Raw genomic sequence first — 144179 nt, 5'->3', positions numbered from 1 at the left:
GTTTTGGGCAGGAGGTAGTGGGGGAGACGGAGAGTGTGTTGACCCCTCTGGTGTCGCTGGATTAGACTGGAGGATGGATAAGGGACAGTGGGTAGATACGGTGTGAGCCCTGAACTTAACACCCTAAAGCCTGGCTCTTCTAGGCCACTCAGTCAACCCTCAACTCAGTCATCCCTCCATCTACTCTCTGTCAAACAACAGCATCGTGCCAGGCGAGAAAGGGGGATAGGTGGAGTGATATAGGGGGAGAGAGGGGGAATTATGAGGAAGAGAGGGAGGGAGAGAGAGAGACAGAGGGAGACTGAGAGAGTGGGGGAGCCAGGCAGAGACAGAGAGCACCGAGGATTGACAGCCCCAGCAGTCATTACACGCTGGATTGAATACTAGATTACTCCAAAGTGGTTTAGGGTCAAGCGGCTATGTGTTCCCTTTTGGCACTCTATGACTTTAATACCCAGCACTGTATTAGTCAATTACTTTCAAAGCCAGGACTGCTACTCCCCAAATTCTGCCTCCCGACCGTACTTTTATGATGGCAGCCATTTGAAAGGCCACCAGGCTTAACCCCTAACACAAGCCTAAACATCATCTCCATTTTGGCTCCATCACTCATCTGTTAGTTACCTGAGAATGATGGCGCTGGTGATGGAGGGCGTAGTGACCAGGGCGAGAGCCAATACCGTATGAGCCCGCCGTTACCAAATGGTTGCTATCCGAACGCCCTCCCTCTCTCCTCCCTCACTGCTCCGTCCATTTGAGTAACACTGCTCCCATTAGCCCTGTGTTAAATTGCCTCTTCTGAGCATGTCTCCAGCCTCTCCCTCCCTTTCTTCTGGGTGAATGATATGACCTTTAGGTACATCGGTGACAATTACAGGCACTGAGAAATTGAATTATTAGCTTTTTTTTGTGCCAGCGGAGCCTCCGAGTGTAGACGGAAGATGAGTTAAAATGCTGTAATTATTTAGCTAAATTGCCATATTACATTTTTCCTCTCTCCTTTTCTTTTGAAAAGGGAGCGTTAAAAATTGTTCACGGATGTTGTTCAGGAAGAAGGTGAAATACTAAAAAGGTGAGTGATTTGAACCCCTGCGCGTGACCTCTGGCTGGTTGTTGATTGCCAAGAGGAACAATAGGCCTATCTGACAGAGGGAGAGGGAGGCAGGTCACTCTCCCTCCTCTCCATTAGACTTACCTTGGGAAGGGGCATTTCTGACAGCAGCCTGATGTTTGCCTTGATAGTCCTTTTAAACATTTGACTCGGTCTCCTCTATTCAGTCCCTATCTATCTTAATTGAGTAGGCTTTTTTTTTGGAGCATGTTTTTTTTCTCTGTCCAATGTGCCTTTGACGTGGCACAGCGCAGATTATAAGGACACGCACACACTTACTAGACACACACACACTTACTAGACACACACACACACTTACTACACACACACACTCACTTACTACACACACGCACACATACACGTTTACTACACACACAGCCCCCCACCCCCACCCCCCCACACACCACTACACAGTGCTGTAATTATTTTCTTTCAGAGTTAGTGCCGTGGTCCTTTCCATTTTGCATAGGCGTTTGTATCGCGGCCTGTCAGCTTGTGGTTTGATTACTCTGTCCAGTGATTTAGCAAACCCCAAACCGTGGTGTTGCTAATTAACTAGGGTTTGAGTGGAGTAGATGACTACAGGGTCCTCTCAAGGTCACTCTGCCCTCTGAAGCCTGGCAATAAATGTGAAGTTTGAGACTAGAGAGGAACAAAGGGGCCAGTGCATATGAAGATAAAAGTCCCTGGACTCCTCGTTTTGGTGCTCACCGGGCTCCAGTCGCTGTCATCTCTGCTCACAGGTCTGCATTAACCTTCTACTTCTATATACACACACACACACACACAAACACACACACACACACACACACACACACACAAGCATACACGTGCACACACATACGAACACCCCCTTGATTTTTTCTTTATTTATTATTTTACCAGGTAAGTTGACTGAGGACACGTTCTCATTCACAGCAACGACCTGGGGAAGAGTTACAGGGGAGGAAGAGTTACAGGGGAGGAAGAGTTACAGGGGAGGAAGAGTTACAGGGGAGGAAGAGTTACAGGGCAGGAAGAGTTACAGGGGAGGAAGAGTTACAGGGCAGGAAGAGTTACAGGGGAGGAAGAGTTACAGGGGAGGAAGAGTTACAGGGGAGGAAGAGTTACAGGGGAGGAAGAGTTACAGGGGAGGAAGAGTTACAGGGCAGGAAGAGTTACAGGGCAGGAAGAGTTACAGGGGAGAGGAGGGTGGGATGAATGAGACCATTGACTCCCGTAGCATTTGTTTTTAGCACAGATAGATCTACAATCATGGCAAATTGTTGTCTGTGTGCATGAGTATGCATGCTCGCAATTATCCAAAATTCCCCATAATATATGCAAATGATGTGCTTGTTTCTATATGTATGTCTCTATCTCCATACAGATTCCCCACATGTTTGTTTGTACAAATTGCAATGAGAGAGGCTTTCTATAATAAGTAAATACAAAATAATGTGTTAGTTATGGTGACAGGGCCTGAGTCGGGAGGTAGAAGGGAAGGGAGGGAGAGAGAGACAGTAGAGCACCATGCTCTGTAGCTCTGCTCAGAGACTACAGCAAGGGACTAATCAGATTGTCCCCCAGTCCTGTCACCTGCAAACCCTGCCGTGTGTGAAATCACATTCACCAACCTCAGCCCTCTGGTTCGTTCCAAAAGTGTCAGCCGGCGCCATGGTAAAGAGATGATTACTCCACTCCCAGGCATTGGGGAGGAACAGTCAGAAGGAAAGAGGGAAGGACACACTGTCACCTTCCCCAAACAACCAAGAGAGAGGGAGAAAGATAAAGAGAGGGAGGGCGACAGGGAAAGAGAGAGGGAGACAGCGAAAGAGAGAGGGCGACAGGGAAAGAGAGAGGGCGACAGGGAAAGAGAGAGGGCGACAGGGAAAGAGAGAGGGCGACAGGGAAAGAGAGAGGGCGACAGGGAAAGAGAGAGGGCGACAGGGAAAGAGAGAGGGAGAAAGATAAAGAGAGGGAGGGTGACAGGGAAAGAGAGAGGGCGACAGCGAAAGAGAGAGGGCGACAGGGAAAGAGAGAGGGCGACAGCGAAAGAGAGAGGGCGACAGGGAAAGAGAGAGGGCGACAGCGAAAGAGAGAGGGCGACAGGGAAAGAGAGCGGAAGACAGGGAAAGAGAGAGGACGACAGGGAAAGAGAGAGGGAGACAGGGAAAGAGAGAGGGCGACAGGGAAAGAGAGAGGGAGACAGGGAAAGAGAGAGGGCGACAGGGAAAGAGAGAGGGAGAAAGATAAAGAGAGGGAGAAAGATAAAGAGAGGGAGGGCGACAGGGAAAGAGAGAGGGCGACAGGGAAAGAGAGAGGGCGACAGGGAAAGAGAGAGGACGACAGGGAAAGAGAGAGGGAGACAGGGAAAGAGAGAGGGCGACAGGGAAAGAGAGAGGGCGACAGGGAAAGAGAGAGGGCGACAGGGAAAGAGAGAGGGAGACAGGGAAAGAGAGAGGGCGACAGGGAAAGAGAGAGGGAGAAAGATAAAGAGAGGGAGAAAGATAAAGAGAGGGAGGGCGACAGGGAAAGAGAGAGGGCGACAGGGAAAGAGAGAGGGCGACAGGGAAAGAGAGAGGGCGACAGGGAAAGAGAGCGGGCGACAGGGAAAGAGTAAAACAGAGAAAGAGAGAAACAAGAACGAGAAGAATCCCATGTTTCTTCTTTAAGGTTGAATGCGGTGTCTCTAATAGAAGGAACCATTTGCACGGGCCATAAAGGACATTTATGCTCATCACTGTTCCCCAGCAGAACTCCATTGACTCTTTGTTTTAATTGTCCATGAACAGACCCATTGTTCTGCTAGATCCCGGTTTGGGAGGACATTTCCTCCAACTCGTTCATTGTTACAGAGAAGACATTATAGCCCCTTCATTATTTTCTTCTGATATAAAGAATATGTTATTTGAATTTACATAATTCTGCGTCTCTCTCTCTGCTTGCAGCTCAAAAGCTTGTCGTCCTATAAATGTCTTAATTCAACTTTCAACATGAATTCAAATGAGGGGAAATTCATAATCTCTTTACTGTGTTGTATCTGTAGATATTACTGGTCTCGGGTGTTCGTCCAACCATTGAGTGAACTCCAGCTGGAGTCTTTGTTGAGGACAAGGTCTTCAACTGTATTGATACACAGTATTTCCATTTTTGTGTGAAGGGATACATGCAGTACATATCTAGTTTTGTTATGACATAGTTATACATTGATAAATACATCTGACATACAGAAGAAACACAAAGCACTTCCTTCTATTTGCTGTGCTTCCAGCAGCCTCCAGTCCATCAGACTTCCTACGGTTGTTTTTCCCTGAAGATGAGTAGTGTAAAACACGTAGCTCTTCTTCTTCTGCTTGGTCAGACTAAGGCCTGTAGGACAGCCAGTTGTTCCCTGTACTGTAGCAGGGGGCTTGTCAGACAGAGTCGGGTGACTGCTGAACATGAAGAGAAGGAACAACACTGTTTTGAGGGGATATGATGCCAGATTGCAGATTTGATGTTTGAACAGCACCAATGTCTTTGTGTGGTCGGGTCTTTGTTTTACTGCTTGTTTTAATTTTGACTAGAGCTCTGATTTTGGCATCGAGACGTGACAAATGACAAATGAGGTTTATGAAATGAACCTACTAATACTCTTCGAGGGTTGTTCAAGTTTGTGTAGCCTCGATTTACCACAGGACAAGTCCTGTTATTCCATTTCGACAACCTCTGGGTTTATTTTAGGTCTGAATTATAATTCCCCGTATCCCTGTCTGTCAGCGGAGGCTGCTGAGGGGAGGACGGCTCATAATGGCCGGAACGGAGCAAATGGAATGGCATCAAACACCTGGAAACTTTGATCTTTCTGATACCATTCCACTGATTCTGCTCCGGTCATTACCACGAGCCCGTTCTCCCCAATTAAGGTGCCACCAACCTCCTGTGGTCTATGTGGACTAACTCTGCTGGGTTCTAGTATTGTAAAGCCCCATAGTCTCCCTACTTTTCTCTCACTGCTTATTTCTTACTATATTAATAATGAAAGGCGTCTGTTAAGAGGAAGCCAGGGTTTGTATTTGTGAGTAGCTGAGAAGATTTCCAAGGTCGCCAGAAGGATGAACCAACTGTTATTCTCCCACTGCGCGAGAATCCCTGAACCTGTGGTCCTTCCTGCCGTCGAGGCCGAGCCGAAAGCTTCATGTATTTTCTAAATATGCAATGAGAGCCCGAGACCTCTTGGCACGGCGTGTGTAACCTTTTTATGCAACGGGGAGGTAATCTGCATTCTTTGTTGTGTTAAGAAGAGTTAAATGACCACTCGGGACAGACATGGCCTGAGCTTTGACCCTACGGGGGGGGGGGGGGGTCTAAGTGAGGACAGCGAGAGTGAGGCGTATTATTCCCCCCGTTATAGACTGGCGGTCCATCAGTATTGCGAGGGCAGGCCAGACTGCACGCTACGTGGTGAAGCCACGCGCCCTGGCTCACTCTTTCTCTCTCGCTCTCTGTTCATGATAAGGTCACTATGTGAGATGATGATGGTGGAGATGAGATGGGCCTGGGTACAGTCGCTGACACAATTAGTCTCCTACAGTCTCAGACTAGGTCTTCCCTAATAGGCCCAGGCCTCCTCTCTTAAGCATGCAGACAGAGAGAGATAGGGAGAGAGATGGCACACAGTCGCAAGCCAAGGGGATAACTAACACCTAACACGCTCCTGGTGTGGAAAATCTAACAGGGTTATATGCAGGTTTTCTTCCGTTTCTCTCTCTGAAAATGAATTTCAACATTTTTCTATTATTCATTATTTCTTTCTCGGAAAGCAGTCTGATGATTTTGACTGGGTAGTGAATTTATAAAGAGGTGGAAGTGTTGGTTTGTCACGGGCCCTTTCCATTGGCCCTGTCATCCCTGTCCTTCCATTGCATCTGCAAAGGTGTTCCTGAAAGGGCACATTTGTTCTATCTGGCGGTGTGGTGTCAAGACTTCTGAGAGAGAATAGATCTTTCTCTTTAGAAACAAGCACATCCTCTGGAATGAATCTGTCTTGGTATGGCTTTGTCTCCGAGGTGACACACAAGCAAAGGCTCCTTTTGTGCAGCAGAATTAATGTGGCTAACGGGTGTAATAAAAACGTCGAGAACTTGCACATCGCGTTTGAAGATAAGCTTCTCCTTTTGTTGGAGGAGCACATACCGTAGTCGAAGATAACTGTTCAAACACGGACAGTGTTGGGTGAAAGATTACCATGTTTTCGGCATCTTTTTCAGTCCCGCATCTTTACTTTAGACAGACTACCTCTAGTGTCAACATTGCCGTTAATGGTTTGTATTTTCTTTGTTTTAAGGTGGCTCGATCCTTCTGGTTTTTCTATCGAGACACAAGTGCACAAGCTCAGTGAGTGACGGAGCGTAAATAAGTCCACAAGCTCAGTGAGTGACAAACCCAGATAGCCTAACGCAGATGTCTCGTTGTCTGAGACTCTGAGGTGAGAAGTCACGTACAGCCAGCAGGATTAAAACACTGGCTCTCTCTGGTGGAGAACGCCTCATATTCATTAAAGACGGACTCATCACAACAGTCAGGCCGATAAGCAACGCGCCGAGTTGGCCATCATTCGTTATGCGCCTCAACATAAACCCACCGTTCAGTGTGTGCGTGTGTGTGATTGTACGCGCGTACACGTGTGTGCAGCAGTCCCTTTGTTTGAACGCAAGCCAGGCTTATATTTTTTTACTCCGAAGTGACGTATCCAAATAAAGGAAGAAAAGCACGGAGTGACATTTTTTGTTGTTGTTGGTCTCATGACAAATGGTAACCCAACACCCCTAAATTACTGAACTGTGTCTGAGGACTATTGAGAAAAATGTCCCCGGGGGAATCTTTATCTATTGCTCTTGGAGAGCACCTTGGGGACGGCTTCTTCTGTCTGTCACCTTCCCTTCTTCCCTCCAAACCCCCCCTCCTCCACCCATCCAGTCTCACTGACACTCGTCCTTCTTTTGACGCGATCACGGAGTGCAGCCATTTCACTTTGCACCTCGCAATTAAAATCAGAGGAGGAAGACACTTAACTTTCATACCCTCGCTCTCTCAATCTCAGCACAACCTGCAGCTTTTCCTCTTTTCTCCTTCTCGTTCACGTGGGGGGAAGAGACGGTTCGCGTTAAGATCTGAGAGTTGAATAGTACGAGAGGTATGGAATGGATTAACACAGGAGATCTCGCGATGCCTTTCAGCTGGAGTAGATATTATCAGTGTTTCACTTCATTTTCCTATGATGCCACGAAGGGGACTTTGTGAACATGTGATTCTAGGCTGATATGTTTTACAGAACAACCTGTGAGGAAGGAAGGCTTGTGGTGTGACTCAGTTTCATGGAGTCGAACGTTCTCTTAATTCAGTCAGTCCATATAGACTTTCTATCTGTATGTCCAGCCACCTAGTTTCAGTTCTAGACATCTCAGAAGTCTTGTCCACCAGCTCAGGAATCATGCAGGGTTTGGTCTGTGTGTGTGAAGTCAGGAAAAAGTCTTTGATCTTTGTGGCGTTACTATACCGACCTCTGCAGGAGCCCTAGCGACTTTGCGTGTGTCTGCGTCTGACACCGAACTTTTGGCTTTTCAAAGTGTAGTTAGCTCGGTGCCGTTAATGTTACGACGGCTGGTCCAGCTTGTGTAACGCCACAAGGCTGATATATGGAATGACCGTTTCATCTGGAGAGTATAGGAGAACGGCCAGCTAACACATCAACACAGCTCAGAGATCAGGACACACACACACACACACCCTGAGAGAAAACATAATCAGACACGGAGATCAGAGATCACAGCTAAGTAAACAACCCACTTGATTAGTATTTCATTACTGTTAAATTTTTTATTTGGGCTCAAATTGGATATCCGAGGTTGCCATTTTGGCCCGACCGGGGCTTCTTCCTCTCCTGATATTAAACATGGATTATGGATGGCTAAGCTCTTGTCTGCTAGACACCTCAGGAAATAAATAAAAACCCTGTCTGCTCCCTGCTCGCTGGCCATTGATTTCTAAGCTACTTACGGGTTGTTTGTATGTACGGACACACTGGAGTGTAAGCTTGTTAAATGTGAAGTGTATCACCTGTCACATTAGGGCCTGTCTCATCTTTCTCCGGGGCTTATCTGCACATTGAACAGGTTTATTCCACCCAGCCGCGTAGCTGCTTCGATTGGCCTGTTCATAGATCAGATTAAGCTGTTGCCTCGGCGTCCTGACAAGGTGCGGCTAACAAGATCATACGTCGCGCTATTATGATTTGAACCCAGCGGCTGACACTTATGACGGGCAAAATCGGGTGATCATCCACCACTGTTTTAAAGACTCATCCTTTATTCGTGTGTTTCCCTGTGTATTTCTATTCACGAGGTCTATGTAGATCTCTGTAAGAAATGCAGTCGATTTGGGATTTGAGTGTTGTTATCGAGAGTGTGCGTGTGTGTGTGTGTATGGAATTTGTCGATAATTACACACGTCACGTTTGTTATAGGATTCTTCCCTTCTCTCCAAAAGTTCTGTATCTCATTAAGAGACTACTCCACTCTAGTTGGCCTAGCCTTGTGAGTCTCTGGGATCACCCAGTAGATTACTGCACGGTAAAATAGAGAGCAGTCCGGTTTATTATGCCAAGAAAACTTCTCCGGCCTCTTCTCTTCCACCCAAATATGTCATAAATAATGATCAATGTGCGTTCTGGGGCATGGATATGCTTGTTTAGTTTCAAACGGACCCAATCAATAGGCGCTTCTCATACATTTTTGATGACAACACTAGCTTGTATTTTTTATTTATTTATTTGTCTATTTATTTATTTAATTTGGACTCGTCTCTTTTCTATTTCTTAAGTAATCTTTATCATATGTGTGGATGGATCATGGACGTGGGCCGGTGTGGGTTGTCCGTCAAGGGACTGTGAGATTATGGATCGAGGACAGCGGTCATGACTGAAATGTATTGACAGTTTTTAGAGGGGATTTGGTGCTCCTGTCCAAAGAAAACAGACAGACATGATGATGGACATTTTCAACATTTATCATGTGTAGTAGAAATTAGCTGGAGCAGGAATGTTGAAAATGTCCATCATCATGATCAACGATGATTAGCAACACAGTCCACCGTAGTTACCTTCACAGTTGATTTATTCAACAGACAAATAGTTATTTCTTCCAATTAACCTCTGTGGTTAAGAAATCTAAATGTTTTGTAGATTCATCTGATTTTCCTATACATTTTCCTCTGGTGAATTGTATCTAATTATGTGAGAATCTACAGTTTTCCATACCCACCTGGCACGAGTGTTAATGTCTCTCTGAGTGTGTTTCTCATATTGTGACAATAATGCGTTATGGCTGTGTGTGACGAGGACGGTTCAAATCCAATCCAATTATGCCTTCAGAGGAAAGTGTGTGAACCCTCATATCTAATTATATCTGTTTCCTATGTGATAAAATGACAAGACTTCCTCGAACATGATAGTGTAGTAAACAAACTCACATAAAGCTTCACACAACGCTTAGATGTATAGGCTAAAGTCACTGTCATGAGAATCATTCAATCGAATAAACAAAACCAACTTTTAGAAGATAAAACCATTTGATATAACAATGTATCTCTTTTTCTCTCCTCTCCTCTCCCTCTCTCTCTCTCTTTCCGTCCCTCTCTGAAGAAGACGTGAGAGTTTGAAAGGTAAGCTAGCTTCACATGTCACCTATAAGCAGACCCATCCTTTTCTACTGCCCATCACAACAGTCGTGGCTCTTCCATTTCTCCTCACCACACTATGTACATCTACAGTACACTACTACTGCCTCTCTCCCTTCCCTATCTGACAAAAGATGCACGTCCTCTCCCTCCTCTCCATGTCAGGTGCGTTTACCATGGCTTTGAACGCCATGCCTCCATGTTTTATTGATCGCTCTGTTGGTTGATGCTGGATTCTTCCACAATGCCTTACCATGGGCCTCATGCATTAGAAATGTACATTGTATGGAGCAAAGGAGCAGGATGAAAGGAGGACGAGGGAGGCCTGTTTCTTTCTATTTTGGTGGGAGAACGGAGGAGAAGGCTCATTGCTTAGCATTTCCGTATTAATTCATGTTTCCTCTGTTTTTCTTTGGGGAAAATAAAAGAAAATGTGGCATTCATAGTGAGTGTAACTTTAGGTTGAAATTGTTTGAAGATAGATGGTTTGGCCAGGAATAGGTTGTCTTGATTCCCCCTATGTGGACACAGTTCAGTAGCAAGAAAACTGGTCATATTTAAAGGAGGATTGTACTACGGATGATGGACAATCGTCGGTAACGGAATTACACTTAGACTCTGATTTTTCACTTTGAAAATGTATGCCAATCAAAAACCATTTATTTCGAAGTTTAACAAACCATACTGCTCTATGCACAGACGACTGAACATTTTACAAAAACAAATTTAGAGGAAAAACTGTGCAGATGCAAAGTTTGGTAACAGAATGAAGGTAAAATCTCCATCAGTTTTAGTCTGTTACCAAAATCTGTATCTGCAGTTATTCCTGTAAATGTTTTTGTAAAATGTTCAATGGAAATTGTTAAATTAGTCATTGTGCATAGTTCTATGGTTGGTTAAACTTTGAAATCAATGATTTTTGTCTGGTATACATTTTAAAGTGAAAACTCTGAGTCTCAGCGTAATTCCATTACCATGGAATTGCCCCTATCTGTCATAAACTTCGTCGTCTGAGGAGGAGAAATCATCGGACCAAAATGCAGCGGATAAAGTGCTCATCTTCGTATTTATTAAAGAACCACACTTAAACACAAAAACAACAACGAAAAACAGTCCCGTAAGGTGCACTGATTATACAAGGAAACAACCACCCACAAAACACAAGAGAAAACTAACCCAACTAAATATGGCCTCCAATTAGAGTCAACGACAACCAGCTGCCTCTAATTGGAGGTCCTACCAAAACCAACATAGACATAGAAAAGCTAGATAGAAACATAGAAATATAAAAACTAGAACATTACCCAAAAACCCCGAAACACACAAACCAAACACCCCTTGCCACGCCCTGACCAAACTACAATAACAAATAACCCCTTTTACTGGTCAGGATGTGACACTATCTGTGCAGGAAACTAAGGGGATTGGTTGAATCTGTCTCCTCCCTACAGCCCTTTAGTGTAAACTGAATGCCCTAGATTTGAAAGTCTGAATGGAATGCTTCTGATTGGTTAGAGTAGATAGATACGGCTCTGAATCAATTCTTACTTTTCTGGTTATAAAATATAGTAGTAGGTCTACTGCTGTTTTTGCGAGCTAAAGTAAAGCCCAGTTGCCTGTGCCCGTCATAGGTGAAATAACATTGATTAAAACATATTTCTGTTACCTTCAAATGGTGATATGTTGCAAAGAAACGTAAAGTAGCAGAAAAAAAACACGAAGACGTGTCAGGACCTGAATTAACGCTCCATATTTTAGACCCATTGCCAACTGCGTAGCGTCCACAGACAGAAGGATCTCACATGTCAGACACTTCCAACCATTTTAACACTTTTTTTCTCACAGGTGTTGTTCTCCGTCGCTTCGTTTCAAGGAGCAATCAAGTCTATTGTTACAACAAGAGATTTTAATCCTACTCCCTCTGGGCCTATATCATTTTGTGAAGACAATAATCAAATGGATGTAAGATTTTATTCCCAAAAATGTATGAAGAAAAGATACTCAAGTCGCTCTTGGAGAGAAATAAAAGTAAAACATTTGTTTGATTTTTATCTAAAACATGTTTTGGCATTATGGTCCTCATCAGGGTGCTTCCAAAGAATTCCTCCCAAATCTCCATCGGACTTTTAGTTTGACATTTTTTTTGTTGCCTTGTCCGCTCCTGCCTATTTGTCTAAGGGGTGTTGTTGGGGCCATTTGTAAAAGGGACGTCAGAGCCAAACAGATGTTAACGGTTATAACTGACAATTACAAACAGAGGAATCTCAGGAAAAACTGCACATTTTGTTTATTTAAACAAAATCATTACATGACTTGCCCTCTCATTGGCTCAGAACAGATTTATTTTAAACGGAACAGTTATGCTGATACTCAAATTTCTTTCTCAACCCAGTCCACTGAGCGCAATAATCTGGGTTCCTGTAGACTAAACATAAAATTAAAAAGCAATCTGTGCGATACAGTATGTTTTATAGAAATCTCAAAACTGCACATCAGCAACTTTACAGAGATAAAAGTGGGCACCGACCGATCCTTCCTCCGCCAGTCGGAAAAAAAGGGGGATAAGATGAATACTTATTTTTTTGCATAAAACATTAAAGTACTTGATGAACGAGCATGCAGACCAGAAGGTAATTATTTTATTGATTCAGAATCCCACCCAGGGGATTTAACTTTAGCTTTAAGAATAAGAAAAGGGACCTGTGATTTCTCCCCTTCTCCCCCTCCTATCCTCCGTCTTGTACAATGACAGGGGGATGAGCCCCAGGTATGGGTGGTCTCATCACATGTGTATCAATAAGGAGCTTACCGACACTACTGGAAATGGGAGGGAATACAATACCGTCGCAATTTGATTTGAAGCCCCGCGGGTCAATCCTCTGAACCATTTTTCAGGCATTTCCTTTTATCGTTCTTTCATTTTCCCCAATTCTCCATACTGTAACTTTGACTTGACTTCAATATTGACGTTTTTTTTATGGTGAAGGACTGTCTTTCAGGACAGTTTCTGGTTTAATCGCTATATATATATGCAGAGGCCACTGGTTAAAGCTTGGGATGCTGAAAGTGTCTTTCTGGACTCTAGCTGCATCTCGAATGACACTTTATTCCCCTAAATAGTGCACTACCTTGGACCAGAGCCCTATGTAGAACGCCTATGTGGCTCTAGTAGTGAAAAGAAGTGTGCCGTGGAGGAAATGACTGTGTGTCATTTTAGATGCAGCTTGTTAATAGACTATTTCCAGGGTGACTCTATACCAAGCCACAGCGTGTGTCTCTGTGTTCGTGTTGTTTGATTTATCCCATGTCCCTGTCAACAAGATGGCCCCTCAGAGAGGCTTCCTTTGACAAGACACCCCGCTGCGTTTAGCTGGCTCTTCTGTATTGAAGGTGAGGTGCAGTGGACAACAAATTGGCTCCTGCAGGTCACCCTCTCCAAATGCTAAGGTTAGCATTTAATTGTGGCGCGAGGTGAGGAAAGGCAGCAGAGTTATAGACAAAATAGCGATGCACATGTCACCGTACGTGTTGTGTATAGTTCACTTAATACCACTGTATACACAGCGGGACAGAGACCGGGCCACCTTTGCTCCGCGTCCCGGAAATCTCTGAATAAGATTCCGCCATAAATTCTGCACATATAAAATTAGTAAATGCCACTGTAGCCGTAGTTAAATATCACATAAACCCCAGGGGGAAACCCTTGGAAGTTACTTTGGCCTATTTTGCAAAAAATCAAAAAATAAAAAGTGTGAGGGAGTGAGGAAATAGCTGTGTATAGTCAAACAGCTGTGTATAGTCAAAAGGAGGTGGGTATGAGTCGTGCCGGTTGGAGACAGAAGGTTGTTTTATATATGAAGCCATCAAGAGCTCAAGACCTCCCCTCCCTACCCCGTGGCTCATATTGAAACCATCAAATAAAAGTGCAGTTAAGAAACCTTTTATTCTGTCCCTCATATGGCTCGTTAGGGGTTAAGTGTAGTCTAATCTCTCCCCTAACAAAGTTGCTTTGAAGTGAGGAAAGGGGGTGGGGTGAGGCCAGGGGTTGTTCACACAAGCCATTTTGTAAATTAGCTGCAGCTAAAAGCCTTCTCTGGCACAGGCAACCCTGCTCAATGTGAACTGTCACTTTGAACTCACAGAGAGCGCAGCCAGCTCCAGACTAGGATGTGGATACTGGATAGAATACGGTGGTGGGAGACTGGGAGTTATTTTTAGGAGGAAACCTTGAATCCATCGTGATCCTCTCACATTAAACCCCCATCTTCTCTCCTCCGCTGGATCCCAAGGGCTCCTCTTCCACCCCCTCCCGTTCCCTCCACTCCCCTCCTCTCCTCCACCTTCCTCTCCCCCGTCCTTCTCTCCTCCTCTCCCTGCCAGCCTGTTGATACTCCAGGCCTGGCATCATGCCAACAGGGGGCAGGAGGAGTGGAAAAGCCCCTCCTCATTAATTTACCAACAGATTGCCGTTAGCTCCTCTCTCACAGTTCCGCCCACGCCGACGAGGAGTGTTTACAACAGTTTAGCGGCGAACTGTCACCGATTAAAGCCTTAACGTAACACAATGTCACGGAGCGGAGACGAGCCTTGTTTGTCTCTCGGCGTCGGCTGGCGTTCCCCTTAATAGGCTATCCTGGGCCCCTGCCAACACTGTATGTCTGTGAGCCAAGCAGCAACAGGTCTGACACCCACCAGCAGACAGCAGAGAGCCCAGCAGCACAGCACAGTGTGTGGATTGGTTTGGATGGAGCTGCTTACCTGACACAACACAAGCCCACAATGTGGTTGTGATTTCCAGTGTAAATGTTATTGTACTTGCATGCCTTCCACGCCATATGTTTCTGTGTCTTTGTGGAGGAACATTTGGAAGATTCTTTCTCCGAACGGATCATGTTAAATTACTCAAAACCGTTTAACGTCCTACACAGAAATGGCATTTTGAAACCATATGGAACTCTTTATTTAATGTTTTCCTTGTTGATATACAGAATATATAACAAACGGTAATGGCTAGCAGCTGTTGAATGGATGAAGCTCAGCAGTGTTCTATGTTTTGGTCGCTTGGCCTGAGTGATTATGGAGATGTTTAAGAAGTACCTCATGTACCAGTTCCAACGGTTTCCATGTTGAGACCTTTGATTGGATTTTGTGACCGGCTTGTTCCATTCCGTTTTGGAGTAATAAACGCTCCAGTGAAGAAGAAGAAGAAGCATATCAAGTGTGTAGTCTGTAGTGAGTACGAGGCAGGCAGTATACCATTGGAAAGCACCAGACTTGGCTGAAGATTCAGCATTAACTTTCGAGTTGGCGTCTGGTCGAGCTATTCAAAAGGTTCAACTGTTTTATTGTTTAAACAGTTTTTTTTCTCCCAGATGGAAAGTGATGGTGATAAGAGTTTTGGGAGGAAATCAAACCTTTGATTGAATAAATAAAAGGAAGAAATTAAAATAATATAATAAAGCAGCCAGTCTGACCCTAGAGAGACCTAGACTTATTTTTTATCTGTGTATGCTACAGTATTTGGCCCCTATTCACTTTTACCATGATCACACTAGCTACATGAACCGTCGAGGTCCCTATAGCTAACTCACCATAGCATGTTTATGCCTGTCATCAAATTGACTTGATATAGTATAGCAAAAATAACGGTGATTTTAAAAAGCCCCAGGCCTTAATTATACATACCGAGTGTGACGGAAACAAATCAAAACAATAATCGCATACGTATGAATCCACTACTGGGATATAACATAAATGTACAGACAGAGTCAGTAACCTGATAACTGATTTGTACAGTACAAGTCTGTTTCCAACAACAAATCCATGTTGATTGATACAGATGTTCAGGATCCTCTGACAGCTCCCGTCCATCTCGCTCACATCACCTCTAAAAGGGTGGGAAGTCGGAGAGACTGACGTGAGAGTGAGAACGATCCGTCCCTCAATCACATTTTTGACAAATCACTTTTGAAAGGAACACAAGCTGTGCTGAGAGGCACTTTGATACAGGAGACAGAACTGAAAACAGGAGAAAAGAAGAACTGAGAGGGGTGTAAATCTTATACACTTCGGCGGTGAGTACACCATACACCACATTCAACCTCAAAGTGATATACTGCTGGTATTACCGCCAAAATCTAGGCAAACAATGACAAAGTGCATTATCAGGCCAAATGACTGGCTTTCTAAGAGTCGCTCAATTTGTCAGGACCAATAAAGCCATTGGCGCTCACAGTCTGGGCTCGCCGCCCAATCCGTGCCTAGAGGAAAGATGATTGGAAGTAATTTCTGACAGCTGTTGGAGTTCCACACGAATCAGAGTTCACTTCAGCCAGTCACGCTAAGTTTTAGCAACATCTATATGTATAGGACCTGGCTTTTGAAGGCATATGTCATTTATATGTATACAACGTGGTTCTATGCTTAAAAAGGCGTATGAGTGGTGTCGGCATGGGGTAATGAGAACCCATCTGGGGGTGTTTTGGGGTCCCCGGGCCCCACATGTACCATGGGGGAGGGGGGCAGGTGGGGGGTCGTGTGGTGAGGGAAGGAACACCCAACACTTCTGGGAGTGGGGGGGGGGGGAGAGTGTCTGGGGGTGGGCGTGCTTTGGGCGGTGAGAGAGTGTCTGAGTGTAGGAGGGGTATGGTAATAGGGTTTTATAATCTGTGAAGGGGGGGTTAGGGGATGGGGGTGTTGGAAACCTCCTCTAGCCACCACTAAGCCTACCATCCAGCCCATAGTGGTTAAGAGGAGCCCTGTCCTTGTCAGTGATTATCAAACCATTAGTGCTCTCTGTTTGTTTGATTTCCTCCATCGATAAAGATCATCTCTGACCAAACAAGGTTATTGACGAAACACTGCAACCGACTGAAGCTTGGATAAACAGACTAGCACACAGGGCAGGCTTGTTGTGTTGAGATAGGCCCACGTCCTAGCAATCCATTACAGCAATGTCTTCGAGTCTCTCAGCTGGTTCCTCACACAGCCTGCCATGCAGTATGTTATCATATGACAGACTTCTAGAAGAATTAACGTTGACAGACGCATTGCAAAGTCTGTGATGGCGTTCGGTATTGTGAGTTGCCATTGTCTTTCGAAATAAAATATTTATCCTATTGATTTCTTTTGATTAAAATCTCTACGCACACAATTCTCCCGTCGCTGAGGAGATATACTTCTCTCAAAGAGAAAGCGAGTGACTATGTCAGATTCATATTATTAATATTTCAAAGCTGGATAATACATTTATAACAGGGGTTTGTTATGCAAAAGGAACTATTTTCACAGGATTGTGTTCCGTGACAGAACAACAACAGCGTGCGAGGCCTGTCTTGATGTTTCCGTTGTTTGTGTTTGTTTGTCGTTGAGCAGCGGGGGAAGCGACGACGAGGGGAAAGTGTTTAGTAATACAAGAAATAACACGACAACTTCCTTCTTTTCTCCATCTGGCGAGAGAGACGGAGAGCAGATTTGAAGATCTATTATTTACAGGAACATCTTGCTAGCTAACGAGTAAGCAGTTTGTTTACTAAACACTTGTTGGATGAAAGCGTCCCGATTGCATAATGCATGAACCCAGTGTTTGTTCACGTAAGTCAAGCATTGTAAAATGTTGTGGTGCCAGGTTTATCCCTACACATTAAAAATACACCAGTGTAACACAGCAAAGCTCCCCGCATTGTTATCATTTATTCAGCCCAACTCACATTAATATTGCAGATTGCACATCGGCGTGCCAACCAAACTCTGTGTGTCTGTTCCTCATGCCAGACAGTTTGCAAACACCAATCCCTCCTTTCTCTCTCTCTATCCCCCCTAAAAAAAAGAATCCTTGTTTTAATCACTCGGTTTGCAGTCTCTCTGTACCTCGATCAGCTCAGGTGAGAGATTCTCTCTCTGACACCCTTCAGGGCATCTTAGGCACCATTTAATCCAAATGCCATATTGGAAAGGCACGCAAATACTGACGGGCGGGTTAAGGCTGTGCTTGTTTGGTTTGCAACTGGCGGCTGTGCGTAGATGTAGTGTAGATGTACTGTAGATGTGTGTGTGGAGCTTGTGTAGTAGTGGTACGGCCATAGATGTGTGTATGGAGTGTGTGGTAGCACAGCGTGGTGCGTCTCTAATTGGAGAGCGGGGAGCGGCCGGAGTGTGCCGTGTGTCAGTCAGTGTTTAGGATGCCCCGGGGCTCGCCAGGCACTCCTGTGGGTATCAAAGTGTTCTAATTAAATGTGGGGTTCACCACGTGGCCCTCCACATCACAGGCCCAGAGAGGGGAGAGGAGGGAGAGGGTCCGGTGTCCTCTGGTGTCTTTGAGAATCCATGCTAGTCCACACTAATTAGCTGTTGTCCAATTGACTTCCCTTATTCACATACTGCAACGAATGCCTTCCCACCGCCTCCCGCCTATGCAACCTCCTCCCATCATATTTATATTTTTTTTAAATGTGCCCCTTCCGCCCATCCCTGTCTTTGGCTGGCGAGCCTAATTAATCTTATGGAAATCTCCTCCAGCCAGATCCCCAGCAAGGTTGGGCTGCGATGTTTATAATTTGATTTGTGATGATAAAAGTGAAAGCTCAATGGTGAAGAAACAGTGTCATTTTCCCAACACTCGGGAGACACAGTGGCAAGGGCTATCAATCTTTCCCACGTGCCCGGAAAACTGATATCCCCGAAAATTAACTTCAATTAATAACAGAAATTCCCCCGACGCGGCCATGGTGTCGAGCCGGGCTTTGAAGGAGGACCTTCAAACACATCTGTCTGCTTTCTTTTATACGCCGTCTGGGGAGTTATTTTATTCTTTTCATTATCATCAGCAGCATTTAAAGATTTTTTTGCTCTGGCCATTTAAATAAACCGGCGTCAACACAAAAATCTATTATATTCCCTCTGGCAAAAATGCAAAAACAAAATGGCAGTTCATAACGATGCTTAATATTCTGTATGCATTCTTAAACTACCCTCTCCACCAAGACCATGTTGATTTCCAGAACTTGCATCATAGATTCTTCTTCATATTGTACACAGTATGTGTCTGTATATACCAGGCCTTTGTTGTAACCATTCAGCCCTCAGAACTGACCATAACCCTCTCAATGTGTCCTTAGAAACCCTTTAGACACTGTTCATATCACCCATTTGCCCTTGTCGGAGTGGCACAGACACACAGCACTTAGCCTGTCACACAGACAGCACCATCCCACAATAAAAACAATCATTTTCTCTCCAGCCCCTCCAGGCCTGAGATGGCAGCAGCAGTCACGTCTGGCCAAGCTGCTTATTTATTTGTGGATGTTCCGCCGCTCGCTGTCTGAATAAAGAAGACAACATGGAATCTGTTTGAGAACATCATTTCAGTGTGTGTATCTTTGCCTCAAGCACTACTGGCTGGCTGCTGTGTCTGAGGATACGTCCTAAATGGCACCCTATTCCCTGTATAGTGCACTACTTTTGACCAGGACCCATAGGGTACCCTATAGGGCTCTGGCCAACAGTAGTGCACCATGTAGGGAATAGGGATCCATTTGGGATTCAGCCTGAGTCCTGACCCGCACAATAATAACTCTGTCTGTTGCCCTGGCAGAGCAGTGCACTATGGGTAGTGTGGTAGCAGGCGGCAGGCGTCTGGTTAGCAGAAGATCCCCTCCCCCCTGCTACCTCCTGTTGAAGGCTAAAGAGATCCATGTCAACAACAAGCAATAAAGAAGCCAAGGCTGGCGAAGGAAGGAGGCGAAGGAGGGAAGAAAACACACACACACTACACACACACTACACACACACTACACACACTACACACACACTACACACAGACGCAAATAAAATATAGATAGAGGTGAGCTTTGAAGGGTCTATTATACAGGGTGTGTGTGTGCTGTGAGGGAGCCATATTGCTGGGATCAGTGTCACAACTCCACGTCACTGGAGAGGGTCTGGAGGGTTGCCAGCTGCTGTTTACAAGGCTACAAGCCCCACAGCACAGTGTTCACATGCGTTTGATGATGGTCTGCTGACGCTTCATAGGGGCGAAATCCCCTCCAAATGAAAACTAAACCACCAGGCTTTCTCTGAGAGAGAATGGATGAACACGGTTCAACACAGTTCAGTAGAGAGAGAGACAGAGATGCTGAGTCAGGTTGTTTGGCTGGCAGATTCATACAAGTGGTACAGTAGAGAGGTTGATGTCAGTACATGAGTACTGTACTAGGCTGTCTGTGTAGCACACCAAGGCCTTTATCCACAAAGCCTCTCTGAGTAGGTGCTGGGCTTGTATCCACAAAGTGTCTCAGAGTAGGAATGCTTATTTAGGATCTGTCCATATAATATTATTCATTATGATCTAAAAGACAAAACTGATCCTAGAACAGCACTCCTGCTCTGAGACGCTTTGTGGATACAGGTCTTGCTGGGTATTGTCAACAGCCGTTCTGCGCTCTTAGATTGACTTATCATGGCTCTTCAATGTGTCGTTTCTCACTGTAAATAGGACTTCAATGAGTAGTTGAATTGATCAGCTTTCTACTTCCTGGTTTAAAAAAGCATATTGTTTGGATTTATACCTTCAAAGAATCTGTTATGGAGAATGTGGATGTACAGTAGGTAGAGCATCCACCACGGCCTGTCTACTGTAGCAACCACTTCACTTCAATAAAACAACACAATCCCGTCTTAATTAAAGTTAGCGGTGTGTGTGGGTGTAAATGTCAAAACACATTGCTCACCTGCTGCTCAGAGAGGATGTGAGGGGCTCTTTCTCCTCTCTTTCTCCCTCTCCCTCTCTCTCCCCCCTCTCTCCTTCTCTCTCCCTCTTCCCCTCTTCTCTCTCCTTTTCAACCCCTTCTCCCTTTCTCTCCCCATCCCTCCCCTCTCTGTCCTTGCCTCTCTCTGAGGCTTCCTTACTCTCCTCCTCTCTCTACCCTGCCTGAGGCTGTTGGCCTCTGTTGGGATGGTTTATATGCAATAGTGGGGCCTCCATTTATTGACCAGTGTTAATGTCTCAATGATCTCCCACTCATGTTATTGGTAGACGGGGGGGGGGGGTTGCCGGGCGGGCTGCATACTGAGTAGTGGGCTGGCACTGGCCTCAACGAAGCGTGTGATTACTACGGCGGTGGTGGTGGCGGCCCGCCGTGTCCCCCCCGTTTTTCAAATGCTTGTTAATTAGCAGCGCTGTTAATTAAGGCCCCACATCCTGGCCTTTACATTCATCTAGACAACGAACGAACAGGGTTCATTCACTCAAAGTCGATGTGTGTTGCAAGTCGATGTGACTCTCTTTCAATCTCTCTCTCTCTCCATCATAGACAGAAGTCTCTCTCGTTCTCTCATTAGTACATGTTCTAACTTGTTAAGGCTTTTGATATGAAAATTGAACTGCGCAGTTGAAATCACATTCTTAATCACTGTAATTCTAATCTGTTCTGATGAATAAAGAAAATCATTGTTTAACATGCCATTACAATTAAGAAAGGGGCATATGTATATGGTACATAAGAAATGGGCATATATATATATATATATATATATATATATATATATATATATATATATATATATATATATATATATATATATATACAGGTAACTGCCAAAATAAAAGAAACACTTGAGTAAATGAGGGATACAAAGTCAATTGAAAACAGGTGCTTCCACACAACTGTGGTTCCTGAGTTAGTTAAGCAGATAACATCCCATCATGCTTAGGGTCATGTATAAAAACGCCCAGTTGCCTATTATTTTGTCTACTGTACCATGATGGCTAGAAGAAGAGGTCTCAGTGACCTTGGAAGAGGGGTCTTGGTCACCAGATCTCAACTCAATAGAACATTTATGGGAGATTCTGGAGCAAGTTCTGAGACAGTGTTTTCCACCAACATCAACAAAACACCAAATTGTGGAAGAATTGTCTCATCCCTCCAATACAGTTCCAGACACTTGTAGAATTTATGCCAAGGCGCATTGAAACTATTCTGGTTGCTCGTGGTGGCACAACACCCTATTAAGACACTTTCTGTTGGTGTTTCCTTTATTTGGCAGTTACCTGTTTATGGGGCATAGAAAGGGGCATATGTACATGTATATGTGAGAATTAAATGTCCAATGCAGCTGTTTTTTTTATATTAATTCATTTCTGGGTACCTTACTGTGAATTGTTTTCAATTAAAATGGTTAAAAAATAAACAAAAATGGCTTCTTAGAAAATAGCAATTTCTCAAGCAACAATTTTGCTAGTACTGTCTGGGAGTGGTCTGAATAAGAAGGAGATGTTTGAAACTCTCTTCCTTATTGGTCCCGAGTGGCGCAGAGGTCTAAGGCACTGCATCTCAGTGCTAGAGGGGTCACTACAGACGCCCTGGTTCAAATCCAGGCTGTATCACAACCAGCCGTGATTGGGAGTCCCATAGGGCGGGGCACAATTGGCCCATCGTCATCCGGGTTTGGCTAGTGTAGGCCGTCATTGAAAATAAGAATTTGTTCTTAACTGACTTGCCAAGTTAAATAAAGGTTAGAATTGGTCTATTAACTAATTTACCACCTGGTGATGTCACCAGGAAAGCCAAAACTTCATCCATCCACAACAGGCTTCATTCCACACTAAAAGGGCATTGTCATCAATTTCACAGTATTATTCCAACCTCAGTGTGGAAATACTGTATACATAAAACACAGGAAAATAACATTTTTGACTACACAAAGAAACAGAAACAACACATTTTAGTTTGAAACGATTTGATGCGATTTGGTTTGATTAGAGGAACGAATCGATGCAATTCGGTTAGACAGGATTTGATGTACAAACATTTGTTGCATAAACATACATTTTTCCATTCTAAATTCAAATCTGCTAATGATGGAGCTCATGAGCTGGACCTCTCTGTCTGAGCTGACTTGTGTGTGTGAGAGAGAATTATGTATTTTCTCCCACCACTTTTTCTGAAATCACTATCACCCACTTAAGTGTTTGAGCTAGTAAAGGCCTCTAAACAGCTTGTACCCCAACCATAGGACTCCTGAACATCTAATCAAATGGCTACTCCAGACTATTTGCATTGCCCCCCCCCTTTTACGCTGCTGGTACTCTCTGTTATTATCTATGCATAGGCACTTTAGTAACTCTACCTATATTACTTTTATTTCTTTTTTTTTTAGGTATTTTCTTGAAACTGCATTGTTAGTTAAAGGCTTGTAAGTAAGCATTTCACTGTAAGGTGAATTCGGTTGTATTCGGCGCATGTGACAAATACAATTTGATTTGATTTAGTAATGTATTAATGTCTATCTTAAAACATGTGCCATGCCATGATACCCAATTCATATATAGCACAACTTCGGATTTCACCCCATCTCAAAATGGAATGGTTTTGACCATTTAGAAGTTTTTAGGGAGTAAGCTTCTCCTCCCGTTTGCTCACAAAAGGGATTGCTCTCCTTGTTATAAAATGATCAACTTTACCGTGTATATCAAAAAATGACCATAAACACTGAACAACTGCCGAAACTATTGCTGATGGTGGACCTGAACAATCCAAATCAAATCTAATGTAAGCACCGTTCAGCAGGTAGGCTATAGCCAGAAGTAGCCTTGTCAAACGTACTTTTATTCCACTGAAACACAATAGCGCATTTGATAAGAATAACCTATCAAATTACATCGGTTGTCACTCAACTAATGAAGCCTAATACTGAGCAAGCCCATTTACAAGCGTTTGAATGCTAAGTGTGGTGCGCAGATGTGCAAAATCAGGAATAGACCGCCTACCTCTCATTGGTCAACGCGTGAAACATCGCACCGTGCGCAGTTTGACAAGGCTACTGATATTGCCTGGGGTTGCTCGGCATGCGAAGTTACTTGTAGATTGATGACTGTCAACGCAGTTACGTGCTTTGTTCGACATTGGAGAGGACCTATTAGTTGTCACAAAAGCTGAGAGGTATTTTCGGGAAGCTTGAAAGTAACATGAGCACAACATTTTGTGAACCAATGATTGTAACGTTTTAAGCGATTTTCTGACCTATGCATGCTACAGTACGTACCGGACGCACTCTATCTTAAAGCGATATTCTCATTTTTATAACATGATATTCATCATCTTCAGCACCATCCCAAAAATGTCACATTTCTATGTTTTATAGTAAAAAAGATAAAGGTACGTGTTTCCAATGACATCAACCAGTTGGAAACACTTAAAGTGGAACTGAGAGCGTTCTAACTACTTTACAGATATGAAACAAACAGACAGTCATAATATCAGTCAATATCAAATTCCCCGTTTGTTACAAAGCCAACTTTATAAGAGGTTTTAAAAACAGGTTCTATGTGACTCAACGTTCCACGACGTACACTAAGACATTGTTTGCAGAATAGATGGATGCAGTTCAATGCATGATTCATATAATTCACTAGTACATATCTTGGTAGTCCAAATATTGCTGTCAGGTTGTAAATCACAGCTCGCCTGCTACATTGTTTGCTGCCTCCATTCGGAATGCACTGCTTCAGTTTCAATGACTCAATATTTTGGAACAAAAACTCATGTAACTAAGGCTGGGAATGGCAATACAATCAAACTAGCAAGGGCAATGATCACAAGTCAGTCATAACGTGGCTAATAGACTAGCGTATCTGTTTATGTAGCAAGCTAAAAAGTGAGGTAGCTGCTATGTCATTGGAGGAGTGGGTGAGTGAGTGAGTGACTTTTTCCCCTCATTTCGTTTTTTGGTGTCCACACAGCTAGACATGCAGGTGTCATTTGGTTAACTACTGTAGCAAGAATTGAACGACTGTTATCCAGTTAGCATATCTCTTGCGTTCGCAAATTCACTCTGGCTATCTACTCCGATTTCAGAGTCATCGCACTCTCAAATGTTGTTTTTTGACATCATTGTAAGCCTGCCACACACACTATACGATACATTTATTAAACCTAAGAACGAGTGTGAGTTTTTGTCACAACCCGGCTCGTGGGAAGTGACAAAGAGCTATTATAGGACCAGGGCACAAATAATAATATAATAACAATCAATAATTTTGCTCTTTATTTAACTATCTTACATATAAAACCTTATTTGTTCACGAAAAATTGTGAATAACTCACCACAGGTTAATGAGAAGGGTGTGCTTGAAAGGATGCACATAACTCTGCAATGTTGGGTTGTATTGGAGAGAGTCTCAGTCTTAAATCATTATCCACACACAGTCTGTGCCTGTATTTAGTTTTCATGCTAGTGAGGGCCGAGAATCCACTCTCACATAGGTACGTGGTTGCAAAGGGCATCAGTGTCTTAACAGCGTGATTTGCCAAGGCAAGAAACTCTGAACCACTTGTTGCAATTTCTATGAGGCTCTCTTGTTCAGATATCGGTAAGTGGACTGGAGGCAGGGCATGAAAGGGATAACGAATCCAGTTGTTTGTGTCATCCGTTCCAGGAAAGTACCTGTGTAATTGTGCACACAACTCACTCAGGTGCTTCGCTATATCACATTTGGCATTGTCCGTAAGCTTGAGTTCATTTGCACACAAAAAAAATCATACAATGATGGAAAGACCTGTGTTTTCCTTGTTAATGCAGACAGAAAAGAGCTACAACTTCTTAATCATAGCCTCAATTTTGTCCCGCACATTGAATATAGTTGTGGAGAGTCCCTGTAATCCTAGATTCAGATCATTCAGGCGAGAAAAAACCTCACCCACATAGGCCAGTCGTGTGAGAAACTCGTCATCATGCAAGCGGTCAGACAAGTGAAAATTATGGTCAGTAAAGAAAACTTTAAGCTCGTCTCTCAATTCAAAAAGACTTGTCAATACTTTGCCCCTTGATGACCAGCGCACTTCTGTATGTTGTAAAAGCGTTACATGGTCGCTGCCCATATTATTGCGTAGTGCAGAAAATACATGCGAGTTCAGGGGCCTTGCTTTAACAAAGTTAACCATTTTCACTGTAGTGTCCAAAACGTCTTTCAAGCTGTCAGGCATTATCTTGGCAGCAAGAGCCTCTCGGTGGAAGCTGCAGTGTACCCAAGTGGCGTCGGGAGCAACTGCTTGCACGCGCGTTACCACTCCACTATGTCTCCCTGTCATGGCTTTTTTTTGTTTCATGGCGCCATCAATACAGATACCAACATGAGCAGCAGCTACGTTTGGCTACATACGGACCGTTAGTGGAATTCCCGCGAGAGAGTAACGGTTAATGTGATTGGAATTATTTGACTAGGCTACCTGTATTTGACATTGTATGTTATTTCGCTGAACACTAGATGGTTTCATTTTATTTTTTGGCAGTGAAAGGAGGCTACTTTTGGCAGTGAAAGGAGGCTACTAAAACCTCACCCAAATGTATAGCCTCGTTGGAAAATATAAATGGATTGTTTGAAAATGTGAAGAAGAAAAACATGTTTAAAAAATATATATATATTACATTTTTTTAAATGTCAATCCCATTTTTATTTGGCGTACCCTCGACGGTATTGCGCGTACCCCCGGTACGCAAGCTAGGAAACTTTAGGCAGGCAGGCAAGCTGCAGAAGGACGTGTGGGCTACAATTCCCCATTGTTTATCAGTACAATTATGACAGCCAACTTGCTGAAAAAGTTTGAGAAGGTTTATCTAATGTTCCTTTGTTATATTTTAGTTAATCTTGCTCTGGCTAGCATTAGTTATTGATCTTGTTGATGTGCATAACTGAGAGAGAGCCTACCTTTTCATGCTTGTTTGATCAATAGGACTGTAAATTTCATAAATGTAATAGGACTCCTGTGGTATTTACATTTTTGCAGAAATCCATTCAGGTGTGTTTTGTGGCATTTGGCAAATGCGTTCTAATGATCTAAAGTCGAGCTGTTGTAACCACCTGTAAACACACAGTCCAATTCAAAGTGAATGATGGCAGGCCTGTGTGGCAATGGCTTGTTTGAATAAAGGCCTATTGTAGCTCTGATTGGCAATTGTGCACCAGTCTGCATAGACTCCGGTCCTGGACGAGACAGATGTTTTTATTAGGCTTTATTTACTGCAGTGTCTATTAATTGTCCAAACCACAGCCGCTTTCCCACCCTATATTGCTATAGAAGTTTCACAAATGCCTTCATATTCCCAAACGTTCTAAGAATTTATGAAAACGTGAAAATGACCATATCTCAGCGTTTTTTTTTGAAGTGTCATATTCTTCCTGGGGGTGTATATGAACAGATGTTAGTGTTGTTAGTGTTGTTAGTGTTGTTAGTGTTGCGGAAAAAATGCTGTCAGTTCCAATTTAACTTATTTATTTTTTACTACAAAATATAGAAACGCACAATTTTCACATATATTGATGTTGGGGTGGTGCTGGGGAAACATTTTGAAATGTTCCTTTAAACATTTCAATCGTTAAATCTCTATTTTATATGTTTCCACACAATGAGGTTGTAATAATACTGTGAAATTTTGAAAATGATGACAATGATCTCTTTAGTGATAGAGCTGTTTGAAAAGACGGCCTGAACTGTCTGCCTGTTGTGGTGGGAGGAAGTTTTGGCCTGCCTGGTGACATCACCAAATAGTAGATTAGATAATAAACCAATAGCTAAATTCTTGCTTGATAAATTGCTTTTTGCTAATAAGCAATTTTTTTGTTCTGTTTAATCTTTTTTTAATTTATAACAATCACAGTAACATACTTAATTGTTCCCACAGAAATGATTTGATATTGAGATAAAAACGGCTGCATTGGACCTTTAAGAGACAGTGTAAGACTGTTCCGTGTAAAGGTATTGTACAGTCAGTGAGCATGTACAGTATCAGTCAAAAGTTTGGACACACCTACTCATTCAAGGGATTTTCTTAATTTCTACTATTTTCTACATTGTAGAATAATAGTGAAGACATCAAAACTATGAAATAACATATATGGAATCATGTGGTAAGCAAAAAAAACGTGTTAAATCAAAATAGATTTTAGATTCTTCAAAGTAGCCACCCTTTGCCTTGATGACAGCTTTGCACACTCTTGGCATTCTCTTAACTAGCTTCACCTGAAATGCTTTTCCAACAGTCTTGAAGGAGTTCCCACATATGCTGAGCACTTGTTGGCTGCTTTTCCTTCACTCTGCGGTCCAACTCATCCCTAACCATCTCAATTGGGTTGAGGTCGGGTGATTGTGGAGGCCAGGTCATCTGATGCAGCACTCTATCACTCTCCTTCTTGGTTAAATAGCCCTTACACAGCCTGGAGATGTGTTGGGTCATTGTCCTGTTGAAAAACAAATGATAGTCCGGCTAAGCACAAGCCAGATAGGATGGCGTATCGCTGTAGAATGCTGTGGTAGCCATGCTGGTTAAGTGTGCCTTGAATTCTAAATAAATCACTGACAGTGTTCACCTACTCTGCGTCTCACGATGACACGGCGGTTAGAACCAAAAATATCAAATTTGGACTCATCAGACCAAAGGACAGCTTTCCACCGGTCTAATGTCCATTCCTCGTGTTTCTTGGCCAAAGTAAGTCTCTTATTTTTATTGCTGTCCTTTAGTAGTGGTTTCTTTGCAGAAATTCGAACATGAAGGCCTGATTCACGCAGTCTTCTCTGAACAGTTGATGTTGACATGTGTCTGATACTTGAACTCGATGAAGCATTTATTTGGGCTGCAATCTGAATTTTTCCTCTGCAGCTGAGGTAACTCTGTGTCTTCCTTTCCTGTGGTGGTCCTCATGAGAGCCAGTTTCATCATAGCTCTTGATTAATTTTTGTGACTGCACTTGAGGATACTTTAAAAGTTCTTGACATTTTCCTGATTGACTGACCTTCATGTCTTAAAGTAATGATGGACTGTCGTTTCTCTTTGCTTATTACAGCTGTTTCTTGCCATAATTTGTACTTGGTCTTTGTCAAGCAGTAAACGAAGCAGCGGATTGGACAGTGAGGAGACACAGGATGTTCTGGTGCTCACCAATCTTAGAGGCTTTTATTTACAATATTAACAGGTGCAGGACTAATTGGCCAATAAACTTTGTACAGAAAACAACAAACAGGACGTTGACAAAGACTTGACTAAATCAAACATTCTCAGTATAAACTCTTCCGGCAACAACTCTTTGCCTTTAACAAACCTCAGGTATAACTCTACTCTAGCCAACCTGTTACCTGCCCAGCCTGCTCTCCCCCAGGTAAAACCCAACTGAGCACCTTAAGTACTCTCCCTTCAGCTAGGAATGTTCCATCACGATAGCCCCAAAACTCATTTCTACTGTAAGGGTCCTGTGTGTAGCTGATGTAGAGAGTCAGGCGCAGGATAGCAAATATGAGTAATCAACGTACTTTTACTCAGAATGACAAATGTACAAAGTACCATCACGAGCACACCATAACGGACCGAAAATACAATAAACAATCACTCACAAACAAACATGGGGAACAGAGGGTTAAATAATAAACAAGTAATTGGGTGAGAGAAACCAGGTGTGTAAGACTAAGACAAAACAAATGGAAAATGAAAAGTGGATCGGCGGTGGCTAGAAGGCCGGTGACGTCGACTGCCGAACGCCGCCCGAACAAGCAGAGGGACCGACTTCGGCGGAAGTCGTGACATCTACCATAAATGCATAATTTCCCATGGACATAACATCATAAACAACGGTTTTACATCAACACACACACTTCAATAACCTGTGACATAACTACTTTATGTCACACAATACACATTCATGAAGTAATTCACCCCCGCAATAATTCATCACTTTGGTTATTCCCGTCAACCAATATATATTTTGATTTGTTGAACACTTTTTTGGTTACCACATGATTCCATATGTGTTATTTCATAGTTTTGTTGTCTTCACTATTATTCTACAATGTAGAAAATAGTCAAAATAAAGAAAAACCCTGCAATGATTAGGTGTGTCCAAACTTTTAACTGGTGCTATATATATTTCCACGCTATATGATGATATTGTACATAGTGCACTGTACCATTAATCATTTTATTTAGGCTGAATGTCACAGTTGTGTGCAGTGCCTCCTGCTTCTAGCTCGCCTCGTATAAACATCCCTTCAGGATCAACCTTCTCATATTTCTTTGTATTTTCATGTGATAGTGTCTTCAGTGGCTGGTGAGGCCTCAAAAGGCTAGACGAGCATGTACAGTAAATAAAATAACAATGCGGCATGTGTGAGACTGAGTGTGTGCATCGGACCGCGCGTCTGTGATTACACTGAGGCATAGCAGGTCCCCTCTCTTTCCCTCGTTTGTTATCGTTAGGGTGATTGCCTCAATGTTTCACTGACCTTCAGACACCATCACTCTGCTCTAGTCTACACACACACACACACACACACACACACACACACACACACACACCAACAGATGATTACTTCTGTTTTTATATATTCTCTCTATCTCTCCCTTTCTGTCTTGGTCTGTGTGTGTGTGTGTGTATTGCTGTGTAGTAGCAGATATGTGGATATTTTTCATAGCGATGTATGTTTTCACTGTTAATTTTCAGCTTCCTAATGAATTCCTATGAGACTACTACTTTCACTCCCTTTCTGTATTTCCAAAATAACCTATTCATAATGGACAGTAGTACAGTACAGTGCTGTATAGCTAGCCTAGGTGGTTGCTGGGGCAACGCATGGCTGTCCAATCACTGATTCCCAGTTGGCAGTGACAGTTGGAAGTTTCCTGTGTGTGTGAGTGTACATGTGTGTGCTGAGACTGAGGCACTGTTTCACTGAGTGGCTTTGACCTTCAACCGGGATTAGGGACAATTAAATTGTAAACAGGTGGTTTAAACAGGCCCTCAGTAGAGAGGAACAGTCCACACGGGGGGAGAGTAGAGTTGGGAGTCAACGTGTCACTTCCTCCTGAACCAGGAGCCAGCCGTGACTGGTCAGGGCTACTGTGGGTGCGGTCATCACAGGGTTGTGACCTCACTGTCAGCGTACAGGCCAACCGTATCATCTGAAGTCGACAGAGAAATGGTAGTGTGTGTGTGGTGGTGGTGGGGGGGGGGCATCGTGTGTGTGTAGATGCATATGCTTGTTTTATTTAAATTCTCACATTTTTACGACCTCGCCCAATGTTAGTAGTACATTATTTTTGTTATTGCTCATTGTCATCACAGCACCATATCAATATTTATCAGCAGCAGCAGGACTGAAATGGAGGAATGATGATTAATATTAATTACAGGCGACATCGTGATTGAAGGCAGCAAGGTTTCTCATGGTGGAGTGGCTGATGATGTCTCCAGAGTCCCTCCCACGCAGAGTGAGCAGCCCCAGCCAGCCAGGGGAGGGTTGCCTGAGTAGCAGCCCAGCCGGGACTGATATAGTGGGGAGGGAGGATTCTCTCAGTGCTCCATGCTGTCTGTTTCTCCTCCACAGTGTTTTCTTAGACTGCAACGTGGTTGAGCACATTTTCCCTTCCTTCAGATACGGCTTATTGGAACAAATTACGCCGTCACCATTCCTCCGCGAAATACCCCTCAGCACCAAGTGATTAATTATGTCTACTCAACCATTTAACATACATACAGCTATGTCAGTCTCTCCTCCCAAACAGTGAGACAATCATGGGTGGTGAAGGGTGGTGTGCTATGGAATTGATTTCTATGGTAACAAGTCAGCCAGCCTGCACGCGCCACTCATCTGAGATGAATAGTGTCAATGTTAGCATTCTGAACTCTCTCTCTCTCCTACCAATAAAGTTGGTTTGAGTCTTCCAGACCTTTAGACCCCACAGTCTAGCCCTAGTCTGTTATTGTAGATTGACTGAAACTACTTCAGTATCTCTATAGCTGACCAGGCCTGACCCGGGTGGTGCTATAGTAGGTTATGCATGATGTGGTCCACTCTGTGTTGAGTGTTAATGTGTGTGGAGGCTGGAGGACCAGGCTTTGGTGAGGGGGTTGTGTTGGGGCCCCGGGAGGGGGTAGTTGGGGTAGTGGGGGCACTGAGGGGCCTCTGAAATTAAGAATGATTAGCACCAGGAGCGGTGCTGTGGAGCGGTGCAGGGGAACAAGTCTCAGCTAATGAACAGAGCCAGGGGACGAAAGGAAAGCCCAGTGGAGATAGATACAGAGAAATGCACACACACACACAAACACGCACAGTCGGCTTTGATCAAATACAGTAGTTCAGGAGGGGTAATTATCTTAGCGCAAAGCCTGGAAGTCTTTGGGTACAGCTAGCATGCTAATGCTAGTTAGCACTGGCTCGCGAAACTACCTCCTTCATACTGGACGCGGAGACATAAAAATGGTATCCACAAGTTCATCTGACTCTAGGAAAATCCTGAACTATTAACTTCACCATAACTAGGAAGTCAAGTGTTCATTTATTTCATTTTGTGTATTTAGAAGAGAAATGGGTGTGACAGAGTAAATGTTGAAAAAGCACAGGCAGCCGGTGTGGCATTATTGCAGCAATCAGTGCTCAATACTTTTACGAGTTTATAAGTGTCAGCATAATTAAAATCACTGTTACTTCAGTGAGAAACATTTTTGTTGGCTTCACCGGTGATGTAATTTACTTTTAGACCTTCCTGTTAGCGGGAGTTTTTCAACGCAGATGTGCCAATGAAAACAGCTCCACCGCTACCCCCCCCTCTCCATTTTCCTCCTCTGACTCTCACTCTCTCCCTCTCCCTCTCCACTCTTCCCTTTTCTCTCATTCTCTCTCTCTATCTGCCATTTTCTCAAATGTCTCTCTCTCTCCTTTCTCTTAGTCACACTACCCCTGGCACTGGAGATGTTTTCAAGCAGAAAAGCTATCCATACACACCATAAGGGTTTGTAACCAATGTGAGTGGCTTTCACTTCTCTGCCATCAACACAAAAGCTTTTCCTTGCTTTGTAACAATTTACTATTCCCGGGAGAAGTGCGTGTTTACGAGTAAGCTTCAATCGTTCTGACACTCTGGAATTGCTTAGCAGAGCAAATGTTTCATCAGTTTCATGCATTGTGTTGGACTGACTGAAAATAGAATCCCATACATGTTTGCAGGGAACGTGTTCTTGGCGCATCCCAGGAATTCTCCATAAAAACAATTCTGGATTTCACTTCACCTACTTACTCATATTGCACTGTTGAATTGTACTTTTAGAATGATGAAGAATGAATAAATGGCATAAATTCACTTTGAATAACCTCCATTGTAGCACTTCACATTGCATGGAGGTAACTCACCACACCTGTAAGAATTAGGTGGTATCTCCCATGGGGGGGGGGGGGGGGGGGGGGGGTTTGAGGTATGTAGACGTCAGGCCAGCCCACTCCTCTCAGAGGACCAGTGCATGCGGGAGTCAGTCAGTGAGTGGGCATGCAGCCCTCCCACACAGAGCAGGTGTGCTTTTAAAACCTCCCTGGCCATATCATCTCTAATGAATAATGATGCTGTGGGCTGTTGTTTATTTGCTGGCTCTGAAACAGGATCAGGCTTATTTAGCGGGACCTCTCACTCGTCCTCCATCTCTCTCAGCCCTCCCTCTCTTTCTCTCCTCTTTATCTCTCTCTCACTCTCTCTCTCTCTCCCTCCCTTTCTCTCTCTCGCTCTCTCTACCCCTCTCTCCCACACACAATCTCTCGCTCTCCCGCTCTCCGTTTCTCTCTCTCGCACACACCGTCTCTCTCTCTCTCTGTTTTTCTCTCTGTTTCTCTGTTACTCTCCGTCCCTCCCTGCCGATACATAGCTAATGGTTGGCAGATGCAGCGGGGATCCGTGTGTTTGTTTGCACAGGCCAATTCCTCAGACTAAACTGGTATCGGCCTCTGCCAGCTGGGTTGTATCAAAACAGTGCGACTGTGGGGGCGCCACCTGGCAAAACAAGATGGCAACCAACGTGACCTGAGTATAACATCTCTCTTTTAACAAACGAGCAGTTTACTGAGCGAACGCATCTGAGCCCCCACTGTTGTTTTAGCTGTGAATCCTATCGCGTCGAGCAGACGAAGAAGTCGGATATTTGACGTGTTGAGAAAAGGAGAGGAAGGGGGGAAAAAGAAAAAACATTGAGTGCTTTCTTTGTCTGTTGAAACGGGGTCAGACTGAAATATGTGATCCAACGGTACAAAAGCCAGACTCTATATTTAGTCCTTAAGGGTTATGAAAAGAAGGAAAAATATTTCTTCTCCAGTCTGACTTATATGATACAGTACACACTCTCAGTGATACTGATGATAACAGCCTTAAGTTCCTCTCAAGTGTCTTGCCAGCAGATGCTCCTCTGTAGCGTTTATATTGGAATTTGGTTTACATTTAACCATGTAAGTCATGCTGTTAAAAATGTGTTTGGGAGTGTGTAGTTAGAACTTCGTCATAGGCCAGCCCAATCAAGTATCATGTTGGAGCCCAATAATTTTGACTGTCCTAGCTACGTTTGTTTCGTTTTTTTTAAAGGAAAAGTAACTCACCTTAGTTACTCAGTAAACACCACTGAGACTACGTGGCCCTCGGGAAATGGGGATTGCCGTTAGTTGGTAACAGAATGAAGTGAAGAAACAATGGGGGATGTGTTCCTGATGCTTCACTACTCCGCAGGTGTGTCAGGTTTAAGCTGAGGTAAAATAGGCCCCCTCCCCCGCCCACACCCCTTACAGTACCTCACCTAGCTCTCCCCCCTGGCAGCGGGATAGGGGAGGAAGAGGCAGGGAGGGAAGGATGAGAGGGAGGGAAAGGGAGAGGTGGAAATGGAGGCAAAGAGACAGAGGTAGAAGAGGAGGAAAATTGAGGAGAGGAGTGAAAGCCAGAAGTGGAGAAAGACAGGGTGGTGGCGGTAGAGGAGGAAGAGGGAGAGGGTAGGCGAGGAAGGAGAGGAAAGGAAGGGGGATCCTGGCCGTCCCGTCTGCATCTGTCTCCACAAGTGGGTGTATCCGCAATGAGTGTAATGGATTCATTTTGGTGAGGAGTTGTTCCTCTCTGGGCAGTACTGCAGAGATTTCCTGATTTCCTGTTTTTAGAGACACGCCTTTCCATGACTGGAACGTTCCCCAAGGTGTCGGCGAAAAGGGATCTATTCATGCTTTTATGGCCAGTTAGAGAGCAACTGTTTTCTCACACAATTCCAAAAAATTTGACTCAACACGCGTCAAAAAGAGTCAGTGAATACTGTCCTGTAACTACTGATGCTGCTGATTTGAATGTAATGACCGTGTCGCGTCAGTGTGATTTTAATTGCCCGTCGGTCCGACTTGACGATCAAGCAAACCGACAGAGGGAGAAGATCATTTCAAGGGCATGTTGCATTTCTCCGGCCTATTCAAATCCTCCGGCGCAGACCTCACACGTGACTGCCTCCGGTTAACGACGTTCAAATCAGATGAATATGATCCTACGAAATCATATCTTTGAAATATTTTCAACACCAACAATTCCTTGTAAAATACCGTTACGGAACAGAAATATCTGCCTTCTTTTTATTCCAGCACCGTTTTATTTACGTGCTTGCCCTCAGTCCCCTGACTGCCGTTCGCATGATGGACCATTCTTCACGCAAAACAGCATCAATCTTTAAAATATGGGAGGATTGCATAGCTACTGGCTGTAGCGTGTGGCTGGCTGCATTATCTCGCTGCCTGCCTGCCTGTACTACTTCATAAATAAAGCCATTCCACACCACTGAATGTACTGAGGATCGGTAGCTAGGTACTCATTCTTCTGTCATGGGACGATTCAAGCCCCCTCTCTCTCACTCACTCAACCCTGATGGAATGACTTCTAGTGGTAGAGCTAAGGGAGGGACTGAAGTAAATCTACTATATTGACAATAAACACACAATGAAACTATCTGATATTATATTTTCCTTCATTGTCAATGTCAATTGATTGCTTTTAAAGTGGTATATTTTATGACTCTTTTAACTGGAGATTCTGAGGGGATAAGTAGGTGGCGGCCATTTTCTTTCCTCCCCTTCACTCTCCCCCAAATTCTCCCATTGATTGGCAATATAAGGCTTGAATTTGTTTCAGCACTTCTAGCAACTTCAATACAGCTGTCTACGGTGATTTACATTACACCACAATATACATACAGCACTTGCAAGCCTGGGTCTGGGAGTGATTTCCAGGCGGCTCAGTCAGGGTTCGTGCTGATGCTGGGGGAATAGAGTGAAGGCCTGACTGAAGTGTTGGGTCTGACAGAAACCTCCGTCTGATACATGCAGTTCCCGATGGGCCTCAGGGGCTAAACCCCTCCAGAGCCTGTTGGCGTGTTTGTAATCAGCCCCCCCACCATCACCAGCCTCTCAAGGCCCTTTCTCCGTTTCCACACCAAATAAGAGCGTGAAAAGTGGAGGTGGATACGAGGAGGATCTGAGCCAAGCAAAACGGGAGGGCCTTGTTTTAAACATATTTATTTTTGAAGACGCCCTCACAGTGATGTGGCTCTGCACTGATGTTCCAGCAGTCTCAGGTGTGGAAGTTTGAACAAACAGGGCTCTGTTGAGGGAGAGAGAAGGAACAGGGAGAGGGGCCGGGCATTAAGCCCTGCTGTTATTTTACGCCCGCTGCAGGGAGAGAACGAATTAGGACTGTGTCTCTGCTCCTCTTTCCCCGAGGCCCCAGCCCCAGAGAGGGAGAGAGAGGGGGATAGGATAGAGAGGGAGTGGGGGAGAAGTAGGGAGAGGGAGACATGGGGGGAGGGAGGGAGAGAGAGAGAGGGGGATGGAGAGAAGAAGCGGGAGAGAAGGCGGAAAGCTTTCAAAGGTTCTCTTTTTTCTTTCTACCTGCTTCCTTCTTAAGGGGGAAGCAACAAACTAGCATACATGCACTCTGTGGGTGAGACAGTGAAAGGTTGTGTGGAATAGTTTGTAAAATATGTATTTGTTTTCCACGTTGCGGCTTTGATTGAAGTCTAACCTAAAGCATTTTTGTATCCACTCTGCTTGATCCTTGCTCCTTGGCAAACACACACACACACACACACACACACACACACACACACACACACAGACACACACACTCACCAGCCAGCATCATAATAGAACAGCAGCCAGCCTCTGCCAAAGTGAATCATTATTTACTAAACAAGTTGCTTGCCTAACAAGAGAAGACTGATTACCATAAACGCTGCTATCGAAACCCTGGCTCTGGAGGAATATCCATCATAATTGATGTGTTGCAAAGCAGATTACACACATTAACGCACACACTCCTAGATATGACAGCTCCAACTGAACATGACAAATTCCATAATGCGAAAAAAGGTATTTTAATCTCTGGGTATTAGGATGCAAAACGGCAAGTAACAAAGGAACATTTGCATGTTGTGTGTGTGTGTGTGCGTGTGTGTGTACACGCACCCCCACCTCTCTCTCCTCTTCTCCCCCCACTCCTTAATTACATTTTATTTGTTGCAGAAGATTCCTTCTGTACTGTAAACTGTTGTTGGCCTGGCAGGCCTTCTCCTCAGTTCATAATATATTCACTCATCTGTGTTAGCTAATCCTAACATGGCATTAGCTACGTAGTTGCTCCGTACGATATGTTTGAGCTGGGGGTGACAGCTGCTGTGGTATTATTTACAGAACGCGACACGCGTTATCCATAGCACAACAGAGAAGCTCATTTAAATTGGCTTGCTCATTCATTTGGACGGCATTAGCCTGCTCCACCCCTGTATAATCACCGTCAGGCGTTGCCGGTGTAAATGGGCTTTTGGGATAGATGGGCGTTTCACTCCTCGCTCCTCTCTCAGAGACGTCTGCCTCTGGAACGTCTGTTTCCTTACTGTTCAGTAGGGTACGTCTTGGTGGAAGGGTGAGGAGATTTGTATCTAGATCGGGTCGTGGCTATTTGATGAAGGCCTACATCTGATAAACCATTTTCATCGTTATTCGTTTTGTAATTTATTTCATTTCCCGAAATCTTTTACTTCCGAATAGTATGTTCTGTTGTTCACATGTACCTATAGGTGATTTCACTAGTAGCCATTTCTTTATCCAGGCTGCGTTTAGAGATTATGAGTTGTGGCAGAGTGCACAGAAGGTTTCTATAACACTAGGTGAGCCTGAAGTACAGTGTCTACAGTTAAAATGCATTGTATTACATGTGTCATTTAAAAGGTTTCAATTAAATGTTGTCCTATGTACAAACTTCAGTATTATTAGTACTATTATTATGTATTTATCATGTTGTAAATTGTGCTATTTTATCACAGCGTACATTAACTTTGATTAACTCAATATACAAAAAATGTTTAATTCAGAGTCTATTTTAGACTATTATTGTGAACCGTGTAATTGTTTTATTTTGTTTAAAAGAAACCAGCAGAAGCTGGATCTCTACTGTGTGTTTATGTGTAGAGGAGGATCTAACTCTTCACAACTGTGTCCTTAAGATTAGCAACACACCCACTCCTTAGGCTACGCTCTTTTAATTAACACTCCGTGTTAATCACTTTGAACCCAGCCAAGGTAATGACATTCCATCATACAGATCTCTACACTCACTACACCTCACACAATATTCCCTCCTTTCATTTCATCTCTCTGTCTGTCTGTCTGTCTGTCTGTGTGTGTGTGGAAAGACACTGTAGTATTTCAATGAGGGCTTTCATGTAATAAATGTGTGTAAAAAGTGTTTTTTTCTTTCTATTTTCGTAAGGGAATTGTATTGAACAAAACTGTCAATCACTTTGTGGCGTCACATCGACTATACAAACACTTAGTGTGATATGACACCAAGTAGGAAATGAAATGCCCTGCCTCCTTCTACACTCAGCCATCTGCGGATATGCATAGATTTTTTTCAACTATTTTCCCCAAGACTTAATATAACTTAATGGCACATTAATATGTGTTAGGATACATGGGGCACGCAGTATGCTATCTAATCCATTAACCGAGTTCCTACTTTATATACACTGATATAGGCTGTTTTAAGTACATGTTGGCTAAATATCTTCTGCCTGCCTGGCGACGCACTAGCTGAAATAATGATTTCGATATAAGTTAAGCTGATTTGCCTAAGCTACCGAGTAATTAACTGAACTTAATCATTTCATTTTGATTCATTTCCATCACCTGAATTATGTTTTGTCCTCCCTTTTGTGATGGTTGCATCTTCTTAAGCTTTAGCCTCAGCCCCTTCAGGCATTTAGAGTTACCTTTTAAATCTGTAGCCACACTGACCTCTAGTGGTGCCTGGTCCCAATCAGGATGTCTCTGCGTCTCTGTCCCTCCCTGGCAGAGATTACATTTAACTGGGCTCAATGGTGGCCAGACAGACACTCACGCTGTGTCCCAAATGGCAACCGTTTCCGCTATATAGTGCACTGTTTTTGACCATAGCCCAACACGGTGCCATTTGGCACGCAGCCTCAGTCCCGTCTCAGGTAATGAATCCGCTTTTGGACGGACGGTCTCGTCGGAGGCTTTACCCTCCGAACGCCCAGAGCTGGGATTGCCCACGACGGGCCGTGGAGAGATTAAGAGTCAATGTAATGAGAGCAAAAGAGGTTATTTTAGCTCCTTTGTCTCTTGTCCTTTCCTCTCACTCTGTACGGAGACTGACTTAACTCCGCACTGACTCCACACGGGCCAATCGCATCGACTTCTTTCTTCATCATCCCTCTCGCTCCTCTCCTCCCTCGGCCGGCTTCCTCTCTTTCGTTTCCCCCCCCCTTTCCGTACACTTCCGTTTTCCCTTGCGTCCATCCATCCATCCATACCCACTCATCCATACGATCCCATCACCTAAGATCTTTAGAATATGGGAAAATGCACACACTACTACTCTGCAGACATGGTAATAGGTATAATAGTGTCAGGTCTTGCATTTAATAAACAATTACCCATCAATTATGAATGAAGGCCCAGCGATGGCCTGGATTCCTGGGTGAGGGAGGAGAGGAGAGGGAGATAAAGAGGTGGATGAATAATGTAGACGAGTAGAAAGATGCCCATTGGAGAGAAGAGGCGCCCACCAAACGCCTCGGCCCACACAGCTAGAGCCAATTATCTCACTGTGGTAATGATCATCATATCAACCCCAAACTTGGCTGACATTTACCCACACGTCACGCACTGCACCTCGCCTCACCTCGTCTCTCTCTTGACTAACACACACTCACTTACGCCTGAGACACGCAGGAGAATAGACAGACACACTACAGCACATTGTCCAATTGCACTCTCCACTATTAGTTTCAACTTTAATTAAAAAAAAAAAATGTACAGAATATTTTTGGCTCGGTTGGTTTCCCCCTCAGGTGTTTGAGGGGGTTCGGGGCGGTAAGGGTTCTGGTGTTGGCAGTTATAGCAGCGAACATCATAGCCCTAGACCTGTCGCTCCCGTTTTGAATTACAAATCAATCAGGGCCTTCCATGGCCACCGTTCACCCCCCCCCCCCCCCCCCCCCCCCCCCCCCCACTGTTCCCGCCAACCCCACTGCCCCACCAAGGTCACCGAGATTACAGAAGGTTACCAGAGAGAGAACGAGGAAGAGTGGGAGTGGGGGCCAGTGATGGGAGGATTAGCATAGCAGTTCCCAATAGCGGAGGAATTAAACGGGGAAAGCTAGCTGCTAACCCAACAAAACGGACCTGCTTTTTTGCTCCATTAGAATACATTAGCCGGAGATATTATGGATGGCGAGGGGGAGAGAGTCGGAGAAGGGATATTTTGGCCCCCTCGGATCAGAGGCTGGCCCGGAGGTGCTAAAGGCAACCCGTTAGTGTGGAGGATGAGGCTGAATCAGGGAGCCACAATTGAGCCCCAGTGGATGGCTCCTCTATGGGCCCAGGCTGGATAACACGGGCATCTTGGATCCCTGGTGGATCCCCAATGGCTCCCTCAGGCCCCGGGGCTCTGGTTGTAATGGGATCAGAGGCAGCCAGGACCCAGCCTGGACACAGTGCAGCTAGACACACTATTAGCCAAGTCTGTGGCATAAAGGAGGCTGCCGTCTGCAACTACTTTATAAGTACCTTCCTTCTTATACTGTAGTTCTTGGTATGTTCATAGACGTGCGTATAGACAACATCTGGCCATGTAATTGAATGCATGTCCATATGCATGACCATATGCCTAGGCTATTCATGTGAACACCCATATAAAATAGTGAGTTCAGTAATTGTTCCTTTTTTTCATTTAATTTGAACACTGAAAGAAAGATATGCAGAGGGATCACATTAACGTTTCAGAGAAACCTTGATACGGTTTGTCCTAGCTTTCTGCACGGAGATATTAACTGACTATATGAACGCTACAGTGTTCTGTTCTCTCTGTCGTTGGTTGGATTGACATTTTCCTAATGATGTGCTTTCTTTCTCTCATCCATGTCCCTCCACTCACATCTCGGCCCCGCCCACTGATTTAAAACACATACAACTGTAACCGCCTGCCTTTATTGTCAGAATAAAACAAAAACGCGGTTCGAGACACCTTTGGTCCCCCCCCCCCCTCCGCGCCTCCATCTGTTGAACATCTGGAATTGTGTGGCTCAAATAATTGGAAGTCAATTTGTTTGAAGTTATGTTTTGGCATCTGTTTCGATTCATAAAAACCTCTGGAAATCGCATTCATTTAATAGTGTTTCGAAGCCCAGCTGGTTATTTTTCATCCCTTTCTGTTCCGTCGTTAATACGATGGTTTGCTGGCGTGTGACGTGGGAGTTTGTGAGAGACTGGTCATGGTGTGGTCTCGCCTCGTAAAGGCTCAATGGACTGGAGGCCCAGCCCCAAAGGATCATGGGATGTATTGTGGTGGTACTGTACAGCATGGCGGAGGGGCGCTACAGTATCTGCAAATGTCTAATGACACTCTGGCTCTGGTCAAAAGTAGTGTATTATATTATAGGGAATACAGTGTCATTTGGCCATGGTCTAAAGTCCTGTACTAGATTATCAATGGAGTGCAGTTTGCCATATGTATCCAGTACTCAGGATCTCTGGATCAGAATCAGCATGTTGTTTACCACACGGCAACTCTGAGTCCACACATGAAAATACATATGACACTGCTGTCATTTTGTTACTCACGGTCAAATTTCATTGAACTTGTGCACAAGCCTTGTCACAGGCCAGATGCTGATGACCGTTTGTAAAATGTATTTTTTCCCCTCCTGCTCGGGTTGGTGTGGCAGGTGAGGAGGTGAGAATATAGTGTGTATGCCTGTGCGCACACACATATACATATGCGAGTGTGTGTGTGTCAGAGTGCTCGTTGTGTTCCAGAGTTGCCATTGGCAGCCTCAGCAGGGGAAAGCTTTGTAGCACGCTACGCTGGCAGCTGTGGCATTCTGTACAGGTGACAGCTCTGCAGCATCCGTGTCAACCTTAGTGGGAAAAGGGGTGAGAAATTGTTAGCCGCGCTAGCATCTCGGAGGTTCATTACATCAATTGGGTTCATAAGACTGGTCTTTATTGGAGTCCATATACTGTACATCTAGAAGAAACCCAAATGTACTTGTAATTTTACTGGCGTAATGTTAAAATTATATGTTCATAATTAATTTTTTTATATACAAAAAAGGAACGAGTTAATTAACATTAACATGAAAGCCTTTTGGGGTTTGTTCGTTTGCCTCGCTGGTTTAATCAACCACAATATCTCTCTGGGTTTGTATTGGGATTGGTAAAACGAGAGCTTTGGGGTTTTGACCAGAGTACACAGCATACTGCTGCCACCTACTGGTGAACTATGGCATTGAACTACTCCTGCTTCAGGAAGTGGTGAGGTCATGCTCTGCTACTCACAGAAGTTATACAATAAAGCAATGGAGAGATTGTTTTACAAACCACACAGTTTGGGCAGTTATTCTAGTAGAGGAATAATTATAATCTCTGTCGTATGCAGAAGGTTAGACAGAGGGCATGGCAGCACCATATCAAGAAAGGTTTTAAATATTATAAACTAATCTGTTTTACATCTTTACATAAAATCTTTAGTTATTGAATGTATCGGTTCATGTTTTCTATATTAAACTGTTATCGGATACTCTTAATAATGTATGACTGTTTTGTCAATATATATGTTGTATCCCTGTCTTGCCCCCGAGTTTCCAAAGCTGTGGTTTAATGAACTGTGATATTCCGAATAAAACTTCATAGTTCTGACGTCACCGTTGCCTCAGGCCACATCACTGTTTGAAGCCCCTTGAGTGGAAACCATGAACTTTGTTCAATATTATCTTTGATGAAGCAAGGATTCTGGACAGGGTTGAAATCCATTCAATCTATGAAATGTCTTGATTATTTTAGTCACATAATGATAAGCTTGTGTATATAAATCATGTATTTTATATTGTTTTGCAATGGGAGAGTATCTGGAGATAATCATATTGACATCAAAATGTAAATTGTGCCTTTGGAAAATTCTCCGAGACCCTCCATGTTTTCTCCTTAATGAAAATCCATATTTACCTTCCATAATTGCGTTGGCCAATTACTTGTAAACATCACTCATCGCTTTGTAGTCGGGCTGTCTACATTGCATAATGATTGGGGGTTCCATTTTATTTTGTAGCTATAGAGGAGATGCAGGCAGTTATCTTTCAATTTCATTATGGGAGAAACATACAAGCTAATAACATTCTAAAACATTCATTTAGAAGAGCTTTGATGAGGAACACAGGGTATCCACTGAAATGCATTGAAATGTTGCTTTTTTTTCCTAATCTGGACTGTTTGTTGTATTATTAATGCATAAATGTAATATGATTAGAAAATATCCACTAATGAAATATTTATTCTAAAGATTTCAGCGTTATATGTATCCAAAACAAGTCTGACTAAACTTTTATGAGTAAAGTTTAGATGTTATTTCAAGCAACTATTTGGATTTTCAGTGATTAATTGGACAGTATATTCTTTAAAACCAGTCATCTAGCCTCTTCAGAGAACTTTTAACTAACAAGTTTTTTAAAGCCTACTGTATGCTCTCCTTTAATTCGGGCCTTTTCCCTGTCCTTAAGAGCCCTTAACTGGATCAGCACCATCACTCCTCATTTTCCCATTCTCTCTGTCTTCTCTCTGTCACTCATTTACTGTCTGTCGCCCTGGGTGAGAACCCCCGTTTTACCCACACCCACCTCTGTTCAGACACAGCTCCCACGTATGGACTTTCATTCATCAGTTTAGCCTCATAGGTCTAGCCTCCTCTGATTTTGTGATAATCAACCTTTCTGGCACTCCTCCTGGTTCATAACTGAGCTGCTCCTGTTGGATAGGAAAGAATGAAAGTTAACAGGTCTCCATACTTTTTTGATGATAGAGTAGGGCGTAATATTACAAATTAAACACGAGAGCTTTTGTGTTGGGTATGTGGTGCGCGTGTGTGATTATAATGACAAAACGCCAAGTCTGATTTATTAAAAAAAGGGTTTATTATATTTTCCCCACCCCCACCAATAGAAAAGAGAGCATGTTAGAAAGTGTAATGTTTTTTAGGAATACATGGATTAAAACACATAAATACATAAAACATTTTATAAAAATAAATGTAAAGATGAACGAAGGACGTGTTAGGCTTTTTCGGCTAGTATCACTGTTCCATTTTCATTTCTGTTTGGAAGAGGAACCACCAGTAACTGGCGTTAGATAGGGCCCATCAGTGAACCTCAATGGTTTAAAGTCCTTTTATACAATAACAGTAATACTATACCTCTGAAAAGGAAGCAATCGTCTTTTGGCATGTCGCAAAGACACGTGATAGGTACAGTGAAGTAGTCTGTATAGTTTACAGTGGTGTACAACAACCCCAGTGTTCAATGCACTGTGGAGCAGTATTTTAAGATCAGTATGGACCGATTGTCTTTGTCCCTTTTTCTCATGAGTCTGGTTCTGTCTGCGAGGCAGAGGTGCTGTATGCACTCTTGGCCAAAGTTTTTAAAAAGTGGGAGTGCCAGTGTTAACTAACCCTGGTCCTGGAGAGCCACAGGGTGTGCAGGCTTCTGCTCCGGCCCAGCACTAACACACCTGAGCCCACGAATCAAGCTCTCAATGATTCGAGCTGGTCAGTGGAATCGGATGTGTTGGTGCTGGGCTGGAACAAATCCCTGCACCACTTTGTGAGGGTGACCAACTGCTGTTTGTCCTTTGACCTTTGACACGGGGTCGCGGAGGGGTCAGGGATCATAGGTCATCGTCGCCATCGTCCGAGCTGAAGCTGCTCCTGTGACTGGAGTCCTTGGAGGCGTCGGGCGAGCCGGCGGAGAGAAGCGGGTCGGTGCCGAAAGGCGAGAGCGGGTTGTCCATGAGGATCTCGTCCAGCCGTTGCTCCTCTTTGAGCGTGGAGCTGAAGAAGTCTGTGAAATGAGACAGCGGGTCGGAGAAAGTGGTGGAGCCATCAACCACCCCCTGACCCTGGTCTGCAACCCCGGTGACCATGGCTGGCATGGAGGTCCTCTGGAGGTACTCCCCGTTCAGCTCTTCCTGGTACAGGGGTGGCTGGAGACCCTGCTGTGACTGGGGAGCCAAGGGCTCCTGCTGTTGTTGTTTTTGTTGTTTGAGGAGGTGGGAGGAGAGCTCTACAGTACCCAGGGCAGTTGCCATGCTGGGGAGGCCATGAGCACGGGCCTGGATCTCCAACTCCTGAAACGCACAGAAAAGGACCAAGGATCAGGACAGTGTTATTCTCAAATACATATGAATGGGAACAGTGTTGAAGAAGAAGACTTTTAATGAAGGAGATGACTTTTCTCAGAATGAGCTCGGTACGATTTGGCAACCCTTACACACACACACACACACACACACACACACACACACACACACACCCCTCCTCCCCGACACACACACACACATCCCTCATGGTCTGGTAGATTATGATGGATTGACTTTAGAACTTCTTCGGGATCGGTGACGGTTGAGCTAACGTAGACTAATGCGATTAGCATGAGGTTGTAAGTAACAAGAAAGTTTCCCAGGACATAGACATATCTGATATTGGCAGAAAGCTTAAATTCTTGTTAATCGAACTGCACTGTCCAATTTACAGTAGCTATTACAGTGAAAAAATACCATGCTATTGTTTGAGGAGAGTGCACAATTTTGAAGATAAAAAGTTATTAATAAACAAATTAGGCACATTTGGGCAGTCTTGATACAACATTTTGAACAGAAATGAAATGGTTCATTGGATCAGTCTAAAAATGTTCACATACACTGATGCCATCTATCGGCCTAAATCTAAACTTGCCCTGAGCTGGAATAATACATTATGGCCTTTATCTTGCGTTTCAAAAATGATGGTACAAAAAAAAATACACTGCTAAAAAAATAAAGGTAACACTTAAACAACACAATGTAACTCCAAGTCAATCACACTTCTGTGAAATCAAACTGTCCACTTAGGAAGCAACACTGATTGACAATAAATTTCACATGCTGTTGTGCAAATGGAATAGACAACAGGTGGAAATTATAGGCAATTAGCAAGACACCCCCAATAAAGGAGTGGTTCGGCAGGTGGTGACCACAGACCACTTCTCAGTTCTTATGCTTCCTGGCTGATGTTTTGGTCACTTTTGAATGCTGGCGGTGCTTTCACTCTAGTGGTAGCATGAGACGGAGTCTACAACCCACACAAGTGGCTCAGGTAGTGCAGCTCATCCAGGATGGCACATCAATGCGAGCTGTGGCAAGAAGGTTTGCTGTGTCTGTCAGCGTAGTGTCCAGAGCATGGAGGCGCTACCAGGAGACAGGCCAGTACATCAGGAGACGTGGAGGAGGCCATAGGAGGGCAACAACCCAGCAGCAGGGCCGCTACCTCCACCTTTGTGCAAGGAGGAGCAGGAGGAGCACTGCCAGAGCCCTGCAAAATGACCTCCAGCAGGCCACAAATGTGCATGTGTCTGCTCAAACGGTCAGAAACAGACTCCATGAGGGTGGTATGAGGGCCCGACGTCCACAGGTGGGGCTTGTGCTTACAGCCCAACACCGTGCAGGACATTTGGCATTTGCCAGAGAACACCAAGATTGGCAAATTCGCCACTGGCGCCCTGTGCTCTTCACAGATGAAGCAGGTTCACACTGAGCACATGTGACAGACGTGACAGAGTCTGGAGATGCCGTGGAGAATATTCTGCTGCCTGCAACATCCTCCAGCATGACCGGTTTGGCGGTGGGTCAGTCATGGTGTGGGGTGGCATTTCTTTGGGGGGCCGCACAGCCCTCCATGTGCTCGCTAGAGGTAGCCTGACTGCCATTAGGTACCGAGATGAGATCCTCAGACCCCTTGTGAGACCATATGCTGGTGCGGTTGGCCCTGGGTTCCTCCTAATGCAAACAATGCTAGACCTCATGTGGCTGGAGTGTGTCAGCAGTTCCTGCAAGAGGAAGGCATTGATGCTATGGACTGGCCCGCCCGTTCCCCAGACCTGAATCCAATTGAGCACATCTGGGACATCATGTCTCGCTCCATCCACCAACGCCACGTTGCACCACAGACTGTCCAGGAGTTGGCGGATGCTTTAGTCCAGGTCTGGGAGGAGATCCCTCAGGAGACCATCCGCCACCTCATCAGGAGCATGCCATGGCGTTGTAGGGAGGTCATACAGGCACGTGGAGGCCACACACACTACTGAGCCTCATTTTGACTTGTTTTAAGGACATTACATCAAAGTTGGATCAGCCTGTAGTGTGGTTTTCCACTTTAATTTTGAGTGTGACTCCAAATCCAGACCTCCATGGGTTGATAAATTGGATTTCCATTGATTATTTTTGTGTGATTTTCTTGTCAGCACATTCAACTATGTCAAGAAAAAAGTATTTAATAAGATTATTTCATTCATTCAGATCTAGGATGTGTTATTTTAGTGTTTCCTTTATTTTTTGGAGCAGTATACAAAATAAGTTTTTTTTTCCCCTTTGTATTATCTTTTACCAAATCTATTGTGTTATATTCTACTACATTCCTTTCACATTTCCATGAACTTCAAAGTGTTTCCTTCCAAATGGTACCAAGAATATGCATATCTTGCTTCAGGGCTTGAGCTACAGGCAGTTAGATTTGGGTATGTCATTTTAGGCGAAAATTGAAAACAAAAAGGGGGTAATCCTTAATAAGAAGATTCTAATAGCACTCTAATGTAGTGGAGGCCAATCCATTTAATCTACCCCTCGTCTCCAGACCCCCCGCTCAGGAAGCAGCCAGGGCCCTTGGGTTTTGTGCCATAAACATGACAGGGAGGAACCAATGGCAAAACCTCATCAATCAGCTACCAGCAGGTCAGCAATATGGTTCACGCCTCCCCATCGACGCTCTACTAGCAGTAACAATATGGACAATAGTCTGTTGTCAGTCTACCTTGATAACGGTTAACCTAGCATGTCGTTTGGCTAAACAAAACACGGGGGATAAAAAAAAGTGTAGAGGAATGCGATGCAAGTTAGAAGCATCACTGTTCCCACGTTACGTGATGCAAAGTTACAACCATGTTTTTCTCAGTTTAAACATCTTTCTGTAGGATTCCAACAGTATGTTTAAGTAAGACTAGCTGTGATGTTTGTGTGGGTGATGCTTGGTGTTGATGCTGTCTTTCGCCCTACAGTGTAATATCAACTGTCGTCAGCACTTATTTGGCTAACACTTTGAAGCTAGCGTTCTGTTAAATGCTTTTGTTAGCTCTCTCCACATGAAATGTCTCTTTACGCCTCTTTTGAGTTTTATGTGTTTTGTTGGTCTCAACGTCCTTTAGGATGACACTGTTACAATGAGAAGTTTAGCTTGACTATGAGTTCGGCGTAAGAGACAGAGCCGTGAATGTGCCGATTCATTTGGTGGTTAATTGCGACGTCTCGGTGGCTGAGGACTTGTGGTAACGTCTCCACTGTCTGCTTGGCTCTGCTCTGCTGCCATGTCAATCCCCATTCGCCCCGTTTTAACGCATCATTTTAGGGCAAGGGAAAGTGGGGGGAGAGAGGCATGACTCTGGGCATTATTATGATTCACAATCTAATTCTGACCTGATTCCTCCTTCCGGACGTATGGAGCCGAAGTCTATCACTCTATTTATTAATCAGGTAATTATTGTGTCTTGGAGAGGAGAGGTGGAAAAGAGGAGCGGTGGAAGAGAAGAGAGGTGATGGGGAACTGCTTGACAAACATCAATACGAGCAGGGCCGGTCTCTGCCAGGGAGTGGGGGTGTAAGGGTATGGGGGTTAGGTAGGTATGGAGCACTGAGCTGGCAGTGCTCTATTGAGCATCAGGGCCCCGTGATGGTGTGCATTGGCATTGTGTTAAGGATGAGGAAGTTGCTGAATTGGGGATCTGTAGAAGTAGGGGGCCGGGTTTTGAGGGTGTCTGTCTTTCTCTCTCCATAGCCCATACCTGGATCCTGAGCAGTAGCTTCCTGTTGGCGTGCTCCATCTTCTTCTGCCTGTTCTCCAGCTCTCTGGTGTGCTGCTGCTCCTTCTGCAGCCACTTGATGTACTCCACCGACGCCTTGAGAATGGTGCCTTTGTTCCAGCGCATATCACTACGGCAGAGGGACATAAAAGATAACCTTTTATTCACCGCCTCAGCGGAATGTTCTGTACAAAAACGTATGCAGGAACCCATTTTTTATATATGAATAAGAAATGGTGATTTACATGGCCAATTATTCATTCTTGGACATTACATCCAGCCTTTGAATGGGAATTTTAATAGAATAGTTAAGTATAAGTACGTCTACAGAAAGTCCATTCTGGAACCGCTTGTATGGTAAAATTAATCCTCAGGTAAAAATAGGTATCGGAAGGGGGGGGGGATGTGACTTTGGAAGAAGCCAAGAGTGCAGGCGCCATTCCCTGATACCATTACTTTTTAAAAGCAGGACGCAGTTGTAAAATGCACCTTTCTTTGGAACAAGACGTTGGTCTGCTCCACAGCTAATAATCTTCTTTATCTTGTCTTAATGGCACGGCGACAGCGGTAACCTTCCATTTAAATTCTATCAAAAGTTCAATTGCGGTTGGGCCAGTCGGTTTCCAATTCCGGCTTCCGTATTCCATCTTAGTGGGCCAATTGTGCTCAAACTTTGATTCAAATGGGTGGTGGCCCTCTTTGCGTTTGACCCCAATCTTCATCATTGAGCTCTAAGCTGTAGTCTACTGTTAAGAACCCAAAGAACATTCAGACTCACTACTTTGCAGAGCGTGAAGACTACAATAGCTACTCAAGTACACCCTTGAAATAGGAGCGAAATGTGCTCTTGAGTATTAATTTGAATTCAAAGAACAACATGTAGCGGGTCTGTGCTTAGTGTTTGATATGCTTAACAGCAGCCAGACATTTGTACATCTATTCATGGCAATAGACTTGATCATGGGGAGTTGCTTTGCAATATTGAGTCAGGTAAACTAATGTTTTGAACATAATAAACACTGAGAGAAGTGTAGCAAGCGCTAGCTAGACCACTTACGGGTCATTCGACTTTGGTATCATTGTTCCAAGTTCTTTGATTCTGTAGTTAATGTTGTATCTTCTTCTTCTTTCAACTGGTCAGAGAGAGAGAGAGAGAGAGAGCGAGAGAGAGAGAGAGAGAGAGAGAACATTAAGTTACTTTAGTGCCCCACACAATGCTTCTGAAGGTACTCTGTATTGAGTGGGGCGGCTCGTACTCAAGTTGTGGTTGTCTTTCTTCTGTCGTTCTTTGGCCATCACTCTCGTTTCATGTTCTGTGAAACAGAAAGAAGAAAACAGGCTGATAAGAAACACACACAGAGCGTAAAAGAAGCTCCAGTCAGTTGATACACAGTTCTGGCCTGGATGTTTCTGGGGTGGCAGACAGAGTGGAGATCATCTTCGCCACCACAGACACAGAGCCTGAACCTTCCACAGAGCCTTAACCTTCCACACAAGCACACTCACACTCAGTGAAAGGACACGATTTGTCCCGCTCGCTCCCAGCCCGCCTGGCATACATAGCATTGTCTCTTCTCTTTGGTTCATTGTGAAAAATCTGTGTCCTCTCTTAAGCCACTCAGCCTGGAAATGAAGTCCGCTTAACAAATTTGCTGATCTACCCTTGAGGGGAAAGGCATGGTATAGCGTTCATATTCACATTCACATTTCTCCCAAATGATATAATCAGAACCTGTGATTGGATTTCTCAAATCGTCTCTGTTGATTCAATAAGGTCATTTAGACCTCTGTGTAACTGCCCGTTGTCTGACCGCACACTTATATGAAAAATATACTGATTCACTTATTTTCTCGTCGGAGCTAATTCAATTAGCTTTACTTGATGCGTGGCATTCATAAACCGTTTCTCAGAGGTCCTTTGTGTTGGGGACTAGAACACAAAATAATCCATGATGCCTCCGTAGACCATAAACCGAGGCCATTGGTAATTAGGTATGTGAGTGATACAACTGTAATCCAAACACTACGCGTTTAAGGGAAACATCTATTTGCTACATGGAAACACATTTGTCCCGTTTTCCCTTCAGCTTCCTTCTTCATCGGACTTGATACGGCTAGACATGGAACTCATGCTACTACCCATGCACCCTATAGAAGCTATCCTTAACTTATCCAAACAAATCCATGTTGAATCTGTCCTCCACTATACAAAGTGACTGACAAGCTATAGATGCTGTATAGAATACGCCGTGGCAATCAGCTGAGAGCAGACAAACGTAATCGAAGGACACCGATATTGATGAGTTTATTTTGTTAGAAATGGAATAGTTTGTATAGGATGAATGCTGTACACATCAGGGCTAAAAAAGAGGGCTTTCCCAGTAGAACATGCTACTCTATAGACCTCTAGACCTCTACTGCAGTCTCCCATTGGTCAGTAATAGACTGTGGGAACGAACACCTTATTAGACTGGAAGGCTCGGTTTTGGTTAATCCTGTCTCCAGATTTAGGATTTGTGCATTTAGGACATGCTGCCTACACAGCATTTTGTCTTCATTTTAGTCAGCCAAAGAAGAAAAATGTCTAAATGGATTACTCTTTCTCATTTCCTGTTGTCGTGCGCCTTACAAAATGCAAAACGTATTCTTTCATAAAAAAAATTAGATGCCAGTAACTGACATGATTTGTCAGGAATGTGTTTCCTAAAGTGTTGTATTCTTATGCTACAGTATGTGGTTGAGTTTCACACTTCTATCCTCTTCAAATATTTTTGATGTGATCATGCATTGATTATTTTGATGCATTGATTATCTTCAGCGCTATGATGTGTGTTCGTACCTGTGACTTCCCTTTTTACATTAGTGAGCATAGTGGGGCGTGAGGTGGGTGTCATTCGGCTATGAGGGGCTGTAGTCATACCTGGTTCACCCCCATAGATGTCCAGCATGCTGCTACTGAGCACCTGGAGAGGAGAGGAGAGGAGAGGAGAGGAGAGGAGAGGAGAGGAGAGGAGAGGAGAGGAGAGGAGAGGAGAGGAGAGGAGAGGAGAGGAGAGGAGAGGAGAGGAGAGGAGAGGAGAGGAGAGGGATGTCAGGGAATGGTTGAACACAGACACATAGATACAGAGAGAACATTTCATTCAGACTCAGCGACCTCAAGTTCACAAAGTCATTGAAACTTTTGGAAGCAGGTTGACTTTGGCTCATTTGAAAGCTTTGAAAGTGTAACAGGAATTTGTAAGGTTTCAGATGAGGTTGGGTGTGAGGGCAATCATTGCACTGTTGGCAGTCCTGTCGCCTTTCAGCCTTCAGGGCATTGCTTTTGTGTGATCCAGCAGGAGAGGCTAGCGGCCTCCATGTCTCCCGAACAGGGGCCCTGCCTGACCACAGCCTTGTCAGGGTCCCCTAAGGCCCTCTCAGGTCCTTCTCTGGGAGTACGACCTCGCTCCGTGCCCCCGTTTACTAGCCTAATAGTACCATTATCAGTGACCACTATGGCTACTCAGCTTGAAAGGGCCCCAGAACACAGAGGCGTCTGTGTGTTCAAAATAACACCCCACTGGATGAAAGCCGGGTCATAACCCACCCAAACAGACACCAAACTGTTTTTCTACGCCGCTTGTCCACTGTGAGAAAATAGGCATATGTTTTCCGAACAAGCGGGATAACTGCGGTCTCTTTTAGGGACTCTGTTGGAATGCAGAGGGATATATATGGGCTTCTGACACACACTGTATGCATGTCTAATCTTAGGGAGCTGTGTATTTCTAGGAATCCTACAAAAGCCGGCATAGATGCCACAAGCCATGTAAAGACAATTTGTCACTGTGCATGTGTGAAATTTAGTTCCTAGAGTAGTGTAGAAAGGGATAAGAATAGAGGTCAAGTTATGGGAGGGAGGGAGGGAGGGAGGGAAGGAGGGAGTGGGAGAGAAATAAGGAACTGCAGACATTTCAAAATTTGCAGTTGGTTTGCTTTGCCTGTAGATGGCTTTCTCTCTCTCATTATCTCTAACAGGGGAGGGGGGGGGTACTTATCAAAATGAAAGATTGCGACAGTCCCCCGACTGCTCACATCGTAATCACTTCAATCCGTTCCCATCTGTGTTCCTGGGATATGTTGACATGGCAAAACGACGTGATGCATCGTACTGTATGACTAATTAAAATGAATTGATCCATTTAAGCACGCTATCATTTCAGAACAAGCCCATCGGGAGTGTAGGCATTAACCCAATCCAATGCCTCACTGCCTCACGCTAAATCTCTCCTCCTCTCCCTTTTTTCTGGTCGCTCTGATCCTCACTCTCCACACCCCCTTCCCCCCTGTCTTGTCTTTCATGTACACACACACACACACACACACACCTCCGCTTTTCTGTCACCCTGTTTTTCTATGTGTGTGTTTGTGTGCATGCCTGCCTGCTTGCCTCTTTCCTGCCTGCTTGCCTCTTTCTGTCTCTCTCTATCGCTCTTCATCTCTCTCTATCTCTCTGTCACATTCAATGTTGTGGGGACACAATCTCCTTTAGTACCACATACCTCTGATCAGAATTCAGGTGTGGCTATAATCGTTACTCAAATGAGTCTTTGTCCGAGCATAAGCTCAAAGTTTTACAATTCCACTCCAGATATAATTTCCACTGGGGCTATTTGTCTCTGCTACCATCCAGGCATTTTCTTTCTAATGGAATGCCTAGTCTGAATAAGATATTTTTTGTCGTAGTAGATATCTAGCATAGTCTTGCCGTTCTGCCTCTGTCTTCTTGACTACCATTCCCAAACTCTCTGGTAGTGACCATGTAGGTCTTTCAGCAAAAAAGAAGAATCACAGACTTAGTGTTTATACTAATTAACACATTATTCTCACACTGTCATCATTTACCGTGTAGTTACGTGTAATGACATCACTTGCGGATTAATCTGTATTGTTCGGCAGCTTGAGAAATGTGAGAAATGCTTTAAGCCTCAACCCTGGTGAAATGAACTTTGACTCATCGGTGGACTTAATCTGACTTCACACAAAGCCAGCTCCTTTTTTCCCAAGCAAGTCGAGCCTGAAAGTTAATGTTTGGCAGAGGAAGTAGTTCTCACATCCCCCTTTAATGAAGTCAGTTAAGCAACTTAACTTTAAAGCTGAACTTGACTACTCAATATCTGCTCTTCGTGAGTTTCAAGAAGATCAAGGATCTTCTGGGAATCACCTCTGGATCAAGGAATCATGTCAGCAAGAGTCAATAGACAGAAACACCTGCATGTCCAAGGCATGGTTGCATTTCTTCTGTTTTTACCTTTAGTTTTGCAATTCAAATGAGTGTTTTTCCCTTTACATTCGCGCTTGATATAATAGTTAATAGGATAATTCATACTTACATTGTTTTGCATTATGATGCTAGGATCCATACAATCCAAGCCCCTGTCATTGAACCCGGATTCCAGGCTAATCAAGTCATCAATAACTTCATCCATTGGAAACTAAAAGAAAACAGTCAGGTTGTACCAGTTCAATTCAGATACATGACAACAGGTAATAAAAACGCTAGGTGGGCAAATGCTCTCGCTGTAATTCAATGTAACATTTCTATTTGCATCATTCAGAGGGAGAGACAGTTAGGATCCTAATCTAATAACAGACATTTCTTCACCACCATGCTGGAAGAGATCAGCCGCCATGGTGGGAACAAAATATTTGTTATCAAACTAGTTTCATCCTTAACAGGAGATTCTCTTTAGGAATTGAATCTCTGAAGTTATTGATGAGCATTTTAGAGAGAATGGGCGGGTCACTAGAGATAACTGAGTTGTTTACACAGCAGGTATCTCATGTCAAAGAGATTTAGGACTCCGTAATCAAACCTGCATTGTGTTATTAAATCACTATTTTAAAAATAAACCTACTAAATAAAGACACTGAGATAAAACAAACAAATAGCGGGATTGATTGAATCCCAACACTAAGTATCAAAGGTACAGTTGAAGTCAGAAGTGTACATACACTTAGGTTGAAGGCATTAAAACTCATTTTTCAACCACTCCACAAATGTCTTGTTATCAAACTATAGTTTTGGCAAGTTGGTTAGGACATCTACTTTGTGCATGACACAAGTCATTTTTCCAACAATTGTTTACAGACAGATTATTTCACCTATAATTCACTGTATCACAATTCCAGTGGGTCAGAAGTTTACATACACTAAGTTGACTGTGCCTTTAAACAGCTTGGAAAATTCCAGAAAATTATGTCATGGCTTTAGAAGCTTCTGATAGGCTGTTCAAACTCAGCGCCTTTTTCTTGACATCATGGGATAATCAAAAGAAATCAGCCAAGACCTCAGACAAAAAATTGTAGACCTCCACAAGTCTGGTTCATCCTTGGGAGCAATTTCCAAATGCCTGAAGATACCACGTTCATCTGTACGAACAATAATGCGCAAGTATAAACACCAAGGGACCACGCAGCCGTCATACCGCTCAGGAAGGAGACGCGTTCTGTCTGCTAGAGATGAACGTACATTGGTGCGAAAAGTGCAAATCAATCCCAGAACAACAGCAAAGGACCTTGTGAAGATGCTGGAGGAAACAGGTGCAAAGTATCTATATCCACAGTAAAACGAGTCCTACATTGACATAACCTGAAAGGCCGCTCAGTAAGGAAGAAGCCACTGCTCCAAAATCGCCATAAAAGCCAGACTACGGTTTGCAACTGCACATGGGGGATAAAGATCGTACTTTTTGGAGAAATGTCCTCTGGTCTGATGAAACAAATGGAACTGTTTAGCCATAATGACCATCGTTATGTTTGGAGGAAAAAGAGGGACGCCTGCAAGCCGAAGAACACCATCCCAACTGTGAAGCACAGGGGTGGCAGCATCATGTTGTGGGGGTGCTTTGCTGCAGGAGGGACTGGTGCATCATGAGGATAGAAAATTATGTGGGTATATTGAAGCAACATTTCAAGACATCAGTTAGGAAGTTAAATCTTGGTCGCAAATGGGTCTTCCAAATGGACAATGACCCCAAGCATACTTCCAAAGTTGTGGCAAAATGGCTTAAGGATAACAAAGTCAAGGTATTGGAGTGGCCATCACAAAGCCTTGACCTCAATCCCATAGAAAATGTGTGGGCAGGACTGAAAAAGCGTGTGCGAGCAAGGAGGCCTACAAACCTGACTGAGTTACACCAGCTCTGTCAGGAGGAATAGGCCAAAATTCACCCAACTTATTGTGGAAAGCTTGTGGAAGGCTACCCGAAATACTTGACCCAAGTTAAACAATTTAAAGGCGATGCTACCAAATACTAATTGAGTGTATGTTAACTTCTGACCCACTGGGAATGTGATGAAAGAAATAAAAGCTGAAATAAATCCTTCTCTCTACTATTATTCTGACATTTCACATTCTTAAAATAAAGTGGTGATCCTAACTGACCTAAGACAGGGAATTTTTTACTAGGATTAAATGTCAGTAATTGTGAAAAACTGAGTTTAAATGTATTTGGCTAAGGTGTATGTAAACTTCCGACTTCAACTGTACCACGATGAACACATACTGTTGTTGAAAATCAAAACGCTCACTCACCTCACTGTCATGGTTGGATGCCAGGGTCAGCAGTGTAACAGGGCTGCTGGGGGTGCTGCCATTGCTGAGGGGGGCCATGTGGCAGTTCCTCATCACTGGAACGGTGCCCAAGAGCTGCCCTCCCTGCCCAGTGGGGTGAGGGTGGCCCCCCTGTCCCCCGGACACCTTGGAACCCAGCGTCAGGTACTGCTTGACCTGCTGACTCTGGGCCTGGTGTAGGTGGAACTTTGAGCCCTCCAGGTGGCTCTGGACCTGTTCCATACAGACCTGAGATCAGTTATTGGGTAACACAACAGGCAACGGTTACTATGTAGTCTCAAATAACAGTTTAATGTTAGTATGCAATCTCAGACAGACATAAAAAATAAAAGTCACTGCTCAGTGCAGTCTCAGAGAGAGCACTGATAGTGTAGCAAGTCATGAGTCATGTTCCGTCAAATTGTTCTTAATCATGTTTTACCCCTGAATGCAAGACACATCCTTTTGACTTCTCAAGCAAATCAAGAACCAATCAAACTTTAGACAGGCAATAAGAAGATGATTTACCGCAAGTGTAAAAAGTTGTAACATTCAGTACAGCATTAGCAGATGTCCCAATGTACTACCGTATCCTTCAAATGTCTATGCCCCAAATGTATACACACACTATAGAACTACGACCAACTTACTAAACCAATTATGAATATGTCAACAAGTCTCCAAGTCGACTTCATTGGATTATGTATACTGTTGCTATTGAAACATGAATCCTTACATTGGAAACTCGGGCTCCGTCTCGCATCTTGTAGTAACTACAGTCACTTAAGTGTGGCATTCTCATCAGTCAGAGAGAGAACAACTGTCTTCAGGTCTGGTGTATTAGCTGTAGAGCAGCTCAAAGTAGCAGTAGGATTGTGGTTAAGAGGCTGCTATCCGGTGGCTGTCCTGGTGAGTTGATAGGTTGAGGACTGTCCCCTCCTGTCCTCAGTCTTTATAAACTTCTTAAGGCTCTGCACTAAATTTGCTAATTAGGCGAGAAGCCGGGCTATCCCTTAGTTTCCCTGCGTGATAATCACTTCAAACAGAGACTCATCAGATTACCCCCAGGTTTGATCCCAACAGGATATCTGCATATGTCTTTTGCCTATATTTCGACTAATTCAACGGGACCGCCCCGTTTCTGTTTGGGAGTTATTGGCCAATCACGATTGACCCCTAGTCCGGACTCTCTACGATCTCCTTCGGGGCGGGGGGGGGGGGGGGGGGGGGGGGGGTCTAGTAGTTGACTCTAGTACAATTGGTTCTTTCTTGTTCTTCTTTTTTTAAATAATTTTGGACGGCCATTTCTACCATGACCCCTCCTTTGGCCGTTCATTGTCTGTGAATTACTCTAAGAATAACCCGAGATGGACTATTCTGGACATGTGATGAAAGAGTTGTTTTACTCTTGTCTAGGGCTATAAAGGGGATCATTGTAGTCCTTTTTTTATTGGTTTACGGTTGCTTAAGTATTTTGAGAAGAATTGGTTGATTGATCATTGGGTTTTATTTTTCTCTACTATCAGTGAATTCCCATGAGATTTTCATGACTTTACCATAAACTGTTTGCCATGCTGGTTGAACTCCTGACAGTAAATGTTTGTCTGCTTTTAGCAGTAGCTTCTGGCTTTCTTCATCATTCCTCGTTTAATCAATACAGAGAAGAAACAACTCAGGTCAACTTAGGTCTGTACTCCAATTCTTGTCATCACACAGGAACATTCAGAATGACTTTTTTTTTAGCTCCAGACCGCAGCAGACAACTGTAACCACTTGCTCCCCTTTACTCCAATACTAGTAGCAACATCTTGAGGTTGTAAAAAAAAAAAAGGTCTGTACTACAAAACAAAAGTCCTAGAAGCATCTGATTTGACCACAGTCACAGATGCACACTTTGCACATAACGATAGTATAGAATCAGCATTTTTGGTCAACACTAGTGCTGTCGTCTGTCGTCCACATAGCTCACATAGAAGACTGGCCCTGCTCAGAATGGACTCACGCACGACAATACTGAACTTGTCACCAATGAAGAGAGAGCAAGTCTCATCGCTGGCAGCTAAGGGCTAAACAAGATGCCATTTGTTACTCAATCAACATTCTTCAAGAGCGGATGGAAAGACTGCAAGCGTACTACACTCAGCTTGTTGTCTGAAGAGACAGAGGTTGTCCTTGGATTAATAGCCTTCTCTCTACTGTACATGCAGCAGGAGACACGCCTATTAGGTCGTTAAGGGACCTCTAATTAGATTCCACCAAGTAATGCATCTTCTGTCACTAATGCGCGGCACGACAATGACAGAACTGTGCAAGAAGACAAGACACAATGCAGTTCACTAGGCACAGAAGAAGATATGACTGGAGAATCGGCGATGTAGACGTTTGTAAATTACTTTGACACTCTTGAAAATGGAAGAGTTTGTGTTTGTCCTTTTCCACTTGTTGGAACTGATTGTGACGTCCCTTCTTTCATTCATTGGATTGTCGTGATTAGAGCCATATATTTAAAGAGTTAGGCCAACTTTTAGAATTGTGAATATTGTTCTAATTCAAATTGTTTAAATATTCCCCATGTAATGTTAATGGAGAGCTAACATGGCTGCCATAGAATGTTGAAGTGTCATGTAAATGCATCATCATTTATACAACGGCTGGGTCTAATTCTGGATGCTGATTGGTTAAAATCACATTCCAACCGGTGTCTATTTCACAAGTTACCACCAGCTAAAGCAATGATGTTGAAATGCCTATTTACTCTGTTCGAGCTCACTGCACAATCCACTGTCTCATCAGCCCAGCCAGGCAATTTATAAACTTGATGTCAACTATAAAAAGCATCTAGACATTATCTTCCATTTCTTTTATACTAGCATTTGGTTTTCAACAGCGGAGATTTATATAAACCTTGCTCTCGTTCTCTCCAACATTTGCAACATTGTTTCAATATTGAAATTCAATCTCCAGCTGTCCCATAGTAATGAACGTGTCGGGAGTTGGGACGAGACAGACAGTTTATCTCAGCCAGTCAAAATCATGAATCAGCTGGCATCATTTTTATGGATATATACAATGAAATGTCAATGGAAAATAAAGTGATTGTGTTAGCTGTGTTGTTGGCTAGCTCCTCTGAACAACAGTGTCCTGATGAGAGAACACATTTTCTATGCCAGGCGAAATCGCGCATCATTAGCTCGTTGTTATGGATGTATACAAACAAATAAATGTAACTAAAAAACAGCTTAAACAAATGCAAGTGCAGCTACTTTGCTGTTTGACGTGACTGTAAGTTAGCCGTAGTTGGCTAGCTAGCAAGCAAGGGATAAGAACATTGCCAGCCAGTATGGCAATGGAACATTTAGAACGAACAACTGGGTCGCATCCATAGATACTGAACAAAAAGACTGAACGACTGGGTCGCGTCCATAGATACTGAGCAAAAAAATTGAACGACTGGGTCGCGTCCATAGATACAGAACAAAAAGACTGAACGACTGGGTCTCATCCATAGATACAGAACAAAAAGACTGAACGACTGGGTCGCGTCCATAGATACTGAACAAAAAGACTGAACGACTGGGTCTCATCCATAGATACAGAACAAAAAGACTGAACGACTGGGTCGCGTCCATAGATACTGAACAAAAAGACTGAACGACTGGGTCTCATCCATAGATACAGAACAAAAAGACTGAACGACTGGGTCGCGTCCATAGATACTGAACAAAAAGACTGAACGACTGGGTCTCGTCCATAGATACAGAACAAAAAGACTGAACGACTGGGTCGCGTCTCTGGTAACCGAACCAATAGAACGAATGACCAGCCGGCTTGGGTAGCAACCTTAGATTTGTGTCGGGACTATATCTCGTGAAATAGTATGACTAAATAGTTAAAAATAAAAAATAAATATTTTAATATTTTGGTAACCCATTGTAAAAAAGTGATAATGCCCTCGAAGCCGGTGTTTGGAGAATATATTGGCACGGTTTTCTGGCTCGAGATAAAGTATCCTCCAAACAGTGGCTTCATTATCACTTAAGAAGAAACCGCATTGGCCCGACTCTCTAAATACTATATGGGTCTGGTTGTGATGAATGGAGGACGCACCCACACCCTCTATTGGTTTGGATATCGCTTAGAATTATTTCCTCCCATGTCAAAGTGACCCAAAATCATGTTTGTTTGTGCACTCGACCCATGCCATTATTCTGTCCCACTGTACAAAATACGTAGTTGAATGCTGTCCATGTCATTCCACTAGCATATACATCATCAAGCAGTATTTCTAACAGACATTGGCGCTGTAGATGAATGTCTGAGGCAGACATATTGTGTCCTCTCAATGCAGTTTGCTTATGATTGAATCAGAGCATAAATTTGTTGTTGTTTCGTTTGTTTTTCTAATGGCTGGTAGGGAGAACATCCATGAGAGCTTTGATTCCTATTAGGACAGCATCTATGCCCTCTTCATAACTTTGTTTTCACTGCTTAAGCCACTAAAACGAGGAATGTCTGACAGGCAGAGAAGAGAGAGACAACTCACTGATCTGATCCACGGATCACTCTGGGACTGACTCGTACTGTCTGCCTCCTACTTTGATGTATAACATACCGCATTTCTTCACACAACGTAGCTGTGATGGCATTGATAAAGAAAGTACATCACGTTTATGACATTTTCTGTCAGTTATGATAAATGAGAGTTAAATGGCATGCGCAGAACGTCAAAGTCAACACAAAAAAAACACGAATAATGTATGGACAGATTCAGGCATCCCATTAAATTAACTTTTATGATGAAGATGGTCATAAAAAGTTGGGATAAAGTCATTTTCAAGACGAAACTTGGTAAAACGATTTACATTCTAACAACATCAAGTAAGACAGCGCAAAAGTAACTAAGAACCTAATATCCGCTTTAAAATGTCAAAAGACATGAATTTATGTTTTTAACATATAAAAGTACTCTACAAACTAGACATAATATCCATACTCAAATCTACTTTAAATTGTGACAAAATTGCACTGATTTACCTCAGCATGTACTTTCTCCTTGAAGTCAGACAGTAGCCCTGCAGTAGCACAGTGATCTATGTATGGTCTTTGATGACACCTCTGTATGTCACAGAGCTCACTCCCAGGTAGATACTGTTCACTATTCTAGATAGCCAGCTGTTGTTTAACTCAGTTTCACTCTTACCCAAGTTCTTGTTTCACTTCAGAAAAATCTGGATTATGAAACACAGGGTTATTATTTCACTTGGACAGGCTTTGGCAATTCTGGACATAACCTTATAACCTCACAACTGTTGGGATTCATTTCTACTATGAATCCCACACTTTAGTGTTATATTGACCTACTTAACAAGCGTGGAGTATTTTGAAGTAACGCTACTACAGTAATGTCGTGCAGTAATGCTCTTTCTGTGGTGTAGATACAGACAGACATGTTCTCAGACATGGTTCCTGTGGATATGCTGAGCCAGCTGACCAGTTAATAGCTGTGACCACACATCTGAGATTGTATGGAGGAAGGAGAGATAATTCCACACTGAGTAGAATTGCCCTTTTTTGGAATGTCAGTCTTGAAGATCATGCTCTTTGGAGCTCTGTGTGTGTGTGTGTGTGTGTGTGTGCATGTGTAAGTAGTAAGTGAGTATTATATAGGTCACACAGAAAATGCCATTACAATACCCCCCCATACATAGACACGCCATCAACCAAACGATGCACTTACACATGTATCCAAGCTGCGAGTACCTCCATATACATACAGTATCCTGGGTGAGACTGCAGAGACCCTCTCTTCACCCTTTTTCACCCTCTTTCTCTTTCCCTATTTATCCCTCTCTTTCCCCCTCTCCTTTGCCTGCTGATGTCACCTACCGGCAGTATCTGGATCTCGGTCAGCGTGATCACTTTGACCACACAGGATCGACTCATGGCTCCGAGAGTGACGGCCGCCCCCCTACAGACACGTCTCAAGCAACAGAAGAGCGCTACCGTACTGTCTGCCTGTCAGGATCCCAGAAACAGAAAAAGGAGAAGAAGAGAGGTGCTGCCATGTCGTTCCAGGAAAGGAAGGTATGACACATCAGCTTTTTAGAGAGCAGGTCCGCTTCCTTTAAGTGTGTGTGGGCTTGCATGAGCCAAGCACTCGTTGCAAACCCTAACATTGGTTAGGAAAAGGCCTGACTGTGGCAGAAATACAGATGGCAGTTGGTCTGAAGCAGGCAGGGGGGATAAGTCTGTGTTCCTGCCTTCGACTTGCCACACTTTCCTGCCTGAAACACTTTCAGCTCTGATTAGTACATTCCCCCCAGGTTATCTCACTGACACTCACTTCCCCAGCAATTCCTTTACTACTACCACACACACACACACACACACACACACACACACACACACACACACACACACACACACACACACACACACACACACACACACACACACACACACACACACACACACACACACACACACACACACACACACACACACACACACACACAGGTCTCACTGGGCCTCCAAGACACTCACACACACAGACAGAGGACAGGCCACTGTTCTAACCCACGGACACAGTCAGAGAGTTTACTATGGAAACCCTTGGCAGGTCATTCAGAAGGCATTGTGCTTACCAGAACCTCTCTGTACCAGAAATACTGAGGACAGCAAAGTGGAAGCTTGTGTGACTTAACCTTTTGACCCTGAAGCATCAGATCATGTCAAAACAATCAGCGAAATGTCCAAGCCAACAAACACCTAGTCTGGGAAATGGATTCTTCCACATTTCAGCAGAAGCATTGGAGGAATGAGACTGATAGTATTTTTATTAAACGCTTTCTCTGCCAAATATTCTGCAAAAACATGTTCACTACCTCAGTCAATGTCAGTCTTATCAATGCTTGTGGTGATTGAACGCCCAAATAACTTTAGATACAGTTAAGTAAACGTATCGGAGCTGAATTTAAGTACAGCCTTCCCTGTAGCTCAGTTGGTAGAGCATGGTGTTTGTAACACCAGGGTTGTGGGTTCGATTCCCACAGGGGGCCAGCACAGAAAGAAAAAAAAATTATGAAATGTATGCATTCACTACTGTAAGTCGCTCTGGACAAGAGCGTCTGCTAAAATGTGAATGCAGTAAGGGTCAAATAGCATTACAATGATTACATTTCAAAAGAAGATGGTCTTTTACTTGACAAGTCAGTTAAGAACAAATTCTTATTTACAATGACAACCTAGGAACAGTGGGAACACTGAACTACCTTGTTCAGGGGCAGAACGTCAGATTTTTACTTTGTCAGCTCAGGGATTCAATCTAGCAACCTTTTGGTTACTGGCCAACGTTTTAACCACTAGGCTACCTGCCACCCCAGGGTACATGCTGCCTTTAGAGTGCATGCTTAACTTGACATTTAAATGCTCCATTAAAGTCATGTCTCGCAGTGTCGAAAAGACGCATATTGTTGTGAATTCTTTTTCTGGTGGGAGGCTTGTTTGTGACCTAATAAACACACATGTCTCTGGGCCTGAATGGTTCATGATTTTATTATTGTGGGAAATCCTTAAGCTGATACCGTTAGGCTGCTGGCCTTAGTGGAGTCGTTGTGTTGACTGACTGTTTTAATTATCTGAACAAATGAGCAGTCAAATTGAAATGACACTTTAGTTGATGTTTTAGTCTCATTTTGTTCTTCGTTTAGTGGACAGGAAGTTCTCAACTGGGAAGGAAGTTGGAGTTCTCAGACAAGTGCTTGTTCAGCTCTCTGTGTGTGTGTGTATGTGTATGTGTATGTGTGTATGTGTGTGTGTGTATGTGTGTGTGTGTGTGTGTGTGTGTGTGTCCTGGCTGACCATTTTCCATTCATCTTGGGGCCCATCCAGAACGCTCACCTTTGTTAGTCCCACACACCACAGCAGGTATATTTAAAACATGAGCAAAGGTACTTCCTGTAAGAGTTGGCCTGCTTCTGAGACAGACTTCAAAGTCCTGCTCCCACATCTAAGGGCTGTTTTATCCTGCTAGAAAAGGAATGCATAATAGCCGCTGCACCTCACTTTAATGATTCATATATAAATTAAATATTACAACCACTTTAACATCAGTGTTATATGTGTGCCTAACTGTTACCTTGAGCTTGATGTTGGTATAGGGGTGGCATGTGCCTGTACTGGAAATGTTGACCTTGTATTTGTATAAAAGAAAACGATCATATCGTACGTTTCTTTACAATACGCGTGTACAGTAGCCTACGGCATATGGGGAACAGAGGGATGTGTACTGTGTAGATGGATATAATGTTGATTGGTTTTAATGAAGACTTGCTTGTCCGTATCTATCACAATATCTACTGTACAACATAAAAAATGTGACAGCATGCAATAGATATTGTAAACTCTGATATGAGTGAATTAGGAACATCATTGCATTTCTCTAATCAGTATGAGCATGCCATATAATATAAGTGCACAGATTTTTTTACTCTAGATAAACCTATAATTAGCTAATTAGTGTCAATCTCTCTCTGTCCAACACATACCTTTCAGTTTCTGTTTAAATCATCCATAGGCTAAAGAGGTCATCAAACACTGAATGGCCATGTGGCTAACTAACAGTACCATCCACACATACACACATGCACACATACAGTACCAATCAAAAGTTTGGACACACCTACCCATTCAAGGGTTTTTTCATTATTTTAACTATTTCCTACATTGTGGAATAATAGTGAAGACATCAAAACTATTAAATACACACATGGAATCATGCATTAACCAAAAAGTGTTAAACAAATCAAAATATGTTTTCTATTTTTGATTCTTCAATGTAGCCACCCTTTGACTTGATACAGCTTTGCACACTCTTGGCATTCTCTCAACCAGCTTCACCTGGAATGCATTTCCAACAGTCTTGAAGAAGTTCCTCTGCTGTCCAACTCATTCCAATCCATCACTCCATCCCTCCATCACTCTCCTTCTTGGTCAAATAGCCCTTACACAGCCTGGAGGTGTGTTTTGGGTCATTGTCATGATGAAAAACAAATGATAGTCCCACTAAGCGCAAACCAGATGGGATGGCGTATCGCTGCAGAATGCTGTAGTAGCCATGCTGGTTAAGTGTGCCTTGAATTCTAAATAAATCACTGACAGTGTCACCAGCAAAGCACCCCCACACCATCACACCTCCTCCTCCATGCTTCAAGGTGGGAACCACACATGTGGAGATCATCCGTTCACCTACTCTGTGTCTCACAAAGACATGGCGGTTGGAACCAAAAATCTCAAATTTGGACTCATCAGACCAAAGGACAAGCAAGTCTCTTCTTATTACTGGTGTCCTTTAGTAGTGGTTTCTTTGCAGCAATTCGACCATGAAGGCCTAATTCACGCAGTCTCCTCTGAATAGTTGATGTTGAGATGTGTCTGTTACTTGAACTCTGTGAAGCATTTATTTGGGCTGCAATCTGAGGTGCAGTTAACTCTAATGAACTTATCCTCTGCAGCAGAGGTAACTCTGGGTCTTCCTTTCTTGTGGCGGTCCTCGTGAGAGCCAGTTTCATCATAGCTCTTGATGGTTTTTGCAACTGAACTTGAAGAAACTTTCAAAGTTCTTGAAATGTTTTGAATTGACTGACCTTCATGTCTTAAAGTAATGATGGACTGTCATTTCTCTTTGCTTATTTAAACTGTTCTTGCCATAATATGGACTTGGTCTTCTACCAAGTAGGGCTATCTTCTGTATATCCCCCCTACCTTGTCACAACAACTGATTGGCTCAAACGCATTAAGAAGGAAAAAAAATCCACAAATGAACTTTTAACAGGGCACACCTGTTAGTTGAAATGCATTCCAGGTGACTACCTCATGAAGCTGGTTGAGAGAATGCCAAGAGTGTGCAAAACTGTCATCAAGGCAAAGGGTGGTTACTTTGAAGAATCTCAAATATAAAATCTATTTTGATTTGTTTAACACACACACACACGCTCATACACACACACAAATCGAGACTTTTGAATAAGAGGAGCAGCAACTTTACAAACAATTTAATACACTTCTAATAGGTTCATAGGTTGGAGAGGGGAGATGAATGAGACAGTTCTTCTTTAGTCATTTCGCAGGAGATGCAATTACAGCGAAATGGAGTAATGCGATTTTCGCTCTTAAATCAATTAGCCCGGTCCTTCCCTGTCATGGATGACAAGAGGCTGTTCACAGGGACACCTGGGAGCTAAGGCATCTAAGGTCATCCTCCTCCTTCCCTGCATCCTTCTCTTTGCTACTGCTTAAATGACAGAGATTAGAAGCTAGCAGTGCCAACGAGAGTGGTGCCTGTAATGTTCTCCCTGTGATAGTCCTGCCTTGAACTAGGGTAATGAGCTGCTATAGTAGGGGAGAACCGGGCCGAAAATAACACCACATTTTTTTCCCTAATTACTCAGAGATCGATAGAGCTAGAGACACCATATTTTATGACAACTTACGTATATGTCCTCTACCATTAGCAACTGTAATTTCATTTCTAGGGTAAATGAGTTTAAATGAAATAGACCGAGAACAGAACAACTGCACCGTTACTTTTGTACCTGCCGGCGGGGCGGGAGTAACAGAGCTTTGGGACAGATTAACAGCGGGCGAGAAGTGCACAATATCGGTCTTATCTCCATGCTTCTGGTTAGTAATGCTCGTTACGTTCAACAAATGTACCATCAGCCATAATTTCATGTTTATGTCGATTTGAACAATTAATGCTATAGGTTCATAATTTATGAAAACGAACAATGTGTCAATATCGCAATGTTGCGCAACCACAATATTTTGCCTTCCGATATTAATCCGATTCAAATGTATCCCATAATTCATGTTAACCATCATTTTCACACTTTGATGGGGATGTAGTAGGAGATGTTTTTCACCATTTTCAATCAATATTCATGCTTAGCCCTACCAATCAGGTGATCTCCAGCTTGTCATGTCTTGATAGAATAAAACATCTTTATTCTCTTTGCAGCCAGGCAGACATAAAGACAGACAGACCCAGGTCATAGTAATATGCTTAATTACACTGTATATGGGTTGAATGGGGTTTTCAGGTGTTTTATTCACTATGTTGTAGAAAATGATGAGATGCTACTGAAAGGCTGTTAAAATGCTGCTGATAGTCTACAAATAGTTTGTTGACCACCTGTAGATGAGCTACAGACACGCCAACAGACGTGCAGTTGACATGTTACTGGTGGACTTCAGATAGATTGTAGAGTATCTACAGATGAACTATCCAAATAAAGTGCTACTGATTAGAGAAGCATGATCAACTGCAACAACACAATTTGAGAGCTCAGAATGTCCCCTCAGTGTCCATCTTACCTTTAGCAGACGCTCTTATCCAGCGCAATTAGGGTAAAGTGCCTTGCTCAAGGGCACATCAACAGATTTTTCACCTAGTCAGCTCGGGGATTCAAACCAGCACCCTTCTGGTTACTGGCCCATCGCTCTTAACCACTAGGCTACCATGAAGTGGCCATAGTTGTTCTTGTCATTACACAAGCACGAGTAGCTTCAACTTCAGGAAGTAATAGTGTGAAAAATCTGAATCATAAACCTCCCTGATGGCACTCACCTCCCCTGGATTCACAAAATGGTCATCTCCTGCCACATGACTCCTCCATCCTTCCTGACCCTCAGACACAAAGCTGCCCAGCGCCGCAGAGCAGTGGCCTATGGGTAAACTGCTGTGTCTGTGTCTGCGGTTTTGAAGGGCATCTTTATCGCTAACCATGGCTGACCACTAGGTTGACTACTGGTCTGTGACTAAATGGATCCTCTTTATTGTCATCCTCTGGGTGATGTTAAGAGAAGTGGTATTGCAGGCTTCTTTAATCTGTGTTTTGGCAGAGAGGGAAGGGGAGTACAGAGCTGTCACTTCTGTAACATTGAGGTCCTAAGATATGCACTCAGTAAAGAGATGTCTATACTGTCACTCAAGTAGGGTACAATTTCATAGGACAAATGTACCCACGTTTTTTTCACTTCCAAGAAGATACCAGCCTATAGAGGAGGCTGGTGGGATGAGCTATAGGAGGATGGGTTCATTGTAATGGCTGGAATGAATCCATGGAATGGTATCAAACTGATCAAACACATGCAAACCACATTGACGCCGTTCCATTAATTCCATTCCAGGTATTACAATGAGCCCATCCTCCTATAGCTCATCCCACCAGCCTCCGCTGCTGTATGATATATTGGATATTTTCTTAAGTAGATGTTCCGATAGCAAAGTGGTAGTCTGAAAAGAATGCATGTCAAAAGCAGACTGAATACTGTCATTGTAGTACTGTATACCTAACGCAATGATACTTTCACTGATGGCCTTTCCATTGGCGAAATCTATTTTCACAGATTGATTGAATTTGAAGGGGAAAAAGTGAAATACTATATCTTATTGTAACCACCACCATTTCATTGTTCTACTTTATTTAATATTTTACCACGCTCAGAGTGTTCTTATTATCTTATTACCTCACATACCAGATTTGTTTTTGTCATAAGCATTTTATGCTGTCTTTTTACATTTTTTATTTAACCTTTATTTAACCTTTAACTAGGCAGGTCAGTTAAGAACAGAATCTTATTTACAATGACGTCCTACCAAGAGGCAAAGGGCCTCCTGTGGGGACAGGGCTGGAATAAAAATGTTTTAGGACAAAACACACATCACGATAAGAGAGATACCACAACACTACACAAAGAGAAACCTAAGACAACACAGCACGGTAGCAACACAACATGACAACAACACGTGGCAGCAGCACAAATATGGTACAAACATTGTCTAATTGATTCTATATAGGCAGTCAATATAGTTGAAGTCGGAAGTTTACATACACCTTAGCCAAATTTTTCACAATTCCTGACATTTAATCCTAGTAAAAATTCTCTGTCTTAGGTCAGATAGGATCACAACTTTATTTTAAGAATGTGAAATGTCAGAATAATAGTAGAGAGAATGATTTATTTCAGCTTTTATTTCTTTCATCACATTCCCAGTGGGTCAGAAGTTTACATACACTCAATTAGCATTTGGTAGCATTGCCTTTAATTGTTTAACTTGGGTCAAATGTTTCGGGTAGCCTTCCACAAGCTTCACCCACAATAAGTTGGGTGAATTTTGACTTTGTTGTCCTTAAGCCATTTTGACACAACTTTGGAAGTATGCTTGGGGTCATTGTCCATTTGGAAGACCCATTTGTGACCAAGCTTTAACTTCCTGACTGATGTCTTGATGTTGCTTCAATATATCCGCATCATTTTCCTACCTCATGATGCCATCTATTTTGTGAAGTGCACCAGTCCCTTCTGCAGCAAAGTACCTCTACTACATGATGCTGCCACCCCCGTGCTTCACGGTTGGGATGGTGTTCTTTGGCTTGCAAGCCTCCCCCTTTTTCCTCCAAACATAACGATGGTCAATATGGCCAAACAGTTAAATTTTTGTTTTATCAGACCAGAGGACATTTCTCCAAAAAGTACAATCTTTGTCCCCATGTGCAGTTGCAAACCATAGTCTGGCAGTTTTGGAGCAGCGGCTTCTTCCTTGCTGAGCGGCCTTTCAGGTTATGTCGATATAGGACCCGTTTTACTGTGGATATAGATACTTTTGTACCTGTTTCCTCCAGCATCTTCACAGGATACTTTGCTGTTGTTCTGGGATTGATTTGCACTTTTCGCACCAAAGTACGATCATCTCTAGGAGACAGAACGCGTCTTCTTGTTGAGAGGTATGATGGCTGCGTGGTGCCATGGTGTTTATACTTGCATACTATTGTTTGTACAGATGAACGTGGTACCTTCAGGCGTTTGGAAATTGCTCCCAAGGATGAACCAGACTTGTGGAGGTCTACAATTGTTTTCTGAGGTCTTGGCTGATTTCTTTTGATTTTCCCATGATGTCAAGCAAAGAGGCACTGAGTTTGAAGGTAGGCCTTGTAATACATCCACAGGTACATATCCAATTGACTCAAATTATGTCAATTAGCCTATCAGAAGCTTCTAAAGCCATGACATAATTTTCTGGAATTTTCCAAGCTGTTTAAAGGCACAGTCAACTTAGTGTATGTAAACTTCTGACCCACTGGAATTGTGATACAGTGAATTGTAAGTGAAATAATCTGTCTGTAAACAACTGTTGGAAAAATGACTTGTGTCATGCACAAAGTAGATGTCCTAACCGACTTGCCAAAACTATAGTTTGTTAACAAGACATTTGTGGAGTGGTTGAAAAATGAGTTTTAATGACTTCAACCTAAGTGTATGTACACTTCTGACTTCAACTGTATATGATCTTCTCTATGTCTAGAGTCTATAGCCTACAGTATATCTTCAGTTTTTACATTGTTGTGCTGATAGTCAGGCTGAACACAATGCTTTACTGAAGGGTTCAGTCAGGCTGAACCCTTCACTTTATAGCTGCCTAGGCCATACCTACTCTAAACCTCAAACCTTATATTTAATCACTAATGGGTTTATACCTGATCAAAAAATAGGTTTTAACCAACCCTTCTTATTTCAGGAACATTTAGGAAAACAATGACTGCAGACCATCCTAGCTTCCACTCAGAGTAGAAAGCGATCCGATAGAGGTAAGAGAATGGAAAGCAATTGGTCCGTTTTGCACCAAATGTCAGGGTAGATGAAATGAGAGGGAACTATTAGCTGGCCTGTCATGGCTGTCTGGTTCTGGGAAGCTCATGCTGCTTTCCTATTGTTTTGATTTATAATCTACTCTGTGACTGAGGGAGAAAAGCTGACAGCTCACAAAAATGGTTTCATTCCGACCAGGGTGATATTTACTGCGTGTTGTGAATCATCTTTCATTGATTCCTCCTATATCAGAGTTACTAAAAGCAGCCCTGCCTGGCTTATAACGTGCAGACTGGAGATAAAAAAAAAATCTACGCTGGTCGCATCCCTGCCTTACCTCCTCCTTCAGCTGACCTTTTGGATCTCCCTGGAGTAAAATCCGCCCCCAAAGTTTTGAAAGTGCACATTAAGTATATATGTAGGCTAAATCTGCAAGCCACTGTTCAAAACCTTTCACTCAATATATTCATTACGCCCCCCAATCTGATTGTGGGAAATCAAATAATGCAATAGCTGTTTAATGAGAACTAAGCAGAACATTTGATCAACTTTGACCTTACAGGAACAAATAATATGTGGTTTGTGTGTGGCGGACAAAGACGCGTTTGTCCTGAGAGTCTTTGGTCCCCTGGCGTCGCACAGTTGGATGTTTATAGAGGGGGACGGGGGAGAGGGTGACAGAGCGCACGCGCGCACGGGAGAGGACCTGTGCTACCCAGAGGCACCCAGGCTGAGGTTAGAACCGACCGTGAGCCTGAGGAGTAAAGGATAAGGGGGAGGAGGTTGAATACTGTCCCCTGTCTGGTTACGAGGTCAGTCTGGTGGTTTCTGTGCTCTGGTAATAGAAGCAAGGGGGTAAGTTAACCCACATACAAGGGTAAAGCAATTAGGATTTAAGAACAGTTGCCAGATCATAAATTAAAATCATTATTGTGGTTATGCTCACAAGACACTGTTTGACAGTACCCAGATAATGTGAAGGCGTTATACGTATAAAAGGTCCATAAGTCATCTTAACAGCTTGACATTCCGACACACACAACAGCACATAAATCTCAATGCTGGCATTGCATGGCCCAGCTAAATGTTGTTTACACATAATCATCCATCACAGCCACTTTTATACACTTCTATTAGCCTTGTTAAATCTGATACATGCCATGTGTCAGACAAATACTGTGACAAAAATGTCTTACCCAAGAGAATAATGACTGGATATACATTTTACAAGATCATCACAATCCCATTGCTCCGGGGATTTGTTGTTATGGGTCACACTCTTAGTAACCCATATGCCTTCAGAAAGGATTCACGCCCCTTGACTTTTTCCATATTTTGTTGTTACAGCCTGAATTTAAAATGGATTACATTTACATGTTCTTTTGTTGCTGGCCTACACACAATACCCCACAATGTCAAAGTGGAATTATGTTTTTCGAAATGTTTACCAATTCATAAAATTTGAAAAGCTGAAATGTCTTGAGTCAATAAGTATTCAACCCATTTGTTATGGCAAGCCTAAATAAGTTCAAGAGTAAAAATGTGCTTAACAAGTCACGTAATAAGTTGCATGGACTCTGTGTGCAATAATAGTGTTTAACATGATTTTTGAATGACTAGTTCATCTCTGTACCCCACACATACAATTATCTGTAAGGTCCCTCAGTAGAGCAGTGAAAAACATTTGTTTTAATCCAGTTTGAATTCAGGCTGTAACACAACAACATGTGGAATATGTCAAGGGGTATGAATACTTTCTGAAGGCGCTGTAATTGACCTCTGTATTCTGTTTGTTTAACTGGCTTTAATTTTACTTTACTGTCGACTAAAGTTCTATAAATACTTACAATTCGGCTTGCCAGCAAAGCAAATTTATTTTTTCCACTGACAACAGACAGAGGGATGCAATGAACCATGAACTATCCCCAAAGTACTCTACTATAGAGTTCATAACAGTACTGTTTTAACTTAATCAAATAGATTTTAATATTCAATCATTTCTTTATAGATTAATACATTAATTGTCCGGGCCAGTATGCTTTAAATTGGATTAATGGACCCCCCTCATTTCTTAACTGATTAATCAGCTCAGCCTGAGTTGAATTTGATACTGAAAAAGACGAGGCCCCCAGAGCGGGGAGTACAAAGTACACCACTGTGCCAGCCTCCCTTGGCCGGCCTGTCAAAGAGGGGCCTTGTCTCCCCCTGTCCAGGGGTATCCGTCCCAGTCCCCCGTCCCAGTCCTGTCTCTTTAGGACCTGGGCTAGGATCGAGCGCCAAGACAACCACGGAGGAAATGTACGAATCAGCTGTACTCTTAGCCTGTCTGCGTGTAGAGGAGAAGCCTCTCCTCTTTCTAAGTTCTCCTCGCTTCTAAAACCCTCTGATGACCAGCTGACCTACTCTGATTTGCATGTATATAGTAGCAGGTGTAGGCTAGCACAATCTATACCAGGGATGGGCAACTGGTTTCCTGTGGGTCAATTTCCCCCCCAAAAAACAAAAAACACATTTAAAAACTGTCGGGGGTCTTAATTTACGGTTGAGAGTTAGAATAGGAGAATACACAAGATGCAATTTCAAAATGTGGTTGTGCGTCCGCAGTTTCTCCGTGTCACAGACAGTCACTCGATTGGCCCATGTCAGCTGATTATTTTTAGATTGGTAAATTAGTCTACCGTCCAGCTATCTAAATTTGGTCCAATTATGGTTGAATTACCAAACATTTCTCTCCACCCAATTGCTCTAAAACAGCCAAATTTTCTCTCTGCCCCATGGCAAAATGTGTAGAATTGCAGGAATTTAACTCTAAAACTTTTTCTCCATGGTCAAGAGGGGTCCACTAAAATGTTTTGATCGTAAGGGGGAGGGGGGGTCCTTCAAATGTTTTGGTTAGAGGCACCCAAATGGCAGGGCTGGCACTTACTGCATGTGTGGGTATGGATGGGGGTATGCAGAGTTCTGATTTTTTGGGTGGCCCCCACCCCCATCAATGTTGCCCATCCCTGATCTATGCTATAGCTATTGGTCGATAACAAGAACGGTCACAGGGATTCCAACCTGCAAAAACAATCAATTATCGGGGTTCTCTTTAATCTTAATCTCAGAATAGGATAACAGTTTAGATGTTTTTGACTTCACTCAAGCCCACTGAACCCTGAGTACTAACTGCCCTGATAGTTCAAACGGTGTTCCATGTGATGTCAGAGTGGGTCAGCTCAGCAGCGGGCCTCTAAGCCCTTTAAAGGTGTAACATAGCGATCCTTAAAGAGGTCCAACAGTTGTTTCAGCCTGGTCTTTTTAATGTAGCAAGAGACGGCTAATAATCCCAGTGTTAACTCTAGCACTACCAGAGCAGAGAACATTCCTGAGATGTTTCTCTCTACCTCTCCTCTCCCCCCTTTCCTTTCACCTCTCCCAATCACCTCTTTCCCCCCCCATCTCTCTCCCTCCATCTCGCTCCTCTTTTTTTCAGGCTCAGCATCACTATGATCTGATGCGCAGCGGAGAGAGATGGAAAGAGAGCGAGAGAAAGGGAGAGAAAGGGAGTGAGCACCTGTCTGAGGCTAATGTGACACGACACCAGTCTTTTCATCACAGCGGGGTGCGCTCCAGACCAAAAGACTGACTTTAGACTTATTAGGATATGAATTGCTGGACATGGCACGCCCAGGTAATGGTACTATGGAAACCTTTTAACAGCAATTAAAGCACAATTTAAAAGAAAAGAAAGAAGAGGGAGGTTAGATTAGAACAATAACAAGTGCTGAGGTATTTATTTTACAACAATCACATCTTCCACTTGAAAACTCAGGTTAAGGTAATTGAGTAAACCTCTCCTACACTCTTCTCTCAGCCATTGGAGGGTAACGAGAGTAGGGCTAGTTACACACAGTCCAATGTTTCGGTTTCTTCTGAATTGTGTCCTTTGACATGGAATGCTCAAAGGACACAGCTCTGTCTGTGATCAGGCAACAGAGTATCAGTCTCAAGATGTTGTCCTCAGTTTGAATTGATAACAGGCCTATTTCAAATTGTTACATTTTAGCAGACACTCTTATCCAGAGCGATTAGGGTTAAATGCCTTGCTCAAGGGCACATCAACAGATTTTTCACCTAGTCGGCTCAGAGTTTTGAACCAGCAACCTTTCAGTTACTGGCCCACCGCTCTTAACCACTAGGCTACCTGCCGTCCCTATCTATGATTCTCTTTGCATGGCATGTCTCAAAATATTGTCTTTTGTTGTTTTTGTTGTTTTCTGTTAAAGGACCTCAGTGTAAGGGAGAAACCTCAGAAATCCTGTTAAATAGGTTGCAGCCTTTACCACAGCTTTCACCTTTAAAAAGAAATAGAGTTTCGAAATGCCACAACTCTCTTCCCCTTCTACTTGTTCTATGACCATGTGCTTATTACATGGTCGTTAGACTATTAGTGTAATAATAATATTACAGTAATCACGTAGCCATAACATTGCTGACGTCACCAGACTTTCCCGTGCACATGCTGTTAATCTCGTAGCCTGTTATCCTAATTCAACTACGCGTCTCATCCTACAGGACAACTACACTGCTGGAGAAGATGAGTGGTCATGATAAGGTCATGATAAGGTCATGATAAGAGCATGCCAGAGATCATTATCTGTAGACCAAGTGGTTGGGCCTTGACAAAGGCATATCTATCTTGTCATCAGAGTTCATTCAACTTTGATGATCCTTTCCTGGCCTTGTTGCATTATCTCAAAGTGAATTCAATCGTTACAACTTTGCATACACATGGTCCATTCGTGTACTCAATTGAAAATGTTATTTGTGAATTGGTAAAATGCCCATAATTCTCAAAGAGTGATGCCATATTATATTATCATATTTGTACCATTTGATAATTATTGTTATTTATTCTACATTATGTCTAATACTTTGAAATAAGTGACAAAAACAATACACAACTATAAACAGCATTTCTGTTTGACTTACCTGCCCATACCAATTATATTCCAGCATAATGGCTATCGCTTGATCGTAGCAGTGTTTGTTCCGGTTTAAACTGTTCTTAAAATATGATGACTTTTCGGTTCTGTATCTGTCCAACTCTTTACTTTTCCCTGGACGTTGTTGGCTGATAATGTCGTCAGGTCTCGGGAGACTAGCTAGCTTAGCACTCACCCATCAACATAGCACAGCCCAGCTCAGCACAGCCTAACCACTACACTGTTGAAAGTTTTGCACTCCCAGAGCTTACGACCTGTTGATAATGAACCTGAACCCATTATTTTGAGTCAATGAATTGAAAGAAATAGGGCAAAGAATGAAAGCCACCGGGCCAATTACCGGCCCGCTTTGATGTATTAGCCGCCCGTGCTCCTCACCCAAACCGCTCCACGTCTTTTGTCTTTATCCCCTCTGTTATTCATTAATTATTCTGACCGGGGTCAAGGGTCGCACGGCTAATTGTGCAGACTGTCTTACTTTGAGGATGGTGGGGATTCTGCCTAGTAACACTGACACTCTCCCTCGCTGTGCCTAGCCACCTTGCATTATGCCAATTAATCCAATTCTTTTATTTTTTTATCTTTTACTTTTTCTCCTGTTCCCCCTTTGTTTCTTTTGGGTTCTCTTTCTTAATCTTTATGGTTCGTACGTTCCACAACACCAACACCCCTCTCCCCCCTCACTTATTTGGGGGTTGTTGGGGTTGGTGATGCTAACAGGGGAATTTACAATTTAGACCAGTGGTGGGCAAACTTTTTAGCACGGGACTGATTTTTGTTTTTGTCCAAATCAATTTGCAGGCCAGAAAAAGGGCAATAAATAGGTCCATCATCATTTAAAAAAAGATTATATTACCCCTTTTTCATGGTATCCAATTGGTAGTTACAGTCTTGTCTCATCGCTGCAACTCCCGTACGGACTCAGGAGAGGCGAAGGTTGAGAGCCGTACACCCTCCGAAACACAACCCAACCAAGCCGCACTGCTTCTTGACACAATGCCCACTTAACCCAGAAGCCAGCCGCACCAATGTGTCGGAGGAAACACCTTGCACCTGGCACCCATGTCAGCATGCACTGCGCCCGGCCCGCCACAGGAGTCGCTAGTGCACGATGGGACAAGGACTTCACTGCCGGTCAAACCCTCCCCTAACGACTCTGGGCCAATTGTGCGCCGCCCCATGGGTCTCCTGGTTGCGGCCGGCTGCGACAGAGCCTGGACTCGAACCCAGAATCTCTAGTGGCACAACTAGCATGTCTTTAACAGGAGGGATAAACTTTCTGTGTAATCATTCATGACAATTTTAGTATTTAAAGAATTTTATCCAAAGTGACTTAGTTTGTTATGTAACATATTCAAACCCACAACTCATGCTTCAACCAGCCATTGAAGACACTCTCTGTCCCTAACCTTGATTCCCACAAGTCAAACCCAGCTAAAACTACACTGCTCTCTTTGTCCCTCCACAGTGGACTTTGCTTGCTCTTTCCATTTCATTTCCCACAGCTGAATGAAGGGTTAACCGCCCTGAGCTCCTTCACAGCTTGAGCCAGTTTAACGGCCTGTTGGAAAGGCCACACTCGATTTACGGTATAGATAGATAGTATGGATAAAGTATAGTCAATCACATTGGTGTCTGTCTTTCTGTCTACCTATCCTACCAAGTAAGGATCTAAACCCCACAATACATGGGTTGTGCACTTCAGAAGTATGTGGCCCAATAAAGAATGGAACTAGCCTTGTCTCAGATCTGTTAGCCAACTCCTCAAACTCCTCTGTTGCCAGATATAAATCAGACTGGAACCAAGCTAGAATGGAATAGGCCTATCCCCAGTGGACTGCAAACACTGAGAGACATTCTTCTTACTCCCTTTCATTTTCATTTCGTTAAACCCTTATTTATATAGGATAGTCTCATTGAGATAACATCTCTTTTGCTAGAGAGACCACCTCCAACAGAAGCACTGATTCGACATTGTACTGTAACTGATCATGTTTGGATCCAATGATATGGACTCCCCTTTTACAGGGCAAGTCAAACACCCTCAACATCACAGGGGATTCCATGTAAATAAAAGAAACAAAGGATATGTTATCCCAGTGATGAAGGCCATGGCGGAGGAGAGGGGCCCGTCATCTGTTAAGCAACCCGTGTCAATGTGGTTGGACGGCAACTTATTGTCTGTTGGGCCACTTTATCTCTCCCTCCGTCTGAAATCATGAATACGGAGATGTCGTGTCCTTGTCTGGAGATGATGGGTGAGGAAAATAAAGTGTTCATGGACGATTCTATTGATAGATAATGTACTTTTATTTATATGTATAAAATATACAGGACAGCAAGATACTCCACAGTACAGCACCAATGGAATTAGTGTGAGGATTTGAATTAGCTCAGTAATTGCTGTTGTTTTTTGCCTGTAAGCTCTGTAAACACTTAGGGGACTTAAGGGATAGTTCTAAGTAGACTGTAGAAAAGGAGAGTTGTGAATTTTACAGTTCTATATTGGGCCAGTCTTCCATGCTTAGTGAAATTTCACATTCTTTTTAACCTATTATATTATTTCAGGATGTGGTTGAACCAGCCTTTTTTAATGCCTTTATTTAACAAGGCAAGTCAGTTAAGAACAAATTCTTATTTACAATGACAGCCTAACCCAGCCAAACCCGGACGACGCTGGATCAATTGTGCACCGCCCTATGGGACACCCAATCACAGGCAGATGTGATATAGCCTGGTTTCAAACCAGGGACTATAGTGACACCCCTTGCACTGAGATGCAGTGCCTTAGAACACTGCACCACTCGGGAGCCCAATTATTGAGGGATTTTAAAATTGAATTTAGTTGCGTACAATTTAAATATGCATATATAAGATATTGCATATCTCATACTGCATATCTCATCATGAATTGTATTTTAGGTTTTTATTTCAGTTTATTGCATCTCCGAAACCAAATTGAGATTTTTATTTATTTTTGACGTGTAGCTGTGGTCTTTCTATGCCAGCTAGTCCTCTAAATGCTCCCTTAGTTGTCTAGCGATGGGAATCCCAGATCTAGGGAAAGGGGATACCTAGTCAGTTGTACAACTGAATGCATTCAACCAAAATGTGTCTTCCACATTTAACCCAAACCCCTCTGAATCAGAGAGGTGCGGGAGGCTGCTTTAATTCACATCATCAGCGCCCGGGGAGCAGTTATTGTGGGGGTTAACTGCCTTGCTCAACGGCAGATTTTTCCACCTTGCCGGCGCGAGGATTTAAACCAGCGACCTTTCGGTTACTGGCCCAACGCTCTTAACCACCAGGCTACCTGCCACCCTGGCAACAGCCTGTCTGCCTAGGGAAACTAGTTGTCTGTCATGAACAGACAGACGTGTCTCTAGTCTCACTCCTACTGTGTTCATAGTGGTCTAGTTAATGTGACTGTGTATCACTGCTAGCCTGGTCTCCATGGCTGTCCTCTTCAAAGGGAGTCACTACTAGCCTGGTCTCCATGGCTGTCCTCTTCAAAGGGAGTCACTACTAGCCTGGTTTCCATGGTTGTCCTCTTCAAAGGTAGTCACTACTAGCCTGGTTTCCATGGTTGTCCTCTTCAAAGGTAGTCACTACTAGCCTGGTTTCCATGGTTGTCCTCTTCAAAGGGAGTCACTGCTAGCCTGGTTTCCATGGTTGTCCTCTTCAAAGGTAGTCACTACTAGCCTGGTCTCCATGGTTGTCCTCTTCAAAGGGAGTCACTGCTAGCCTGGTTTCCATGGCTGTCCTCTTCAAAGGTACTCACTACTAGCCTGGTTTCCATGGTTGTCCTCTTCAAAGGGAGTCACTACTAGCCTGGTTTCCATGGTTGTCCTCTTCAAAGGGAGTAACTACTAGCCTGGTTTCCATGGTTGTCCTCTTCAAAGGTAGTCACTGCTAGCCTGGTTTCCATGGTTGTCCTCTTCAAAGGTAGTCACTGCTAGCCTGGTTTCCATGGTTGTCCTCTTCAAAGGGAGTCACTACTAGCCTGGTCTCCATGGTTGTGCACTTCAAAGGTAGTCACTGCTAGCCTGGTTTCCATGGTTGTCCTCTTCAAAGGTAGTCACTACTAGCCTGGTTTCCATGGTTGTCCTCTTCAAAGGGAGTCACTACTAGCCTGGTCTCCATGGTTGTGCACTTCAAAGGTAGTCACTACTAGCCTGGTCTCCATGGCTGTCCTCTTCAAAGGGAGTACATGCAGCCCAGCACCCCTGGCTAAGACTGGTCTCAGACTGGTCCCTTTCCCCTCTCCAAAGGTTAGTTCCTGACGCCACTGGTAAAAGGTGTCCCAGTTTGGCCTAACTTGGTTGCGGGAGAAGGGACATGGGGATGAAGGGATGAGGGGGCTAAGTGATATTAAATTAGGACAGGGCACAGTGGGTCTGTCTGAAGGAGTTGCTTCTTCTCTCGCATCTCATCCTCTTTAGAGAGGAGCAGATCATAGGTGACTAGGAAGGACAAGATAAGATCACACTAGGGTCTTTCATGAGGCCGCTGATGCATTTGACCTGGTGGTGTTAACAAATCGAGATCACGAACGATTAGGAACAATTTGTCTGCTTTGCCGTTTAGAACGTAGGGAAATTATGAAATGTTAAGGGCTTTGCTGAAGCAATTCCTATTTCTCTAAAATATGATCAGCATGAAATGGACTCCACGTTCATATTGTCCATGTAGAAGAAAAAGAAACGCACACCTATTAAAGGCGAGGTGCTGGCTAGCGGAGTAGAAAACTTGAAAATAAGGGAGAGCATATTGTCCATGAACATGACACAAATAATAGAGCATTTACCCCTTGTGTGGTCCCTTTGATGAGCACAGTGGGATAAGGATCAATCCAATAATCAGACCGGAACGTCACCGTCCACAAACCTCCCCACACCAACCACAAACATCCCCCACCTCAAACCCCTCACTAATACCATAACCACCTAACCCACCACCACACCCTCCCACCACTGAGTCCTGATCCCCCTCTCAGCACCTCTAGCCTCCAGAGACCCCGGGCTCACCCCTCTCTCATTATAAAACAGATCCCAAATCAGCGGGTGGGGGGGGGCAGATCTCCTCTGGCCTTACTAGCCAATGCTCACCGCTCACTGCTCCAGCCACACACCACTGGACTAACTGGTTGCTTCTTCTATTTCATGCATTGTACCATTGTAGCTTTTCTTTTGAATCCTATTAGAGGCTGAACTTGGTTTAACTGAAAAAGACTGACGACTTCACTCAATTAGCCGTAATAGGATTAACCGCTGGTATGGGCCGGGAGGTTTAAATAGGAATGGAATTTTGGCAGACACCTGCTACATGCACTGCATTCATCTCATAACGTCTAGTATGTGGGGGCCGCTTGTTTAATGGGGGCCAGTGAGGCCAGTGTTCCAGTGTGCAGTAGGCCCTGTGTGTATGTGAATGTTGGGGCAGGGATCTGAGAGTTGGCACACACACAGAAGGCCGTCCCTGTCCTGTCCCAAGCCCCAGTCTAGGCCTGTGAGGCTGCCAAGAACCCACAATGAGGGGGAGGGGTGCCTCAGAACTGGGACTCTGTGTGTGTGTGTGTGTGTGTGTGTGTGTGTGTGTGTGTGTGTGTGTGTGTGTGTGTGTGTGTGTGTGTGTGTGGGTGTGGGTGTGGGTGTGTGTGTGTGCGCATCCATTTGATATATGGGAAGGACCTTTTATTTAAAAAGAAAACACCTGAAAAGGGTCTGACATACGGGACTGTCCTGGGATGACGTCGTATTATTATTAACTTTTATTTTGACAGGGAGTCAACGCTGAGACCAAGGTCTCTTCTCCAGATGGGCCCTTTATAGCATCACAATACACATCAAAATACAATAAACACATGTTAATAAACACAACAATACACGAAAAGCAAAACACAATCATAAAAAACAGACACGTTCTTCCGTCAAAAGGTGACTCTATTTCCCCCATGTCGTAAAACACAACATTTAAATGCTGTTATGAATCACATTTGAAAATTGCCAAATGTCAAACAAGATCCTTACTTTAATGTATTTAATGAGTTTTAATGCTGGAATGAATTCATGTTTATGTTTACATGTAATTAAAAAAAAAATAAGTATATTTCCTTCTTTTAACCATCTTGGGAGGAAAGTACAGTATGAGATACAGTGGGGGAAAAAAGTATTTGATCCCCTGCTGATTTTGTATGTTTGCCCACTGACAAAGAAATTATCAGTCTATAATTTTAATGGTACGTTTATTTGAACAGTGAGAGACAGAATAACAACAAAAAAATCGAGAAAAACGCATGTCAAAAATGTTATAAATTGATTTGCATTTTAATGAGGGAAATAAGTATTTGACCCCCTCTCAATCAGAAAGATTTCTGGCTCCCAGGTGTCTTTTATACAGGTAACGAGCTGAGATTATGAGCACACTCTTAAAGGGAGTGCTCCTAACCGCAGCTTGTTACCTGTAAAAAAGACACCTGTCCACAGAAGCAATCAATCAATCAGATTCCAAACTCTCCACCATGGCCAAGACCAAAGAGCTCTCCAAGGATGTCAGGGACAAGATTGTAGACCTACACAAGGCTGGAATGGGCTACAAGACCATCGCCAAGCAGCTTGGTGAGAAGGTGACAACATTTGGTGCGATTATTCGCAAATGGAAGAAACACAAAAGAACTGTCAATATCCCTCGGCCTGGGGCTCCATGCAAGATCTCACCTCGTGGAGTTGCAATTATCATGAGAACGGTGAGGAATCAGCCCAGAACTACACGGGAGGATCTTGTCAATGATCTCAAGGCAGCTGGGACCATAGTCACCAAGAAAACAATTGGTAACACACTACACCGTGAAGGACTGAAATCCTGCAGCTCCCGTAAGGTCCCCCTGCTCAAGAATACATATACATGCCCGTCTGAAGTTTGCCAATGAACATCTGAATGATTCAAAGGACAACTGGTGAAAGTGTTGTGGTCAGATGAGACCAAAATGGAGCTCTTTGGCATCAACTCAACTCGCCGTGTTTGGAGGAGGAGGAATGCTGCCTATGACCCCAAGAACACCATCTCCACCGTCAAACATGGAGGTGGAAACATTATGCTTTGGGGGTGTTTTTCTGCTAAGGGGACAGGACAACTTCACCGCATCATTTGACGGGGCCATGTACTGTCAATTCTTGGGTGAGAACCTCCTTCCCTCAGCCTGGGCATTGAAAATGGGTCGTGGATGGGTATTTCAACATGACAATGACTCAAAACACACGGCCAAGGCAACAAAGGAGTGGCTCAAGAAGAAGCACATTAAGGTCCTGGAGTGGCCTAGCCAGTCTCCAGACCTTAATCCCATAGAAAATCTGTGGAGGGAGCTGAAGGTTCGAGTTGCCAAACGTCAGCCTCGAAACCTTAATGACTTGGAGAAGATCTGCAAAGAGGAGTGGGACAAAATCCCTCCTGAGATGTGTGCAAATCTGGTGGCCAACTACAAGAAACGTCTGACCTCTGTGATTGCCAACAAGGGTTTTGCCACCAAGTACTAAGTCATGTTTTGCAGAGGGGTCAAATATTTATTTCCCTCATTAAAATGCTAATAATTTTATAACATTTGTGACATGCGTTTTTCTGGATTTTTTGTTGTTATTCTGTCTCTCACTGTTCATATAAACCTACCATTAAAATTATAGACTGATCATTTCTTTGTAAGTGGGCAAACGTACAAAATCAGCAGGGGATCAAATACTTTTTTCCCCCACTATATACAGTACCAGTCAAAAGTTTGGACACACCTACTCATTCCAGGGTTTTTCTTTATTTTTACTATTTTCTACATTGTAGAATAATAGTGAATACATCACAACTATGAAGTAACACATATGGGATCATGTAGTAACCAAAAAAGTGTTAAACAAATCTAAATATATTTTATATTTGAGATTCTTCACAGTAGCCACCTTGATGAGCACTTGTTGGCTGCTTTTCCTTCAATATGCGGTCCAACTCATCCCAAACCATCTCAATTGGGTTGAGGTTGGGTGATTGTGGAGGCCAGGTCATCTGATGCAGCACTCCAAAATAGTAAAAATAAAGAAAAACCCTTGAATAGGTAGGTGTGTCCAAGTGTTTGACTGGTACTGTACGTATTGACCTATCATGACCGTGATGATTTGCGAGGTCATGAACTGTTCGGGAGGCTTTGCATCTCAGACAAGGGCCTTATTTAGTCTCTTCAATACAGTCTGGTTGGCATCCTCGCTGGTGTTAATATCTTATTTCCTCCCAGCTATATTACATCTATTCATTTTCATATTTGTTTCCGTCTCTGATACACAGCAAGAAGAACACAGCAGCTAGCCATTAGATACAGTTCAACTGAGGCCATCTTTATCTGGCTAAATGTAGTTTGTGATAAATGTACTATCCCAGGGCTGTCTCGAGCAGGGTGAATGAGATACTGTAATTACACTATTAAACCACTAAACTAACCAATCTTATAGTCTTGTCATGGTAAATACACCTAGATGCACATTCAATGGGGGTTAACCCGCACAGGGCAAAGAGCTAAAGTATTCAATTAGAAGTACAGTTAAGTGATCATGCCAGAGAAGCCGGTGTTTGGAGGATATATTGGCACGGGTGTTGTTCGTCTCGAGCCACATACAACAAAGTACATTACATATATTTTTGTTTTCCCTTTATCCACTTCGACGGATTGGATCAGAGTCATGTGCGCCAGGGGAGTCCACATCTGCTCGACAGTGTTTCTCCATATGGTAGATTAACTGTTTCCCTTACACTGTATTCTGGCCAGAGACAAGAAACCTAAAAAAGTTGAGTAGCCTAGGTATAGTTCAAAGATGCTACAGTACTGTATAGTAATTTCAACTGGCCCTCAGGTCTCCCAGGCAGGCTCAGAGTGAAAGCACACTTTGTGAGGTCTACACTATAAAAGCCTTTCTGTTGAACCACAGAGCCCCTGGTTTTATTTCACTAGGCAAGTCAGTTAAGAACAAATTCCTATTTACAATGGTGGCCTACACCGGCCAAACCCGGACGACGCTGGACAAATTGTACGCCGTCCTATGGGACTCCCAATCACGGCCGGCTGTGATACAGCCTGGATTCAAACTAGGGTGTCTGTAGTGACACCTCAAGCACTGAGATGCAGTGCCTTAGACCGCTGTGCCACTCGGGAGCACACTAGTTGTGTGGCTTTAATACCCTACCTCTGGCTCTGTCTCTGGATTCATCCCAGCAGAGATGGGGTCTGGACTGGAGTGTGTAGATACATAGATAGAGTCCCTCATACTGACTGACTGCAGGCCCAGTGGGCCACAGCACGACGCCCCCAGGCACTGCGCCAGCCCAGATGGGTGGTCTGGCCCAATCACTGCCTGAATCCCTAGCTATCCCTCCTAACTACACCTTCCCCCTTTCCTACACCCAGCCCCTCAGTGGGGTCTATAGGGCTGTCAGCTTTGGGCCCCCCACCAACCCCTCCACCTCCACCTGCACTGAGACAGTCAACATCAGGCATCATCAGGCTCACAGCAGGGACTGCTTGTACATACGCACTCTGGATTCTCATCCATCCATCCCTCCATGCCCCCGGCAACCATAGGGGATACCCTGCTTCTGAGAGGATAGGCCCTCTTGCTATCTCTTACACACACACAGGCAAACACATGTGTGAGTACAAACACAAATGAATACACAGGTGTATACACACACACTCTTTATCGCTCTCTCTCATTCTTTCTCACACACACACACACACACACACACACACACACACACACACACACACACACACACACACACACACACACACACACACACACCGAGACACAGGTGAGGCCCTAGCTCCCCTGAACCAGACACACTTTAACACATGAAAGGCCTCCTGCAGACCAGAGAAAACAGAATTGCTTCTTTGAAGTTTCCCTGACTTCTCCCCAACACCGGCTGCAAGTCTGATTCATTTCTTGCTTTGGGTAACCTGTCTGGGCCAACTGCAACTGAGCTGGGAGTTATTGTGTTTCAGTGACAATAGCCCCAATATCCCCAAACTGGGAAATATAAACTCTCAGTTGCATAGCTAGAAGCCAGGGGAGGAGAGAGAGAGAGGAAAAAATGACTCTAAAGAAACTGGATTTACGCCATAGCGTTAGCACAACCAAAATAAACACAGACAAGCACACACATGTTAACCCTGGAAGCTATAATTCCAGTGACATGTCTTGGCTCAGTGGTCCATCAGCACTTTGTGAGGAGGACTTAATCTCACGGACAATACTGGCCAAATCCTGTGGGACAGAATTCCAGAGAAATGACCCTTGAAACACAAAGAGCCTTTTTGGGTGGTTCCTGGCTCAAATGTGCGGACATCGGCATTCGTTTTTAATCACATCATGAGATTAACTATCAATGGCAGAGCAGAGACAGCCAAAACGCATGGACAGACACACACACACACACACAGCCAAGCCTCACACAACACACTCGTCCACTGCTTTCCTCTCAAAGGTTTGTTTGATATAGTGTGTCTAATCTAATCAAAATACAGATTCCACCACCACCACCGGGCCAGGGACAGTAACAACACTGCCCTTGAACAGAGATAGGTGCCTCACCTCAATTGCCTACTATACCCAGCCATATGAGCTCCAGACTGTGACAGAATCATCAACAATGAGCATCATTCACCTTGTTGATTTATGAATTGGTGTGCCTTCGTTGATACAGTTAAATAAAGGTTAAATAAAATTAAAAATTAAAAACACCACAGCCATACTTTACAACAGATCGCAACTGGTCGATCTCCAAGGCATTCCTATTCGATCGCCAAACATTCTGGAAAAAAAACAACGAAAAATGTACTTTTTTTTATTTTGAATTCGTTTTGCTGTTGGCTGGTAGGTGCACTCGATTCAGCTGCCCTGCGCGCCTGGTAGGAGAAGTGTTCCCATTTTGAACCATTTCATGTGTCAGAAGAAACCATGTTGGCAGTAACGTAGCAGGCATAAAGAAAAGCTACAGTAAAGTTGATACTGTGAGATTTCTAAAAGTTTAAAACCACGACTAGAGAGAGACTGTCAATGAATACCGCAAAGAGCTTTTGTATTTATGACTGAGTTCATGTTTAAGTTCTTACTCAGCACTGTCAACACTTTTGTATTCAACACTTTTATATGCCACAACAAGCACTGTAATGAATGAGTCGGAAAGTGTATCGGTAGACTTGCGTTGTTATTATTAGCGGCTTGGCTCTTTTTTGATAGCGAAGAATTGGTGTCCATTTTTTGGTCAGTGTCAATGAAAGAAAGGGAGAGTGGAGGAAAGTTGAGAGATGGACCATCACATGCTGACCAGACCGCTCGCGCGCATGTTGATATTGTCCACCTACACCGGACTTGATCGGTACGCGCAGCTTGAAATATCAAAACGAACTCTGAACCAACTATGTTAATTTGGGGACAGGTTGAAAAGCATTAAACATTTATGGCAATTTAGCTAGCTTGCTGTTGCTAACTCATTTGTCCTGGGATATAAACATTGGGTTGTTATTTTACCTGAAATGCACAAGTCCTCTACTCCGACAATTAATTCACAGATAAAAGGGTCAACTGTGTTTGTTTCTAGTAATCTCTTCTCCTTCAGGCTTCTTTTTCTTTGGACTTTATATGGTGGTTGGCAACCAACTTTAAGGTGCATTACCACTACTAACTGAACTGGAGTGTGGAACTCAGTTAATCTTTCAATCACCCACATGGGTATGTGCTCCTTAAAACCAATGAGGAGATGGGAAAGGAGGGACTTGCAGCGCGTCTAGTGTCACAAATAGGATTCCCAAGTGGGCTCCCAAGGGGTGCAGCGGTCTAAGGCACTGCATCTCAGTGGTAGAGGTGTCACCACAGACACCCTGGTTCAAATCCAGGCTGTATCACAACAGGCCGTGATTGGGAGTCCCATAGGGCGGTGCACAATTGTCCCAGCGTCGTCCGGGTTTGGCTGGTGTAGGCCGTCATTGTAAATAAGATTTTGTACTTAACTGACTTGCCTAGTTAAATAAAGGTTAAATAAAAAAAACATTTGAACCAAGTTGTATTTTAGTGCCTGGCTACGCAGATGCCCGCGAGCAGTGGGGGGGGGTCAGCATGTCAGTCTGCTGCTCTCTCCCTCCGCTGAGACTGACCATCAGATGCAGGCACCATCTGCCCAGTAAAATACAAATGTAAAGTTAATTATTTAAATGTATGCTCACTCAGCTGTGCCTCAGAGGTAATACAACAACTGATCAATCTATTACCGGTGTGATCATATAGCCTACCTCAAATTTTGAAATATGATTGTAAAAGATGTCCCGAACAACAATGCATTGGCAGGGCAATTGAAGCAAAGCCAGTATACAGGGATAATGTCGTGGGCCTATAGCCTACTGCACAAACCTCGTTGCTACAGAACTGTTTTTAATTAGTTAATGTTGCTTGTGTTTTTTAAGTCATGTTAAAAATAAAAATCTGAGCTGTAGATCCCGGCTTGCATTTTGACTCAGAAAATGATCTTGACTCAAAAATAGGTTGGTGACCAATGCTTTACAATGTACAGTAGATGTATCTATCAATCACATAGGCTGCACATAAGGAAAGAGTTGTTTATCTCCCATGTAAGAAATTAAACAAGAAGGTTGTTCATACCTTCCATGTGTTGTGTGGTTGATGCCAGGCTGGAGGCTGCTGCTCTGTGTAGTAGGCCCCCAGGTATGGGTATGGAGGGCGGGCAGGCCGGGTTGGACAGGCAGGGTGAGGAGGGTAGTGGTAGGGCCGGTGCTGCTGTGGCCAGGTATGGGGGTGGGGATGTGGTCCTGGGGGGCCCAAGTATTCCTGCTTCACCCCCTCAGGCTGTCCCCTTAGTTGACCCCTCACCAGCTGCACCACAGGCAGGTCAGTCTGGGAATCGAACATGGCTCTCCTCTCCACGGATGGTCTTGTCTGGGTCAAAGAGAAACAGAACAGACAAGGGCCTATACAGTCATTAAGCCACTCTGTAATGTTTGGCTCGTTGAGCTAACAATCTATTGTCTGACTGACTGATCGTTAAGATGGCTGTCATAGACAGTAATGTTACGACTCCCCACAATAACCCTTCATAAAACATACTACTATACTGTAGGTGCCCACTAACTCTAACCACATGAGATTCCTATTAAAATTAAAGGATTTTCCAAAGGAACTCCCTCTGTAACCTTTTGTCTGATGACAGCAGCCTGTTGAACAGTTTATTCTTGGAATGGATGGGAGACCAGATACTGCTGGAAGTGGTGTTGGTGGGCCAGTGGGAGGCACACATTCTAAAATAATATCCCAAGTGATTTAGGGTGCTGTCTTTCTGATTGGATGTTAAATGGGTGTCCTGATTCTCTGTGGTACCCTAAAGATTCCATGGAACTTATTGTAAGAGTAGGGGTGTCAACCCCAGTTTCCTGGCTGAATTCCCAATATGGCCACCTAATCATCCCCAGCTTCCAAATGGCTCATTCATGTATCTGTTCCCCAGGTTGTTGCTGTAAATGTGTTCTCAGTCACCTTACCTGGGAAAATAAGGGTTATAAAAAAAGTACCCAGCAAACATTGGCATGATGTGGGGCTAAAATATTGGCCTCACAAAGGCTTCCCACATTAGGCCGATCCACCTGTGCTCGTTGGCCCCAAGGGCAGCTTGAAATAAGCCCACCCTTTTGGATCGGCTGCCCTTTACATTGTATCAGAACGATAAAGTTGTTACTATTATATATATATATTACACTGCTCAAAAAAATAAAGGGAACACTTAAACAACACAATGTAACTCCAAGTCAATCACACTTCTGTGAAATCAAACTGTCCACTTAGGAAGCAACACTGATTGACAATAAATTTCACATGCTGTTGTGCAAATGGAATAGACAACAGGTGGAAATTATAGGCAATTAGCAAGACACCCCCAATAAAGGAGTGGTTCTGCAGGTGGTGACCACAGACCACTTCTCAGTTCCTATGCTTCCTGGCTGATGTTTTGGTCACTTTTGAATGCTGGCGGTGCTTTCACTCTAGTGGTAGCATGAAACGGAGTCTACAACCCACACAAGTGGCTCAGGTAGTGCAGCTCATCCAGGATGGCACATCAATGCGAGCTGTGGCAAGAAGGTTTGCTGTGTCTGTCAGCATAGTGTCCAGAGCATGGAGGCGCTACCAGGAGACAGGCCAGTACATCAGGAGACATGGAGGAGGCCGTAAGAGGGCAACAACCCAGCAGCAGGACCGCTACCTCCGCCTTTGTGCAAGGAGGAGCAGGAGGAGCACTGCCAGAGCCCTGCAAAATGACCTCCAGCAGGCCACAAATGTGCATGTGTCTGCTCAAACTGTCAGAAACAGACTCCATGAGGGTGGTATGAGGGCCCGACGTCCACAGGTGGGGGTTGTGCTTACAGCCCAACACCGTGCAGGACGTTTGGCATTTGCCAGAGAACACCAAGATTGGCAAATTCGCCACTGGCGCCCTGTGCTCTTCACAGATGAAAGCAGGTTCACACTGAGCACATGTGACAGACGTGACAGAGTCTGGAGACGCCGTGGAGAACGTTCTGCTGCCTGCAACATCCTCCAGCATGACCGGTTTGGCGGTGGGTGAGTCATGGTGTGGGGTGGCATTTCTTTGGGGGGCTGCACAGCCCTCCATGTGCTCGCCAGAGGTAGCCTGACTGCCATTAGGTACCGAGACGAGATCCTCAGACCCCTTGTGAGACCATATGCTGGTGCGGTTGGCCCTGGGTTCCTCCTAATGCAAACAATGCTAGACCTCATGTGGCTGGAGTGTGTCAGCAGTTACTGCAAGAGGAAGGCATTGATGCTATGGACTGGCCCGCCCGTTCCCCAGACCTGAATCCAATTGAGCACATCTGGGACATCATGTCTCGCTCCATCCACCAACGCCACGTTGCACCACAGACTGTCCAGGAGTTGGCGGATGCTTTAGTCCAGGTCTGGGAGGAGATCCCTCAGGAGACCATCCGCCACCTCATCAGGAGCATGCCCAGGCGTTGTAGGGAGGTCATACAGGCACGTGGAGGCCACACACACTACTGAGCCCCATTTTGACTTGTTTTAAGGACATTACATCAAAGTTGGATCAGCCTGTAGTGTGGTTTTCCACTTTAATTTTCAGTGTGACTCCAAATCCAGACCTCCATGGGTTGATAAATTGGATTTCCATTGATTATTTTTGTGATTTTGTTGTCAGCACATTCAACTATGTAAAGAAAAAAGTATTTAATAAGATTCATTCAGATCTAGGATGTGTTATTTTAGTGTTCCCTTTATTTTTTTGAGCAGTGTATATATATATATACATATAACTCAGCAAAAAAAGAAACGTCCTCTCACTGTCAACTGCATTTATTTTCAGCAAACTTAATTAACATGTGTAAATATTTGTATGAACATAACAAGATTAAACAACTGAGACATAAACTGAACAAGTTCCACAGACATGTGACTAACAGAAATGGAATAATGTGCCAAAGGCACATTCACGTAGATGAGTAGGGACCCTGGCATCTTTCTATTGGTGTTTTTCAGAGTCAGTAGAAAGGCTTCTTTAGTGTCCTAGGTTTTCATAACTGTGACCTTAATTGCCTACAGTCTGTAAGCTGTTAGTGTCTTAACGACCGTTCCACAGGTGCATGTTCATTAATTGTTAATTGTTCATTGACGAAGCATGGGAAACAGTGTTTAAACCCTTTACAATGAAGATCTGTGAAGTTATTTGGATTTTTACAAATTATCTTTGAAAGACAGGGTGCTGAAACATATATATTTAAACCAGAGAAATTTTTGTCACATGCACTTACCGAAGTCTTTTCACAGACTTTATCATTGGCATTGTACAACAGAAAAGTTCAACTGGAACGACTTTCTCAGTAATGGTTGCACAAAAATAACTTGTGAACTTAGAGCTACGGTCCTATCTGAAAAAAGATGATTCCGAGATAATTGTCTTTAATTTTCTAAACCATCATTAGTTTGAATAGTGTCCATTTTTTTCAATCTTTTGTTATTTTTTTACTTAGCAACTTGAATTGGGGTATTTGTAAACCATGCCCCCAAATATTATGATTAGCCCCCGCCTCTACATTATAAAGTAGATGGGCTTGGTGTGGGCTAGACTGTAGATGGGCTTGGTGTGGGCTAGACTGTGTTGGGTTGGTGTAGGTTAGCCCGTATTGGGCTGGTGTAGGCTAGACTGTGTTGGCTTGGTGTGGGCTAGACTGTGTTGGGTTGGTGTAGGTTAGCCCGTATTGGGCTGGTGTAGGCTAGACTGTGTTGGCTTGGTGTGGGCTAGACTGTGTTGGGTTGGTGTAGGTTAGCCCGTATTGGGCTGGTGTAGGCTAGACTGTGTTGGCTTGGTGTGGGCTAGACTGTGTTGGGTTGGTGTAGGTTAGCCCGTATTGGGCTGGTGTAGACTAGACTGTGTTGGGTTGGTGTGGGCTAGACTGTGTTGGGTTGGTGTAGGTTAGCCCGTATTGGGCTGGTGTAGGCTAGACTGTGTTGGCTTGGTGTGGGCTAGCCTACTGTATGTTGGGCTGGTGTAGGCTAGCCCGTATTGGGCTGGTGTAGGCTAGACTGTGTTGGGCTGGTGTAGGCTAGACTGTGTTGGGTTGGTGTAGGCTAGCCCGTATTGGGCTGGTGTGGGCTAGCCCGTGTTGGGCTGGTAGGCTAGCCCATGTTGGGCCGGTGTGGGCTTTGTGTGGGCTAGCCCCTGCCCACCTTGCTCACCAAATACCCACATGGGACCAATGGGGTCATGTATGCTGGGTAATGTCCTTGTCTCTTCTAGTAGGAGATAATGAGTATCACTGTAGTAATAGGGAGCATCATGTTCTGTATAAACCATTGAAATTACCGCGGCATACTGCATTCAGTTGATACATAAACCAAATCAAGCTGGGCAATTGAATTGGGAAAACAAGTCTGCCAATAAACCAATGTAAATGACCTAAGTGACATATTGGGGTGAATCCATCCAAATCATGCTTCAGCACAGTGTGGCCTGTCCTTAAACAGTGGAACACATTTAAATGCCATGGTTTACTTGATGTTGTATAGTCCCACAGAGAGATTGTACCTCAATAAGTCAATTTGGGGCCTTTCTCTGTAGTCTATTTTACACATGCGTCAAAGAATTGTCCACAATCACTGATACAAGTTGACACTTTTCATCCTCCTTGTGCTTTTGTGCAGATATGAAGTCGAGCAACTTCTGCCTACAGTGTGAATCACCTGTGGCACAAAAGAGGACCCCTCACCCAGCATTGGCTGCCCTGGACCATGCCTGTCTGAATGTCCGTGTGTCATCCCCATGTGTTCTCCATTAGAGATCAGTTAGTGGAGAGACGGCCCCACACACTCAGAGACAGCTTTGAGAAATAAACAGAGCAGAGCCTAGAAGGGAAGGGGCCTCTAATAGGGAGGTAAGGAGAGGTGGCAGTGAGGTGGAAGGGAAGGAGAAGTGTGTCGGCCCTAAGCAATGGCCCTTCTCCTCTTCATCCCTTCACATGGAGAGGTAATTAGCAAGGTTCTGGCTGCCTCTTTCCCTCTCTCCTCTTCTCTTTTTCTCCCCCTCTCTCCCTCCCTAACCTCTCTCTCCCTATCCCTCTCTCTGCGCATAACGCAAACACTATGTAATTGCCCCTTCTTTTTTTCTGTCGCCAGCATTGCAGAACACTGGTGCTAGATAATTGCCCATTCTATGTCAGACAAAGGACAAATGTGTTGGATGAAGTTGGGTGACGGGAAAAATATATGGTGTCCACATATCTGCATTCCACGGGTGATGCCTGTTTTAGCCTGCCCATTTTGAACAATTGGCCTTGTCTGCACTTGACTTGGGTCTGTGTCAGCAATTGTTTGTGTGTAGATCCCTCTATTAGGTAGAGGACATTCTGCCCTCTCAGACAAGGAGTCCATTTTGCCAGTGGTAATATACTAATGGGCACTTGTGGGCAAGGTAATGTCACTAAACCAGGCTTTTGTTGCCAGTTGCACCCACTACACGATTTATACTTGTCTAAACAGTTGACACCTATGTTAGGGGTGGATAGTGTTGAATTGAAAAATAAGGATGTGACTATATATGACCACTAAAATGATTTATATAAGCATATATACTGAACAAAAATTTTAAAGCAACATGTAAAGTGTTGGTCCAATGTTTCATGAGCTAAAATAAAAGATCCCAGAAATGTTCCACACACACAAAAAGCTTCTTTCTCTCAAATGTTGTGCACACATTTGTTTACATCCCTGTTAGTGAGCATTTCTCCTTTGCCAATCCATCCACCTGACAGGTGTGGCATATCAACAAACTGATTAAACAGCTTGATCATTTTACAGGTGTATCTTGTGCTGGGGACAATAAAAGAATGTGCCGTTTTGTCACACAATACACTGGCACAGATGTCTCAAATTTTGACGGAGCGTTCAATTGGCATGCTGACTGCAGGAATGTTCACCAGAGCGTTTGTCAGAGAGTCTACCATAAGCTGGCTCCAACATCGTGTTAGAGAATTTGTAACCACGCCAGCCCAGGACCTCCATATCTGGCTTCTTTACCTGTGGGATTGTCTGAGACCAGCCAACCAGACAGCTGATGAAACTGAGGGGTATTTCTATCTGTAATAAAGCCCTTTTGTGGGGGAAAACTCATTCTGATTGGCTGGCCCCAAGTGGGTGGGCCTATGCCCTCCCTGCCCTCCTTTGCCCACCCATCGCCCCTGCCCAGTCATGTGAATTCCATAGATTAGGGACAAATGATTTTATTTCAATTGACTGATTCCCTTATATGAACTATAACTCAGTAAAATCTTTGAAATTGTTGCATGTTGCGTTTTATATTTTTGTTCAGTATATTTTAATGAGATGGACCTCGTACTACATGCATATTCCATATAAAATAGATTCAGAAAATGATTTTCACAGTCTGCTGTAAAATCAAGTTTGAAAATGATTGCGTCACAAGATGACAAAACATGACATGTTAGGAAGCTTAAAAGCTTTGAATCCCCTTGTATTGTGTTCTCTCTTGCAACTTATTGATCACAGCATGGTATGATCACTTAATTCCCCATCCATGTGTCAATCAGATCCCAGTTACATCTTCCTGATTCAACGGGCCACCAGGCTATTTAGTCGGGGACTTTCGAGGGCAACGTGCAAATGTTATTCTGTCTCGCTCCTTTTAAAACAGACAGCTGTCGTCATTGTCCCTCTGCCCCTCCTCTGCCCAACTCACACACACACAAATGTTTGTTTGACTAGCCTTGTGGGGACCAAACAATTGATTCCCATTCAAAATCCTATTTTCCTTAACCCTAAACATAACTCTTAACATAACCTTAACCCCTAAGCATAACCATAACTCTAACTCTAAACCTAACCTCTAACACTAATTGTAAACCTAAACCTAACCCCTAAGCCTAAAATTGCCTTTTTCCTTGTGGGGACCGGCCACATTTTCCTTGTTTTACTATCCTTGTGAGGACTTCTGCTCCCCACAAGGATAGTGCACACACACACACACACACACACACACACACACACACACACACACACACACACACACACACACACGTCCTTCTCAGCCCCAGAGAGAGGAAGTCAGCGCCTCGTTTCCTCAGGAGGATGTTATGTTCTGAGTGTCTGTGTCACAGTCTGACGAGCAAACCCCCCCCCCCCGCCTTCTCCCTCGTACCCCATTTCACCCACTCCTCCACCCTCCACCTCATTAAAACCCTTCCCATAGACACCACCGCTCTGTGAGGCTCTCTGCTCTCGCATCACCTCCTATCCCCCACTGCCTCTACGTCTTCCTTTGACCCTCAACCCTTTATTTTCATCAGGCAAGACACGAAGAGGAGAAAAAAAACATGTTTCTTCTCTCTTCCCTCTCTTGTCTTCAGTGGGCTGCTGGGGCTTTGTGGCTGAGCTTTCAAGTAGCAAGCACCTATTTATTTGCTCTTTTCACCGCTAATTCTCCATCATTGTCCCTCGACACCTCCCATGGAGCTGTGAACAAGGCAGCCATGAGAGACTGCTTTCTCTCCTTGGGATGTGATTCACTGAGCTGGGGTAATGATGAGGCGACGGACACTGGAGAGATGCAGGCCCCATTCACAGCACAGCACTGCTATTCTGTTCTGTACAGCCCAACAGTAAGCACTCTGCTACTCCACAATCACCATGTGTGTTATGTGTGCAAATGAACTCAGATTATTGGTCATAGTTATGAAATGACTTCTGGTCATCACTTGTTCTTTCAACTGCTGGGTAGATGAGGCCTACCGGTCCTTTTTGTGTTTCAAGACGCTACCTGACAATCTGGTCATTCTTTGGGCTTGTGGTTTGAGAAAGGCATGTTGACACACAGGCTATTTGTTTTGAGGTAGCAGACAGCTCGTGTCCCTCGTCAAGATATCCCACTTGTTGATTGAACTTGACACTGTTAAATACATTACTGGCAGGAACATCTCGTCACAAATTTGTGCCACCTGTGTTCAGTTATCAGACAGACAGACAGACAGACAGACAGACAGACAGACAGACAGACAGACAGACAGACATGTCTGCCTAGCGATTACAGCATTCCCCTACCCATGAGAGAGAAAATGACTTCTATCTGTCTGACTGTCTGCCTCACAAGTCAATCTGATCACTTACATTACTTCAAAGACAAAAGCGCCCCAGCATAAGAGACAGTGGAGTGGTCTCAGAGGGGGGAGATAGAGGATGGAGACGAGGAATCTATGTCAATCTATGTCATCTCTGGTTGGTCAGGTCTGGGCGGCAGCATATACATTCACTGAACTCAATGAGACCCCCCACTGGGGTAAGGTTAGCATGGTCTCCACTTGGAAGTGAACTGTTAGACCGTACAGTGATACAATGTGTACATTATTTGATCTATTTCTCTCTCGCTCACTCTCTCTCTACATCTTGGTCTCTGTATCTCGCTCTCTCTCTCTCTCTCTCTCACTTTCTCTCTGTCTGCATTTCTGTCTGTCTCTCTCTCCCTTCTGTCTATCTCCATCCCTCTATCTCTCGCTTCAAGCCTTCTGTCAGCATTTTAGATTAGTGTCTGTGGAGCAGTGAAGTGTCCACTCTTTTCCCCTCTATAGCAAAGTGAGTGTCTGAAGGGCTCTCCCATCACCAGACATGGCACTTGATAGAAGAGTAGTGTCATCTCAAACTAAAGTCATCCTTTTCTTAATGAGGCAATGTTATTTAGTCCACTATCATAAACATTAGTATAATATCTGAACTGTATTATATCTGAAATACTGAACACTAAGATGGTAGTGGTCCAAGATGCTCAAGTTGTCTTCATGCTCAAGTTGTCTTTCCCCTATGATCCACAAGAGGGCAATGTATACACCATTTCCTATGCTCCAAGTGGTTCCCCTCTCTTGCCGTTCTATAGGAATGCATTGTTGAATCTCCACACCCAGTAACAAAAAGTACTATTATATGTTTACGTCCAGCTGGGTTAAATTATATTAAGAAATTATAGCCTAGGTATAACATGAATCATGAATGAACTTTGACTCATCCAGTAGCCTACTCCCGCACAAATTACAACACGCTGACAGCACACCAACGCTTTTCACATAGTGGACACACCACCCATAATGCACAGTATGCGTGCAGTGGGCACTGCAATCCTCTCTGTCCTCTAAACATTGTTTTTTTGATGTTTTCGCTAAGTCATAGCGACACATTCTGTAATGAGTCATGTGCCACTTTAAATACTCACACTGGGGCCCTCGCCCCCTCACAAGTGTGTGGTGCAAACTCTTCCCGTCTAAACGAGGTTGCCCATATAACATGATAAAATCAAATGTCCCATGATGATCGTGACAAATTACAGAAGTCCAAGAGATTTTTCGAAACATATTGAGAATAATATCTGGTGACCAAAACAAAAGAGGAAATCCCCAAAAGAGGGGGGTGTGGAAGGCTTTTCTTGCAATGTCATTGTGTACATTATAGAAGTTCACTGAAACAAAAAAACAATCACAGCACATGAGACATGGTGTTCACAGGGCAGAAGAACAAACACAAACAACTGCAAGGCTGCATCAACACAACTATCTAAACTCAACAAAGGAGTTTTGACCCTGTCTTTCAAAGACGATTCGTAAAAATCCAAATAACTTCACAGGTCTTCATTGTAAAGGGTTTAAACACTGTTTCCCATGCTTGTTCAATGAACCATAAACAATTAATGATCATGCACCTGTGGAACGGTCGTTAAGACACTAACAGCTTACAGACGGTAGGCAATTAAGGTCACAGTTATGAAAACTTAGGACACTAAAGAGGCCTTTCTCCTGACTCTGAAAAACACCAAAAGACACCAGGGTCCCTGCTCATCTGTGTGAACTTGCCTTAGGCATGCTTCAAGGAGGCATTAGGACTGCAAATATGGCCAGGGCAATAAATTGCAATGTCCATACTGACTGTGAGATGCCTAAGACAGCGCTACAGGGAGACAGGACAGACAGCTGATCATCCTCGCAGTGGCAGACCACGTGTAGCAACACCTGCACAGGATCGGTACATCCGAACATCACACCTGCGGTACAGGTACAGGATGGCAACAACAACTGCCAGAGTTACACCAGGAACGCACAATCCCTCCATCAGTGCTCAGACTGTCCGCAATAGGCTGAGAGAGGCTGGACTGAGGACTTGTAGGCCTGTTGTAAGGCAGGTCCTCACCAGACATCACCGGCAACAATGTCGCCTATGGGCACAAACCCTTCGTGGCTGGACTGGCAAAAAGTGCTATTCACTGACGAGTCGCGGTTTTGTCTCATCAGGGGTGATGGTCGGATTCGCGTTTATCGTCCAAGGAATGAACGTTACACCGAAGCCTGTACTCTGGAGCGGGATCGATTTGGAGGTGGAGGGTCCATCATGGTCTGGGGCGGTGTGTCACAGCATCATCGTACTGAGCTTGTTGTCATTGCAGACAATCTCAATGCTGTGCGTTACAGGGAAGACATCCTCCCCCTCATGTGGTACCCTTCCTGCAGGCTCATCCTGACATGACCCTCCAGCATGACAATGCCACCAGCCATACTGCTCGTTCTGTGCGTGATTTCCTGCAAGACAGGAATGTCAGTGTTCTGCCATGGCAAGCGAAGAGCCCGGATCTCAATCCCATTGAGCACATCTGGGACCTGTTGGATCGGAGGGCTCGGAGGGCTTCCCCCCAGAAATGTCCGGGAACTTGTAGGTGCCTTGGTGGAAGAGTGGGGTAACATCTCACAGCAAGAACTGGCAAATCTGGTGCAGTCCATGAGGAGGAGATGCACTGCAGTACTTAATGCAGCTGGTGGCCAAACCAGATACTGACTGTTACTTTTGATTTTGACCCCCCCTTTGTTCAGGGAAACATTTTTCCATTTCTGTTAGTCACATGTCTGCGGAACTTGTTCAGTTTATGTCTCAGTTGTTGAGTCTTATGTTCATACAAATATTTACACATGTTAAGTTGAAAATAAACACAGTTGACAGTGAGAGGACGTTTCTTTTTTTGCTGAGTTTACAATGAATACGCAAGGAGGAATTAATAGTGAACTTCCAAAGCAATGCAATATTTCACATTTGTATTTCTTTTCCTGATACTTCTCAATCACAAAACGAGAAGGATTTTTTTTCTTTGTTTTGAGAAAATCAAATGGCAGTAAACCTCAGAGTTACTGCATGCATTTTAATGAGGGTATATAAAGACTTAGAATGAAACTTATATTGGGGCAGCAGGTAGCCTAGTGGTTAGAGCATTGGGCCAATAACTGAAAGGTTGCTGGATCGAATTCCCAAACTCACAAGATAAAAATCTGTTGTTTGCCCCTGAACTGTTCCCCGGTAGGCTGTCATTGTAAATAAGAACTTGTTCTTAACTGGTTAAATAAAGAAAGCATATAGGGTTTATTTTAGTTCCCCAACATTGCATAGCCAATCAGAACCATCACTTAAAAATACACAACAAGTGTCAACAGTTTAAATGTTTCCTATGTTTGTAAAGAGCAATCCATCCTGAATAAGATACTTCCTGTTAAGCAGGATGTGGTTAGAGGAGAAGTTAGGGATGGATAGGACCAAAGTAGGTAGAATTTGTATCCAACCACTCGTCTAGGGTCAGATACTCCATCCCCCCTAATGCTCAAGGGTAGAATCCTAGATCTGTGGTTTGATGCACTTCCTACTTCAAGCAACACAGACAAGTCTGCAGGGACAGAATTCCATCATCATCCAAAATCATGAAATTCAATTCAAATGAAAATCACACAGGCCTACTGCTACAAGACTTTGCTAGCTACAATTTATAAATCAGAAATATCTGTTTAGATAAATCTGTGATTATTGGTTATTAGTAAGAAACCTGGCCCTATATGGAATAGCCTACCTGTGTTTGGAGTGGGTAGCAAGTCTGGAGGTAAAGTCAATTGAGTCTTGTAATTTTGTACTGAAACTTCAGCTTTAGATGTCAGCCCTGGATGGGCAAGTGAAAGGGCCCTAGATATTTAACCAAAACCTGTTTCCTCTTTTTTGTCTATTGGAGCGGAGTGCAAAGGGAAGTTGTTACGTCAAATCCTTGGTTGGACATATCTTGGACAGAAATAATCACCCACAGATTTTGACAAGTCATCACGCTATGTATACTGTTGAATGTGTGCCACATCACTCACTCCATGGCGTCTTTTTCGAAGAGGGATGCATTGTTAGGACAGAGGAGTTTGAGCCGTTTGGAGAGCTGATCGAAAGTAGTGGAATTTTTTTGTAAGAGTTTCTGGTGAATTTTCTGTTTTTGATGTGTCATCTATTTCCTCAATGAGGGATGTTTGTGAAAAGTCTTAACAGAATATTGTTTAGAGTAAACGGGGCTATTTGAAGTCCTGAAAGTCAGATACATTACCTATATTCATACTAAAACTAATTTATAGAGACAATTTGATATCATGAAAAAGAATTACTGACAGCAGTTAATTGACATTATTTTTTCATTTTGCACTTTATTTAGACAGTTGGAAACAGAGGGAGACAGGCGAGTAGGAGAACAGTAGGAAAGGTGGATTGTGGGAATTGAACCACAGTTTACAGTGGGGTCTGGGGATTGATATATGTGTCTAGACACAAGTGTTGCTGCTAGACTCGCAGGCTCTGCACAGTTACTTGACTTTCAACTAAGTCTTGACTCCTCAATCCTCAATCATTCTTGAGACGGTCTATCCATGTCTGTCTGTCGAGTGCAGTTCCTCTTCTCATGAACAAAGAAGCACACAGGAGAACGTAATTGCCAACCTGTGTGGAACTCTGACACTCTGTTCCATCTGGTACAAAGGCAAAGCACTCTTCTATTCCACGTCTGTTGAGCCCATGTCTGACACACACAGTATAATCTACATAATTAGAAAGACGAACGGCCCATCAGAAGTGATTTGAGGGAAAAAGCCTCCAATTCCCTCTCAAAATATGTACTATATTGATGATGTTTATTCACACCAGTTAGGGCTGACGAGAGAGAGACATGGATGGGCACTTGTTTTGATGAAAAAGAAGCATCTTCAGATTATTCACAGGGAACAAACAATATTGAACCCAGAAAATCAAGGCGTCAGAGAAGCACTTCATTACTCTGCTTTCTCCCTGCAGTATTCTGTCTGAGAGGATGAACTAAGTGGTTAATCAAGCTGAAGCCTCTGCCTTGTTTGAGGGGCCAGGAGTGGCCAGGAGAGGCCCGTGGCTATGGATGCTCCACGGACCGTACACAAAACATACACACGCAGAACGCACACACACCGCATCACAAACACACAGGGAGGGAGTGGGCAGACGATGGAAGCAGACACTCAGAGGCTCGTGTCTGCCTCAGTGCCCAGCAGAGGTGAAGGGGCAGCAGGCGTCCCACTGGACAGAGGAGCTGTTTTGATGGAATGGTGAGGTGGATAGTGCAGACTACTTGTTGCATGTCTTTATATGACCTCTCTCCTCTTCTTTCTGAGAACTCAAGTATCATCATCAAGGTCTTGATTGTCCAGACAGAATTCCATCAAACGCTTAAAGAAAGAGACACATTGATATTTAATGAACCATTGACTTTCTACAATGTTTCTGTTTCTATGTTTCTACATTGTTATGTGTTTTCCCGCAAATAACTTTTCTCAGAAGATGATAATCCACTGCTTTAATTTGATTCACATTGATCAGACCCAATTCAATAATAACTGCTTTGTTAGTGTTCATTGTCTATTAACTCAGTTGAGATTGCTAATATTCCTGGTATTTCCAGTGAAGATTTTTACTAAAAGCATGTAGATGATTTGATTTTGATTTGATTTTGATTTGATGAAAAGCATTTTCCATTGATTCCAGTAGAGATTTTTAATAAAAGCCTTATGACAATATCTCCTATGTTGTGTTTAGTCCGTAGACAGAATGTATGGTATGTGGTTGAACTCAGCAGGAGCTGACAATCAGTATTACCTCTGTGTGGACAGGGATGATCCAGTGCACCCTGGTAGACAGAGAGTCGGAGAGAGAGAGGAGGCCCGGCGAGCCGAGCACAGAGATACTGTTTGATCTCCCCAGGACAGGTCAGGACTCAAAGGTTTAGTGTGTGATCTCTGGTAGGGAGCAGGGAGAAGAAGGGAAACATGGCCACCAGCCCACAGAGACCCCATTATAACCATACACATCAGGGAGGCCAGACTTGGAGATTAGTAGATCACTAGCGGCATCGGAAAGGAATACTGGGTCAATAGTGTGTGTTGGTCAATAGCCTGTGTGTGTGCAGGTGTGATCTCTGTCCATATTTCTCTTTGTCTATATATGCTTGCCTGTACTTTATCATAGGTAATAGTAGGTATATTGTATTTGATATCAAGCATATAGCCATATCTTGACATGGATGAGACAGTGACAGTATATATATATATGTATTTAATGAATGACTTAAACATGAACTTTAGATGGAAGGTGATGAATATTCCATCTTAAATTCAAATTCTTCAGAGTGTTCAGACAACTCACTACAGTGTTGAACTTCTTGTCCAAAAGTTTCCTAGAGACAGTCAGATCAAGATTAACTAATCTCTCTTATCTTCAAAACTGATCAACTTCTTGTCCTTGATTCTGATCGATGCATTGACTCTGTTCTCCAGGAGCCGTATCATCTCAGCCTAGTCAAGTTACACAAAAGATAAACGTTAAAAAATGAAAATGTTCCACCTTTTTAGATGGCAATTGTATGTGGCTTCATGTCTGGCTTACCTGTGCCTCTTTGATCATGCCAGAGCATGGAGATGGGGTGGCTGGGCGTTTGATTCCAGGGGTACTTTGACAGCTCACAGGCTGGCAAAAGGCTGTCGGATGTCTGCAGGCAGATCAGAGGAGACGGGGTGGAAATCAGAAGTCCAGCTGGGAGAAGATCAGAAGAGACACAAACTTCAGCGAGAGCCATTGTGAGATACACAGACAGTGGCTCTGATAACTTTTCTGTTTCTTGTTTCTTTTCTTATTTTTCTTTTTTCTTTCAGTACGTCCTTTTCAGAATTTTGAATGGCTCATTTAAAGGTCTGTGAGGTTTTGTCTGACTGACAAAAGTTTTTTTTTTTCTTCTTTTGGTTGCCTTTTGGGGTTTGGCTTATTCTTCATGGTGGTGAATAACTATTCGATACGTACAGTAGGCTCCACACATTCACATTGCACGTGTTTCAAGACAGAGATTTTTAGAAAAATAAGGATTACCCCCTTTTTTCAATTTTTGCCTAAAATGACATATCCAAATCTAACTGCCTGTAGCTCAGGCCCTGAAGCAAGGATATGCATATTCTTGGTGCCATTTGAAAGGAAACACTTTGAAGGTCATGGAAATGTGAAAGGAATGTAGTAGAATATAACACAATAGATTTGGTAAAAGATAATACAATGAAAAAAAACTTTATTTTGTATTTTCTTCTTTGATTTGCAAGAGAAAAGCCATAATGTATTATTCCAGCCCGGGTGCAATTTAGATTTTGGCCACTAGGTGGCATCAGTGTATGTGCAAAGTTTTGACTGATCCAAAGAACCATTGCATTTCTGTTCAAAATGTTGTATCAAGATTGCCCAAATGTGCCTAATTTGTTTATTAATAACTTTTTATCTTCAAAATTGTGCACTCTCCTCAAACAATAGCATGGTATTATTTCACTGTAATAGCTACTGTAAATTGGACAGTGCAGTTCGATTAACAAGAATTCAAGCTTTCTGCCAATATCAGACATGTCATGCTAATTGCATTAAACCTACATTAGCTCAACCGTCCCGTGGAAGGGACACCGATCCCGAAGAAGATATATTATTAATGAGATTAACCTGGTTAAGGGCTGGAGTCAATCCATATCACGGAAGTTCCATGTTATAGCTTGATTAAAATGTAAAGACAACGTTTCCACGTTTGCGGAGACTGCATTCAAGGTAAACGCTACATACGCTCAATCAAAAATTACCTTTACATTTTTACACGGACCTTTCGCGATACTTCCGCATTATGGATTGAATCCAGCCCTTACCAAAGGGTAAATAAATATAAAATCTTATGGTATACTGTGTTTCTTGAATTTTTAACCAGGTTCAAATTCAAGATACTGCATAGGAAGTTATCAAATTACACTGAACAAAAATATAAACGCAACAAGCAACAATTTCAAATATTTTACTGAGTTACAGTTCATATAAGGAAATCAGTCAATTTAAATAAATTAATTAGGCCCTAGTCTATGGATTTCACGACTGGGAATACAGATATGCATCTGCTGGCGACACATCTCCTTCTCATAGAGTTGATCAGGTTGTTGATTGTGGCCTGTAGAATGTTGTCCCACTCCTCTTCAATGGCCGTGCAAAGTTGTTGGATATTGGCGGGAACTGGAACACGCTGTCATACACATCGAACCACAGCATCCCAAACATGCTCAATGGGTGACATGTCTGGTGAGTATGCAGGCCATGGAAGAACTGGTACATTTTCAGCTTTCAGGAATTGTGTACAGATCCTTGCGACATCGGGCCGTGCATTATCATGCTGAAACATGAGGTGATTGCGACGGATGATTGGCACGACAGTGGGCCTCAGGATTTCATCACGGTATCTCTCCACAAAATGCAATTGTGTTCATTGTCCGGAGCTTATGCCTGCCCATACCAGAACCCCACCACCACCATGGGGCACTCTGTTCACAATGCTGACATCGGCAAACCGCTCGCCCACAAATATGCCAAACATGCTGTCTGCCATCTGCCCGGTACAGTTGAAACCGGGATTCATCTGTGAAGAGCACACTTCTTCAGCTTGCCAGTGGCCATCGAAGGTGAGCATTTGCCCACTGAATTCGGTTACGACGCCGAACTGCAGAGAGGTCAAGGCCCTGGTGAGGACGACGAGCACACAGATGAGCTTCCCCTTGTGCAGAAATTGTTCGGTGAAGCAAACTCAGTTTCATCAGCTATCCAGGTGGCTGGTCTCAGACGATCCTGCAGGTGAAGAAGCCGGATGTGGTGGTCCTGGGCTGGCGTGGTTACACATGGACTGTGGTTATTAGGCCGGTTGGATGTACTGCCAAATTCTCCAAAATTACGTTGGAGAAGGCTGAACATTAAATTCTCTGGCAATAGCTCTGGTGGGCATTTCTGCAGTCAGCATTTCACGTGCACGCTCCCTCAAAACTTGAGACATCTGTGGCATTGTGTTGTGTAACAAAACTGCACGTTTTAGAGTTGTATTTTATTGTCCCCAGCACAAGATGCACCTGTGTAATGACCATGCTGTTTAATCAGCTTCTTGATATTCCACACCTGTCAGACGGATGGAATACCTTGGCAAAGGAGAAATTCTCATTAACAAGGACAAAAGGACAAAAATAAATTTGTGCAAACATTTGAGAGAAATAAGCTTTTTGTGCATATGGAAAATTTCCATGATCTTTTATTTCAGGTCATGAAACATGGGGCCAACACTTTAGATGTTGCGTTGATATTTGTGTTGAGTGTACTAAAGACTAGTCTATATTATACCCCCTAATCACATGCTTTATGCTTTATCTTAGTCTCTTTCTCATTTTTTAAATAAGAATATTGATGGCAATGCAATGTTATTTTCTTTCTTGACCACATCTCTTCCTCACATTTCACACAAATATAAAAATCTTAGTATCAATACCATATTAGAATTTAACCTTTTGACTTCATGCATGTATTACTAAATGCATAATTTCAGTTTTTCCTTGGAGTGCAGTATTCCATGGTGTAGTATCCATAATATGCCAGTTAAAGGTGCGATCTGCAGTTCAAACAATAACAAAGCGGTCCCACCGCCCCTGAATTGGTTAACAGCTTAGGGATTGGGGCTGGAGAAAATGTACCACTCTCAAATTCATAGACAGAGCTATGGATGCAAGGACTGATCGTCCATAAAATCAAAGTGATAGTTTTAACCATGTTTTGAGGCAATACAGTGTTTACAAACAAATTAAAAACAAGCTTATATTTTGGGTTCTGGTGCGGTAAGACAATTTAACTAAGCTCACGAGGCATTTCTAAGCTATATTATTCAAGAGTCAATGGGTATATGCATTTCTAAGTAAAAAAAATCGTAACATTTGCAGTTGACCCTTTTAGCGTTTGCTTGCCAGCTGAACGGTGTGGTAATGTCTCCCTCTAGAGCTTGTTACACATAATGCTTGAGGTGAAGCAAACGTTTTTGATTAAGTTTCAGAAACAAATTGATGGGGGGGGGGCAGCAATGATTAATCAATTTGTGAAAATGCTATTAAACTATTTTGGTTCGTGATTCTGTTTTACAAAGAACGTATTCGTATTCTGGAAACATTTAAAATCCATCTGCAGGTTTATGTCAAAGTAGTCTGTATGAAGCGGCTCATCTGTGCCATTGTAAAATCATTAATAAAGAGAGTGAGGGTGGCACTGGGTGGCGCTGTTGTCCAGGATGTTCAGCTAAATAGAATTCCAGACGTAAGCAATCGATCACCAATATGGGCTGGCTGCTGTACTATTCGTAGTCTGCTCTTGGCGCTGCACTTGAGGTTGGACTAGCACAGTCTGCAATTGCAACAAAGTATCTAAAGGTATATTTTGCAACAAAGAGGACGATGGCAACATCCGTGAAATTGAATACCGGTGCGGACATGCCCATTCTCGGTCTCGGGACGTGGAGTGTTCGTTCTAAATTTAGCAAGTCATCCCCTTTACTTGTATTTTGCCAAGAAAGCTAGCTATACTGCTAGTTAGCTAGCTAGCTAGGTCGAACTTTTTGAGTTCTTGGTCTTTGATCTAGTTAGCAACTTTGGAAATTACAGAATGGTATGCATTTATGACATATGAATACGTAGCTGTCTCTCTTCCGTTATGTAATTATATCTTGTCAAGTAACGCTACTTTTCTCTATTTAGCACGCTCTCGACAATAACATAACCAGGAGCCAGCTGTAATAATTCCATAAAATGAGCTATGAGATTTGTTAGATTTGAGATTTTTATATAGCCTATTTTATATTGTCAAAATATTAGCTAGTCAAGATATGTGAACTCTCACGTTTTTAGGAATAGGCAATAGACCCCATAGTTTCTGTTACAATATAGCTTTGCTTAGCCTTGGTCCTGTGATTTGTCGTTGAAAGGCTGCACCCATTTCCTCATAGCTGTATCAATAAAAGTCACAAAATCCCTTTTGTGCAATGTCTTGTGATCAAGTCTGTATACATTTGAATCCACAAGGGACATTTGCAGGTTACTGCATTTTATTTATATATATATATATATATATATATATGTGTGTGTGTGTGTGTGTGTGTGTGTGTGTGTGTGTGTGTGTGTGTGTGTGTGTGTGTGTGTGTATATGTATATATATATAATGTGTGTGTGTGTGTGTGTGTGTGTGTGTGTGTGACACAAATAATTTCGTTTTTACTGCTTTTTTTGTTACATGTATAATTTATGTACATGGAACAACGACCTTCAACCTCATGGCTTCTTTTTACTGCATTTTATATATAATGCAGTAAAAACAAGCCATGAGGTTGAAGGTCGTTGTACGTACATGGAACTTTTTTTACACAGTAGTTACATATCTATATTTTGCTATTTGACACATTACATCTGGATACATAGTACTTAAACACATCTGATAGATAGAGATATAGATCCACCCACCCCTTGGCTTTTTCCACATTTTGTTACATTACAGCCTTATTCTAAAATGTATAAATGTTTTTTTTCCCTTATCAATCTACACACAATACCCCATAATGACAAATCAAAAAGTTTTTTTTTTACATTTTTGCTAATTTATATATAAAAAAAAATGAAATGTCACATTTAAATAAGTATTCAGACCCTTTACTCAGTACTTCGTTGAACCACCTTTGGCAGCAATTACAGCCTTGAGTCTTCTTGGGTATGACGCTATAAATACACCTGTATTTGGGGAGTTTCTCCGACTCTTCTCTGCAGATCCTCTCAAGCTCTGTCAGGTTGGATGGGGAGCGTCGCTGCACAGATATTTTCAGTTCTCTCCCGAGATGTTTGATCGGGTTCAAGTCCGGGCTCTGGCTGGGCCACTCAAGAATATTCAGAGACGTGTCCCGAAGCCATTCCTGCGTTGTCTTGGCTGTATGCTTCAGGTCATTGTCCTGTTGGAAGGTGAACCTTTGCCCTAGTCTGAGGTCCTGAGCGCTCTGGAGAAGATTTTCATCAAGGATCTCTCTGTACTTTGCTCCGTTCATCTTTCCCTTGATCCTGACTAGTCTCCCAATCGCTGCCACTGAAAAACATCCCCACAGTATGATGCTGCCACCACCATGCTTCACTGTAAGGATGGTGCCAGGTTCTCTCTAGACGTGACGCTTGGCATTCAGGCCAAAGATCAATCTTGTTTTCATTAGACCAGAGAATCTTGTTTCTCATGGTCTGAGTCCTTTAGGTGCCTTTTGGCAAACTCCGAGCAGGCTGTCATGAGCCTTTTACTGAGGAGTGGCTTCCATCTGGCCACTCTACCATAAAGGCCTGATTGGTGGAGTGCTGCAGAGATGGTTGTTCTTCTGGAAGGTTCTCCTATCTCCACAGAGGAACTCAGGAGCTCCGTCAGAGTGACCATCGGGTTCTTGGTCACCTCTGTGACCAAGGCCCTTCTCTCCCGATTGCTCAGTTTGGCCGGGCAGCTAGCTCTAGGAAGAGTCTTGGTGGTTCCAAACTTCTTCCATTTAAGAATGATGAAGGCCGCTGTGCTCTTGGGGACCTTCAATGCTGCAGAAATGTTTTAGTACCTTTCCCCCAGATCTGTGCCTTGACAAAATCCTGTCTCGGAGCTCTACGGACAATTCCTTCAACCTCATTGCTTGTTTTTTACTCTGACATACACTGTCAAACTGTGCGACCTTATATAGACAGATGTGTGCCTCTCCAAATCATGTCCAATCAATTGAATTTACCACAGGTAGACTCCAAACAAGTTGTAGAAACATCTCAAGGATGGTAAATGGAAACGGGACACACCTGAGCTCAATTTCGAGTCTCATAGCAAATGGTCTGAATACTTATGTAAATAAGGTATTAATGTTTTTTTAATATATTTTCAAAAAACCTGTTTTAGCTTTGTCAGGAGGTAACATTGAGATCCTACTACTTCAAAAGGAGGCTTACTGGATATCCGATCTAAAAACATTGACCCCTAGTGGTCTGAATATTGACTTTGATCTCAGGCCTTTCTTATAAACAATTATTTATTTTATGAACAAGTATTATATATTGATATATTCGTTTTACAGCTTATCAGCGTACACCTAATATGTTCCCTGCTGATGATCCTTATTATGCATTAAGGTTGAACCAAAAGATTATATGTAACAAATATGAAATTAAATACGAAACAATTAAATATGTGAAATTGAATTAAACAATAATGTATGTTGATGCTAATATTATGTACAATATTCAATGATGTTTCTATATGATAACAATAGCCTAATATATTTAATATGCCATAAACTATTGTTTTTTTTAACAGTTTCACTAATTCATTCTAATTAACTTAATCATTATGACACACCCCTCACTATTGTCATTGGTTGCTCTAATTGCACTGTTTGTCTACATAACCTGGTTCAAGTATTCATGACATTACCCTGAAGAAGGCACCGTGATGCCGAAACGTTGGTAAATACCCAATAAATTACTGGGAGTTTATATATGGAGTCTGCGACTCTTTATTTTGATAGTTACCTGTTTATTCACCGTTAGTCAGCACTTCCAACAAAGTACTTTTTTCTGGGTGTGCGCCAGCTCATGTTTTTTATGTTGAAAATTCTAAAATAATTTGCTGCATTTTTCACAATTTTCCATCCAGTTTTCTTTATTTTTGTAATACACTGAGTGTACAAAACATTAAGAACACCTGCTCTGACCAGGTGAAAGCTATCATCCCTTATTGATGTCACTTGTTAATTCCACTTCAATCAGTGCAGATGAAGGGGAGGAGACAGGTTAAAGAAGGATTTTTAAGCCTTGAGACATGGATTGTGTATGTCTGCCATTCAGAGGGTGAATGGACAAGACAAAAGATTTAAGTGCCTTTTGAATGGGGTATGGTAGTAGGTGCCAGGCACACCGGCTTGTGTCAAGAACTGCAATGCTGCTGGGTTTTTCACGCTCAACAGTTTCCCGTGTTTATCAAGAATGTCCTTTGAATCGTTGACAATTCAGCCAACTTGACACAGCTGTGGGAAACATTCGAGTCAACATGGGCCAGCATCCCTGTGGAACGCTTTCGACACGGAGTCAATCCCCGACAAATTGAGGCTGTTCTGAGGTGCAGCTCAATATTAGGAAGGTGTTCATAATGTTTAGTATACTCAGTTTATATTACACTTGATTGTTCTTGAGTAAGCTTCTCCAGTTCTTTTTGTTTTTCTTGTAACTTATTCTGTGCCTCTGTTTTTATTTTAATTTTTGTTATTTTTGTGCTTTACCCCCTTTTTCTCCCCAATTTCAATCATGTTTCACCACTGCAACTCCCCAACGAGCTCAGGAGGCGAAGGTCAAGTCATGCATCCTCCGAAACATGAACCACCAAACCGCGCTTCTTAACACCCGCCCGCTTAACCCGGAAGCCAGCCGCACCAATGTGTCAGAGGAAATACTGTTAAACTGACGATCACAGTCAGCTTGCAGGGCCCGCCTCAAGGAGTCGCTAGAGCGCGATGAGCGAAGTAAATTGACTTGGTTTTGTTTTAAAGATGGGTATTGAATTGCATGGCCTCTGAAGACACATTTGAAAGTATCTCATACAATGAGGTGATCTACTGTACCAATGTTATGCAGGAAAAAGTCAGTTATAAATCATTCTGTCTAGGTTAAAAACAGCTTGTCATCCAGTCGGCTTTGATTAGACTTCCAATATCCGCATCCCCACCCACGTGGAAATTCGGTAAGAGTTATGTGGATGGTGGTCCGATCGCATTCTGTCTCCCATCAACACTTTTTAAACTTTTGGTGCCAGCGAGGACACAAGAAAGTAGACGACTAGATGGATTTAAGCCTCCTTCATGTATCTCTCAGTAGGTCAGGGTTTTTAAGCCTCCTCCATATATCTCTCAGTAGGTCAGGGTTTTTAAGCCTCCTCCATATATCTCTCAGTAGGTCAGGGTTTTTAAGCCTCCTCCATATATCTCTCAGTAGGTCAGGGTTTTTAAGCCTCCTCCATATATCTCTCAGTAGGTCAGGGTTTTTAAGCCTCCTCCATATATCTCTCAGTAGGTCAGGGTTTTTAAGCCTCCTCCATATATCTCTCAGTAGGTCAGGGTTTTTAAGCCTCCTCCATATATCTCTCAATAGGTCAGGGTTTTTAAGCCTCCTCCATATATCTCTCAGTAGGTCAGGGTTTTTAAGCCTCCTCCATATATCTCTCAGTAGGTCAGGGTTTTTAAGCCTCCTCCATATATCTCTCAGTAGGTCAGGGTTTTTAAGCCTCCTCCATATATCTCTCAGTAGGTCAGGGTTTTTAAGCCTCCTCCATTTATCTCTCAGTAGGTCAGGGTTTTTAAGCCTCCTCCATATATCTCTCAGTAGGTCAGGGTTTTTAAGCCTCCTCCATATATCTCTCAGTAGGTCAGGGTTTTTAAGCCTCCTCCATGTATCTCTCAGTAGGTCAGGGTTTTTAAGCCTCCTCCATGTATCTCTCAGTAGGTCAGGGTTTTTAAGCCTCCTCCATATATCTCTCAGTAGGTCAGGGTTTTTAAGCCTCCTCCATGTATCTCTCAGTAGGTCAGGGTTTTTAAGCCTCCTCCATATATCTCTCAGTAGGTCAGGGTTTTTAAGCCTCCTCCATGTATCTCTCAGTAGGTCAGGGTTTTTAAGCCTCCTCCATATATCTCTCAGTAGGTCAGGGTTTTTAAGCCTCCTCCATATATCTCTCAGTAGGTCAGGGTTTTTAAGCCTCCTCCATATATCTCTCAGTAGGTCAGGGTTTTTAAGCCTCCTCCATATATCACTCAGTAGGTCAGGGTTTTTAAGCCTCCTCCATATATCTCTCAGTAGGTCAGGGTTTTTAAGCCTCCCATGTATCTCTCAGTAGGTCAGGGTTTTTAAGCCTCCTCCATGTATCTCTCAGTAGGTCAGGGTTTTTAAGCCTCCTCCATATATCTCTCAGTAGGTCAGGGTTTTTAAGCCTCCTCCATGTATCTCTCAGTAGGTCAGGGTTTTTAAGCCTCCTCCATGTATCTCTCAGTAGGTCAGGGTTTTTAAGCCTCCATATATCCACTAGTTCTAATGTATCCATGGTTGTCGTGGTCTCCTTAAGTGCATGAGGGTGAACTTTCTTTGTGTGATTTCCTTTACGGTCCATTGAAGTACTTAAAACTGTTATCACCCACCATAATAATAGGATTGTGTGTTGCTTGTGAGATCGATAGAGATCGTTATAAATAGTTTCTAAGAAGTGTGGATCATCATTATTTGGACTGTATAGTTTTTAATGAGCAAGATCTGTTTATGGTCCAATAGCATATTTAAAAGGATCCACCTTCCTTGCAGATCTGTTTGGACAGTTTTTGTACATTCGGATCAAAATTATTGTTCGTTAATATCGTCACCCCTTTTGAGTTTCTTTGCCCGTGACAGAAGCATTTCTTCCTCACTGTCCCTTTTCCACACAACCTCATCTGTAGTTGTAGAATGAGTTTCCTGTAAACAATATTCCTTCTCTTTTAGCCAGGTAAAGACTGATGATGCTTTTTTTTCTTTATCTGCTACGCCATTACAATTACAGCTAGCTGTACTTATTTTACCATTTACCATAATATATGCCTGAAAACTTACTACCAAAAAGCACTGTGATGATCAAGCTGCTAGACACCCTGAATTTATCCATACTTATTAATACTACCAGAATCAATGACTGGTATCTATCCATGTAGCTGTACCATACTATATGCACTGCTAAACATACTGTAGCTGCAACTGACTAAGTTGATCTCCAATTGTCTTTCCAATATCCCTCCTGGGAACACCTCCCCCATCCCAGAAGGGGCTGTTGTCCCTGATGATTTCATACCACCGCCGTATCCGTAACGCACCTTTAGCGTCCTAAGCACGCCTTCAACTGCCGATTGGCTACTGAAGATCTTAATAATGTTGTAGTTGAATCATTTGAAAGAATGAATCATTCTGTTTCCTGCCCCCTCCTCTGTACCAGTCCCCTCCAGGCAAAGTAACTGATGCGGTGAAGGCGGCCATAGCTGCAGGCTACAGGCACATCGATGGGGCCTTCATCTACCAGAACGAGACAGAGGTGGGAGAGGGCATTCATGCCATGGTCAAGGAGGGGGTGGTGAAGAGAGAGGAGCTGTTCGTGGTCAGCAAGGTGAGATACAATGTCACTGTCTGCAGTACAGTTATCTCTGGTCTCAAGTTTGTACCACTGACATTGCAGTGAGAAGTTGAACCACTCTTTAATATGCTACTTAAAATAACGAACTTGATATCAAGGCTATATGATTGAACGGATCACATCTTGGCTAGTGAATTTGTGGTTTAGATTGAATTGAGGAAATTGGGTGGTAGTTATGCAAGTCAAGCTTGTCCTCTTTTCAGCTGTGGTGCACATTCCATGGGAAGTCTTTGGTGAAAGAAGGCTGTCAAAATACTCTCAGTGATCTCAAACTAGACTACCTGGATCTTTATCTGATACACTGGCCCATGGGCTTCCAGGTGAGACTAATACCATTTTAACACTATCTCACTTGTAGCTTTTTTTGCTCAAGTAGGCTCCATTGGTTCATGGCAGGGTTATTCAAATCCATGCCTGGAGGTATGGAGTGCTGCTGTTTTCTGTTCTACCTGATAATGCCCCAGGTCTAAATCAGTCCCTGGTAAGAGCGGAAGAATGAAAATTAGCAGTAGAACTGGCTTCAAGGTCCAGATTTGAATTCCCCAGGTTTATGGTGTTGTAAAAGGAATGTCTTATGACTTTTATAATTACTATCGTTGTTGCGCAGCCTGGAGTAGCCCTCTTCCCTACGGACAGCAATGGAAATAATATCGACGATGGGTCCAAATTCCTGGAGACATGGGAGGTGAGTCAGTGCGAGAGGACGCGTCCTCTAAGACACTATAGGACACTGTACAGTTCTCTTCAATTGAACATCACTTAAACTGGGTTATATTCATTAGACACCAAACGGACTGAAACAGGGACTACCTGGTCCAATAAGAAATGCTCATTTTCGTTTTCCGTTGGGTGGCCTAATGAATACAACGCTGAGTTCATTGTAATCTATCACACATTGGGGATGCCATATTGGCCTGTTGTCCTGTATACTAGGCTATGGAGGAGCTGGTGGATGCTGGACTGGTCAAGGCTATCGGTGTCTCCAACTTTAACAAAGACCAGATTGAATCCATCCTGAACAAGCCAGGCCTCAAGTATAAACCTGCCAACAACCAGGTACTGACTTTCCTTCATTACTGAATGAGTGTTTACTGATGGCGATAGTCACTCAAAAAGCTCACAAGCCTGGGATCAACACAATACATTGTGAAGCACACAATGCTGATCCTATATTCTTATGTGATGTTAATTGTATCTTGTATCCCTCAACCTTTTTCTAAATTAGACTTTTCAGGACACTGAGCACCCAACGCTTGTTTTAAACCCTCCCTCAAGGGACAGAGGCCTCATTGTCAATATCCCTGCCCCATTGTCTTATTCACAGTGACCGCTTGGTCAGGTAAAGGCCTGTTTAGTGCCTTATAGTCAGCCTCTTTCCCTGAGGCAAGGCAGCAATGCTTTGGTGACCTTATATTCCTGCTGTTTTGCAGGCACATCTATCCCAATAGACATCCTGATTAACAGGTACATATCAATCTGATTATTTGAGTGGACAGACCTTCTTGTGCTTTCTATTGTCACCATACTGAACAGCTTCCCGAATAAACAGCAAAGCTTTATTGGGCTTGTTTGACCGTAATAAACAAAGGGTCTTAATTAAAATAAATGTTATTCATTTGTAATCCACCATACAATTTAATTCTGTATGTTTATGAACGTAAAATTCCACTCCACTAATTCTCTAATGCTACAGTACATCCCATGTGTTGTAATAAGAACTGTAGGTGAAGTGAATAACCTCACTAATTATCTCTACTGCCAGGTTGAATGCCACCCCTATCTGAACCAGGAGAAGTTGATCAACTACTGTCACTCTAAGGGCATCTCTGTGACAGCCTACAGCCCCCTGGGTTCCCCAGACAGACCATGGTGAGGACATATACTTCAACTAATAATACCTGAGAGATATACACTGAATATACAAAACACTAAGAACACCTGTCCTTTCCATGACAGACTGACCAGGTGAAAGCTATGATCCCTTATTGATGTCACTTGTTAAATCCAATATTTCAATTCAATATTAGGAAGGTGTTCCTAATGTTTGGTATAGTCAGTACACATTCACCTTGTACATGAATTCTGAACATACAGACATTTACAGTTGTCCCTGTGAAAAGATTGTAACACTGTGTGTCAATAACAGGACCAAACCAGAGGACCCTTCGCTGCTGGAGGATCCCAACATCAAGGCCATCGCTGAGAAACACAAGAAGACCTCTGCCCAGGTACTGTACTCTAATACCCTTTTCACACTATCGAGCCAACCCGAACCATACTCATATTTTCTTTAACCTGGGATCACATTTACATGTCCGCTTTTCTCTCTGTCATCCTCACTTCAGGTCCTGATCCGCTTCCAAATCCAACGGAACACGATTGTGATTCCCAAGTCTATCACCCCCACACGTATCCAGGAGAATTTCAAGGTATTATCTCCCATAAATTCTCCGTTATTTGAAGAGGTGTGTCATCTGATTTAATTCACACGTGTGGCTTTGGGGTAATTGTTTTTTTGAACCATGCAGGTGTTTGACTTTGTGTTGAGCGACGAGGAAATGAAGACCATTCTGGGATTCAACAGGAACTGGAGAGTCTGCCCAATGACAGGGTGAGACCCTACGTGGTTCATTTTGACCAATGTACTGTATTTTACAGTATACACACTCTCTGCAGAGGCTCAAACTGTTTAAATAAGTATTATGAGGTCAAATTTCAGTCATCCTCATTTTAATGTGATGATGACAGCTATGTTTATTATGCTGTTACTTTTCTTTGAATGCAAATATACTTCATGTTTATTTGATTTCTGAACATGTGAAAAACTGTACTGTCTCTCTGAATGGTGTTTTGTTTTTCTTTGTCATCCAGGGGCATGAAGCACAAGGACTACCCCTTCGATGCTGAATTTTAAGGAACGTTACATCTGGTGCTATAACTTGGTTGAGATGTCTGCCCTCACTCTGTTCTCGTTCAGATTCATTCTTATTTCTCCCTTTAAGACAATATGCATAACAGCCACCCTTGAGCTAGTTTCTAGCGATTGACTGATTTAGTGTCTGTGTGTTGCACTATTGTATTTCTCATGACATATACACTCTGACTTATGTTATAGCCTGCTAACCTAGCCTAATGCACAATGGTCATTATTTTTTCAACAATCATGGAAACATAATTTGACATAGGATTGATATTAGCGAAGTTTAAAAAAAGCTTGAGAGTTTAGTCGCTGGTTTGATAGGAAATCTGGAGCCTTGGATCTGCTAACAGACAATAGGGTGTTTGTGGCTTCTCACATGACCTAGTTTGTTTGTCTCATTCGATTTGAGTCTCCAATGGTCTCTCACAAACTTTTTCATCAATGAGCCTCCACATTTAAAGGCCATACAATAACCATATAACTTTAAAGAATTGATGTTAACCATAAGTATTCATAGTTTAAGCATAGGAGCTGGGTATGTCATACCTGGTCTTACTGAAGTAAGTTACAGAAATATCACAGTGGTACATGGACATTGTGTATGTGATGTACAGTATTACATATCAACTGTGAGATTTTTCATTTAAATCCATCTGTTTATGTTTCAGGGATAAAAACAGCCAAAGAGTAGAACATTGGCATATAGAAATAGCTTATCCTAATACTACATTGACCTATATGCATTAAGATATTGTGTTAACACTCCTTCCATGAAATACATTTACATTACATTTTACATTTAAGTCATTTAGCAGACACTCTTATCCAGAGCGACTTACAAATTGGTGCATTCACCTTAAGATATCCAGTGGAACAACCACTTTACAATAGTGCATCTAAATCTTTTGGGGGGGGGGGTTAGAAGGATTACTTTATCCTATCCAAGTTATTCCTTAAAGAGGTGGGGTTTCAGGTGTCTCCGGAAGGTGGTGATTGACTCCGCTGTCCTGGCGTCGTGAGGGAGCTTGTTCCACCATTGGGGTGCCAGAGCAGCGAACAGTTTTGACTGGGCTGAGCGGGAACTGTGCTTCCTCAGAGGTAGGGAGGCGAGCAGGCCAGAGGTGGATGAACACAGTGCCCTTGTTTGGGTGTAGGGCCTGATCAGAGCCTGAAGGTACGGAGGTGCCGTTCCCCTCACAGCTCCGTAGGCAAGCACCATGGACTTGTAGCGGATGCGAGCTTCAACTAGTCATAGGAGCCGTTTTCCCTAGAAAGATTTCATCAACACTCCTTGCCTTACAGGATAAAGCACTTCTACTCATTGACTGACTCATGATGTGGGTTGAGACTGTTGTGAAATTCCCAGTTCTCTTCTGTGAAAGTTTTTTAAATGTATTTTTTACCAATAAAGCTTTCTGTGCCTCATTCATTGTGTACTGTGTTCTTATATACTATTATACATGCAGATGATAAGAAAATATTCATATATCAAGGTAGTCAGTTAGCAGTTTATATTTTACTGTGTAAGTTGTCAATGTTAACATATTGTTTGAGATATATCTCTAAAGAGCTCTGTCTAAGGAATTATGAATATAATTTCATATTAGAACAGGGACACCATGATTTGAAAGGCACTTTCCAACATGTAAGTAAACTTACAAGTTATGCAACATTTATAATAAACGTGTTTAAACTGAACAAGTAAAGACAACATTATTTGGCACCTATAGTTGAAGTCGGAATTTACATACACTTAGGTTGGAGTCATTAAAACTCATTTTTCAACCACTCCACAAATTTCTTGTTAACAAACTATAGTTTTGGCAAGTCGGTTAGGACACCTACTTTGTGCATGACACACGTAATTTTTCAACAATTGTTAACAGACAGATTATTTAACTTATAATTCAATATATCACAATTCCAGTGGGTCAGAAGTTTACATACACCAAGTTGACTGTGCCTTTAAACAGCTTGGAAAACTCCAGAAAATGATGTCAAGGCTTTAGAAGCTTCTGATAGGCTAATTGACATCATTTGAGTCAATTGGAGGTTGACCTGTGGATGCATTTCAAGGCCTACCTTCAAACTCAGTGCCCCTTTGCTTGACATCATGGGAAAATCAAAAGAAATCAGCCAAGACCTCAGAAAAAAAATTGTAGACGACAAGTCTGTTTCATCCTTGGGAGCAATTTCCAAATGCCTGAAGGCATCTGTACAATCAATAGTACGCAAGTATAAACACAATGGGACCACGCAGCCGTCATCCTGCTCTGGAATGAGATGCGTTCTGTCTCCTAGAGATGAATGTACTTTGGTGCGAAAAGTGCAAATCAATCCCAGAACAACAGCAAAGGACCTTGTGAAGATGCTGGAGGAAACAGGTTCAAAAGTATCTATATCCATAGCAAAACGAGTCCTATATCGACATAACCTGAAAGCCCGCTCAGCAAGGAAGAAGCCATGCTCCAAAACCGCCATAAAAAAGCCAGACTACAGTTTGCAACTGCACATGGGGACAAAGATCGGACAAATGTGCTCTGGTCTGATGAAACAAAAATAGAACTGTTTGGCCATAATGACAATCGTTATGTTCGGAGGAAAAAGAGGGAGTCTTGCAAGCAGAGGAACACCATCCCAACCGTGAAGCACGGTGGTGGCAGCATCATGTTGTGGTGGTGCTTTGATGCAGGAGGGACTGGTGAACTTCAGAAAATAAATGGCTTAATGAGGAAGGAAAATTATGTGGATATATTGAAGCAACATCTCAAGACATAAGTAAGGAAGTTAAAGCTTGGTTGCAAATGGGTCTTCCAAATGGACAATGACCCCAAGCATACTTCCAAAGTTGTGGCAAATTGGCTTAAGGACAACAAAGTCAAGGTATTGGAGTGGCCATCACAAAGCCCTGACCTCAATCCCAAAGAAAATGTGTGGGCAGAACTGAAAATGTGTGCGAGCAAGGAGGCCTACAAACCTGATTCGGTTAAACCAGCTCTGTCAGGAGGAATTGGCCAAAATTCACCCAACTTACTGTGGGAAGCTTGTGGAAGGCTACCCGAAACGTTTGACCCAAGTTAAACAATTTAAAGGCAATGCTACCGAATAGGAATTGAGTGTATGTAAACTTCTGACCCACTGGGAAATGAATAAAATAATAAAAAAATGAAATAAATAAAAGCTTAAATAAATTATTCTCTCTACTATTATTCTGACATTTCACATTCTTAAAATAAAGTGGTGATCGTAACTGACCAAAGACAGGGAAGTTTTACTAGGATTACATGTCAGGAATTGTGAAAAACTGAGTTGAAATGTATTTGGCTAAGGTGTATGTAAACTTCCGACTTCAACTGTATTACATTACACACTGACATTATCAGTGGACGTTCTGTTCGCCTCCTGAACTTTTCTGTATCTCAAGAACAATGTCAAAGTAGTGGTTGAATCTATATACAACTACTGGACTTCTTGCTGTATGTCCCCGGTGTTTTTCACAGACCGGAAGACCGGCACTACAGTATAGGAATGTGGGTGTCAGGTCAGTGTCCTTTCTCTGTCTTTAGCTCCAGTTCCACTCTGAGGTTTCAGTACTCTGCATGCAGAGGGAAGTCTTTGTGCTTGTTGCCCCTGCAGTGAGGAGGAGGGTACGTCAGGGAAGAACAGGTAAAGAGGATAGTGGGGTTGAAGACAGCATCTAGACACTCTGGAACTCTGTGGACTCACCATTCCATAGTGAATCCTCTCCCGTTCCTGTTGAAACCCAGGATGACTTTCATGTCTTCGTCATTCAGCTCGAAGTCAAACATTTGTTTGAAGGTGACAAAATAACAAATGTAGAAATGTGAAGGATCCAGTGGCTTGAAACCAAAAGATTGTGGGTTCAAATCTGACATTTTCTCTTTTTGAGTACAATTCAAAAACTGTCAATGTCAAATATATGAAGAGGTAAACGTGTCTAGGTCTCAGTGGCTCCCAGGTTAAATCCCTGCCTTGCATGTAGGTTCAAAACAAATCTCTTGTCCGTTTGTGTAAAACTCTCAATATGGGGCGAAGGTTAACCTTTCAACAGGACCCTAAGCACACAGCGCAGACAACTCAGGAGTGGCTTCGAGTCTCTGAATGAAATTGAGGGGCCCAGCCAGAGCCCGGACTTGAACCTACCACACCCATCTGTGGAGAGACCTGAAAATAGTTGTGCAGCAACGCTCCCCATCCAACCTGACAGAGCTGGAGAGGATCTGCAGAGAAGAATAGGAGAAACTCCCCAAATACAGGTGTGCCAAGCTTGTAGCGTCATACTCAAGAAGAGTCGAGGCTGTAATTGCTGTCAAAACTGCTTCAACAAAGTACTGAGTAAAGAGTCTGAATACTTATGTAATTGTGATATTTCAGTTATTTTTAGTTATTTATTTGCAAAATAAAATGACAAACCAGTTTTGCTTTGTCATTATGGGGTATTATGTGTAGATTGATGAGGGGAAAAAACTATTTAAAACATTTTAGAATAAGGCTATAACGTAACAAAATGTTGGAAAAGTGAAGGGGTCTGAATACTTTCCAAATGGACTGTAATTTTAAATATAGGCACGTCTTCATTTAAACTAAGTGCCCACTTTTTCCAGGTGTTTTTCTCAAATTTTATCTTTTCACAGGCGGGAGCCCAGGTATTTACCACCATGAGTTCTGACAGCCTTCCAACTATCCCGGAGAGTCAGCTGAGCCTGGGATCGAACCTACAATCCCATACATCAGATGTAAGATTCTTACCAGAGCCAACGGCACTTCCACACTTAGAACACGGCTCTTTGTATATTTGACATTGAAAGCTGCAGAAAACAGACAAGATATGAACCTAGAACCTCTAGGTTAGGAGGCAGGGATTGAACCTCTGAGCGACCAACGCCATCCAGTTATAATTGTCAAAAAATACCTGAACATTTTCCTTGATCCAGGAAGGTGTAGCCGACTAGGGAATGACGATCACATTCCTGTCATCATTGTGTGTAGGAACGGACCAAGGCGCAGCATGAGTATAGTTCCACATCTTTTATTTGAATGTGAAACTTTGCAAGACAAACAATAAACTATAAACAAAACACAAACCGTGACGACAGAGGTGCAACATGCACTAACTCAAAAATAATCTCCCACAAACACAAGTGGGAAAAACAACTACTTAAATATGATCCCCAATTAGAGACAATGATGATCAGCTGCCTCTAATTGGGAATCATACAAAAACCCAACATAGAAAAAAGAAACTAGAACACAACATAGAAAAAATAAACTAGATTAAAAAAATCAGTCACGCCCTGACCTACTCTACCATAGAAAATAAGAGCACTCTATGGTCAGGACGTGACAATTTCCCTGGATTTGAAAGTGGATAAGGACCTGTGGAGATAAGAACAGGGATTGGTCCCTTGACTGACCTTAGACCAAGACTCCTTTTACCCAGCCAAAGAATGTAACTGTTACCATGTGAGTGTTGGACCCACGTCCCGATGACATGGTTTCAAAACAATGATTCTTATGTCAGAAGAGACTTGTTTTGGAAAACAGCAGCCAAAACCTTGACAATTGATTGTCTCCATTCTAACCCCTAGCTGTTTTCTTTTAAAGCTTTACACATGCGACCCATAACCAATTTCATACATAGGCGAATCATTGTATATAAATCTATCTGCATATATCATTGTACTGTAAGGTTCTTTGAAGCTGTGTTAACCTCAACTTGAATGGACTTTTGTTGAAAATTGAGAATTTCACGAATCATGACAGGAGTAGGCGTGGTTGAGAACAAGGTTTGTTCTGCCCTTTGTATTCCATATAGCTAGGGCCTTGGGTTTAGTGAAATCATGTGACATGCCTGGATTTTAACCTTTTTTTATGGTGTCCCCTTTTCTTTTTCTGTCAGATGGTCCACCACCATCCTCAGACAATTGCTTTCATTTTTGGTGTAATTCAATATTTCTGAATAAGGCTTAAAATACAGGATCAAATCTTGCTACAGTATGTCACTAAAGGCAGAATTAGGGGAAAGTGTTGTTTCTCTCATACCTGTGCTGTGGTCTTATTGTGCTTATCAGCGATGGCCTTTATTTTTTGGTCCTCAAGCTGAGATGGCTCTATTTTAGATGGCTCTATTTTAGTATTCCTTATGTTGACATGAAGTCAAACACACATCATTTTTAATGGTGGGTGGGGTCTGAAAAAAAATCTGTAAGTGGGGAAAGAATAGGGTCCAACACTGCACACACTCATTGAAACATTGTCAATAACCAATTACATACCATGAATGTTTTCAATCATTTCAGTGTAATTCTATAACCTCGACTTTATACACATCAGGAATATCTTATAAAAGTGTGATCTATCTCACCATGGTCCTCAACCAGGTACTGCAGTCTGTGGTGATCAAGATAGACAAAACAAGTCAGTACAGTTTGTATCAAGGTATTATTGCCCCATCTCTGTATTACCAACGGCGCATCTTTGTTTTTGTCCTTTCAGAATGAATGCCACCTGTATATGACTCAGTAGCAGGCAGGTTGGTACTTGAGCCCTGGCTTGTTCAGTATGTATTCAATCTGGTCTTTGTTAAAGTGTTGTAATACAGTAATATTAGACTGCTGCAGCACGTGTTGAATTACAATTGAAATGACAATATAGCCTATGGTCAAATTGAAGTGTCATGGAGAAGTGTGGCAGTTGAGTAAGAGCACACCCAGAACAAATGATAGTACTAGCATGACATTGGTCACCATACAGAGCATGCACATGACATGCCTTCAGCATGTATGGAGCTCTTTGTCTGCCTGGCGTCTAGTGGGAAATCATATGAACAAATCTACAAACATGAGTCTTGTGACCAAGTTGATAATTGGCCTCGTACGCACCTTACTGACAATGAAAAGATCCAAAGATCCAGAATTCCTAGAGACATGTGTGGTGAGTCAGTGCGAGAGGACGCGTCCTCTAAGACACTATAGGACACTGTACAGTTCTCTTCAATTTAACATCACTTCAACTGGGTTATATTCATTAGACACCAAACGGACTGAAACAGGGACTACCTGGTCCAATAAGAAATGCTCATTTTTGTTTTCCGTTGTGTGCCCTAATGAATACAACCCTGAGTTTATTGTAATCTATCACACATTGGGGATGCCGTGTTGTCCTGTATACTAGGCTATGGAGGAGCTGGTGGATGCTGGACTGGTCAAGGCTATCGGTGTCTCCAACTTTAACAAAGACCAGATTGAATCCATCCTGAACAAGCCAGGCCTCAAGTATAAACCTGCCAACAACCAGGTACTGACTTTCCTTCATTACTGAATGAGTGTTTACTGATGGCGATAGTCACTCAAAAAGCTCACAAGCCTGGGATCAACACCATACATTGTGAAGCACACAATGCTGATCCTATATTCTTATGTGATGTTAATTGTATCTTGTATCCCTCAACCTTTTTCTAAATTAGACTTTTCAGGACACTGAGCACCCAACGCTTGTTTTAAACCCTCCCTCAAGGGACAGAGGCCTCATTTGTCAATATCCCTGCCCTATTGTCTTATTCACAGTGACCGCTTGGTCAAGTAGAGGCCTGTTTAGTGCCTTATAGGCAGCCTCTTTCCCTGAGGCAAGGCAGCAATGCTTTGGTGACCTTATATTCCTGCTGTTTTGCAGGCACATCTATCCCAATAGACATCCTGATTAACAGGTACATATCAATCTGATTATTTGAGTGGACAGACCTTCTTGTGCTTTCTATTGTCACCATACTGAACAGCTTCCCGAATAAACAGCAAAACTTTATTGGGCTTATTTGACCTTAATAAACAAAGGGTCTTAATTAAAATAAATGTTATTTATTTGTAATCCACCATATAATTTAATTCTGTATGTTTATGAACGTAAAATTCCAATCCACTAATTCTCTAATGCTACAGTACATCCCATGTGTTGTAATAAGAACTGTAGGTGAAGTGAATAACCTCACTAATTATTTCTACTGCCAGGTTGAATGCCACACCTATCTGAACCAGGAGAAGTTGATCAACTACTGTCACTCTAAGGGCATCTCTGTGACAGCTTACAGCCCCCTGGGTTCCCCAGACAGACCATGGTGAGGGCATATACTTCAACTAATAATACCTGAGAGATATACACTGAGTATACAAAACATTAAGAACACCTGTCCTTTCCATGACAGACTGACCAGGTGAAAGCTATGATCCCTTATTGATGTTACTTGTTAAATCCAATATTTCAACTCATTTTTAGGAAGGTGTTCCTAATGTTTGGTATAGTCAGTATACATTCACCTTGTACATGAATTCTGAACATACAGACATTTACAGTTGTCCCTGTGAAAAGATTGTAACACTGTGTGTCAATAACAGGGCCAAACCAGAGGACTCTTCGCTGCTGGAGGATCCCAACATCAAGGCCATCGCTGAGAAACACAAGAAGACCTCTGCCCAGGTACTGTACTCTAATACCCTTTTCACACTATCGAACCAGCCCGAACCATACTGATATTTTCTTTAACCTGGGATCCCATTTACATGTCCGCTTTTCTCTCTGTCATCCTCACTTCAGGTCCTGATCCGCTTCCAAATCCAACGGAACACGATTGTGATTCCCAAGTCTATCACCCCCACACGTATCCAGGACAATTTCAAGGTATTATCTCCCATAAATTCTCCATTATTTGAAGAGGTGTGTCATCTGATTTAGTTCACACGGGTGGCTTTGGGGTAATTGTCTTTTTGAACCATGCAGGTGTTTGACTTTGTGTTGAGCGACGAGGAAATGAAGACCATTCTGGGCTTCAACAGGAACTGGAGAGTCTGTCCAATGACAGGGTGAGACCCTACGTGGTTCATTTTGACCAAAATATACTGTATTTGCAGAGGCTGAAACTGTTTAAATAAGTATTGTGAGGTCAAATTTCATTCATCCTCATTTTAATGTGATGATGACAGCTATGTTTATTATGCTGTTACTTTTCTTTGAATGCAAATTTACTTCATGTTTATTTGATTTCTGAACACATGAAAAACTGTACTGTCTCTCTGAATGGTGTTTTGTTTTTCTTTGTCATCCAGGGGCATGAAGCACAAGGACTACCCCTTCAATGCTGAATTTTAAGGAACGTTACATCTGGTGCTATAACTTGGTTGAGATGTCTGCCCTCTCTCTGTTCTCGTTCAGATTCATTCTTATTTCTCCCTTTAAGACAATGTGCATAACAGCCACCCTTGAGCTAGTTTCTAGCGATTGACTGATTTAGTGTCTGTGTGTTGCACTATTGTATTTCTCATGACATATACACTCTGACTTATGTTATAGCCTGCTAACCTAGCCTAATGCACAATGGTCATTATTTTTTCAACAATCATGGAAACATAATTTGACATAGGATTGATATTAGTGAAGTTTAAAAAAAGCTTGAGAGTTTAGTCGCTGGTTTGATAGGAAATCTGGAGCCTTGGATCTGCTAACACACAATAGGGTGTTTGTGGCTTCTCACATGACCTAGTTTGTTTGTCTCATTCGATTTGAGTCTCCAATGGTCTCTCACAAACTTTTTCATCAATGAGCCTCCACATTTAAAGGTCATACAATAACCATATAACTTTAAAGAATTGATGTTAACCATAAGTATTCATAGTTTAAGCATAGGAGCTGGGTATGTCATACCTGGTCTTACTGAATGAAGTAAGTTACAGAAATATCACAGTGGTACATGGACATTGTGTATGTGATGTACAGTATTACATATCAACTGTGAGATTTTTCATTTAAATCCATCTGTTTTTGTTTCAGGGATAAAAACAGCCAAAGAGTAGAACATTGGCATATAGAAATAGCTTATCCTAATACTACATTGACCTATATGCATTAAGATATTGTGTTAACACTCCTTCCATGAAATACATTTACATTACATTTTACATTTAAGTCATTTAGCAGACGCTCTTATCCAGAGCGACTTACAAATTGGTGCATTCACCTTAAGATATCCAGTGGAACAACCACTTTACAATAGTGCATCTAAATCTTTTTTTGGGGGGGGGGTTAGAAGGATTACTTTATCCTATCCCAGGTATTCCTTAAAGAGGTGGGGTTTCAGGTGTCTCCGGAAGGTGGTGATTGACTCCGCTGTCCTGGCGTCGTGAGGGAGCTTGTTCCACCATTGGGGTGCCAGAGCAGCGAACAGTTTTGACTGGGCTGAGCGGGAACTGTGCTTCCTCAGAGGTAGGGAGGCGAGCAGGCCAGAGGTGGATGAACGCAGTGCCCTTGTTTGGGTGTAGGGCCTGATCAGAGCCTGAAGGTACGGAGGTGCCGTTCCCCTCACAGCTCCGTAGGCAAGCACCATGGACTTGTAGCGGATGCGAGCTTCAACTAGTCATAGGAGCCGTTTTCCCTAGAAAGATTTCATCAACACTCCTTGCCTTACAGGATAAAGCACTTCTACTCATTGACTGACTCATGATGTGGGTTGAGACTGTTGTGAAATTCCCAGTTCTCTTCTGTGAAAGTTTTTTAAATGTATTTTTTACCAATAAAGCTTTCTGTGCTTCATTCATTGTGTACTGTGTTCTTATATACTATTATACATTCAGATGATAAGAAAATATTCATATATCAAGGTAGTCAGTTAGCAGTTTATATTTTACTGTGTAAGTTGTCAATATTAACATATTGTTTGAGATATATCTCTAAAGAGCTCTGTCTAAGGAATGATTAATATAATTAATTTCATATTAGAACAGGGACACCATGATTTGAAAGGCACTTTCCAACATGTAAGTAAACTTACAAGTTATGCAACATTTATAATAAACGTGTTTAAACTCTGAACAAGTAAAGGCAAGACTATTTGGCACCTATAGTTGAAGTCGGAATTTACATGCACTTAGGTTGGAGTCATTAAAACTCGTTTTTCAACCACTCCACAAATTTCTTGTTAACAAACTATAGTTTTGGCAAGTCGGTTAGGACACCTACTTTGTGCACGACACACGTAATTTTTAAACAATTGTTAACAGACAGATTATTTAACTTAATTCAATATATCACAATTCCAGTGGGTCAGACGTTTACATACACCAAGTTGACTGTGCCTTTAAACAGCTTGGAAAACTCCAGAAAATGATGTCAAGGCTTTAGAAGCTTCTGATAGGCTAATTGACATCATTTGAGTCAATTGGAGGTTGACCTGTGGATGTATTTCAAGGCCTACCTTCAAACTCAGTGCCCCTTTGCTTGACATCATGGGAAAATCAAAAGAAATCAGCCAAGACCTCAGAAAACAATTGTAGACCACAAGTCTGGTTCATCCTTGGGAGCAATTTCCAAATGCCTGAAGGTACCACATTCATCTACAATCAATAGTACGCAAGTATAAACACAATGGGACCACGCAGCCGTCATCCTGCTCAGGAAGGAGATGCGTTCTGTCTCCTAGAGATGAACGTACTTTGGTGCGAAAAGTGCAAATCAATCCCAGAACAACAGCAAAGGACCTTGTGAAGATGCTGGAGGAAACAGGTTCAAAAGTATCTATATCCACAGTAAAACGAGTCCTATATCGACATAACCTGAAAGGCCGCTCAGCAAGGAAGAAGCCACTGCTCCAAAACCGCCATAAAAAAGCCAGACTACAGTTTGCAACTGCACATGGGGACAAAGATCGGACAAATGTTCTCTGGTCTGATGAAACAAAAATAGAACTGTTTGGCCATAATGACAATCGTTATGTTCGGAGGAAAAAGAGGGAGTCTTGCAAGCCGAAGAACACCATCCCAACCGTGAAGCACGGTGGTGGCAGCATCATGTTGTGGGGGTGCTTTGCTGCAGGAGGGACTGGTGCACTTCACAAAATAAATGGCTTAATGAGGAAGGAAAATTATGTGGATATATTGAAGCAACATCTTAAGACATCAGTCAGGAAGTTAAAGCTTGGTTGCAAATGGGTCTTCCAAATGGACAATGAACCCAAGCATACTTCCAAAGTTGTGGCAAAATGGCTTAAGGACAACAAAGTCAAGGTATTGGAGTGGCCATCACAAAGCCCTGACCTCAATCCCATAGAAAATGTGTGGGCAGAACTGAAAATGTGTGCGAGCAAGGAGGCCTACAAACCTGATTCGGTTAAACCAGCTCTGTCAGGAGGAATGGGCCAAAATTCACCCAACTTACTGTGGGAAGCTTGTGGAAGGCTACCCGAAACGTTTGACCCAAGTTAAACAATTTAAAGGCAATGCTACCGAATACTAATTGAGTGTATGTAAACTTCTGACCCACTGGGAAATGAATAAAATAATAAAAAAATGAAATAAATAAAAGCTTAAATACATTATTCTCTCTACTATTATTCTGACATTTCACATTCTTAAAATAAAGTGGTGATCGTAACTGACCAAAGACAGGGAAGTTTTACTAGGATTACATGTCAGGAATTGTGAAAAACTGAGTTGAAATGTATTTGGCTAAGGTGTATGTAAACTTCCGACTTCAACAGTATTACATTACACACTGACATTATCAGTGGACGTTCTGTTCGCCTCCTGAACTTTTCTGTATCTCAAGAACAATGTCAAAGTAGTGGTTGAATCTATATACAACTACTGGACTTCTCGCTGTATGACCCCGGTGTTTTTCACAGACCGGAAGACCGGCACTACAGTATAGGAATGTGGGTGTCAGGTCATTGTCCTTTCTCTGTCTTTAGCTCCAGTTCCACTCTGAGGTTTCAGTACTCTGCATGCAGAGGGAAGTCTTTGTGCTTGTTGCCCCTGCAGTGAGGAGGAGGGTACGTCAGGGAAGAACAGGTAAAGAGGATAGTGGGGTTGAAGACAGCATCTAGACACTCTGGAACTCTGTGGACTCACCATTCCATAGTGAATCCTCTCCCGTTCCTGTTGAAACCCAGGATGACTTTCATGTCTTCGTCATTCAGCTCGAAGTCAAAAATTTGTTTGAAGGCGACATAATAACAAATGTAGAAATGTGAAGGATCCAGTGGCTTGAAACCAAAAGATTGTGGGTTCAAATCTGACATTTTCTCTTTTTGAGTACAATTCAAAAACTGTCAATGTCAAATATATGAAGAGGTAAACGTGTCTAGGTCTCAGTGGCTCCCAGGTTAAATCCCTGCCTTGCATGTAGGTTCAAAATGGATCTCTTGTCCGTTTGTGTAAAACTCTCAATATGGGGCGAAGGTTAACCTTTCAACAGGACCCTAAGCACACAGCGCAGACAACTCAGGAGTGGCTTCGAGTCTCTGAATGAAATTGAGGGGCCCAGCCAGAGCCCGGACTTGAACCTGCCACACCCATCTGTGGAGAGACCTGAAAATAGTTGTGCAGCGACGCTCCCCATCCAACCTGACAGAGCTTGAGAGGATCTGCAGAGAAGAATAGGAGAAACTCCCCAAATACAGGTGTGCCAAGCTTGTAGTGTCATACTCAAGAAGAGTCGAGGCTGTAATTGCTGTCAAAACTGCTTCAACAAAGTACTGAGTAAAGAGTCTGAATACTTATGTAATTGTGATATTTCTGTTATTTTTAGTTATTTATTTGCAAAATAAAATGACAAACCAGTTTTGCTTTGTCATTATGGGGTATTATGTGTAGATTGATGAGGGGAATTAACTATTTAAAACATTTTAGAATAAGGCTATAACGTAACAAAATGTTGGAAAAGTGAAGGGGTCTGAATACTTTCCAAATGGACTGTAATTTTAAATATAGGCACGTCTTCATTTAAACTAAGTGCCCACTTTTTCCAGGTGTTTTTCTCAAATTTTATCTTTTCACAGGCGGGAGCCCAGGTATTTACCACCATGAGTTCTGACAGCCTTCCAACTATCCCGGAGAGTCAGCTGAGCCTGGGATCGAACCTACAATCCCGTACATCAGAGGTAAGATTCTTACCAGAGCCAACGGCACTTCCACACTTAGAACACGGCTCTTTGTATATTTGACATTGAAAGCTGCAGAAAACAGACAAGATATGAACCTAGAACCTCTAGGTTAGGAGGCAGGGATTGAACCTCTGAGCGACCAACGCCATCCAGTTATAATTGTCAAAAAATACCTGAACATTTTCCTTGATCCAGGAAGGTGTAGCCGACTTGGGAATGACGATCACATTCCTGTCATCATTGTGTGTAGGAACGGACCAAGGCGCAGCATGAGTATAGTTCCACATCTTTTATTTGAATGTGAAACTTTGCAAGACAAACAATAAACTATAAACAAAACACAAACCGTGACGACAGAGGTGCAACATGCACTAACTCAAAAATAATCTCCCACAAACACAAGTGGGAAAAACAACTACTTAAATATGATCCCCAATTAGAGACAATGATGATCAGCTGCCTCTAATTGGGAATCATACAAAAACCCAACATAGAAAAAAGAAACTAGAACACAACATAGAAAAATTAAACTAGATTAAAAAAATCAGTCACGCCCTGACCTACTCTACCATAGAAAATAAGAGCACTCTATGGTCAGGACGTGACAATTTCCCTGGATTTGAAAGTGGATAAGGACCTGTGGAGATAAGAACAGAGATTGGTCCCTTGACTGACCTTAGACCAAGACTCCTTTTACCCAGCCAAAGAATGTAACTGTTACCATGTGAGTGTTGGACCCACGTCCCGATGACATGGTTTCAAAACAATGATTCTTATGTCAGAAGAGACTTGTTTTGGAAAACAGCAGCCAAAACCTTGACAATTGATTGTCCCCATTCTAACCCCTAGCTGCTTTCTTTTAAAGCTTTACACATGCGACCCATAACCAATTTCATACATAGGCGAATCATTGTATATAAATCTATCTGCATATATCATTGTACTGTAAGGTTCTTTGAAGCTGTGTTAACCTCAACTTGAATGGACTTTTGTTGAAAATTGAGAATTTCACGAATCATGACAGGAGTAGGCGTGGTTGAGAACAAGGTTTGTTCTGCCCTTTGTATTCCCTATAGCTAGGGCCTTGGGTTTAGTGAAATCATGTGACATGCCTGGATTTTAACCTTTTTTTATGGTCTCCCCTTTCCTTTTTCTGTCAGATGGTCCACCACCATCCTCAGACAATTGCTTTCATTTTTGGTGTAATTCAATATTTCTGAATAAGGCTTAAAATACAGGATCAAATCTTGCTACAGTATGTCACTAAAGGCAGAATTAAGGGAAAGTGTTGTTTCTCTCATACCTGTGCTGTGGTCTTATTGTGCTTATCAGCGATGGCCTTTATTTTTGGTCCTCAAGCTGAGATGGCTCTATTTTAGATGGCTCTATTTTAGTCTTCCTTATGTTGACATGAAGTCAAACACACATCATTTTTAATGGTGGGTGGGGTCTGAAAAAAAATCTGTAAGTGGGGAAAGAATAGGGTCCAACACTGCACACACTCATTGAAACATTGTCAATAACCAATTACATACCATGAATGTTTTCAATCATTTCAGTGTAATTCTATAACCTCGACTTTATACACATCAGGAATATCTTATAAAAGTGTGATCTATCTCACCATGGTCCTCAACCAGGTACTGCAGTCTGTGGTGATCAAGATAGACAAAACAAGTCAGTACAGTTTGTATCAAGGTATTATTGCCCCATCTCTGTATTACCAACGGCGCATCTTTGTTTTTGTCCTTTCAGAATGAATGCCACCTGTATATGACTCAGTAGCAGGCAGGTTGGTACTTGAGCCCTGGCTTGTTCAGTATGTATTCAATCTGGTCTTTGTTAAAACTTGTTGAGGCCACGGGTTAGCAATGAACCCTGAGACGGGATTGCTAGCAAGGCTGGAAATTCAAAACATCAAAAATCTAATAATTTCAATTTCTCAAACAATCAACTATTTTACATCATTTAAAAGATAAACATCTCCTTAATCTAACCACATTGTCCGATTTTCAAAGAGGCTTTACGGCAAAAGCATAAAGTTAGATTATGTTAGGACAGTACATAGCCACAAAAGTACAAACATCCATTTTCAATTCAAGGTCAGGCGTCACCAAAAGCAGAAACCAGCTAAAATTATGCACCAACCTTTGACAATCTCCATCAGATGACACTCCTAGGACATTATGTTATACAATACATGCATTTTTTGTTCCATCAAGTTCATATTTATATCCAAAAACCGCATTTTACAGTAGCTGTGAAATTCAGATTTTTTTCTTCTCTGAAATGCTTCCGGTGAACAACGTTACAATTTTCAAAATTACTATTCGAAAACATTGGTAAATTATAATATTGTCATTCAAATAATTATAGTTTAACATTTCGTAAATGATACTGTCTTGCCAGATTTCAAAATAACTTTACAGGGAAATCACAAGTTGCAATAAACCAGGTGCTGTGCTAAGAACAATAAGCTAGCCTAATTAGCTTAGCATCATCTTGTAACCATGTAATATCAATAATACTATTGTCAATAATCCATTACCTTTGATTATCTTCATCCATTGGCAGTTCCAGGAATTCCAGGTCCACAACAAATGTGGTTTCTTTTGACAAAGTTCATAATTGATGTCCAAAGAACTCCAAGTTGTTCCATGTTGTTAGCGCTTCGGTGGCTACTAAAAAGTAACGCGGGGGGGGTGTGTGAAGTCACGGCAAAAAGTTAAAAAAGTTACAAAAATAATCTATTTATGTTTGTTCAAACATGTCAAACGTTGTTTAGCATCAATCTTTAGAGCCATTTTTAACGTGAAACATCAGTAATGTTTCAACCCGACCTCACCTGTGTCTAGAAAAACGTTTTTGAAAAATGTCCCGTGTCTCATGATTGCGCAGGTGCAGGCCATAATGGAAGTGACGACATCCCACGGACGTCAACTTCAATGCATTCTTATTTGCTCCCTGTTAATCATGGAAGCTTCAAACAACTTTATAAAGATCGCTGACATCTAGTGGAATCCGTAGGAGTTGCGAACTGAATCCTTTCTCACTATGGTATCTAATAAACAATGACACTAAATAGTACAGCCACAAAATTCTCATTTTTTTAAATCTATTTTTCTCAGGTTTTTGCCTGCAATATGAGTTTTGTTATACTTACAGACACCATTCAAACTGTTTTAGAAAATTCAGAGTGTTTTCTATCCGAATGTGTTAATAATATGCATATCCTAGCTTCTGAGTTGGTGTAGGAGGCAGTTAAAAATGGGCATGTATTTTTTTCAAAATTCTCAATACTGCCACCGTGGCCCGTAGAGGTTAAAGTGTTGTAATACAGTAATATTAGACTGCTGCAGCACGTGTTGAATTACAATTGAAATGCCAATATAGCCTATGGTCAAATTGAAGTGTCATGGAGAAGTGTGGCAGTTGAGTAAGAGCACACCCAGAACAAATGATAGTACTAGCATGACATTGGTCACCATACAGAGCATGCACATGACACGCCTTCAGCCCGTATGGAGCTCTTTGTCTGCCTGGCGTCTAGTGGGAAATCATATGAACAAATCTACAAACATGAGTCTTGTGACCAAGTTGATAATTGGCCTCGTACGCACCTTACTGACAATGAAAAGATCCAAAGATCCAGAATTCCTAGAGACATGTGTGGTGAGTCAGTGCGAGAGGACGCGTCCTCTAAGACACTATAGGACACTGTACAGTTCTCTTCAATTTAACATCACTTCAACTGGGTTATATTCATTAGACACCAAACGGACTGAAACAGGGACTACCTGGTCCAATAAGAAATGCTCATTTTTGTTTTCCGTTGTGTGCCCTAATGAATACAACCCTGAGTTTATTGTAATCTATCACACATTGGGGATGCCGTGTTGTCCTGTATACTAGGCTATGGAGGAGCTGGTGGATGCTGGACTGGTCAAGGCTATCGGTGTCTCCAACTTTAACAAAGACCAGATTGATTCCATCCTGAACAAGCCAGGCCTCAAGTATAAACCTGCCAACAACCAGGTACTGACTTTCCTTCATTACTGAATGAGTGTTTACTGATGGCGATAGTCACTCAAAAAGCTCACAAGCCTGGGATCAACACCATACATTGTGAAGCACACAATGCTGATCCTATAATCTAATGTGATGTTAATTGTATCTTGTATCCCTCAACCTTTTTCTAAATTAGACTTTTCAGGACACTGAGCACCCAACGCTTGTTTTAAACCCTCCCTCAAGGGACAGAGGCCTCATTTGTCAATATCCCTGCCCTATTGTCTTATTCACAGTGACCGCTTGGTCAGGTAGAGGCCTGTTTAGTGCCTTATAGGCAGCCTCTTTCCCTGAGGCAAGGCAGCAATGCTTTGGTGACCTTATATTCCTGCTGTTTTGCAGGCACATCTATCCCAATAGACATCCTGATTAACAGGTACATATCAATCTGATTATTTGAGTGGACAGACCTTCTTGTGCTTTCTATTGTCACCATACTGAACAGCTTCCCGAATAAACAGCAAAACTTTATTGGGCTTATTTGACCTTAATAAACAAAGGGTCTTAATTAAAATAAATGTTATTTATTTGTAATCCACCATATAATTTAATTCTGTATGTTTATGAACGTAAAATTCCAATCCACTAATTCTCTAATGCTACAGTACATCCCATGTGTTGTAATAAGAACTGTAGGTGAAGTGAATAACCTCTAATTATTTCTACTGCCAGGTTGAATGCCACCCCTATCTGAACCAGGAGAAGTTGATCAACTACTGTCACTCTAAGGGCATCTCTGTGACAGCTTACAGCCCCCTGGGTTCCCCAGACAGACCATGGTGAGGGCATATACTTCAACTAATAATACCTGAGAGATATACACTGAGTATACAAAACATTAAGAACACCTGTTCTTTCCATGACAGACTGACCAGGTGAAAGCTATGATCCCTTATTTATGTTACTTGTTAAATCCAATATTTCAACTCAATTTTAGGAAGGTGTTCCTAATGTTTGGTATAGTCAGTGTACATTCACCTTGTACATGAATTATGAACATACAGACATTTACAGTTGTCCCTGTGAAAAGATTGTAACACTGTGTGTCAATAACAGGGCCAAACCAGAGGACCCTTCGCTGCTGGAGGATCCCAACATCAAGGCCATCGCTGAGAAACACAAGAAGACCTCTGCCCAGGTACTGTACTCTAATACCCTTTTCACACTATCGAGCCAACCCGAACCATACTCATATTTTCTTTAACCTGGGATCCCATTTACATGTCCGCTTTTCTCTCTGTCATCCTCACTTCAGGTCCTGATCCGCTTCCAAATCCAACGGAACACGATTGTGATTCCCAAGTCTATCACCCCCACACGTATCCAGGAGAATTTCAAGGTATTATCTCCCATAAATTCTCCGTTATTTGAAGAGGTGTGTCATCTGATTTAGTTCACACGGGTGGCTTTGGGGTAATTGTCTTTTTGAACCATGCAGGTGTTTGACTTTGTGTTGAGCGACGAGGAAATGAAGACCATTCTGGGCTTCAACAGGAACTGGAGAGTCTGCCCAATGACAGGGTGAGACCCTACGTGGTTCATTTTGACCAATGTACTGTATTGTCAGAGGCTGAAACTGTTTAAATAAGTACCCCTTCGATGCTGAATTTTAAGGAACGTTACATCTGGTGCTATAACTTGGTTGAGATGTCTGCCCTCTCTCTGTTCTCGTTCAGATTCATTCTTATTTCTCCCTTTAAGACAATATGCATAACAGCCACCCTTGAGCTAGTTTCTAGCGATTGACTGATTTAGTGTCTGTGTGTTGCACTATTGTATTTCTCATGACATATACACTCTGACTTATGTTATAGCCTGCTAACCTAGCCTAATGCACAATGGTCATTAGGAATGTTCAATTTCAACTGATCCTCAACATTTAGCTCCACCCTGTTAACACTCCTTTCAACGGTGCCATGCTCCGGAGAGCAAAGCAAGTTACATTTCTTGTACCTAATCGCGTGATCCAGAGCACCCGCTCCCTCTGGACTGAAGACACAATAAATCATCACTAGTCCACTCCAAGTTACTCTCACCAACTCAACAGTCCCCAACCTCTTCTCCACCCAACCTGACAACACATATGGATCAGCCAAAATGCAAGGATCCATTCTCTCCAGTCTACAAACCTCAATCCCACAATCATCCTTTTCATCCTCAGGATGTGGCCCAAACTTTTCCCCTTAATCTGCCATCTTCTCCTTCACCAGATCTTCCAGAAGGCTTGTTCAATCCCCCACTCCATATGTATTAATATGTTCCACTTTCTTCCTTCTTTCGTGAATTCTGTTCTGAAGTCCTGGAAGTGGAATCTGCTTTTGAACATTCTGAACATACCCATTTTATACTCTGCCTTGAACAATGAGTTAATTATATACACCTGCAACTGCCAACCTCAATTAAGTATTATTTAAACAATTAACCAAACAATTAACTGCATGAGGTGATACTGATTGAAAGCGCTATAATATCAAATCAAATTTTATTGGTCACATACTGTCACGTTCGTCGTAAGAAGGAGACCAAGGCGCACTGTACGTAGAGTTCCACATAGTTTAATAAATGAAACTCACCAAACAAAACAATAAAGCAGAAACTAAACGTGACCCAAATGGCATGCTCACAGGCAACTAACCACAGACACCCAGTGGGAAAAGGCTGCCTAAATATGATCCCCAATCAGAGACAACGAATGACAGCTGCCTCTGATTGGGAACCATATCAGGCCAACATAGAAATACAAAAACATAGATATTCCCACCCGAGTCACACCCTGACCTAACCAAACAAAGAGAATAATAAGGATCTCTAAGGTCAGGGCGTGACACATACACATGGTTATTAGATGTTATTGTGAGTGTAGCGAAATGCTTGTGCTTCCAGGTCAGACAGTGCAGCAATATCTAACATGTAATATCTAACAATTCCACAACAGATACCAAATACACACAAATCTAAGTAAAGGAATGGAATAAGAATATATAAATATATGGATGAGCAATGACAGAGCGGCACAGGCTAAGATGCAATGGATAGTGTATTGTATATACAATATATACTGTATTGTATATGTAATACAGTATATACATATGGGAAGAGTAATGCAAGATATGTAAACATTATTAAAGTGGCATTTTTAAAGTGACTAATGTCTGTAGGCAGTAGCCTCTCTGTGCTAGTGATGGCTGTTTAACAGTCTGATGGCCTTGAGATAGAAGCTGTTTTTCAGTCTCTCGGTCCCAGCTTTGATGCACCTGTACTGACCTCGCCTTCTGGATGGTAACGGGGTGAACAGGCAGTGGCTCATGTGGTTGTTGTCCTTGATTATCTTTTTGGCCTTCCTGTGACATCGGGTGCTGTAAGTGTCCTGGAGGGCAGGTAGTTTGCCCCCTGTGATGCGTTGTGCAGACCGCACCACTCTCTGGAGAGCCCTGCGGTTGTGGGCGGTGCAGTTGCCGTACCAGGCGGTGATACAGCCCGACAGGATGCTCTCAATTATGCATCTGTAAAAGTTTGTGGGTTTTAGGTGACAAGCCAAATTTCTTCAGCCTCCACATTTGATTGTGAGGAATTCTAGGTCAGGTGAACAAAAGGACTTGAGTTCCTGTATGTTGTTACAATTACACCATGAGTCGTTAATCATGAATCATACACCCCCGCCCTCCTTCTTCCCAGAGAGATGTTTATTCCTGTCAGCGCGAAGCATCGAGAATCCAGATGGCTTTAACGACTCCGACAGAATATCCCGAGAGAGCCATGGAAAGCAACCCTTGCCCTAATTTCGTCAACTGCACTGGACATTTGCGAGTAATATACTCGGAAGCGGTGGGTGGTGTGCACGCCTCCGAAGTCTGACCAGAAGACCGCTCCACCTACCTCTTCTCTAGCGGCGTTGTTTTGGGTCGGCCTCTGGGATCAGTTCAAATGCCCTGGGTGGTACGGACAAAGGATCTGCTTTGCAAAAGTCGTTTTCCTGGTCGAAGTGCTGGTAAGTTGACGTCTCTCTGATATCCAATAGTAATAACACTTAAAATGTTCTGGGCTAACAATGTAAGAAATAACACAGAAAAAAAACAAAATACTGCAGTTTCCCAAGGACTAGAGGTGAGGCGCCATCTTTAGCCACAATGGTGAATGACTGAAACACAAACAAAAAACAAACTCATCTCACTCTTGAATAAATACTTGCATAAACATTTAGAAGAGTCCAGTGTCTATAGTGAAGGAGCCTCTCCTTCACACACAGTTTTGTTCACAGTGTTGAAGCAATCGAAAAAAACAGTAAAGAATGTGGTCTAACAGGATATTGGTTAATTTCAGTTGGCATAGTAATGTGTTCAAAAGGTTCAGTAGTGCCAGTTTCCTATCCTAGGACTTCCCTCAGCTAAGAGTGTCAGGGAGGTGTAGCTCTAGACCAGTTACCCTCAGGGCACTACAGTCATAATAAAAAGGCCAGCTCATTGAGCACTTTTTGATACAGGTTTAGGGTGATTTACACTGATACTCCTCATCAGATACGGTAAGTTTGACTCTTCCTTCAATATAAACTAACCCAGAAGATGTGAGAAATAAGAAGTAGCTGAGGAGACCCTAACAAGGTTATTTTGTTTCTTCCATTTAGCTCAGCATTGTTCCCTTCTAGGATTCGAAATTTATTTATTTATTTTATTTATTTCACCTTTATTTAACCAGGTAGGCAAGTTGAGAACAAGTTCTCATTTACAATTGCGACCTGGCCAAGATAAAGCAAAGCAGTTCGACAACATACAAAAACACAGAGTTACACATGGAGTAAAACAACATACAATCAATGATGCAGTAGAAAAAAATAAGACTATATACAATGTGAGCAAATGATGTGAGATAATGGAGGTAAAGGCAAAAAAATGCCATGGTGGCAAAGTAAATAAAGTATGGCAAGAAAAACACTGGAATGGTAGATTTGTAGTTTGAAGAAAGTTAAAAGTTAAAATATAAATAATATGGTGCAAAGGAGCAAAATAAATAAAATAAATAAATACAGTAGGGGAAAAGGTAGTAGTTTGGGCTCAATTAAAGATGGGCTATGTACAGGTGCAGAGATCTGTGAGCTGCTCTGACAGCTGGTGCTTAAAGCTAGTGAGGGAGATAAGTGTTTCCAGTTTTAGAGATTTTTGTAGTTCGTTCCAGTCATTGGCAGCTGAGAACTGGAAGGAGAGACGACCAAAGGAGGAGTTGGCTTTAGGGGTGACCAGAGAGATATACCTGCTGGAGCGCGTGCTACAGGTGGGTGCTGCTATGGTGACCAGTGAGCGGAGATAAGGGGGGACTTTACCTAGCAGGGTCTTGTAGATGACCTGGAGCCAATGTGTTTGGCGACGATTATGAAGTGAAGGCCAGCCAACGAGAGCATACAGGTCGCAGTGGTGGGTTGTATATGGGGCTTTGGTGACAAAACGGATGGCACTGTGATAGACTGCATCCAGCTTGTTGAGTAGGGTATTGGAGGCTATTTTGTAAATGACATCGCCGAAGTCGAGGATTGGTAGGATGGTCAGTTTTACGAGGGTATGTTTGGCAGCATGAGTGAAGGATGCTTTGTTGCGAAATAGGAAGCCAATTCTAGATTTCACTTTGGATTGGAGATGATTGATGTGAGTCTGGAAGGAGAGTTTACAGTCTAACCAGACACCTAGGTATTTGTAGTTGTCCACAAATTCTAAGTTAGAACCGTCCAGAGAAGTTATGCTGGATGGGCGGGCAGGTGCAGGCAGCGATCGGTTGAAGAGCATGCATTTAGTTTTACTTGTGTTTAGGAGCAGTTGGAGACCACGGAAGGAGAGTTGAATGGCATTGAAGCTCGTCCGGAGGGTTATTAGCACAGTGTCCAAAGAAGGGCCAGAAGTATACAGAATGGCCAAGGTAAATATACAATTCCATCCTATTATCTTGCAAAGGCAAAAGTGTTGATTAAATTGAAAGATGTGATTAAACGCTGCTACAAATAATTCTGGATAAAATAAGGTTAGTTGTATGGATGCTCAAAAGATGAACATTCTGCAATTGATAGTTTCAATATTTGAAGAGTATTTTCAAAGCGCTATACGCTCAAATGTATTACATTTGTGTTTTTTCACCAGAAATGATTGCTTATGGGTACCGTCGTGTGTGTGTGTGTAAAATATTACTGTTCTCAGATTTTGTATGCATAGTTTTTAGATATTTTTTTGCAAAGCACTATGTTTAGCTGGAATATAGTGTTTGTATACTGTATATTGACTGTGATAGCTTGATGAGACAACCACATATCTTTAAAAAAAAAAGTTTACCTTGAACTGAACATGAACTGTAAGTCGCTCTAGATAAGAGCATCTGTTAAATAACTAAAATGTAAAATGTAATTTTTTTACATACAGATCTCATATTAGTGTATTGATCATTTTTTTCAAAAAAAAATGCATATTGGTGTCACAAATGTATCATTTGTACAGTTATTTATTTAAAAACAATATTTGTAACTTTTGACTGTGTAAAACATAACATTACTACCTATTATCTGATAGTGAGGCAGAAGTTTACAGTAAATAAAAAAAACATGATTATTTGTCTCTCTGAAATTAAACCATCAAGTGATTTCAAACAAATGATTTCAAAAGATTTCAAACAAATAAATGTCTGCCATTGAACACGTCATGATTTGATATTGAAAAAAAAACACAGCAATCTCTTTCATAAGTTCTTTACACAATAAAAGCTAATTTACCAACATTTCTGGAAATGGATATATAGCGTTTTGGAAATAAACTCTATTTGTTTATATCTCAACTGCTATAACATCCATAAATGCTCTTACTGCCATAATTGTAGGTTACAAAGATTACAGACCTATCAGGAGATTGGAAGAATGAGCTGGGGTCTCTGATGACTCTAAAGTTTGAGCCAAACAGTTCGGCCTTCAGCGGGACGTACAGATCATATGTGGGTGAGGTACATCCAAATGTCACTAAAGAACTCTATGAACCATTGGTGGGCTTCTACAACAACTTAAAGGAACCACAAATGCCAACCATCGCCTTCTGCATTTCATGGGGAAGTGTCGGTATGTGCCTGTCTTTACCATTTAAGAAAATAATTCTTTATTTTGAGATACAGAAGTCAAATTAGAAGTAAACTATTCTATTAATATCACTGTCAGCACCAATACTACTACAATTTAATAACAACAATGGGAGTAGCTGCTTGGCTGAATCCTCTGGACGCCTCTTCCCGATCGCTAAAAGACCGAACCTTCTGCGCTTTTGCGGGATTCTCCACTTTGCGCAAAAACGATTTACTTACCGCCCCGCTGCTTGATTGACATGTCAGAGCCTGCAGGGTGCTCTTTAATAAAGTTAGATCACATAATTATGTCAAGATCACATAATGATTCATTAGTATTCTACATAAAACCTAACCAAATATAATAGTACGAGATAATGTTTCTGTTAAGAAAAAAAAATCAAAAATGTCTCATGACATTTTAGGATGATTGTGCAAACGGTCACATTTTTCTCTCATGCCTCCAATATTGAACAGGGCGTGATACTAGGCAAAACATGGTAGGGTAGAGGTTAACACCATCTGCTCTAAAATTTGCTCACGAAAAAACACTGTACATAATTCAAGAAGATCTAAATGCATATTCCAATGAAACGGATTGAGATCAAATGGTTAGTATGCAGATACTGCATGGACGTTTCACTGGTAGAATGTGAAGAATTATCATTCACGATTAACAGTGAGAAACGTGATGGGTGAGCAGTAGCTGCGTAAAACAATGTGTGCATAAAGTAGATTATTAACATGTGCAGAGCGGTTGTATAGCTCCGGGGAAGAGGCATCCAGGGGAGTGGAATGGGGTGGTTCCACCAGACCGTGGTCGGGACGGTGCTCTAGGGTAATTCCCACATTTGGGGATCTTATCTGCCTAGCTAGTCTGGAATTCCACTGAAGTAGTTCACGTTTATTAAACTTGTACACCATGTGAGGTAGTTTGAATGACAATATAAAAGAGCGTTGCTCGCAGTTCCCCTACCTCTCCTCCACAGAACAATTGCATCAAAAACGAAAGTTAATTTACTATGTTACCCATAATGCACTTCAGTGTTTTATAGCTATACCCCTACTTTAGCAACAGCAGTCTGATTCCTTCTCTGTTATTCTCATCCTCTTTCCCTCGTTTCCCCTCACAGGGTCCTGTACCGCTTTCACAGGGCAGTATTTCAATAACAATGGCAAAGAGGTGATTAAAAGCACTTGGATCCTGCGGTTTTCAGAGCCATCTCTCGTTGACGACTGGGTGGGCACAAAGTGAGATGGTACCCTCAATGAATAACAGGATTATGTATTGTATGAATTCAATTAATGTATGATGTTTTGCTTGTGTGTCTAATCTATTGACCATTTGTATGTCTTTCTCGAATTTCTGAACATTTCTTATCGTTCGTTCCGCTTGGTGTTCGCGATCGCCTTTTGACATGAAATTCCTATAATGTGCTTATTCCACAAAGTTGATTTCCCCCCTATTAGTCTGAGTAGGCAATGTGTATGAATTAATATTGTCCATGATTAATTGCACTGCATTTCATAACAAATCATGAATCTTATTTTGTCTCTTTGTGTCCTTAGAGTTGGAACTGACACATTCTGTAGGGTTGCTAAATAAGGAACAAAAGAAGAGGGACAAAAGAAGAAATACATGAAATGTGACAGCACTGAATTAAATCATTAAGGAATAAACATATTTTAACTGAATGCATGTGTCCAATCAATTTAATTATAAGGGCGATTCCAGCGTTTTGTACATTACATTTTAATGCAAAATCACAACTTCAATGTCTTGTGGAAAAGACAAATCAAATCAAAGTTTATTTGTCACGTGCACCGAATACAACAGG

General features: G+C 42.7%; 5 protein-coding genes and 1 long non-coding RNA gene across 18 annotated transcripts; 4 read left to right on the top strand and 2 right to left on the bottom strand.

The window, feature by feature from the left end:
• Positions 1–44087: 44087 nt before the first annotated feature.
• LOC115180308 (transcription factor EC) lies at positions 44088–100898 on the bottom strand. 8 transcript variants are annotated; one of them, XM_029742300.1, is made up of 9 exons: positions 100803–100898; positions 88994–89287; positions 56653–56904; positions 54449–54550; positions 51997–52039; positions 50333–50389; positions 50134–50209; positions 49059–49233; positions 44088–45318 (listed from the first exon to the last, which is right to left on the bottom strand). In XM_029742300.1, exons 2-9 carry the CDS (start codon positions 89258–89260, stop codon positions 44860–44862), a joined length of 1431 nt encoding a protein of 476 aa, XP_029598160.1. In that variant the 5' UTR covers positions 89261–89287; positions 100803–100898; the 3' UTR covers positions 44088–44859. The 8 variants fall into 8 exon arrangements, with proteins under 8 accessions (XP_029598160.1, XP_029598161.1, XP_029598163.1 ...); XM_029742301.1 differs by having other exon boundaries at positions 49059–49206; XM_029742303.1 differs by lacking the exons at positions 88994–89287; positions 100803–100898 and adding an exon at positions 62557–62742 and having other exon boundaries at positions 56653–56919.
• Positions 100899–101383: 485 nt separating this feature from the next.
• On the bottom strand, positions 101384–103077 carry LOC115180309 (uncharacterized). The gene is made up of 2 exons (XR_003873054.1): positions 102881–103077; positions 101384–102453 (listed from the first exon to the last, which is right to left on the bottom strand). It is a non-coding gene; the product is annotated as an uncharacterized LOC115180309 (long non-coding RNA).
• A 4320-nt stretch (positions 103078–107397) lies between these two features.
• On the top strand, positions 107398–137104 carry LOC115180618 (aldo-keto reductase family 1 member B1). 4 transcript variants are annotated; one of them, XM_029742849.1, is made up of 11 exons: positions 107446–107610; positions 114140–114307; positions 114538–114654; positions 114942–115019; positions 115268–115390; positions 116097–116203; positions 116481–116562; positions 116680–116763; positions 116863–116945; positions 117206–117263; positions 136893–137104. In XM_029742849.1, exons 1-10 carry the CDS (start codon positions 107545–107547, stop codon positions 117246–117248), a joined length of 951 nt encoding a protein of 316 aa, XP_029598709.1. In that variant the 5' UTR covers positions 107446–107544; the 3' UTR covers positions 117249–117263; positions 136893–137104. The 4 variants fall into 4 exon arrangements, with proteins under 4 accessions (XP_029598711.1, XP_029598709.1, XP_029598708.1 ...); XM_029742851.1 differs by lacking the exon at positions 136893–137104 and having other exon boundaries at positions 107398–107520; positions 117206–118045; XM_029742848.1 differs by lacking the exon at positions 136893–137104 and having other exon boundaries at positions 117206–118045.
• Positions 115026–126875, top strand: LOC115180619 (aldo-keto reductase family 1 member B1-like). The gene is made up of 7 exons (XM_029742852.1): positions 115026–115267; positions 124449–124571; positions 125279–125385; positions 125663–125744; positions 125862–125945; positions 126045–126127; positions 126371–126875. Exons 2-7 carry the CDS (start codon positions 124452–124454, stop codon positions 126411–126413), a joined length of 519 nt encoding a protein of 172 aa, XP_029598712.1. The 5' UTR covers positions 115026–115267; positions 124449–124451; the 3' UTR covers positions 126414–126875.
• LOC115180183 (aldose reductase-related protein 2-like) lies at positions 135093–136789 on the top strand. Its single transcript, XM_029742061.1, has 5 exons — positions 135093–135231; positions 135937–136043; positions 136321–136402; positions 136520–136603; positions 136703–136789. The coding sequence occupies exons 1-5, from the start codon at positions 135112–135114 to the stop codon at positions 136787–136789; spliced, it is 480 nt and encodes a 159-aa protein (XP_029597921.1). The 5' UTR covers positions 135093–135111.
• Positions 137105–141098: 3994 nt separating the features above from the next.
• LOC115180621 (avidin-related protein 4/5) lies at positions 141099–144036 on the top strand. Of its 3 annotated transcripts, none has more exons than XM_029742856.1 (4): positions 141099–141165; positions 142111–142342; positions 143475–143581; positions 143911–144036. In XM_029742856.1, exons 1-4 carry the CDS (start codon positions 141157–141159, stop codon positions 143920–143922), a joined length of 360 nt encoding a protein of 119 aa, XP_029598716.1. In that variant the 5' UTR covers positions 141099–141156; the 3' UTR covers positions 143923–144036. The 3 variants fall into 3 exon arrangements, with proteins under 3 accessions (XP_029598716.1, XP_029598715.1, XP_029598714.1); XM_029742855.1 differs by having other exon boundaries at positions 141100–141165; positions 143475–143600; XM_029742854.1 differs by having other exon boundaries at positions 141103–141165; positions 143475–143592.
• The last annotated feature ends 143 nt before the right edge of the window (positions 144037–144179 follow it).

The sequence above is a fragment of the Salmo trutta genome, chromosome 40, assembly GCF_901001165.1.
Source record: "Salmo trutta chromosome 40, fSalTru1.1, whole genome shotgun sequence".
In the NCBI taxonomy this organism is placed as follows: Eukaryota; Metazoa; Chordata; class Actinopteri; order Salmoniformes; family Salmonidae; genus Salmo; species Salmo trutta.
The sequence above is the reverse complement of the archived record's forward strand: the minus strand, read 5'-3'. Positions and strand labels throughout refer to the sequence as shown.

Bases quoted from the DNA above. Each gene is read 5' to 3' on its own strand.
- LOC115180308 (XM_029742300.1), bottom strand. From the start codon at position 89,260: ATGTTCGATTCCCAGACTGACCTGCCTGTGGTGCAGCTGGTGAGGGGT. The intron at 54,551-56,652 runs GTGAGTGAGCGT...GTTTTCTTTTAG, and splicing joins CATCCAACCATGACAGTGAG to TTTCCAATGGATGAAGTTAT. The intron at 45,319-49,058 runs GTATGGGCTATG...TGTGCGTTTCAG, and splicing joins AGCTACTGCTCAGGATCCAG to GAGTTGGAGATCCAGGCCCG.
- LOC115180618 (XM_029742849.1), top strand. From the start codon at position 107,545: ATGGCAACATCCGTGAAATTGAATACCGGTGCGGACATGCCCATTCTC. The intron at 114,308-114,537 runs GTGAGATACAAT...TCCTCTTTTCAG, and splicing joins AGCTGTTCGTGGTCAGCAAG to CTGTGGTGCACATTCCATGG. The intron at 116,563-116,679 runs GTACTGTACTCT...TCCTCACTTCAG, and splicing joins ACAAGAAGACCTCTGCCCAG to GTCCTGATCCGCTTCCAAAT.
- LOC115180619 (XM_029742852.1), top strand. From the start codon at position 124,452: ATGGAGGAGCTGGTGGATGCTGGACTGGTCAAGGCTATCGGTGTCTCC. The intron at 125,745-125,861 runs GTACTGTACTCT...TCCTCACTTCAG, and splicing joins ACAAGAAGACCTCTGCCCAG to GTCCTGATCCGCTTCCAAAT. The intron at 125,946-126,044 runs GTATTATCTCCC...TGAACCATGCAG, and splicing joins GTATCCAGGACAATTTCAAG to GTGTTTGACTTTGTGTTGAG.
- LOC115180183 (XM_029742061.1), top strand. From the start codon at position 135,112: ATGGAGGAGCTGGTGGATGCTGGACTGGTCAAGGCTATCGGTGTCTCC. The intron at 135,232-135,936 runs GTACTGACTTTC...TTCTACTGCCAG, and splicing joins ATAAACCTGCCAACAACCAG to GTTGAATGCCACCCCTATCT. The intron at 136,403-136,519 runs GTACTGTACTCT...TCCTCACTTCAG, and splicing joins ACAAGAAGACCTCTGCCCAG to GTCCTGATCCGCTTCCAAAT.
- LOC115180621 (XM_029742854.1), top strand. The intron at 142,343-143,474 runs GTATGTGCCTGT...TTCCCCTCACAG, and splicing joins CATTTCATGGGGAAGTGTCG to GGTCCTGTACCGCTTTCACA. The intron at 143,593-143,910 runs GTGAGATGGTAC...TTGTGTCCTTAG, and splicing joins GACGACTGGGTGGGCACAAA to AGTTGGAACTGACACATTCT.